Genomic DNA, 109,652 nt, shown 5'->3' on the forward strand with positions numbered 1-109,652 from the left:
TCAACACTTGCTTTTTGTTAGGTGTGAAAAATTGAATATGAGATTTTTTATGAGTATTTTTGTTTTTGTGAAGGTATGACATTACTTTGTATTTTCTTTTGTTTGGATCAATGGATAAGGGGATAACAGGGAGGAAAAAATTTAAATCCCTTGTTTATATAGTTAAAATAGGATGCCAAGGAAAGAAAATGGAAGGAAATGAAAGGAATTGAATTTTTTTTTTGTTTTTTTTTTTTTTATTTTAGTCTGCATTGTTTTTCTTCCAAAATTGGCACGAAACAAATGGAAAGGAAAAAATTTATTAAATTTTTTTAATATCCAAACATTACCCTTATTATTATATGAAAATATTTACCGCATTTCATGTATTTTCCTTTTCTTTCAATTTAATAATCATCTAAATGAGAATTATTATTAAATAATTTTTTGTCCATTTCTCATTAAACTTCTCATTTTTTTTCCTCTTTTCTCCTTCAATCCAAACATAGTGTTAACCTAATCGATTTATTGATTTGATGTTAAAACGTAGTTAAATAAAACCAATTATACATGTAAAACCTTAAAATTTGAACCAATTAATGGTCACTTTGTTTTTGGTTTGGCAATAGAATTTTAGTTAAAGTCCAAAAAATTTCTTTTTTACTTTTGAAATTGAGGTGTATATATATATATATATATATATATGTATATAGTCCTTTGAAAGATAGGCTTATTTGGGACCTTTCAAGGATTCTAGTGGCTTGAGTTTAATTTTGTTTTCTAATTTAATTAAGTTATTTTATTATTTAGTTTTTTTATTTAACCAGATTTCTTATTATTTTAGTTTTCTATATTGTTAGTTAATTTTGTTGTAAATAGGGATCTCTATAACTCTTTTAAAACAGTTAATTAATAGTTGTTCCAAAAATATTTTTTCAGATTATATGTGATACAAACCAAAACTAGATGTGATATTTATGAATTTTATAAGTATTCCTAAAATTGTTCTAACATAATATTAGAGTTCTATCTTTTATTTTTCTGTTTCTTTTCTTCTTTACTTGTCCTATGATTATCATATTTGATATCAGAGTAAGTTTTTTTAGTCCTTTTATGAATAGTGCCACCAAATGAATAGTGCTTCATGAGCAGTGCCAGTTGTCGTGAACAGTACCTAGTGAAACAAAAAAAAACAAAAAACAAAGAACAAAAAATAAAAAAATTTCTTAGGTTTGAGGAGTCATAACTAAATGATCTAGAAGGAAATATAGGGACAAATTATTTGACAACCAGTTTAAAGAATTAATGATATGTATGCAAGTTTAAGTGAAAGCCCTTAATGTTAGGTTAGTAATATTAAAACACACATATTTGGATCTAATGGCTCTTCAACTAAAGATAAACAAGATGAAGCTTCTTAAGTCAAAAAGGTCAAAATCAAGAAAAGCAGTCAACTGCTCCAACACCTCTCTTATAGCCTCGCAAATATTTAATTGGATGAAAGATATGTTTCAACCAGCACATGAACATCACAATACTTTTGAGGACATTACAAATAGGATAAAGATTGAACTATCGGATTTTGAAGATAAGGTAAATTCAACTAAATTCGCTGATTGGCTATCTTTCATTGAAGAATACTTTAATTAGTATGATATAGATTATCGAAAGTAAGTTTTACTAGAATAAAACTGATAGGTCTTGTTAAAATTTGATGAACTTGTGTTGAAGGAGATCTAAGGAGGATGAGATACCCATCCATTGGCACTTGGCTAGAGATGAAAGCTAAACTTCTAGAAAAATATGTCTACCAATTATTACGACAAGTTATGTTAGCTAGAAATTATTGTGAAGTAGAATAATATGTTATTTGCTGACTATATGCAATACTTGAAGATCCAAGACAAATACTAGCAAGATTTAAATCTGCTTTAAGGTCTAACATTAGAAGGGAATTGTTACAACAACCCACCTACAACTTGAAGCAAGCTTTTCAAGTTTCTTTAGATTTGGAGGAGTATCTTAATAGTTCCAAGAGACCTGATACAACACTTAATTGTAGCGCTAGAATAGTAGCAAATCAACGTATCAAGACCAAGGCACTTGCTTCTAGTACTGTTTATCTTAGATAAAAGGGAAACAAATATTTCAAATGTGGACAGCCTAGTCATAAGACATATACTTATCCCAAGAAAAATTTACATTTTAGTGTGCAATATAGGAAAAACTAGATCAATAAAAGGAAGGGGACGAAGACAATTTCAACTATGAATCTATAATCTTGATGATTTGGAAGAAGAAGATGAAGTAAATGTTTCGGTAAATGCTGCTGTTAGATGCATTCTTTCAATTCCAAAAGAACCACATTTACACCCATACAAAGTGGTATAGTTTCAAAGTACTTCCATTCTTAGAACTCAATATTGCCTTATTTCTTTTTAATGGGGAGTTTATAATTATTCTACTTGGTGTGATGTGATTCCAATAAAAATAATACATATTCTTCTCACTCGTCCTTAGCTTTATGATAGATATGTATTTCATTATGGAAAAGAAAACACTTATTCTTCATATTAAATGATGGAAAAGTTATGTTGAAACTTATGACTATAGAAGAGATGGGTAAATATAAGATGGAAAAGCAAATTAAGGTCTCTAAGGACTAATAAAAGTCATTGCATATCCTTACCAATAAGAAATTTAAGTAGGAAAGTGAGAAAAGGTTGATTGAGGTTCAAGTTCTTCTACTACCAGATTTTTCAAAGAATTTTGAAGTTGTATGTAATGCATTAAATGAGAAAATTAGGGGCATACTTAGCCAAAAAGGACATCCTATTGTATTGTTTAGTAAGATATTAATAAAGACAAACAAAAACATTCTGTTTGTGATAAAGAATTTCAAAATTCAATCTGGACCTCTATGAGCAATTTTATGCTATTATTTGTTCATCGAGGTCGAGCTTTTCTAAACCAGGGAAAATTGATGCAGGATAGAAATAAAGAATTGATGCAAGATGAAATATCTTATGAAAATTTGTCAAGGAAAGCAAAACCAGATTTTAAAGCCCAAATTTTGATTTGGAATGATCTAAAATGTAAATGGGCTTATTTGGTATCTTTCAAAGATCTAAATAGCTTTAGTTTAATTTAATTTTCTAAGTTAATTAGAGATATTTTATTATTTTATTTTTTTTTATATTTTTATAAACTTTTATTATTTAGTTTATTTATTTAAGTAGGTTTTTTGATGTTTTAGTTTTTTTTTTTTATATTCTTAAGGGTTATATTATAAATAATAACTTTTATAACCTTTTTAAATAGTTAATTAATAATGCAAATATATTTTTTAAGATTATTTTATCTAACGGCATGTTTGGATAGAGGTAAAGATAGTGAAAATATAATTTCCTTAAAAAAATGATAATTTTCTTTTGTTTGGATGTTTATTGTAAGGTGGAAAAGTATGGATCCAGAGAATTAGATTTCCACCAATGTAGTAAAATATGTGGGAAAGTTGTTTACATATATATATATATATATACAGTCTATCTATGATGCGGACGGTCGGACTACAGTATTGGTGACAGTTTTTCATAGTATTGATAACGATTTTCTAAAAAACCGTCGTTAATATTATGAAAAATCATCACTAATACTACGGTTCTCATACGGACTGTACTTACCATAGAATTTCCATATATATATATATATATGTGTCATTTTTAGAATCCCAAAAAAATTAATTTTAAATTTTTTTTAAAAATATATATTTATCTTTAATTTATTATATAATCTTAAATTTAATTACTTGTAAATTCCAACTTTACTATTATTTACCAAACAAACCAAAAAAAAAAAATTAATTCTCAGAAAATAGAATCCCAAAAAATTAAATTCCAAAAATTATTTTATCTCTCAACTTTAACACTTTACAAACATATTCTAAATTTATACAATGGAAACCAAAACCGAAAATGATGCTTAATAATTTTAGAAATAATCCCTAAAATAGTGTAATACTAAGAGCCCCATTTTATTTCTGTTTTCCTTTCTTCTCTACCTCTTCTGCATCAAGCTGTCGTGACCCTCGCAAACAGGGGACTGATGAAAACGCTTCTCTACTTGATAAAGACCAGGTTCGAGCAAGAAACCTGGTTTTTGAATCATCTGGTCATTCAGACATGTTGATGTGGTTAAAGGGACTTGCCTTGAACCCTTTCAATTTGAAAGCGCCGCATCAAGTGCAAAAGTTACGGAATCAGTGTCTTAAAGTCAGGAAAATTTTGTTTGCGGAATCTGTTGGGAGTACTCAGGTATGCTGCAAACTAAAAATGCTGTTTTGATTAGTGTGTTGCTCTTTATTACAGTAAACTATTATATAAAGCTATTAGCCTGAATTGATTTTGGTTGGTACACTTTAGTTTAAGCTTGTTTTGCTTTTAGCCCTCTATACTCAAGGACAATCAACTGGGGATAAAAAGGAATGATAAGAGATAAAGTCATGTTATAGTATCTCGTTAATTTAATCCAATTTGAAGAGTTTTATTAAAATCTATTACGATAAAAATAAAAAAATAAAAAAATAAAAATTATCAATTCCAAACTAGATGGCTCCAAAATGAACTTAACCCTGTAAGAAAGGAATTTAACAAATTCAGTTCTATTGGGCTCCTAATGAAATTAGAGCATGAAAGATGTTGTAAAATTTGATTAGTAATGGTTGGCATCTTAAGCCCACTTAACGAATCTGTGAATGGTCTAAGACCACCACTGTAAGTTGATACTATTGTTAATAAAAATTTTAATTCAAATAATTTTTATTTTTTTTCAATTATTTCTTTGTTAAAATTGTCAAGGCTGTATTCAATCATAATTCGTAGATTGACTGCATGTTTCAACACTAATTTCATTTCATTTCGTGGTTGACTGCATTATTGCCTTGATCCCTAAAACCAATTTAGTTTCTGAGGAAATTTTGCTCCTTTGATGTAGATGAAGCGAAAACTGGAACAGTTACAAGAAGATACTGGTTCTGCAGTGGCTTATGTATCTGCTGAGAATGAATCTGACACTCCAAATTTCAAGAAGATTTGTGAAGAGAAAACCTCTTCTGCTTCTTCTTCAGTGAATTCTGGTGATAGCGCTGATGACAACAGTTATCATCTTGTCTGTAAGTTGCAGAGCACAGGTAGTTCATTGACATTGGAGTATAGATATCATGAGAAACCAGTAGATACCAATGTCACTATTGTGGATGGTGCAAAACAATATAGATATCATGAGAAACCAGTAGATACCGATGTCACTTTTGTGGATGGTGCAAAACAATCTGATCTATACAGCACAGATGGTTCTCGCTTAATTGAGACAGATGAATCAGTTACTGGTTTAAACCAATTGAGTCCTGAAATCTTGAATGAACCAACCATGGCAAATTTTGATGATTCTGTCCACGGTCCAGAGTTTTCAAGTACAGATGAAAATGATTCATTACTTCTAAAAGCATTGAAGCTTTGGATTTCTAAGGGTGATAATCCTTTAAAATCCGTTTCAATGGAAGACATCAATGGTTCAACATACAAATCAGAGTTGATTAGTGGAGAGGATGAAGATTTGAAACTTAGAAAAGCATTGAAGTTATGGCTTTCCAATGGTAGGTGTCTTCCAAAACCTGTTATTCCCACTGGGTCAGGCTTTCAGGCTGAAATTCCAGAATGGACAGGCTCAACCAATAGGGGAAATGACGACTTAAGGTGGTTGGGCACCCAAATTTGGCCTATTAAAGGCAAGGGTAAAGGAAATGTTGTGAAAGAAGTTGGAAAAGGGAGACCTGACTCTTGCTCTTGTATTTCACCAAGATCTGCTGATTGTGTCAAACGCCATATTCGTGAAGCTAGTATCTGTTTGCAGTCTGAAATTGGTCCTGCCTTTCTGAGTTGGAAGTTTGATGAAATGGGAGAATCTGTTTCCAAGTCTTGGAAGGTGAAAGAACAACAAGCCTTTAAATCTCTTGTGAAAATGAATCCGCTATCAAATGGAACATGTTTTTGGGAGCTTGCCTTGAAGCGTTTTCCATCCAAGTGCCAAAAGCGCCTTGTGAGCTATTACTACAATGTGTTTATCCCTAGACGCATGAGCCTCCAAACCAGATCTTCCCGGGAGGAAATTGACAGTGATGAGGACCAGGTAGACGATGAGGCTAACTAACTCGGCTTGCCGATACAATACTACATTAGCCTTTATACCCCCAGGTAGCTTGAAATTGACAATGAGCACGCAACTTGTGCCACTAAGTTGGGGTACAAACCCCATTTTTTTGTAGACTGATTTTGTCCAATCAAATAGCTGAGATTCTTATACATATCCCATACAGAAGCTGTTTCAGCACCAAACGATTTTTGATGATGATGTCCAAATGCAATATGAGATTCTTCATATGTTTGTTACGTTTACTGTGTTAGAGTGAATGGACTCCAAGAAACCATTTAGAGTTCTGGTAATTTCCACTTTAAAGCATGAACAGCCTGTTTAAATGTTTCAAGTATGATTGAAAGGGATATAAAAGTATTAAAGTTTTCTTTACAGAGTTTGGCTATAAATGTTAAAGTGCTTTTCGTTAATGAGTGTTTCTTTAGTCAAACACTTATTTGGTGCATCTTAAGGGACCAAATTTATTGAAGAATCACTTGCCACCAAAGTATTCCCAAATGAACCTGGAATAAGCTCTGGCTTCCAAGAAGTGTCGTTTTCTATATCACATTGCTAATAGTGTTAGAGGTATGTCCCACAGAAAAGGTTTAAACTTTTGAATCAAACTCGTTCACGTTATTGTTCCACCTGCATTTGTGAAGGTCCTGATTCATTTTCCCCTCTTTAGACATCTTAATGTGAAATTGACAATATTGGTTTCCTTGTTGCTTCTACTGACTGCCTTATCTTAAAATACTCGTTTCCAATTTGACACTTACGTCAGAAACATATCTTAGCTAGAGGGGGAAAAAGAAAGAATTTTTCAAAAGAAAACAATAATAAGCACAAGTCAAAAGTAGTGTACAAGGAGAAATGACCATCTTGCATCTCCTAAAACTTTTTCTACAGTGTGCATATTTTGGGATCCAAATATCAGCTATTATTATAAAGGCTATCTGTTTCGTTTGGAATATGATACGATGTGATTGAATTAAAATATTTAAAAGAAAAAGGAAAAAAGGAATTTCAAAGGGAGTGCTGGAATCCATGCCCAAATCCAATACATGATCTAGAATCCTAGATAAATCTGAAAGTATTAGAATAGAAAAACCACCTTGAGAACCCAATAAAAATTTGGACTTAAGATTTGCATTTAATATGGTCAGTACCCTAAAGTCACATGCTAAGGACAAAATTTTATAAATTTCTATCACATTAATGGTGATCACATTCTGTGTACGAGAAGTAAAAAATGATTAAAGAAGAAAATCAAAGAGTTTTGAGTTTGGCTAATATACAATTTGTAATATTAAAATATACAAAGCAATACCCAATGTAGAGGCATAGACAATGAGCCTACAAGCGTTGACAAATAAGTTCTCTGGTACCTTAAACAAATCATTATTCTATCCTCCCACTTCCACATTGAAGCTAATGTGTAACTTGGACATGGCATTGGATTATGAGCCCTAAGCTCTCTTTTTCTTTCCTTCTTTCTTTCTTTATCTCCATGAAGGAACATGTTGGGGATGGTTTTCCTCACTTTTTTGACTTTCGGATGCAAATTTTGTAGATCATGGTGCTTTTGCATATGCAGAAAAAAAAAAAAAATAGAAAAGCATAATCTCAAACTTAGAGAGTGAATGTGAAAATTTTGATTGGTTTTGATTCTTTCAATATCATGGTGGGGAAATAAGAATCTCATTTTGGGAGATACAATCATTGCTCAACTTGGTTGCTGTTTTTACTGATGGGATTTGAGCCTGTTTTTTTGTTCAAACAGCTTCCTTTTGAATTCTCTCATCCAATCTCATTTCCTTTTTTGCTGGGTTCAAGTACCTCAGTAAATTTTTACAATCGTTTTTATTGTGTTTCTTTTCTTTTACATCCTTTTGCTTGATTTCAGGAAATCTTTTTTTTTTTTTTTTTTTTTCCCCTTCAATTGCATTTTGATCTGTATAGCTTGAGAGATTGTGGTTGGGAGCTGTATCCACATGATAAAAGTTATATAATTGAACAACTACAAAGTGAGTAATATCAAGGATTCCAAGCGGCAGGAAAAAGCTAGAAATCAGATGCCTTTAAATAATTTGACTTTCAAAGTTGAATCCTAACCAAAAACCCAAAAGGGAAAAGAGATAAAAGTCTCCAAGCATTATAGGCAGACAAACCCACGAGAACACTTCCTTTTTTTTTCTTTTCTTTTTTCTTTTTTTTGTTTTTTTTGATACATGAAGAAACGAATCCAACCATGTAATAAGTCTGCGAAGGAAAACAAACAAAAATTAAAAACAACAATTGCCAGTGATATACTGAACACACTGAAATATTCCTGTGGTTTTTGTCGAGTGTTATTGTTACTAAAGATAGAATGTCATGGTAAATTCACTATCTGAGAGGGAAACACAGTCAGTCACCGCCTATCATTTTCATATTCTTCATTACATATGATATACACTGTTTATTAAAAAAAATAATAATAAGAGAGAGAGACAGAGACAGAGACAGAGAGAGAACCCGCCTTTCAAATTTCAATCAAGTTTTCAGTTAAAAAAATAAAATAAAAACAAAAATAAAAAAATCAATCAAGCTTACATTGATATTGCTTTCCTTTTTTTGTTTACTCATTAACATAATTGGCACAAAATGAACAATCTGAACAAACTAACCCAATGTCAACTTGTTTCTTTCTCAAAGTTCTTTGAAGAATATAGCTTTTATCAATTTTCTTAATCAGTTATCAATCACCACATGCATAGAGACACACCCAAACTACAAAAGACTAGAATAAAATGTGGTTAAAAAAAAAGGAACTGAGTTCTTAAACTGTTTTGCATCTGTAGTTTTTGACACAGTTGTTGCAGCATAGTCTGTGGAGATATATGTTTATTGCATTTAGCAGCCTCACCCATTCTCTTCGTCCAAGTACACACCTTGGAAACTTGTGTTTTAAGGAAGAAACAATAGGAGACTATCATTTCTCATTTGTTCATGTTCCGGGTTGCTTTCTCAAACTTCTAACTGAGCTGGCTAATGGAATGAACTGTACTAGACTTTGCAAATTAGATCAAATTGCATAGAATATATGTGTGGAAAAAAAATGCCATTCAAACTGCTAGTTGAAAGTAGAAGCAAATGAATGAAAAACCATGTAAGGAAAATAATAATGAAGAGAAAACCAGACACCACTATCGGATGCCCCTAATGAATTGAAGTTGAATTCATTCCTCTAAACAAAATGCTGAGCTGCTAAAAATGTATACGATATTCCTTTTGGGACTATACAAATCATAAAATTAAGTTAGGCAAAACTAATCTCTAGTAACAGTATAGAAAGAAACGTAGAAAATAAAGCATCATAACTAACAGAAGCTCAAATAGACATCGACAGAAGTTCAACAGATGTATAGGAGATTCACAAAAATTTAGCATGACCAACATGATTTGACGATGATGGAGAACATGGGATTTCAAGTGTCATTCATCAATCCAATAATGAAGATGAAAACAAACAAAACAAAACAAAAAAACTCACTTTGACCACCAAACAAGCTATGCTGAGGTCAATAGCCCCACCATGAAGCCATACCTGATTTTAAGTGGGGTATGGATGAAGCTCTTTTTGCAGTGTCGCTCTTCACATTCCATCGGATAACAACTGGTTTTGACAATATTGCAAACAGTAAATAATGTTGAAGAGGGATGAAGGCCTGTCTGCATCACATGCCACAAAGTTGATCAGTTGATTCCACCAAACGACGAGGAATCAACCATGTATTTACTTCACTCTCTTGCATCAATTAATCAGGACAAATAGCAAACACAGGTGGAATGAGCCCACATCACCACTTTCTTATACAAAGCGCCAAACAAAGCAGGAAGACATACTCTGTTGTTATTCCAACAACCTCACCAATAAGCCAAATTCTTTGGCAAGATAAAAAATAAATTTCAAAAAAAAAGAAAAAGTTGAAAAGAAAGGAAATGGGGTCCTAATACATTTCAGATTTTACACATTCAAATTGTCCCTAGTATTATTTTTTTTCAGGAAAAAGACCAAAAGACATAGCCAGAAAGAACAACTTAACAAGAGACAAATCATTAACAAAAACAACAACAGTATATGATTAAAAGACAAAAGAAACACTGAAATTCTTGGTATTTAATAATTAAAAGAAGGATGCTACTCACAGGAAAGAAACAATTCAAGATGCTTTTTTTTTTTTTTTTTTAATCCAACCAACCATCAAGAATACATAGGCATGTGTGGTTTTACACAACAAATGCAGCAAAATTAACTGACATTAACCCAAAAGAAACACTTAAAATTTGGACCTTAATTTTCTCAAATTCTTTTCTCAGTACAATCGCAGTACACTTCTGGCAATGGAATGTGCTTGATTGTACCTACTTTTCCCACCACTACTCCTCCGGCTACTCCTCAACGGAGTCAAGTAAAGCCTCAGGAGTCCATTATCAATGTTGTTCGGAGAATACCTTGCACTCCTATTCCTTTCCAAAACAAAATCATCTTTTTTCTTTCTTCCATGTCCATTTGTCTCCACAACACTGTTGTTCTTCCTCATGCTGCCAAAAGACCCACCACCAACACCACCAAATCCATTGGAATTCCTCCAACTCACACTGCTATTGCTCCGAAACACCTTCGGATTGAAACCCCCTCTGCCTTCCCCATTTCTCTCCCCTCTCAGCTCAGGCCAAGACTCAGAGAAAGACCTCTCAACAACCCCATTCGTTGCTCTACTGAATCTATCTTCATCTTCATCTTTATTACCACCTCTCCTGTGTATCAATCCCCATATGCTCCATGCTTTGCTCCATCGCCGCGACTTCTTTGATGATCCTTTCCTCTCCCCATTGCCCACCACCGAGGCCGAATCTCTGAACCCCATTTCAAAAGTCTCCGAGCAATCGTCCCTCAAAGAATTCGAATTGGAATCTCTCAAATCTCTATCGGGAACCACCAGTTTCGGCCCCGGGAAGTAATCAGCAGTTGCAGGAGACACCTTTGCATTCGAAACCGACTTCATTTCGTCAATCTCTGCCACCACCGCCGCAGCGGTCTTCCTTATCGAGTTGGACCTATCAAGGCTTCGCCGCCGGCGAGACGATGAGTCCGAATAGTAATCTCGGGTCTGTGCCGACCCGCCCGGAACAGTCTCGTCCTCGTTGATTGAATTCATGGCCGGCTCTTCGACTGGGATTTGGGTGTCGGACCTCATGACTTGGACCACCGGAGCATCCTCAACCACCGAGACCATGGTGGGCATTCTGGGAAAAGTGCGGCCAATCAAATGGCCGTCCCAGGAAGCACGTGGCTCGTCGAAAGAGTATCTCGGGTCGTCGAACGACATCCGAGCCGCATCGAGCGAGAACCTCGGATCCGTATCGCAGGAGCGGCGTCCGTATCCGTAGTCGGCGATCTCCGACTGGGTTTCTCTGAACTGCCTCCCGATTGGCTTCTCTACTGGCAATGTGGCCGACCCACCGCCGTTCCTGCGCTTCTTCAGCTTCTGCTTCTGCCTCCATTTCTGCAATTTCTTGCTGAATACCGAAGCGGCAGACCAGAAACTGCCCGCAATTTCTTTCAAATCTCTCTTTTTGGTTTGGGAATCGAGATCTATGTGGTCCTTCATGGGCTTCAACTCCTCCTCCAGTATTTGTTCTTCTTCCTCTTCCTCCTCTTCTTCCTCTTCTTCTTCCTCTACAATTTCGTGAACTCTGTTGTTATCTTCAATCACATTTGCTACAATGGGCGGTTCCTCACAAACCCTAATCCCGTCCTCGTCCTCTGCTTCCTCCTCTTCCTCTTCCTCACTCTCTTCCTCTTCTTCCTTGCTCTCGAAAACCGGACCTTGAACGCCCGAAGAAGACCCAGCTAAGTTCCTACTCTCAACCTCAATCTCTCCACCACCAACGGCACCACCACCACTACCACCACCACCGGCAACACTCCGAGACGCTTCTTTCTTACCGTCGTCTTGATTGAACAGCGACCAGAGAGTATTCCGAACCCTAACGTCACAGGATTTCCTCTGCGGCTCGAAAACACCAGAAAACCCCTCGTTCTTAGAAGCAGAGAAGGATTTAGTACGCCGGAGCTCCGGGAAGAAGGAAGTGGGTCGGTTTGGTTTGGAAGTGGGTCCACCACCAGCAACGGCAGAAGTGGTGGCTGTGGAGGAAGAAGAGGAGGGAGGCTTGAAGATGGCCTTAAGGGCAGCGGCGGCGGTGGAGGTGGTGGGGGGTTTTCGAGCAGAGGAAGAAGAAGAGGTAGACGAGGAGTGATCGAGCACGGCGAGGCGCTCGCAGAGGCATGAGGGGCAGAAACCGGTGAAATGCTCTTCTGGGTGTCGGTGGCAGGAGGTGGAGGGATGGTGGGGTTGAGGCGGTTGAGGCAGAGGCGGAAGCGGTGGTGGAGGAGCTGCTGCTTCAATGGTGGGATTCATCACCGGAGGGGGTGTGAAATGCCCTCTCTCTTGCTGATCATGTTACGCGCAGATGAAAATGAAGAAAAGCTTTCGAGACTTTCACTGAGTGTGTGTGTGTGTGTGTGTGTGTGTGTATTGGATGAGAGAGAAGACAAAAAAAAAAAAAACAAAAGAGAGAGAAAGAGAGGGCGTGTGTGGGGAACTGTTTGGTTCCAACGGACAGTGCTGAGAAAGTGAAAGAGAAAGCGAGAGAGAAAGAGAAAGAGAAAGAAAGAGAAATAGGATATGAAAAGAAAAAGAACGAGCAAAATAAATGGTGAAATAAAAAATTATTAAAACCAAAACAAAAATTATAAAAAATTTATAAAAAAAAAAATGAAAAATGTTTCTCTTGGGGCTACAGAATTAGTATACCCCACAACACTGTCTCTCTCTCTCGCTTTTCAGCTCTAGGGGCACTCGCCTTGGAGATTACTATTTTAGCCCTACTTCTCTATCCTATCGTTAATTCTTAGGATCTGTTTGGCAAGTCAGTTTTTGTTTTCATTTTTTTCTCTTTTGTCGCTCAGTTTTTTTTTTTTTTTTTTTTTTTTAAGTTTAAATGAGATTTTATCCAAGACAACATTTAGGAATGGTAAATTATTGATTTTTAATACTTAGATAATAATATGCATTTAAATTTGTAATGGCTATTTATTTTTTAAACTTTTAAAATTTTAATGAAAATTTTTCAAATTTTAAATACAAATATGTTTTGCTTCCTTATTCTTTATTTCTTTTGACATCAAAAATGATAAAAAAAAAAAAAAGACTAATAAAGATGCTAAGCAAAGAAAATTTCAGTAACAATTGTCGACAAATTCAAGGTATTGTGTTTTTTATTTACAAAAATGTTCTGATAATATTTAATAATTTTTCAGAATAAGAGAGTCTGAAAATAATTTTATAAGTTTTGGTAAAAGCTGAAGAACAAGAAAACACATAGATTGCAGCAAAACAAGGACACAAAAGAAATAGCAAAGGTGGGGCAGTGGAGTTTGAATAGCAAAAAGAGGTGGGGACAATGAGGTGCCCAAATGAGTTGCCTTTTTTGCTTTATTTAGAGGCATTTTTAATTTTTAATTTTTTTTAATTTCATGGTTAATTTTTTTTAAATAAAAAAAAAAAGAATTGGGTGTTCTGATTTGTGCTTTGGATTTTCAAAGATTCCTGTCGAGAAAGAGAGAGAGAGAGAGAGAGAGAGAGAGAGAAAAGCAAAAGCAAACCACGCCATCACAAATGGGGGTTGTGGCCTGTGACTGAGTGAGAGAGAAAGAGGAAGAAGGAGAGGGATATATGGTGGTGAGGTGCCTCTGTTTTTCTCTCTCTCTCTCTCTCCCCCTTTTCTCTCATTTCGCTTTCTTTCTTTCTTTTTTTCTTTCTTTCTTTTTTTTTATATATTTTTTTTCTCTCTTTTTCTTTTTCCTGTTTTTGTGTTTCTTTTTGTTTCTGGGCTTTCTTTTCCTCTCCCTCCCAAGTACCAAACACCACCGTCTTCCATCTTGTTTCTCTGGATTTTTGTAAATAATTTTGTAAAGCGCCCACCAATCAAACCAAATCATGTATTCATGTTCCACCGCTGGGTTGCACACCTTACAGTACTGCACCTGTATGCATGCATACATATATATATATTTATACACCATAAAATATTATATATGTATACACAAAACTGATACGGTGCGGACTTCACAATTATTTTATATAATTTATAATTTTATAAATGTAGATATTATTTGTTCAACGAATTTATTTAATTAATATGATTCTGTTATTTAAAAGCAAATTAATTTAAAGGTTGATATAATGTGTTGTTAGTTTAAAAATTATCATATCAATGTGTGATAAAACATTGATTGTATAGATATAGTCAATTTTATCAATGGAAATGCAATTTTTTTTCAAAACCAATAACTAACTTTATTAATAAATTTGAAAATTACAAGGGGCAACTTGTGGAATTTTAAAAGTTTAAAAAAAATTAAAATGGCTATAATTCGATAATTACCAAATAAGCTATCATATTTACTTATCGAGTATTTATACAAATATTAATAAACAATATATATAGTATTTATACAAATACTAATAAACAATATATATATATATATATATCAAAAGAAAATATAAAAATAGCATTGAGTAGAATGCTGTTTGCTCCTTTATTTCCTCTTCTGGTTGGAAAAATGGGACTTGAGCTTGGCTTGGCTTTAAGTTGGCCTGCCTTTTTGTATTTGGAAAAGGAGAGTAGAAGTGTGGTACTCTATGATGTGTGCCTGCAAAACCCAACACTCAAAAACACACTCACTTGCCAACATTCACAAATTTGGAATCATGGTGAAATGGAACCCCAGAGCTTCCTCTATCCATTTCTTCAGAAGGGAAACCTTCTGTTTCCAAATCAGTTGCTTACTTTAATTTTTTTTACCCTCATTGTGTACCAACCAAAGCATATAACAATTATCTCCTAATATGGTTTTCTACTATGTTAACTTCTTTGTTTTATATATCATCTAAGGGTTTACTTTGTTTTAGTACTCTATAATTTTATTTATTTATTTATTTATTCTTTTTTTGGTTAAATGATGTAAGCCTTCTGAATGATGTAATTTTGGACCATTTGCTGGAGCCCAGCAGGAGTAGAAGAAAATGTGTTACACACTATCATATAATCATCTGTATATATATGGTGTTAGTTTGTCTTATTTATATGTTTTCTTCGTTTTCAATAAAATTTAATTAATAAAAGCATTATTTTCGTTAAAGATACCTACACTTTACACTTTTCAACTATACTACCTTTTACATTTTCTTTTCTTAATTACAAAAATCTTTCATTGTCACACTAACTATTTCTGTCAATTTAGTCCAATTATATACCTTTTTTTTTTTTAATAAATTTGATAAAATTAATTGTTCATATTGTACAAAAATAAAATAAAATATAATAAAAGAATTCTTATACAAAATTATATGAGTTGTGTATGTTTATAATATCATCAAGTTATATGTTTAAGCACATAATTGAACTTAAATTAAAGTTTATAAGCAAGCAGTACAACAAAATAGTAAAAAAAAAGTAAAATACAAATACTCAAATTATATATGTCTGGGGCTACCTTCATTAATATTTGGAGCATTGCCAAATTTGGTAGTAAAACCTATTATAGTATTAGTAACAGTAATACATTATAGTTTATTATTTTATTTGTTTTCGTTGGGTTCTAATCCTACTACACACGAGTCATTTATTTCTGAATAGGCAGAAATCATACATATCACCTGAAGCTATTTAGTAGAAAAAAAAAAACTTAATTAATATAGTATTAAAAATTAAAAAAAAAAAAAAGAAACATATAAACAGCAAAAAGAAAAAGCCAGCATAGCTCATCAGAAAAATATCTCAAGCTTTTAAACAAAGCCCTTTGGGAAATTTGGCATCCAATGGAAAGGAAAATAAAGAGTTATGTAACCCAAAAAAAAAAAAATTAAATAAATAAATAATATAAAGATGTATAACCACCCAACTATTTGTTTATTGATTTAGAAAAAAAAAAAAAAAAGTATTTATAGGGTGTGGGAGAGAAGAGTGTTAGAATTTTGGTTAAGAAAAAAAAATAATAATTAGGGAATGAATGGCGCACGTGTGGACGTACGGATTACGTTATGAACATGCAATGTAAAATGTATTTTGTACACGTCATCTATGTGATTGCTGATGCGACAGATGCCGTAAGCCTGTCACACGTGCGTATGAGTTGGCACGTATTGATTCCTAATATCGTACGTAGGCCCATACTCAGTGTAGACGTGAAGGGCTCGCTCTATTCTTCACCCTCTGATTGATAATTGAAAGCCGCATCGCATCTTTCTCAAAAACCCAAAAAATATATATATAAAATAAAAAAAAAAATCTGAAATTTTCTGAGTTCCCACGTGCGGAGAGAGAGATTTAATATGACAGTTTTTTTTTTTTTTAAATAAAACAAAAATTTAATGTCAAAGTTAATATGTCGAATATAAAAACCATTTATGATTCATCTCTCTCGGTTTTCAAGAGTTAAAGTCTTTTTCACTTGCACTAATTTGCAAAATTAAATTCCAACAAATGCTTGGATATATATATATATATATATTGCTCATAATTTCTTAGTACCTCTACATGTAATCAATATTTCTCATATATATATATATATATGTATGTATAAAACGAACATATCGATTTAGTATATTGAGAATTAGAGCATCTTCAAATATATCATAAATCATTTGGACGTGTCAATACTAAAATATAATATTGATCTCTTATTTGGTGTTTTCAAAGGAAATACTAAATTTTGGGTGAAGTATTTGGTAAATTACATATAATTTAGCATAATGTTTAATAATATAAAAAGATCTTTTTTGTTTATTGGAATTTATATACTCATGAATATAGATAAGATGCCTAACTATTGAAAATATTTTTTTGTCTAAAAAAAAAAAGAAAAAGATATAATATCATCCAATAAAAAGTAACTAATAAAATACATAAACAGATGACATAAAGCATAAAAAGAGTGAAATTGGGTTGTGGGGAAGTTGGAGAGAAATAAATAGAAAGAGAGGAATATTGGTGGTTGATGGGCATGGGCATGAGCTAGCTCAGAGACACACCCCGCCGCTGTGTCACGAGAAAAACCCAGCGGCTCAATAGACCTGACTTCTATTCTATCACTCTCTCACGGGGTCCCTGGTGTTGGATTGGTGGAGAATATTTGAGGCCAAAAAACAAAAGGGTTTCATTAGGCCAATGTACATAGTGATTAATGAGTCTCTGTGTGTGTGTGTGTGTTTCTGCATGGGATGAGGCGTAAAGTGTCAACCTGTCTTCTCAAACTTTACCTTTTTCTTTTTTCTCATATTATATAACATTATTCAAATTATTAATATATAAAAAAACAAAATTGAGGGTATTGGGTTTTGTCTTTCTAGCTTGATCTTTTGTTTGTTTGGTAGGATTTTATTTTTTTATTTTTTTAGATTAGAATGTTTTTCCCATATCCGAAACTGGATAAAACATATATATACCATTTTGTAGGAATTTAAATTTGGGACAAAAATTCTCTCCCACCCCCACTAACCCCAAACTCTCCTTTCCTTTTTGTCGAATTGCTTTTTTGGGATGGATATATGTGTAGTTGTGTCCCTATTGTTTTGATTCAGATTTTATGATACAGTGACAGTCAGAGAGACCCATCTACCGTATGTACACATACATTGTATAGTCCCCACCACTTTATATATATATATATATATATATGTTCATTTAAATATATACTTTCACAAAATAAGACTGGTCCTTCTCAAAACAATCATTGTAAGGACTATTTTGTATTTGACACTCGTATTATTGACGAGTTAAAGTCTTATATATGACCATCTGCCCACTTGATAAGATTTTTTTTCTTTTCTTTTCCTTTCTTTTGGTCCCTAAAATTTTGGTGATTTGCTACAAATCATGAACATCTCTTATGTGGTGTATGCCAAATAAAAAGAATATCAATTTTTTTTTTTTTTTGGGTCACAAATTAGTAAAGCTCTTTCTTTTTTGCATAAACGGTGGATTCTATCTTATATAGGACCCACATACATACTATAGAAAATCAATATTACTTTTGGAATATGAGGTTTTTATTTTTGACTTTATTTTTTTTTTATCTAAAGAAGAATTTTAAGATACACAACAATGAAATCCAAGATGTGATATTAGCATAGGATAAGGTTAAAGAAAATCAAGCTTTAAAAAAAATCCAATGACATGAAGGGTCTTAACATAAAACAATATAATAGTAAAATTTGTGGTTTTTTCACTCTTCTTCAAGACTCAATGGTTTTTTATATTCAAATATATTAAAACAAAAAGTACAGTGAGTTATCATTCACTATTTTACTTTTGAAATATGAAACAAATGTGTAATTCCCTCCCCATGATCAGTTAGTTATGTTTTTTCAATTTTTTTTTTTTTTTCAAGACAAATAAAGCCAAAGGATTCTATCATTCTTACTTCACATTCCCTTTGTTTAATGTGATATCATTGTGGTGATCCTACCAAGGCTCTCTAGAGAGTAGGCTGAATATGAATATATTTATAGTGTGGATGTAGTTTTGGATATACATCCACAGAAGAAGATTATTGGAGGGTTTGGGGGGTTCAGTGTCTGAGGGATAGCAGTCTCTTGTGTCAATTTTTTTTTTTGGGGCCATTAGATAGATGACATGGAAAGGAGCTGATTGGTACTGTTGAAAGCATGCAAAGCAAAGATAATAGGATTGGTAACACTTTTGGATTGGGAAACATGGAAGAGGCAAATTTTTTTAGGTTTTGTTTTTGTGTTCTTCTGTGAGGAACTGAAGATTCGATAGTCAGACTAATAGTTTTGTCTCGCCCAAGCTTTATGCAGTGAGAATGAGCTTTCTTCACTCTCTTTATATTTTTGTCATTTTCTAAATGAAAAGCACAAGAGAAAAAATAATTAAATAAATAAATAATAATTCAGTATTTCACTATTTTTAAATACCCCCTACCCCCAAAAAAAGGGGAAAAAAAAAAAAAAAGAGAAGAAAAACCATGGTTGCAGAACATTATTATTAATGTTATCTAGCTCACATTTTTTTCTTTTGTTATTAAAATAACCACTGGCACCATGCTGATTTCGGTGCTACCTTATTGGGTTATATTTATATTTATCATTATCATATATGTTGATATTGAAATTATATGCATCTTCCTATAACATCATTGATTCATTATATTTTAAAATAGAATGAAGAAATTCCTAGGGTTACAATCTAATTTTTTGAACAATAATTTTAAGTTTGAATTACCATTATCATCAATATAGAAAATATATTTCCATTATCTCTCTAGGGATTTTGCTATCCAACACAGTTTAATATGGGTCCACAATGGATATCAAAGCTTCATAATAAAATTGATATTGATTACTGTTGTTTTCATATGGGTGAGTTTTGGGCCACCTTATCAAGTTTTTCACTTTTGAAAGAAAGAAAAAAATTAAAAAGAGAGAAAAATTTTCATGTCTAAAGAATCTCCTTGCTTTTACAGGTCTTAAAGAAGGAGATTGTGGAATATAGAAGATTTAGATTGTTGAAAAAAAATAAGAAAAAAAGAAAAAAAAGAATAGCATTTGTTAAAATGAAGTAGAACAATTGGGTAGGAGGCAAAATAAAATTTCCGGAGATATAAAGCTCACCTTTCTCATAAAAATCATTAAGATATATTAAAATTATTATAAACCACATCACAGCTTCTTTGTGGTAATCAAATAATGCAGACATAAACATGCGCAACCCATAGATTCCACAAATTTTCCGGAAGCCATTATATCAAATTATTGTGTCATGGATCATAATTGCCCACATAATCATGCAAACCATATTCACACCTAAAGTGATATTCTCTTCTCTAGTGAAAACAGTTCTAATGAGAATTCAAGTTTTTTTATTTTTATTTTTATTTTTTATTTTTTTTTGGCACCTCCTTCTTCTGCTTTGCTCAAACTGAAAATGAAATAAAATTAGCATGCATAATTGCACATACATGTCAAACTGTAGAAGAAAAGGGGAAAAAAAGAAAGTAAACCCATCATTACAAAAGAAAAATTGAAGGCAAAAGGACAATTTAATTGAGTCTACTTTACCCCACACGCATACAGAACATATAAATCAAAGGCTTTTCATTTTTCCCAATTTAAAAAACCAAAATGTATAGAATGATAGTCCACTTTAAACAAAAGCCTCCATATTGGACCCCAACATGCCTGTTAACAAATTTATTCACATTTTGCCTCCCAAATCCACTATCATCAACCATATTATTCTTCATAGATTATACCTCTAAATAACAATTTCCATGTTAATCATGCTTTATTTAAAAAAAAAAAAAAGAATTTTTTTTTCAGTGCATGTGTGACAAAATTAACAGATGATGTATATAATTTGCTCGATTTGATGCCGCTAATCACTCCCACATGGGTGTTATTTTAAACCCAAAGATTTTGGCTAAGAATATGGTCCAACCCTTGTGTTTTTTTTTGTCTTTCATCTTCTTACTTGGATTGCAGAAAGGGGGTTTGGATTGGTTAAGGGGGGAATTTTTTTTTTTTTTTTTTTTTTTGAGGCTCTATGGTTCCTATGGACCTGTTAGGAGTGGCTAAAATGAGCATGATTAGGCTAAGTTACAGCAATTAGGGGAGGCACACATGAGGTAGGTCTCTCATGGGTCAGTGTTTGTCCTAAAACTTTCTCGTGGGAAATTTCTATGATAGGGCTTTAAAAAGAATTATATATGATTATTCAAGTAGAGTGAAGGAATCCCAAGAAAGAATGTAGAGTTTGGCATGTTACTAAAGCAAGACAAAGGGAAAAGAAGCATACAACAGGGTAATTTCCTAGGCATACCTTCTTAGGGATTTACAAATATTCCAAAAACATATCCATAGGTATATGTTTGGGAGCTAGTATTATTCACTGGCATGCCTTGAAATTTACAAATTAAAAATAAAAATAAAAAAGAGATTGCCTAAGTAGTATTATATTAGAAAAATTGCATGAAAATCAGCAGTGGAAAATTGGTTTTTCAAGGGTGAACAGATAGGGTAAAAAAAAAGAAAAAAAAAAAAAAAGAAAGAAAAGATGGGTCTTTGCTTTATTTTTTCCCTTTTACTTTTTAATGTTAAAGTGGAGAGAGAGGTGGATGATTTTATGCTTGGAAAGGATGTACATAAAAAAGATAAAGATATTGTTCACATAAGAAAGACCTCCAATTTTTTAAAGTTTTTTTTTTTTTTTTTTGTTGGAAATTTCTTTTTAGGATGGAATCAAATGGGTTGATCGAATTGCCAGCCACAATATTAAAATCAAAACTCATTTTTGTTCACATTAATTTCAGATCTTTGAATTGTATAATGGGCCAAGTCTGGGCTTCTATTGGTACAGTTTTGAGGAACTTCTTGCTGAAATGGGTCTGGTAGGCCCATCCTTACCCTGAAATGGGTTCCTATAAGTTCTTGCTGAAGATGATTATTACCCAAAAAAATTTAAAAATAATACTTGTTCCCCAAATCTTATTGCGATAATTTTTGCTATTTATAGTCTATGCTTCTTCATAAGAGTTTTCTGAAACGTTACACTTTTTCCACTTGGTTAGAATTCTTTTTTTTTTAAGCCTGAAGATCTTCTAGAAAACTGTCTAAATTCTTTTAAAAGCTCCTTTTAAATCTCAAAAAAGTTAGAAGCAGCGTTTCAAAAGCCATACCAAGCACGGCCTAAGCACCAAACCTGAGAAAATCAATATCCATATGAGAAATTATCCAATTGACAAACATTTTAAACTTTCGAAGAACGACACTCTTGTTATATCAAAATGTTAGTTCATTACAGGATCCTTGGCTTCTTTGAAAAAAAACAATAGAAGCAAGGTTATCTTAGCATGGTTATTCACAATGAAGGTTATCTCAGGCTGCAATGTGGACTACTTTGTCAGGTTAAAATCATGTCAAATGGTGCTAAGGTTCTCCTTCAGATGATGTAGCTTTAGGTAGACACTGTTCAAGATTTGAAATTTTGGCTGCTCTCCCACATGGTTTTCTGCTTCATTGCACAATTTTTGCAACTGCATTGACTTTGTCTGCAATTGATGGAAGCAGTCTAGCTGCATCAACAAATAACTCAGCTCCAGGTCCTTTTGTGAAGTCCTCTCTAGAACCCTGAGTTTGTAATCTCGAAAATAACTGGAGCGCACTCTTTGCTGCAGCATCTAGAGTGAGGAGTGCTTCCCTGCATGCAGTAATCTTTTCCAGCATTTCACTTCCTTCTAGAAAACATCCCTTATCATCTCTAGCTTCCATACTTTCTGGAACTGAGTGTTCAGGTAATTCATTTTTCAGGGAATTATGTATGCTTTGCATAGAGTTTTTCAGGTCCTGCAGTTGGCATTCATATTTATGTTAGAGTTCCATTTCACTAGTGCATAAGGAATTATAACATATAGATTCAAGTGTGATGGCAAGAAGAAAAAGAAAATCTTAGTACCTCACTAATATACACATAGAGAACAAAGAATAAGGTTTCCATCTTCAACAAACAAAGTGCATCAATTTTAACTGTATGGGATTCACAAAGTTTGAAATGCCAAAGGCAATCATCAAGTTCTAGTAAAACCTTTGTTAACTTCTACGACGTATCATTTCTCAGAATCTGTTTAAAAAGAATGTAAGAGTGTGCCAGGTTCAGTTGCATTTACAGACCTGTCCATGTGAATCTAGCATTCGCTGCTCATCCAGAATCTGGTATGATGGAACCTCTAATGCTTGTTCCTTGCAGTTCACCATTTTACTACCACTACCTAAACCTTGAAAGGGTGAATCGAAAAGTCTCTTGCAGCCTCCAAGATAGTCCCGGTAGACAACATATCGAGCAGAGTGCCTTCTCCTGACTGATGATTTGCCACTTTCTATCTGTTGTCAATAAGACGTGCTAAACATCAGTATAAACAAGAAGTCCTCATAATGGTTCCTACTCCATCGAAAACCAAGTGTTCTTCTTTACTAAATTTCATTCGTCATTCAATTTTTCTCTATACTAGTTCTCCATTTTTTCACTGCTATGGTCCACCCTATTGTATGATTCAATATTATTTTCACTTCCATTAAATAATGTTTCGCTTGAATAATAATGGAAACTAAGCTCAAGATATAACTCTAACTGTCACCTTTCAAAGAATTATTTAGTCCTAACTAGCAATTTGAAAATTATAGTTACTTAAAAGCCTTTGTGTTAACAAATGAGAAGCTGAATCTCCAAGACTGCCAATTAAAAATGAAACCCTTATAATGATTAAAACATCAATACTTAAGATTTATATAATCGAAGTTCACAGTTGATAAACATCACTCCAAGTAAGAGGAGAATAAACAAAGTCTAATCTAAATTCACAGTTGACAAACATCACTCCAAGGAAGAGGAGAATAAACAAAGTACTGACCTTAGTTATGGATGACAAACTGCTAAAGTGTTTCTTGAATAGATCATTGTTTTCTGACTTAATGTGGCAGATATCTGCGGTCTCTTGAATGCCGCATCCAGTTTTATATGAATGCAGCTTCTCAGCCATTTCCATGGTCTCTGGAACATCACATCCAGGTTTATCTGAATGCAAATGCCCAGCCACATAACCAGCAACAGCCTCATGAAATGTATTCATATTATCCATACAATGTTGCTCATTATTCTTGCATATAGATCCGGAATCATTGGCACTTGCATGCTTCTCCAATATACAGCCCTTCCTGTCATCCATTACCTGGCTATCATGCCCATACAAGTGCTGGTCATTACTTGGTACCTCAGGTCCGCAGTGTACTGCAAGATCCAAATAATTCATGAGACAATGTATAAATCGTTTAGAACAAAGTGACATTATTATAATATCCATTCACAAACTTATGAATAGATGTTTCACTTTACATCGAAAGTACTAAAAACCTCAAGATGCTAGAAAGTAGGTCCAACAATGTGTATCAAGCTAAGACAATAGAAAGTAGATAGTTTTTACACTAATCGCCTAAAAATTCAGTTTCAATTATGTTGGAATGACAAATAGCCATCTTGTTCTAAGACCATATCTTAGTTTTCATCGAGTCAGAATACATGTTTTCAGGAAGAACATATGCTAATATGGATGGTATATAGCAATTTCAAAATTGTTATTCTCTGTTGTACAGGTTGTCGCAAGCTTGAGAAAGATGATAAATAAACACCATTCTCTCATATATATATATATATATATATAGGTTCATACCCAGGATATTAAAGTGCTAATTATGTGATATTCCTGGTGATGAGATCTCCTTAACCAACTCATGAATAGTGTAAAAGTATTCCAAACTGTTTTATCAACTAGGTTTTGATTACTATGGAAAAGAAGAGGTTAACATATCAGTTAGCCATATGCAGACGGCTCAATCTTCAAACCAAGCTAACCCATGCATAAAATGATGCTACAATGTTTATATGACCAAAAGTTAAAAGATCACATTTCTGGCAATTTTATTTTTCTCATTCATAAGATAACTTGTTACTTTTCTAGCAGTAGACTTTCTTCCATCAATAAAGGTATAGAGTTATATCACATAAATACAAGAGTTTGGCCTTACGCAAACTTTGGCAAGACACTGACGGCTTTAATTCCTTTACATCCTGCATTGCCGGGGAATTCAGCAGATCCAAACATACAGTATAAATCGAGTGCCAACGTTTGTCCATGGCAAAGCTGCTAAATTGTGTACATGGCACCATGAGTGTGGGAGCAGAGCATTCTAATATTCATTAAACAGAACAATTGCTAAAATAATTGAATGCATACCTAAGGGTTTTTTGAGGTATTGAAGAATTGTGATTGTTTTCGGAATCAGGAGAACTTCTTGACAAGCTACTAAGGCTTGTCTCACTTCCCATTTCATGTCTTGGTGGCATTTGAGCTTCAGGGGAAGAAGGAGCACATCTCAGACCATTGCCAACAGAAGGAGAGAAATCTTTCAATTCCAGTTGCTGGGGGAAGCAATTAGAGCATGACAGAGCATAGAAATAAAATACAATCAATGAAAAGCAATGCCATTTTAAGATCTAGAAAACTTACTACAGGAATTAACTACTTGTGCGGACACAGTGATCAATTTTATTTCCCAAAAAATTAGGTCATTTAATGCTGGTTAAACAATATGTTTACAAGGAATCTATATCATTTTGAAATGACATACTTTGAGCATTTCAGACAGTTATGACATTATAATTACCATTAAGGCCATTATTAACTGGGGTGTGTATTGATCATTTCTGTAATATATTTAATTGAATGATTCAAGCATACAGTTTTGCTTTCTAAGAAACATGCTACATTCTAAAATGCTGGAAAACATGTATTTAATGAAGATTTTTAGGGAAAATTGCAGAGTCAACAGTGTGCAGTGGCCCAATCTACTTAATGTTATAAAGAATACAAGAAAGGGATTCACTTTCTCTGTGGGATCAAGATTATAACGTATTATACCTGGGGTGAAGTCAACCCAAGTTTTCTTGAGACAACTTCAGAGCTCATTACTTTGGCTTGTGCCCATCGAGGAAGTCTTGAAACACTAAATTTGAATGCCATGGTCTCTCGAGGGTCCTTTCCTCCATAAACAACTTTTCGCCCAATTTGGTTGGAGATTTCTGGTAATGACAGATCCTCAGAAATGTATCTGTCTTCTTCTACACAAAGAAAGGCTTGACGAAGTGGCCTGGCTAAGCTTTTTGGAGATAATGGACCACAATTTTCCTTCATCCTCTTCTGCATTATGGAGGACAAAAGTATAGGCACTTTCCATATGAAGATACAGCCATCACCTCCTACCTAAATGGATCAAGAAGTTAGAAGTCCATACACGATAATAAAAAATAAAAGCATTCACACACACATACAGACACATTAAATAATACTCACTCGGTAATTGCATTCATATTCTTTTCTATTTGTACCACCATGATCTCAACAATATGCACCATAAAAAGCCTGAACCTCTGAGGCTAACCAAGAATACAGGAATATTGCATTTTCAAGCTTACACCTATCTATCGAATTTGAGATTTAAGAGTCATAGAAGCTTACAGAAATAATGTGCTTGCAATCAGGTAAGAAGATGACACCAGTAACAACATCACCATGCCCCATAGCTTGTGTAACTAACTCCCCAGTAGTAAAGTCATAAATGCAGATTGACTTATTAGAGGAGGAGCAAACCAAGTAACTACAGCTAGGATCCATAGTGACCTGTGTAGATGATAAGGTTTCAGCATTAGAAGTGATGATGGTATGCTGCCTTATCGACCGCTAATATTACTAACCTTTATTGGGTCTCCAAACTCTTTATCTTGCTTGAATGATTTAATCAGCTTCCCAGCAGTAATATCGAATGTGTTTACCTTCTTATCCTGGAAGTAGGGAAAAACAAATTGTTAATTGCCAATATTGTCATTACTGGTCAAATGATACACAGATTATGAGATGCAGTTGACTACTCAGGTAGGTTGCACTTGAAGCTAAATCCTTTCTCAGCACTATCTGATACAAATTAATCAACAAATTAAGTTTGGATAAGAACCTGCCCAACAGTGACTGCAACCTCCATTTTTGGATCGACAGCCATGTCATATAAGGTTCCATGAGATGCTGTATGATGATGATGACGCACAATTGCAAAACCATTGGATGTGATATTAACATCTCGAAATACCAGAGACCTGTAGGTAAAAATTGATAATCTTGTCAAAAAATGAATTTGAATGAAATATTGAAATTCATTTGTTTCCCATAGCAACAAAAATATCAAACCACATATAAGAAAGGTATCTCAAATATCTAGGAAACTAGACTAGTCATGTTATAAGTGAACAGAACTACAGAAACATAAATAAGCAACCTTTCAGAAATTTTAGAGAGAAATCCACCTAAATATTGCAATTTCAAATACCATGCAAAACAAGATAAGCTTGTCCGAATTGCAGTTTAAATGTATAAGAATCAACACATATATTGTTTTACAGGCAGACTCTTCTAACAATTTGTTCAAATAATTTGAATGGATTAAAAAAAAAAAAATCCACAATCCAAGTTCAAGCAAACAAATGGAAAAAATTACCTATCAGCACTGCAACTTAAGATCTTAGAGCCGTTGTAACCAAGTTTTATGGAAGTCACTGCACCAACATGGTCTTCAATACTTTCAATGAGATCAAAATTCCTGTTATGAAGGAAGCATGCTTAACACTCCAATCACAAAAACTAGAATAGCCCAAAAAAGCTATGAGGACAACCTTTGGACATCAAAAAGATGGATTTGTCCATCTCGCCCCCCAGAAGCAAGAAGATAATGGCTATCAGTAAATTCTCCAAAATTATCACACTTTTTCTTTGACAAGCTAAAGCTCAAACAGAGGATCTCTGCATCATGAGCACCCTGCCAGATGACAACGAATATAAAAATAAGATGCATATTTTTTTGTGCTTACATCAGTTTGTTTCTACAAGCAAGGATTTCAAACTTCATGAAAGTACCTAGACTAACCTGGAAACATGTATAATCAAAAGTTTGTAGATTATAGATATGAAGATTGCCCTTGCAATCTCCAGCAGCAAGGTACACTCCATCTGAGCTAACTGCCATTGACCGGAATCCTTGAGAGCTAACACCTAACTCAACAGCATCTCTTTCAAATGTTCCCGCACTGACTACAACAAAATCATAAAGATAGGCTACATATGTAATTCTGAAACACTTAAGAAATTGCTTGGTAACTATTTTGTCTCATGTAAGAGCCTAAAAATTTTTACAAGTTTTTCATGTATTTATTTAAAATTTTGTTTTAGGATCTAATTCTTGTAGTAATTAAAGATTCAAGAATTACCTAAATGTGCAGTGCCCATTGATTCAGTATTCAGAGAAAGCTGGTCTGAGTTATCATCTAATGAGCCTGGTTTCAACAAAAGATCCCATAACCTAATGGTACCATCTGCTGAGCAAGTTGCAAAAGAAACTCCACCAGAACAGCCTCTAGCAACGCAGGCAAGAGACTGATCATGCATGTTTTCACAACAAAGATTCTTGATATCCCATATGCATGCAGAATGTGAAACTAACACACAGCACCTTGTAGCCTGGAAAGATATTATTGTTTTATTGCATTTGGATGATTTTAAAAAGTAATGCTGAGCTCAAAAAGCACCCATATAATGATTTGAGTAACAAGAAAGTCACAAAAAGTTATAATAGTAAAGTTTTTTTTTTTTTTTTTTTTTTTCCCTCTCTCAAAGAAATGACAGTAAAGACTGGAACATAAGTTCCAAGTCCTGGACAAAGCAATCACCTGGTTCACATCATGAATATCCCATATATAGAGACTATGATCTCCATAGACAACCACTGCAAACCATGAATGTACGCTATTTTGAGCTAACATACAGATAAAAGTTGAAAAGCAAGGCAAATCTAGTCTTAAATACTCACCAAGCTTTTCTGACATCATGAACTGACAAGCAATAGCATCGGGAAGAACAGGAAGAACTTCAAAATCCTTTTCTGTATCTTTAGCGTGGGAAACAATGTCACTCTCCACACAGTATTGTTTGGATTTTGAATATAGTAGACTTCCGGCATATTTGAGAGTCTCAACGTTAAAGAGGCACACAATTCCATTACTACAAGCGCAAGCAATTAGCTTGTTGGATATAGATAATGCAAAACCTTTTCTGACCTGAAAATTATGTTTTGAAAATGGCGAGGCGATATAAAAGGTAATTATCACATAATAATCCGTAAAACAAGCATTGAGAAACTCTACTATGTGCCTAGGGGTTGAGCAACTTTGACTTGATGCAATGCAGCAATGGAGATAACTATGATCACATGACACAAACTTTAAAAATTATATCCATATTCTATTTTACTGAGAAAAAACAAAAAGATATTCATATGCTATTCATGGTTTCCATTTTGCTTTAGATACAGTTTGTTCTGAAATTGATGGTGAACCATATAGAACAAGTACAGTACCTTTAAATCCACTGACTTCCTTACTGACAACCTGGAATTTACAAGGCACAAAATACCTGTTAAAAAGGAAAGAAACTGTCAGTCTGAGTTAAATCTTTCAATATTAGTAACTTAGATTGACAGTGAAGTGCTCTACCTGCATCAGTCAATGCATAGACAGGAAAAAGATCACCAGCCTGGTCAGAATTAGAAATACTACTGTCAGTCCTGATTGCAGATATGACAGACACGAAAGAGCTTCCTTTATGAAGACCAATATTAACATCTTTCCCATTCTTTGCTAGTGAAGCAGCCCCTTTATTTAAACGAGTCTTTGGAGATGATCCAACAGTCCAGAACTTTAAGTGATTCTTCCCAGCAGTTACAATGAATTTTGCATCTGATGAGAAGCTAACCGATGCAACAGCAGAAGAAGATGAACTTGCTCTAAGCTTTGCAACCAGCATACACCTCTGCCGGTCCCAAAGATAGATGTATTCCCCAACGGATACTAGATATTTTCCTAATAAAAACAACCCAATTCCAAAAGATATTGAAATGTATAAAAATAGTAAAGAGAAAACTATGATAAGGCAACAAATCAGGTGTAGATGATTGTTTTTGACTAACCATCAGGTGAGAAAGCAATGCATGAAACCCCATATACATGACCTTTTAATTCAGATGCAAAGGCCAGAGTGGCACTGTCCCACACCAACACTGCAGCTTGAGTTCCTGACTGCAAAATCATATTAGATGCATACAGATCAATATATATATATATATACACACCACTGAATGCCGATTTTAGAAAAACTTTATAGAAAGAGTCGTTTTTGACTAGGCAATATGGGGGCCCGATGTTGCCTAAGTGCCTAAGTCTTGATTACAATCCATGGGATATTTCATCAGATTAGATGTAATCAGCTGAAAATGGCGCGATATAAGTTGCCCAACATAGTCCAATAGAATATTTTCCTATATATATATATATATATATAGTCTTGCTATAGAACACGCGCACGCAGACTTTATTAAATGCATGCACACCAAATTACATGTAATCCGTGGCATATATTATCTAACTATATGTAAATCATGGAATATAATATCTAGAATTACATGTATTTTGGCGTGCACCTGTTTGATAAAGTGGGCATCGGCACGCTTTCTATAGCAAGATGATATATAGTATATAATCTACAATATAAAGATATATAACAAAGGAAAAATGTGAGCAACACAAATCAAATTTGCAATTCAAGCTGTTGTTTACCCTCTACAGTAATCTTCAAACGAAGGCAAAGGTTAGGAAATATAAATTTAATATGAATCGAACAAATTCATAGAACAGTGTGCAAACGCAGTTATGTAGATTGGATAATTCTTTCAAAAACATAAACAGAAAAAAAAAAAAATTCACAAAATGGAGACGATATGGAAGTGATTCGTACCTCTCCAGCTGCAATGAAACGGCCATTTGAGGACAGCGCCACACAGCTCAGAGGTTTCGGCATTCGATGAAGCACCATGAGGTGTGATTTGGAGCCAGATTCCACATCGTAAACCACTACGACGCATCCAGCTACATATGCACATTTGGTTGTCGAGATATTGGAAGCCAATCCATTGCAGTTCTTCGTGGTCAGGCCGATAATCTCTTCCAGAACTAGCTGCAAGAGAGAGTTCAACGAAAACCGACAGCGTAAAAGAACAGAAAATCAGAGGCAAAAAAAGACAATTTCACGAAATGAAATTACTATTTGACTTTTTTTGTCTCGGGAAACAAACACAGGAGTAGTGGGAGGGTTAAAAATGTTGGGGGAAGAGGATGATGTTACCTTGGAAGACTGATCTGGTTTCTTGACCTTGCGGTTCGTCTTCATTTTCTGATTTAAACAGAAAAGAAAAAACAAAAACCCTAATTTGAGGCTTTTTCTTTTCTTTCTTTCTATTTTTTTCACTGAGAAACTAGAACTTCGTGTTGAAGAAGAAGAAGGATTCAGAGTTGTTAGCCGTTACATTTACTGGCAAATCCTCAAATTTCAAACTCACAAAAAGAGGGAAACTTCCAACGGCTTTAGATTTAGATTTTTCTTTTTTCTTTTTTTCTTTTTTATTTCCTTTCTTTCTTTTGGTCCTCTATCTTCATGGTCACAGTGCAAACACGTCATTTCAACTATAATTTGAAACCATTTAAAAAAAAAAAAAAAGAACCAATAATTTGAAACCAAACTAAAATCACGGGTTGCCAAATAACAATCTTTAGTACTTCAGTCTAATTACGTAAACCCTTGTACTTTGAAAGCTTTTCACTATTATTTTTGTGTTTTGAATTTCCTTTTATTTAGATATTTCTCTTCTAGCTTTCATAATATAGAATAGATAATTTAATTCTAATTTGAAGACATCATTTTTTATATATGATTTAAACTAACACAATTATGATAATGGAAACTCAATACCAAACAAACACCCTTGCCTGAGCACAACTGATTTAAAGAAACATCTTATATTAGTTTTAATTATAGTTTAAAATATTAAAATATTTAACAAAATTTTTAAAAAAAATTTATTTTTTAAATACATCAAAAGTAAATTTAGTTTTCAAATAAAAATAAATATTTATTTTATAATATTCAATGAAATTTTTAATATTCTTTTATAATTTTCATAAAAATTTTTGAAATTGCTATAGATTTCTATGGAATTTTTATAAATTTTTATAAAAATTTTGAAAATATCTATATTTTTTTTGTTAAATTTTTTATCAAAAATTTTTATAAATATTATTGATTTTTGTAAACTTAATATTACTAATAATTTTTTTAAGCTTTTAATTGTCTTCCAACAATTAAGCAAATAAAAATAATAAAATTCACATTTAATAAATAATGTTCAAAAATATTTTAGATAAGTCTACCTATTATATTTTTAGAAAAAATTCTTATCACTAATTATAAGTTTACATACCTATTATTATTTTTTACAATAATAAATTTAATATTTGCATAAATATTATAAGGTAAATAAAAGTTAGAATGTAGATAAAAATTGAAATATATATAGGAAATATATTTTCTACAAACCAAGGTTTAAAATTTTGATATCAATGGATATTAACAATTATATACAAAATTATCAAAAAAATATATTTTTTAATAATTATTTCTTACATTTCACATTTTAAAATGAAAATGAGAAAGATACAAATAATACCATCCAGGAATTTTTTTATAATATTCAAATAATATTTATAAAATATAATGTAATTTTAATAATTATATTATATATCTTAATAAATAAATAACTTCATTAAATTTGTATTTTTTATTTTTTTTATTGATATTAATATATTTTTAGCTATTAACTTTTATTATAAATCGATTTATTAAGGAAACTATAATATTCATTCAATGTTTTTACAATTTTAATAGTTAATTTGATAATTAATTAATTAAATAAGTTAATCTTAAAATTTCAATAAAATTTTTAATTTTTTAAAATAAATTTTCATCAATTTTCATTATTCTTTATAAATTTTTATCAATATTTCATAATTTTTGATATTTTCTTAGATATTTTCATATTTTGAACTCTCAATAATTTTATTAATACCAAAATTTTAAATCTTGATTATAATAATACTTTAAAAGATAGAATGATTTATCAAATTTATGATTTTGTATACAGAAGTGAAATATTTACCATAAAATTATTATTTAGTCTTGGTGGAAGACAACCCGTCAATGCAGGCTTTTAAGCTTGATTTATACTCATTAAATCAACACACGGTAATTCTTTTTATTTACTAGATAGAAGATTACACACTTGTCAAAAACAATATTAAACTACATTGGTTCCTGGAGGGAATCAATAAGGGACCTTCAATTGATTAAGAGAAAGAAAGGTTGAAAACTTTTTAGGTTGGAGTCCCATCAGATTATATCCAATTCAAGTGTTTGTTGATTCCACAAGGGCTGCCTCCCATGCATTTTACTCACTTGGGGGGTTTGAATGTTTGGTAACAATTTTTCAGAAACCTAACAAAGCTTGTTTTAGCAAACTTTTAATTAAATGGATTTTTTTTTTTTGGGTTGAAAGTTAAATAGATGTTTTTGTCCTTTTATAAAAGAAATTATATAAATATCTATTTAAAAAATAATAATTTAAAAGGATAAGAAAACTATAAAAAATCAAAACACAAGGATAGTTATAAAAAAAACTTTCAAACTACAAGTAAATTGTAAATTTATATAATTATCTTTACTTGTCCTGCAAACAGGGTTTTCAGTATAAGGTAAAAATTATGTCCATAACGATATCAAAATATCAAAATTATATATAGAATGCCCAATATTATAATAGAGGACTAACATCCACTGTAGCACAACTAGCTCTGCATGTTAAATTGTTGATATCACTTATTTTTTAGATGTTTATTTTGTTGATAATATATTTCTTTTTTTCTTTTTTTTATGAAATAATTTTTAGTATTTAAATTATGTTAACATCTTTATTTCACTTTCTACTTAAAAGTTTTTGAAATTAGGTCGTGTTTTGTTCTTTAATGATTTTTTTCTTTTCTTTTTTGGCAATGATTCTATTATACCCATTTAATTAAAACTATTATTGAAATGATTCTATTATACCCATTTTAATTAAAACTATTATTGAATAATTTTAAAGGACTAATAATCAGATTAAAATAAAATTATACTTTTACCTGTTCTACCCTACAGTTTATAAATATTACAATTGAAAATACAAAATTTCTGAGAAAGTAAAACATTTATTCTTTTCCTAATAATACTTCCAAAATAGAAATCACTCCAATTAAAGCATTAATATATATATATATATATATATATGTATATAGATTCTACAATACAAGGCTCCTTAAATACTTAATTGTTTGTTATATTTACATATTGATTTTTTTGTTTGTCATCATTTATATAATGATATTGATCTTTAAAATCCTGCTTTATTTTTAACAGGATTTTTAATATATTTCAAAACTGGCATGGTTAAATAAATGACATTGTATTAAGAATTGTTATTGACACAGTAATCCAATATTCCAAGCAAAATCCAACTACAACAATAATATATATATATATATATATTTATTTATTTATTTACATATTTGATACCCTATATTTTGAAATTAAAAATTATATATATGAAAGGATGGTAGGAGTAAGGGATTTTGAAAAGATAAACAAACTTTCCAAGAGGTAGAGATAATTGTAAGATTTGGTAAAAAAGAAAGGTAAGAGAGACAGTTTAACGCAAAGACTGTTTGAAAATTTGTAGGAGTGATTCATGCAACAACGGGTAGCGCCTCAGCAAACTAAATTCATCGCCTAAAATGGAGGAATTGCTAAAAAAATATATTTTTATGATATATATATATATATATATATTTGGTTCAAATATATTATATAGAGTTTGATAAATTAAGAGATTTGTGAAAAAAAAAAACTATAACAGATATGAGATAGCTATTATAATTGTAGAATCATAAAAATTGTGTACAAATTTTGACAATTATATACTTTCATTGTATTTTCATAAATTTTTTATCATATTATTTATATATATTATTTTATAAATTGAAAATTTAATATACAATAAATATAAATAATTAAAACTTTTAAAAATTTAAGAAATATAATTAAATATTTATAAACCAATAATATAATATTACATTTTGCTAGATTAATTAATGTCTTTAGCATTTTTTATATGGGATTTTAAAATACATGTGCTGATGGAACCTAATGTCTACTATTAAACGTTAATCTCGTGAAATTGGTCACCATCATGCAGTACCACATAAAAATAATAAGATTATACACAATAATAAAACTATGGTTTTCATATGTTTTATAGTAAAATTTTATATTTTTATAATATTAAATAAAAATTTTCGTTTACCTTGACTGTTTGATAATACGGAAATCACCTGAGACATAATTTTAGGGTGGGAAGCCTTTTCAAAAAAAGTCTTCCAAATTTATTATTATTATTATTTTTTTTTGGGAAATAAAAGTCTTAATAAATTAAGAATAATAGAAATGCAATTGGGAAAAATGGTGGGTTTAGACTCTCGCCAAAAACTGTGAAGTGTGAACAACACAATATCTTGCTCGCTTTGAATTTGCATCGTCATCATCAGAACATGGGAGTAGTAGGTAGCGGGCTGCCTAAGAATTTGCCAAAATCCAACTATCAAAATTGGGGTAGGTGATTGGTTCAAAAAAAAAAAAATGGGGTTGGTGATTGCAAACCGTGACAACGCGAATCGCCACGTAGGAGACTTTAAGTCTTCGAAAATACCGAACAGTGTACCCACAATTACCAAATTACCCTCTTTACTTTTTAAAATTACATCCCAAATCCTCCCCATAACATCGCCGTCGCACCAACTCCAAAACAGCCATATTATGTTTTGTCCTACTACCTCCGTCTCTCTCTCCCACCAACACACTCAAATAAATATATATATATGTATTTGTATATGTATATATATTTTATTTATAAAAAGAAAAAAATTATTCATCAAAACGCAGAGACAACGACTTTCTCTGCCGCTTCTCTTCATTAAATTTCATGGATTTCTAACACTAAAATATTTCCCATTCTCGTTCAATTTTCTGTTATTTTATTATCAATTTTTTTTTTCCTTTTCTATGATTTCCATGGCCGCGGTAACTAAATCACTTCCGCATTCTTCGAGTTTCTTCGATTCGCGGCGTTCGAGTTCGATCGGTTTCAGAAGGACGCGGTTGGGATTCGAAGTCGGCGAGAAGCCACCTATCAAATGGGAGGGAAGGAGAATCGGAGGAAGAACGAGGACGGAAGAGAAAAACTACTTGGAGAGGAATAGAAGATGGAGAAGCGTGAGGTGTACGGCGGAGGGGATAGAGAGAGGAATGGTAATGGGAAGGGGAAGAGGAGGAGGAGGAATAGCGGAAGAGAATGTGTTGCTGAAGAAGATGATTCCGGAGAGAATGAAAGTGGTGGGTCTTATGGCGTGTGCCATGTGTCTATGCAATGCGGATAGGGTGGTTATGTCCGTTACTGTTGTACCTCTCGCTGATCAATTTGGTTGGTCCAGTTCTTTCTTAGGCGTTGTCCAGGTACTTTTTCTTTTAGATTCTTTTTTTTTTTTTTTTTTTTTGGCTCTTTGAATTTTTCTTCTATTTAAATAATACTAATAATTAATAAATAAAATTCTGTATTCTATATTAATTAACAAGCTTTCTGGTTAACTTGGATTTTGTCAAATATATCCATATCTTTTTTCATTTTATAGAATATATAAATTTGTATTAATTTAATTGTATTTGATATTATTTATTAATTTTTTATTTTTAAATATCAATGGTGAACATAAACAATAATACCTATTGATTGTGCCTATTTAAAATGATTTTTATCACATTGGGTTAACAAACAGCTTTTTAAAAAGAATTTTCTTTGGTATGTAAAAGTTCTATTAAAATGAAAATGAAATGGTAATTAAAAAAAATAAATAGAAAATATCTAATAAATCTTTCACACATAAAGAATATATTATCGGTGTGAATTATAAATTAATCTTTTTTTTTCTCTTCTCATTAATTCAATCTTTTCTCTCAATTTTTTTTTCTCTTAGCATGTTAACTCATTTCATGTGAAATTCTAGATATAATCTCATAAATTTAAATAGATATTATCTATTTGATAAATACTATGTCTTCATATTTTTAATACTTTTCAAATTTTTTACCATATAAATTTTAATAAAAAAACTATTGGAGATATTCTCACCTATAAATAGCTTTATAAAAAGGTTTTATTTTTGTAAATTAAAATTTTAAAATAAAGTAATTTTCAAAAACAAAATGTTATTTATTATTATTGATGAATGATCACTAACTATTAAAAAAATTAACATTTTGATATAAAAACTAGTACTATAATTAAATATCACAATCAAAATTCGTCATATAAGATTTTGATATTTATCAATTTTGAAAAATAGTATAACTCTTTCAAAAATGTTTATATATATATATACTATTTTTTTTTACATTTTTAGCTTCAGCATAATTTTTTTTTCTTGAACGAAATTCTCAAAAAATTAGGAGCAGTAGTAATAGTCCTATCTTCATCTCCAATATTGACAAAAAGATACTTTATTTATAAGGATTTTGATCTTTTAATGTGATAAGTATTAATAGTTGTAATTACCAAACTCCATTTTTAATTTTAATTTATTAATTCATGAGGCATCTTTAGTATTTGATTAAAAAACTAAAACTTGTATTTACTATATTCGACTTATTATTAAAATTATTCTAATGTGGGCCAAGGTGATTCCCACTTTGTAAACGCTTAATATTTATTTTTCATTGGATATACGGATTATTTTTTTTAATTTAGGAATCTAATAAAAGATATGCAGTAGATGCAAAATATGCATTAGACGCTTATCAAACATGGAGCATCTTCCCTCACCAAATCAGTTTTACTTATTTATATATATATATATATTGCACCTAAAATATTTTTCCTTTTTTAAAAAATACAACTATTTTCTTTGTTTTCAATATAATAAAAATTCCATTATTGTAAAAAAGACTATCATATTTGTTATACATGCATATAAGCATAGTTTTTGGTTTATTTTATTAATCTATCTTTAGCTAAACATAAAGGAAAAAAAAAAAAAACTTAATACCTAAATTTGGTGGATAAAATTGAAACTTTCAATATTATCCCTATATTATTTATTGAAAGATAAATAATTTCTAAAAAAATGTACAAAGGGACGGTCTGTGAAGCTCGTAAAATATATAAACTTTTTGGTCTTTCTATTTATTTTTATTTTTTGAGAAAACTTTTTGGTCTTCTAAATTAGGATAAATTAAGAGCTGAAAATCATCCACGCGGGCAATGAAGGCTGTTCGATGGTAACATTTTAGTCTTTTTAAGTGTCCTATAATATAGTCGTACACGCTTACATTGAAAGGAAAAGAAAAACAAAATATAAACTTAAAAAAATACAAATAAAAATAGAAAAACAAAATATTAAAGAACAGAAAAAACGCGGGGTATTAATATAATATAAAGAAGGGTAGCTGGGGAGGGCGAGGAGGAATTTTGTCATAACGAAGTATCCTCAGTTAAAATTACGATTATACCCTTTAGTTGTCAGCTACTGGACCCCACCCAAATAGCGAATTCAAATTTTGGTAACCTTGGCCAGCTATATTTTTCATATGGTTTATTTTATAAATTTTTTGATATATAATAAAAAAAATGATTAATATAATTTTAAAATAATTGATACAATTTAATATTTTAATATTATTTATATATATTAAAAATTTGTATGCAAAAGATGATGATTTTATCCTTACTTGCTAATCAAAATCGGCAACTTTGTATTGGATTTGGGCAATGGGACCCATTGGGTTGTGCTAATATTCAGGTATTGGTCTTCTTTCCTTTTGGGCAATAATTGCCACAGCTCGTACTAACTGGGATTTGAGCTATAAATACCATAAATTGACGGCGAAACATTTAATGTTTCCAATATTTTATTCCTAACTTTGCCATTTGCAGTTGTTTAGAATTCAAGATCATTTTCTTATGGAATTAGATTTTTTATTTTTATTTTTTGGTCTCATGCTTTCTACCGTTCCACATCTTAATAAATAAAAAATTTATTGATAGAGTAAATCGAATCTTGAATAAAATAAAATTTATGTTCTTTCAAATACAAACTTGGTAGTAATTAAATTAAATTAGATTTATTATTTTTAACAGAAATTAAATAATATTTTAAGTTCAGTTAAAAAAAAAATGTCCTTGGAACTCTATTAAATGAATCAATCTCGATAAACTCAAGTTATAAGACTTACTTTATGGTAGATTAAGTTTTAAGAATGTATTAATGTATATGTTTTATTTTTATGTATTAATGTATATGTTTTATTTTTTCTTGTTCTGGTTAATATGCTTATTCTTAGAGATCTAAAAATACGCTTATATAATAGTTAATGTGTGCCAAGTGGGGCTTAGTTGGTAAATCAACTAAAAAGTATTTCAGGTTGAAAGGAAAAACTATTATAAATGATAAAAAAAAAAAAAAAAAACAAGAAGTAAGGTGTGATATTGACGTATGATATGCCTAATTCTTCATAAATATCTTACCTACCAAAACAAACTTTATAATAAGGATTTAAAATTTATTTTTTTTAAAGTAAACTTTAGAATTTAACGTAACAGAAAATTTAAAATGTTTAATTTGGTAAGATATAAAAAAAAAAAAAAATCAATTATGTATTCTCGCCATTAACATATTAAATTGTTAGACATTTCTTGGGTCGAATCCAGGATAAGCTCGAGCTTAATAGATTGGTTGATATAGTTTTGATGAAATTTGAACAAGATGCGTCAAACTTAATTTGCATTTAAACCAAATACAGTAACTCAAATACAAATATTACATCAAATCATTGGAATTCAAACTGAACAAAATTTGAGAGTATTTTTCTGTAGTAATATGACTTGCTTAGTTGCTTTCATTCTTATTCTGTTTTCATTTTTTTGCTTTTGCTTCTGTTTGTTGATTACATTGTTAGATTAATAAAATGACAAATAAAATAAAATGTGGTTTGGTTCAAATTTTGTGAAGTCATCGTTTCTGTGGGGATACATACTCTCATCGGTTATTGGAGGGGCACTAGTGGACAAATATGGAGGGAAAAGAGTGATGGCTTGGGGTGTGGTTTTATGGTCTTTGGCAACTCTACTTACTCCATGGGCTGCTAATCACTCAACAACAAGTCTCTTGGCTGTCCGTACCTTCTTCGGACTCGCTGAAGGTGTTGCTCTTCCTTCCATGACCACCCTCCTCTCGAGGTAATTAATCCTTGCTCAAAATTATGGACTCTAATTACATTCCGCTTCTTTAATAATATTTTATGCTTTTCCAGTTTGTATTCACTTCTTTCGTTGTATTTATTTAAAGAAAATGCAAAATGCATGATTAGAATAATATGAGGAATAGATATTGAATAGACAAGGTGTAATGTGAGAGTTTTTGTACCAAAATGTTGTGGTGGTATTGAACCGAAGTGAAAATTTTATGTTGATTCAGCTAAGGGTCACTTGGGACTAAAGAGTGACAATTAAAAATTTGTTTCCCATATGATTTTTTATTTTTTATTTTATTTTATTTTTTTGACAGATGGTTTCCAAGTCAGGAAAGAGCAAGTGCTGTTGGATTGTCAATGGCAGGATTTCATCTTGGCAATGTTACAGGATTATTATTGACTCCTATAATGTTATCATCGATGGGAATTTCCGGTCCCTTTATTCTTTTCTCGTCTCTTGGATTGCTCTGGTTCATAACATGGGCATATAAAGTCACAAATCATCCTCGAGAAAGTAATTTCATCTCCAAATTAGAGCTTCAATTGATTCAAGCTGGAAAAACTGATATACCTGTGAAAAGTGGCAAACTTCCACCTCTTGGACTCTTATTATCAAAATTGCCAACTTGGGCTATAATTTTAGCCAATATAACTAACAATTGGGTGAGTTTTCTCTAGCTTTTTGGATGGCTGAGATTATTAATTTTCTAATAAAAAACTCATAAAGCTTCAATTTTGAATCGGATACTTTTTTTAGTGGGCTGAATATTATGATACTTAAAGCTGGTCTATATCACAGGGTTACTTTGTTCTTCTCTCATGGATGCCTGTTTACTTCAAGACTGTGAGTAAATTATTATCATTATTTTTAATTTCTATACTGAGTGATATATTATCTTATTATGTTTCTATGGAAAAAAGAATGTAAATGGTAAATCCTTGAAGCAAGTTTTTTGTTTTCTATTGTTATGGATGTGCATATAGGCATTTAATGTGAACCTCAGGACAGCAGCGTGGTTTAGTGCGGTTCCATGGGGAACAATGGCGATTTCCGGCTTCATTGCAGGTTCAGTATCAGACTATTTAATTAAGGCTGGCTATTCTTTGACATTTGTCCGAAAGATCATGCAGGTAACTCTCTGAGTACAATTTGTTTACAGAAGCACATAGTTAAATTCAGAGTCTAATGCAGAAATGTTGCTAAAGTTTTATTTTAGCTCTATTGGATTTTCCTATACCCTAAAAATACTTAAAGATCCTAAACGTATAAGGTAGCTAGCTGATTTACAAAATATATTTCTACTACTCTGCTGATGTATTATACATATGAACAGTCCATTGGCTTCATTGGGCCTGGAGTGTCATTGCTCTGCTTGAACTACGCGACTACACCAACTGTTGCTTCGATACTCATCACAGCAGCCTTAAGCTTTAGCTCTTTCAGCCAAGCTGGGTTTCTCCTCAATATACAGGTAAGTTAGTCCATTCATTCGGTCATGACAAAAACAACATGTTGAAAAGCTGGATTATAACCCCAAATAGTCTGAGCATTGCTTTTGGATTAGATTTTAGCATCGAATTTTGATTTAGCTTGTGTGGTTTTTGTGATCAGGATATAGCTCCACAGTATGCAGGATTTCTTCATGGTATGTTTCATTTATCAATTATGCTTGATAAGGGAATTTGTTGTTTCAATTGCATTTTTTTTTTTTTTTCAAGTTGTTTAGTTTGATGACATTCTTTATCAACAGGGATCTCTAATTCAGCTGGGACACTTGCAGCAATAATCAGCACCATAGGAACTGGTTATTTTGTACAATGGTTGGGATCATTTCAGGCATTCTTGACTCTTACAGCAGCTCTGTATTTTGTAGCAGCCATCTTTTGGAACCTTTTTGCTAGCGGAGAGCGAGTCTTCTATGACTGAAATGTCGAGGCCAATTAGAGTTTTACATTAAGGAATTGATAATATGATTGCAGATCTCATAGGAAGAAGAAAGGAAATGAGATAAATTCTTTTATAGGAATTTTAAAATTTTGGCCTTTTATTTATTTATTAATTTTAGGAATGCTAGACTATGGAAGGAAAAAAAAAAAAAAAGAAAAAGAAAAAAAATCCTTTTTCTAGTCTAAGGACCGAGGCAAGAATCCTTCTAGTTCCACCGGCCTTGTCATTTGCTGTTTTCCAGTTCCTTTATTTGTATTGTATATATTAAGGTATAGTTGTAAGAAAGGAAAAGACAAGTGATGTGGTAAGTAGGGAAAAAATTAATTAGTAGTGTAAAGATTGAAGGGTCAAATCTTGTATCCAAATTATCAAGATCTATATTTATTCATTTATAATCTGAATAAAATAAAATAAAATAAAATCTTCGTCATGCTTTTATTTGTGATTGATCAAGGTATTTTGCAAGAGTAAAAAGTGCAAGGAACCATTTTATTTTATTTATTTATTTATTATTATTATTATTTTTTTTTTTGGGGGTTTTGGAATGAGTACCTTTCTGAATATGCATTACACAAACCTTTCTTGGATATAATCATTATATATGAACACATGTGAGAAGTTTTATACATAAATACAATTCAAGTAAATAAATTTTTTTTTATATAATAATTCAAGTAATTTGGATCATGGTGTATAAACTAAAATTGAAAAATGTCTAGCTACCAAAATAAACGAAAAATTTAAAAAAATTAAAAATAAAACCCAAAATTAAGGCTGATACCATGATGACGCGATGTCCACCTTGATGGCTCATGGCCGGCTTATTGACAAACAACTAAAGATTCCAAGAACCAAAACAACAAAATAATAATAATAATAATGGAAATAAATGTAATTTCATAATTTTTCATAACATATAGTCAAATTATCCGGGAATTCCCAAGTTGCTTTGTCACCATTCATCTTATCCAATCCCCCAAGCTAATGATAAAAATTTAAAATAAAATTAAAAAACAATCAAAATAATAAAAACCAAACTACACGTCAAAATTTTCATGGAGACCAATTCTTCTTCTTTGTTTTCCTTTTTTTTTTTTTTTTTTTTTTTTTGGCCCTTTTTTGGTGGTCCCTGAGATAATGAGATAAAATATATTTTTTTGTTAAATAATTTAGATAAATTATTTAATCCAATGGACATATGCTGCTTTGCTGCCAGCTTTGGCAGAAAGTATATAAGAATTTAAATAATGAAAGGCAAATTTTATAGAACAAATTAATTTTGATTATGTAATGGGAATATATTTTAAAAATTCTTCAATAATTTTTTTCTGTACCAATAGGAAAATTCTTTTTTTTTTTTTTTTCCCCTTAAAAATGAAAACAATAGTTATTGGATTTTATGGTTTTCGTTTCTTCATGCCACCAAAGGAAAATGGTGGCAGAAACAAAATGATAAGTTCAAAGTGAGTGTTGTGGAAGAGACGGTAGACCTACTTTGGTTTCAACACGCAAGCATCCATACAGAGAGAGAGAGAGAATCCACCCTTCTGAAGCTATTGAAGCCCAAATTCCAAATTCCAAATTGCACTCCTTTTCTATGTGACCCAGTGCTGTTTGATTGATTGTCAAACGAAAAATTGTGTGGTGAAAAAGAAAAACATTTGGCTGATTACCCAAATTTCTCATCCACTCTTTTAAAGATTTCTTTTGCTGAATCTTCAACTCAAAAACAGAAAAAAAAAAAATATATATATATATATATATATATATATATATATATATATATATATACATACCTGGTCTCTGTCCCCTAACGATGATTTCAGGCGTACCCAGAGACCAATTAGCCTCGAAAGCCCCAATTACTTGAGAATTAACAAAAATCCAGAGAGTAATTTTGGGTTTTTTTTTTTTTTTTTGGCCTCGTCAGGGATCCATAAAAGCTACCTGATCAAGATTTTTTTCATTTGGGTTTTTTAATTGTTTCGTGTTGTGATTAGGGTTTTCAAGGAAAATTCTGAAGTGGGGTTAATTTTCCTTTCTCTGGAAGATATGAATTTCAGGAGCTTGGATGAGTTCTGGGCCTTCTATGTGAACCAACACTCGAAACCATCCACTAGGCGTTGGCATTTCGTGGGGACGCTTATTAGTATTTTCTTCTTAATGTGTTCTTTGTTGTTCAGTTGGTGGTTTTTGATCTTCGTGCCTCTTTCTGGGTATGGATGTGCTTGGTACAGCCATTTCTTCATTGAAGGGAATTTTCCTGCTACATTTGGGCATCCAATATGGTCATTTTTATGCGATTTCAAGATGTTTGGATTAATGCTTACGGGGAAAATGGACAAAGAGATCAAGAGGCTTGGAAAGAGACCTGTATTGCAGGTCTTTTAGTTCTCTTATATTGATATAAGGTTTTTTCTCCTCTGTTCAAGAAATATTTGCTAATACTGGCTTTTGATATGCTACAGGTTCTGCTTTTATAGTTTTTTGATACTCTAAGGCCTCTCTTTATGTCAAGTCTTGAAACTTGGTTACTTTAAATTTGTCATTTTTAAGTACTAGAAACGAACAGTATGATTAGGAATCTGCTGTAAATGTTTCAAGTCTTTTTTTTTTGGGGATGTAAATACTGAAACCATTGCTTAATCAGATTACTTAGGTTCTTTCTGAAACAGAAATTTGCAACTGTGGTGGTTAATTACAATTCAGAATGCATGGATGTTCCAAATCAATTGCTCTTTGATGGTGCTTTAAATTTTGCAATCAGTTTCCACCAGGCCATGCTAATATTTGATACTTAAATGTAAGATCGTTGATCTGGCTCTGGAAGTGGCCAATGAATTAGAAAAAGGCAGCGAAAAGATGAAAAGTTTCTTTGGTTTGCATCGATCAGAGAGGCATAAAATAATCGTCATCAGCGACTGCATATCATTCAAAGCACCTTGGAAGCTTGGGTAGAATTCCCATTCACCAACCAAAGAATTCAGCTGTAGTCTCTCGATGGAGCGCCACATTAGCACTCTTATCGGTAATTAGCAGCCAATTTTTAGGAAACACAATTTAGATCAATTTTAGTGGCTCATTTGTGCCACAATCAGAGGAAGCAGCGGTTGGAATAATTGCTCGAAGTTCTATGGGGAAGTTGGTGTCTGACTCTTACTTGGGACTGTTTTTTTATGCTTGTGCTTGGGTGTTGTAGAAGAGGAATGCAGAAATTTAATCTTTGAAGACGACTGAAAGGAATTCATATATGGGATAAACACTGCAGCATACAGTGCCAGGAAATCTTTACACCATTGTTGATGGTATAAGCGTAAAAAGCAAATAGACAGAGGGAGCTTCTACTTGACTGGGATTTCAATTTCCATCATGATTTCCTGTATATTTTGTGTCATCTTGTATTCCGTCTCTTTGTTTAGGTATAAATACTTCATCGATTAAAAAGAAAAAAACAATGTGAGTCACGTAGCATAAACCAGCCGTTAAGTCTTGAGCGAGTCTCGTAAACATTTTGTAGTAGGTTGAAGTGTGTTCAAAAGTCTGCAGGAAGCGAATCTTTACCAAGCTTGGGACTTACCAAAGTTTGAGAACCTGAGGGGAAAAGGAGTTTATGTACTTTAACTTAAACGCAGAGACCAAATTTAAAATTTCTTGAAGCAAAGCCATTTAATTACATTTCTAATTTCTTTTGATGCTTATGGATTTAAAATTGCTAATCTCTGGGGGATGGGGTTGGATTTGATCCAGCTAATTTCATGCTTTTTCAAAAACTAAAATAAAATGAAACAGAATAAAAGGTGCAAGCTTTCCTAGGGCAAAACCAGTTTTAAAATCTGGGTGATTTTGACAAATTCGTAACATTAAAAATGAAAATTTAATAAAAAATTGATTTTATTATACATCGAAAACATTTGCCAAACATTCTAAGCAAGATAGTTATATTTTTAATAATTTGAGGGAAATGAAACTCAATTCCATTTATTCTTTTGTAAACGCTGGCAAGAAGAAAATATGAGAGATCGCAGAAGGTTATGTTACTATTTAGTTTATCTAAAAATGCTAGTTCGGTTCAGATGCATGAAGCAAATACACCCTCAACACGAGCAAATATCAAAATGGTAAATGCATAGCAAATACAGTATATGAAATTCCAGTTTATTTCCATTTTATTTTCATCAGCAATAATCTTTAGATAATCCATGGCACTTTTTAACTACAGAAAGAATTAAAAAAAAAAGAAAAAAAAGTTTTCCTTTCAATAAACTATTAGTTCCTTTGCTTAATACTCGAAATCAATTTTTGAGTGAAAAAAAAAAAAAAAATGTGGTATGAACCAAGAAACCATTTGGGACTTGAATTCATGGTTTATAACTCAAATTCGTCTATGTTACAACTTCCGACTATCTATCACCTAAATCTCAAATTCAGCTTGTCCCTACTATACTTTTGGGCCAATAAAGATTCATCCACGATGATAAAAATGGCAATATTTTCTCACCATGCTTTTGTCCTTGGTTGGATTGCAGATTTCTCAGATTCCATGATTGTCGGGTTTAACATCAGTTGAGCAAACATTAGTCAGTGTTTCTTGAGAACGATGGCAAAGGCATGGCCTCCTGTGGGCGAAGAATGACAAGCACGCCAAACATCCCAAGCATTGGGAGCACAAGGAGCCACTTCAACAATCTATAGTAATACATATGGAATGTGAGGGAGAAATCATCTGTGAAATAGAGTCCATTCTTGTCAACCATCTCCACCATAACAGTCCCTGTAGTCCTTACCCCAACAGTTGGGAGCTTTATTCGATGTGTTCCAGGACGATTTATAATCTGGTTTTGCGTTATCCTTCTCTCCCCTTGGTAATTACCAGGAACAAACAAGGTGGTCTACATAGAATTGAGAAAACATGAAAATTGACTTCCATTATTCAAGCGAATTTAATGAAAAACAGAGAGAGAGAGAGAGAGAGAGAGAGAGAGGATAAAAAAAGTCATCAAATTTCATGAAATTTAACTGGTAGTGAAGAAACTACTTACTGTGACATTATATGGTGCTTGGGTCCCAGATGGGAATCTATATTCATCTACTATCTCGATGTCCACCCAGAAGCTCTTGCCTTCCTCATCACGGAAACCTCTTGATGAATGTGAAACAAAGATACCTTCACGCTTGTACCGATTTGCCACATTATTTCTTCCTTGATTAGGTGATCTCCATGCCTGAAGTAGGATAATGATTAAAGAATAATTTAAAATAAATAAATATATATATAAACAGTAAAAAACTGAAAAATAAGAATACAAAAATATAGAAGTATCCATGGATCAGCTTCAGATTGATCAATCCTACATTCAACGGATGGTGAGGAGCAGGAGTTGAGAAACAAAAGACATTGCCATTCATGGTTGTCACAATTAGATCAAGATCATCTCCACCATCAACATTGTCTGCCAAAACCATGCTATATCTGTCATAAAAAGATTAATGAATTAGCTATAGCTTATAGGAAGAGGAAGGATCAACAGTAAATGCGGCAGCACTGAAGGATCTAAGAATCGCTTACGAAGTTTCACCAATATCAACAACATCCACACATGATGTTGCTCCATCTATCAGGTATAGATAACCATCAAATGACGTTGTGACAAGAGTGAGTCCCTTCTTGTTCTCGCCACGTTTGTTCAAATTAACAAGAAGAACCCGACTCATTACTCTCCCTTGAGTTCTATATGGATAAGGACGAACATATGATCCATCCTTACCACTGAGAACATAAATGTTCCCTGATATTGTTGGAACCACAACATCAGTATGGCCATCTCCATCAACATCGCCTATAGTTGGAGCCTGAGGAATATGAAGATCAGTTATGCATTATCCCACTTAAGAATAGAGAACAAGGTCTAGTTCAATAACATCCCAATGCAAATAGTATCAATATTAACGTTCAGACACATTAATCAAATGGAAACTTTAAAAGCATTAAAATATAGAATCCATGAAGTAAAACACAGAACCTCAGCGTTCTTAATAACTAGATACAAATCTGGGCACACGATAACTGATAGAGTCATTGACCAAATGGTAATTAACACATGCAGCCAAAAAAAAAAAAAAACACAACCAATATTTCCACTTAATTTTTCACCTTCTCTTGAGATGTAGGATAAAATTTGATTAAATTTTTTGTTTCATGCTATTTGCTAACAGAAAACTTATTTAGAATCTTCAATACAGATCCAGAACATATAAGCAATACTAATAATGCAACATTAAAAGGAATAGGACCATAAGGAAAATATCCAAGATAATTTTATTATTGATTTTGTTGAATTTCTTTGCTTGTAAATCTAACAAGGTTTTTCCGTGGCTAAAGTTTTATCAAGTTATGGGTTCAAGGATGGGAAAGTTTTTCTGATAACTTCATATATTATTATCATGGATAAAGGAGAATCATCTTTATTCTTTAGACATACTTCCCTTTGAATTTTCATGTTAACAAGCCTGCTCACAGGTACGCAACTAACAAGCCACTGGATCCTATTCTACTACCAAAAAAAAAAAAAAAAAAAAAAAAAAACACTGGATCATATTTCCAGAACTTTTCTATTCTTCCTTCGCTATTGTCCCTTTAGACGCATCCAAATCAGAGATTTAGACAGACTGTTCAATTGCATTACTATTCCTTCTCCTGGCTGTGCAAAACAGGGCCTTAATATATGTGGTAAGATTGATAAATACAACAATCTGCTACTGTATACGAGGAGTTGTCACCTTATATGGCTTGTATTATAACATATCCCATACAACTTAACAACGACATTGAAGGTGTAAATTACCTGTGGAACCATACTCTTAAGATGCTTTTCCCAAATCTCATCTCCTTGTGCCGTCCACGCAGCAACATTTCCATGCGTATCAGTAGTCACTAATTCAATTTTTCCATCATCATTAATATCGGCTGCTACAACCGCTCCTTGAATTTCAGCCATTTCAAGAGGAAATTTAGGCCTTACATTTCCTGCATGCGGGACACAATTAGTGTACAAATTGCAAGAGGAGATATTTCAAATTCTACCACGTAAGGAAATTTAAGAAATTTAGAATGGTGGAACTAGTGGAGGGGGGGAAGTGCATCCTTCCAATATGGACAAATACAATTAGCCAAAAACATCTTTTGGGAGAACACCATGAATGCACAGCTCTTGCAGGAGAATGTATTTTCAATAATAAAAGTAATCTATCACCCATATTTTCCGGGACAATATGGAAACCACAGAAAAGGCATATCAAGGGTGTGTTATCCATCAAATAAAAATCAATTATATGAATGTTGAATGTATAATTCAACAATGCTCTTCTATCATCACATGCAAAGAGGCCTTTTTATCTAATGCATATAACCATGAACAACACATGGTTCACTAATTTTAGAAGTTTAAAAAATGGACAAAACTTTATGAAAAAATGAACAATTTTACAAGGCATAACCTCCGCAGCAAAATTTACAGCAACTAAGCCCTGGTGATTTGATTAAATTTACAATGGACAAAACTTTGCCCCATAACGGCAAAAATAGAATACAAATAAAATGACATAATCTGAAGACACAGGGAAAAAGAAATTAGTATGCAATTACAGGGAATTACCCTTGTGATCCAAGACATAAAATAAGCCAAACGAAGTTCCAACAAGAATGTCCATATACCCATCGCCATCCAAATCAACAACAGTTGGAGAAGAATATATAAAGGCACGGAAGTCTCCAGTATCAGTACTCAGATCTAGTTCAGATGTCCACTTTACTTGTTTTGTATCAAGATTGAAAACAACAATTGACCCAGCCACATATTTTCCGATGTCAATGTCACCCAAGTCCTTCAAGTGCTCTGAGTTTCCATAGTACCTGTCATCTTAAAGGACACTAATTACTTTTCAGTTCAACTCATTAATACACAGTATAAAGAGTAACTATCTAATATATGTTACATATGGAGAGGAAAAAAAAAAAAAAATCATTCAATCAATTTTTTCACATGGATATGCAGGACAAACCTAGTCATGTAGAACTGGTCAAATTCAGGATGCATGCAGCTAAAGATGCTCAATCTAAGCCCAGGCTGCAGAAAAGTTCATATCGTAAAACTACATTCCCCACCCACCCCCACCCCCATTTCTAATAACTACATCATAGTAGTATTATGGCTAAAACAAATACTACTGTACTTTAGGATAATAATTATATTTATAAAAAAAATAAAATAAAATAAAAGCCCAACAACAATAATTCCTTAAGCTGAAATAACTTGCTGTTTATAAATTGTAAGCAAATATACTAATAAAATCCCGTCTCCAACAGGAGTCCACATGCTAACAACCACAATCTTGATGGCCATACCGATGGTTTAAACCAAACATTAAATGATATTGATAAGGTTATTGAAGAGCTAACTTTCCATCATTAGAATATTTTCAAATATGAAAAAGCAATCAGAATCTACAGAAAAGAACTTACTCATGATCAAAAAAGTAAGAAACGGCAACAACCATTTCTGATACCCCATCTTTGTCAATATCTGCTATGACCTGGTGAAATTTCAAAAGGAAAAAAAAAAAAAAAAAAAAAAAAAAAAAAAAAAAAAAACAGAAGAAATTGTCAAGCGCATCTAACATGCATCTATTGACCAATAAAATCTGTCTTAACACATAAATACAAGAAACCAATGCACACAAACAGAAAATCTATATATGCATGCAGATACAAGGGAATACATATATTTTGTAACTCACAGAGACCAACAGATCATTTAACTCACAGGAGTGCACAAGATGTGAGAGTCAACATTCACAAAATCTTCCAATTTCTCGTGTTGCACTTCAGTCCAATCCTCATCTCCCCACATAGAATCATCTACGTAATCATCATAGTCATAACTGTATTCATCAGCCAGTTCATCACTATCGCGTAAAAGCTCAAAAGATGCATCTGCATCTGCTTCCAAAGCTTCCTCATTCTGCAGATTTGCAGAAGGTACATCCTCATTGCTACTGCCCTGGGATTCAGAACCACCTTCCTTCGATTCTGAGTTTTTATCTTCAAGAAGCCGTCTTCCAGTGCTTACTCCATGATCTGCATGAACAGTTCCTGCAGAAGAATTACCTGCACTCTCAGGTAGCTTGATGCCTGCTCCTATTTGACTTCCATTTGCTTCTCCCTGATTCTCTACAATTGATGCATTCACCACGCCAGAGTGATTTCCCGCTGAAGTGTTAGAGTCATGAGTGTTTCCACTTGTTTCTACATATATAACCAGACACTACCAATATGGTTAGTTATTATTAGCAGGAATATTTCTCCCAAGCATATAAAGCCAAGATATCTCTCAGCAGGCTCATATTTCTCCTATAAAAATCCCCTAGAAATAAATGATAAAAAGAAATAGAAGCTGACAAGCTAGAATAAGATATAAAGTTTACTTGAACATGGGTGTGACTTACGAAGTTTTGATTTCGCATTAGCAGCGTCCTGGATGAGTTGGTCATCCTGAACATCTGGCTGCGAACGATCCGCTGGATCTTGATGCAAACCCACATACCAGTTCTTCTTTATCTTCCTACGAGGTACTATTAGTTTGTCTACCATCATGTAGCCTGACACCCTAAAATGAATTAAATTGAGATTATGAGTTTGATTCTCTGAGTACAAGTAAACAACCATTGGAAGAGAGAAATATCACAAGGCAATTTTCATGCATATAATGACAAGTACCTGAAAAAGACTACTTCACCGTTGTAAGTTGCCAAAGCAATTTCTCTTACACCATCCTTGTCAATGTCATATAGTATAGGACTGGCATGCACAGTTGACTGGTGGAAAGCAGGCCAACCTGACAAACCATTTAGTAATTATAGGTCTACAGCACCAAACTCAATGCAGCCACTAGTAGAGTTTTTTACTTTTTAGGGTTTTTTTTTTTTTTTTTTTTCCAGTAATCTACTTCCATACATTAGATCCTCTTCTTATGCTTCTAATATGAATAACATATACAACTGATTGATAGATTATTGGCATTTCTCAGTGAATAACATATACAAAAGTTGGTTGGATATATAGAGTTTAACATAAAAGATAACCAATAAAATTATAAATCAAAAATCAGCTTCCCACCGGATGAGATAATAATTTTGTACCTGGCAGTTTGTCTCCATCAGAACCCTCCAGAACTTCCAGGTAATGAACAAAAGAGGGTACAACTATATCGAGCTTCCCATCACTAAAAAGCAAAAGGAGAATAAAAAATGAAAGCCCAGGAAATTATAGAGAACTGCAATAGTACAAATCACAACAGCTATATTGGACTGGATTGCTTATTACAATTGATTCCCCAGGTGGTGTAAAATTATAATTCTCAAAATGCATAACCAAATTTTAAAAAAAAAAAAAAAAAAAATTATATATATATATATATATCAACAAAATCTCAAACACCAATTCCATGCTATTAGGAATGTGATGAGGTCTTTACCTGTTAATATCGGAGATCAGGGGCGTAGCATAAATACTAGAACTAACTTCAGTTTGCCATCTTAGCTCCAAATTCTTAGGGCAATTCGAATTCAACAAGGAATCCTCATCTCTGAAATTATTAAAAATAAAAAATAAAAAATTCGAAGAGAAACAAAATATTAAAAAAAAAAAGCAAATCAAAATCTCCTACTACTGAAATCCCAACAATTACATTTTTAAGCCGAAATGTAAGTTAAAAGAAGACTATATAGAATCATACACGTTTGGATAGCCAAGGGCATCGTCACTGGCTTCTCGTTCCCGGAACTTATTTTTCTTCGCCTCCTCGCCATGAGAGAAATGCAAGGCAGTGCATAGAATCAAAGATATCACAAAAACCTTAAACCCCGAAGATTTCATATGATCTTCCTTTAAATACTTGAAACCAGTTAGAGGTATTAATTGAAAAACACTATTTGATAACACGGAGAAGCAAATTCTTTCACAATCGGGTCCCAATTATGTAAACCCCTAGCTAGGGTTTCATAAAGACCTCAGCGGCTAGTTTGGGAGTGACAGAGACACGGTGAGAGAAAAAGGTAGAAAATTGAAGCTGAAGAGAGAGAGCTTAAGACATTGATGGCTCCAGTCAACGGATCGAGGACTCGGAGTGGCCCTTAGAGGGGATGTTAAAGGCACCGCCTCCGGTGACCGGTGAACTGGATTGCGGAGAGTGGGAATCACGCGCGCAGTGAGAAATGGACCATTTTGCTAATGTTTGCTTCTGCCAAATTATGATGACCAAGCTTGGAATGACAGTAAACGGGGTTTCGAAAATTACTCTGCCTTTGTTTGGATTCTGGAAAAAACCAGACTTCTTTGCAAATTGCGCGTAAGTCCCCACCGAATTGAATTATTCGGTTTTCTCGTCATCACAATGGGCTAAAGAAATAGTATTAAGTTTTTTTTTTTCTGTTTTTCTCACTAAAAACTTTTGGATTAAAAATGTTAATTTTTAAATTATATTTATAACTTTATTCCCAAATAATTTTATTTTTCAGTAACAATTTTTTTTTTTTTTTTGGCTCATAGTAATGACGTTATCTTACATACTAAAAAACATACTCAAAAGATAAACAAATATTTATAATCTCCACACGAAAAAAAAATATTTAATAAATATTCACTGGAATTTTATTTAGAATTTTTCTAGTAATTAAAAGATATAACAAATAAACTAGTAATTTTTCTTTTCGAGTAATTAATAGATATAACAGATAAACTAGTAATTTTTTTTCCTTTTCTTTTTGAAAACTAGTATTGTTGAGCGAATTTATTTTCGTTAATTTTTAGCCAAAATCCAATAGACTTCGTAAAACATAAGTTCCATTGGGGTCGCATTATGTACATTAAGAGAGACTAGCGTCGTTACCCCATATATTCAGACCAAATAAGTTGTTTACATGAGATTAAAAGTATACAATAGACAAACCCATTTGATATTTTATAATATAAAAGATATTTTGTATTCGGATCGTATTGTAAAAAAAAGATAGAATAGCGTGGTTATTCAATACATTCTCTATGAAGAATGATATTCTAATTTTATTAGGTCGCTAAAGAAACTTGACAAACAATAACGACAAAAAATTAATAATAATAAGAATAAAATACAAAAAACCCACAAAAAAATAAATTTAAATAAATAAAAAGATACATCACAGTACTATGAAGGCAAATGAAGCAAAACCCGGCCGGCCTCCATTTATATCAGGCAGTAATATTTGCACCATGCTCAGTAAAGCACATATATTGACAGAAAAGCCGCGCTTGCATACTTAGATCCAACCTTTACCATAGCTACAACCCCAAACAACAGCAACATCACAGTAAAATCCAAATTACAGAAATTATACGAGTAGAGCAGAGAAGAAAAAAATTCAGGCGATAGAGAAGAGGCATTCGAGGTTTTTTGGAAGTTATATTCACATTGAAAGGGAAAAAATAAAAAATAAAAATAAAAAAACAAAGGCGAAAATAGGCATTTTAGGCAACTTAGCAATGACAAGTCATAATATTGACATACATGGCTACCCTAATTCCTACTTGTGATTCTGATCTGATCTGGATAACTATCATAACGAAATAATTTGGCCCTGATTCTGACGACAAGGACTATTCAAGGGTACCAACTGGATCTATATAACTCACCAGCACCGCACTCACTACAAATTTTTTTTTTTAGCTAGGCGTAGTTAATTACACAAAATATCTCTGTGAACCCGTCCCATGATATATGCTGGAGACAAACCTAATCTCAAAAGTAAAAATAACTTTTATTGACCTGCACTGGCAGTTGGGAGGGTGCACTTCCATACCGAGCTTTTCTAATAAAAACCTTGAGAGTAAATTTTGGATGTTGCTCGGCCCTCTTTATCACCTTCTCCGCGCTAAATTCGCTTTAGCAGCTGCAATCATTTTATTGTCATTCTGAATCCTATCAGCATACATAGGCAGGCAAATGATCTCTTCAATCTCCTGCAACAAGAAATCCTCTGTGATGTTATCCTTTATGCTTCGCATGACCTGTTTTCACAATCAGCAAGAGCCAAGATAAGTCCAGTATGGTTAAGAAGACTAGTGACGAACCATACAAAATTAAAGATGAAAAGAACCTTCTTGTAAGTGTTGATATCATTTGGAGTCGATTTATCCGTCCTGATCCGCATGCAGCACCATTTCTGTTTTTCAGAATCCCAAGAACACTCAATAATTTTCCCCACATAGAAAGATGGATCTGAACCACCTGCAATTGGAATAAGCCATTTATAACATTTAAAAGTAGTCTAAAAGCTGGACCAAATCAAGATTTTCAAAAATTACTGTTTTAGCCATATGGCAGAAATAATAATAAGTTTCTGATTACTTTGAATATCAGAACATCAAGTTTCTCTTGGTTAGAATCATATGAAAAACAACAGTTAGAGGTAGCAGATAATCAGCCATAAAAAACAGTTTCAACCACATACATGCATGCATTATGCTTTTAAATAGGTGATGGTGAATGATTCCAAATCATTATAGGATATTATCCTATGAATGCAAAGAGCCTTCCAAGCCACAGCTCCAGCTAACATTTTTGTTGAATTACAATCAGTCAAAAAGCTTAAGTTATTAAGAAGTGGGCCTAAATATAATTTCATCACTCCCTCACATGTAAGCCATCCCGTAAAATTTAGGCTGAAGATCAGCCCTAATATTGTGGAACAATAAATTGACAGGCAGTTGCTGAAGAATTTAATACCATGTTGAAATACCACCAAAACCTAAAAGCTTAGCTAAAAGTGGGTTCAACCATGGTTTTAACAAATTAAATGCAATAAACAGCACTCTTTTAAGATATGTGCTGGTGTTCATGAACCGTATCCCAGTTTGAAATGACCGATATTTGTTGCCCTCAACCCAGGCAGGCCGATAGAAGGCAGCTAGAAAGATACAAGGCAACAAGCCTGATAACAAAAGATCTTAATACGTTAGCAAGAAGGGATAAGTACAAAATCCTTATGAATAATTCAATTCAAGTTCACAAATTAATATCTGTAGCCATACCATTAAGTTTAGAATATTCTTTTATCAGAAAATTTGCCACCTAATAAAGGAAGAACTGAGATAAACTCGTCACCCTGCTAATTTACATCAATTCTCACACGTGAGACTTGTCTACTGTCTAAAACCACTTACAGAAAAAAGCCACATATTTGTGAGTTTATACAGATATGTCATTTCCAAATAAGTTAAGAATGTAATTTATATAGGAGGAAGTGCTTGATCAAATTTATGATTTCCAACGAATCTCACAATAGATGCAGATAACAAAAAGGCATAACCTGGGAAAATAAAGAAAATTTACATACCTTTAAATTCAACCCTATTTCCTTCCAGCAGTTTTTTCTTTCCTCGTTCATAAAGAAACAGTAACTGACGATCGTCATCACCTATCTGTGCACATAAGAAGGTTCATGATAAAAGCGAGCATCAGAATTAACTTGGTCTCAATATGAAGATAAAAAGAAAGAAAGAAAGATACCAAAGGCAATAGCTAAAATTAACACAACATAATAGGTAGCACTACCTCGAATAGAAAGTCAACCGAGTTCAACTCGGCATATTTCCACTTTAAAAGGCCTTCATGAGTACGGGGAACATATGGATCATCCCAGCCCTGACAGAAGAAGATTATATGTAACAGTTCTGTAAAACCATACGACAGAGCAAAATCTTAGCTTTTACATATATAAACCATGGTGGTCGCCCTCATATGCCATATGCAGGATTTAACATGTTCCATCCGTCAACAATTTAGAGAGATAGATGCAAGAGTTAAAGATTAAAGATAAAGGAATCACAATGGTCGTGTAATATGTAGTAATTGAAAGGTCACCTATACTAGCGCTGACTTGAAAACTTTATTTTTGTTTTTAATCCTCCCTTTTTTTTTCTTTTTTTTTTTTCTTTTTTTTTTTTCTTTTTTTTTTAAATAAGAAACAACCTTCCACTGATAGAAAATCAATATAACAGGTAAATCAGAGGATAAAAAATCCTCAAAAAGCAAAACAGCAACATTAAGATAATAGCAAAGACTTATAAACACATCAACCACCTGTGAGATCTTTCCAATTCAGAACAATCAAAGAAAAAGGGAAATCTTTGAAGCATTATGTGTAGAGACTTGAAAACTTTAAATGAATGAAAAGACTTCATAGAATAAAAAATTTCTGCACAAAGGACAGCATTGAAAAGGAAGCAACTTTCCAAATCTAAAAGTTATCTGCATCCTAAACCACCTGAAAAATAAGACCATCTGCGTCATGTGATAGCTTTGGAATGAAATCCTTCAAAATTTTGCTAACGGTTGGTAGATACCAAAAATTCTTCCTTCTCACCTGAAAAACATTTTCAACCAACCTCAGGGGAAAAGTAAATAATAACATGAGTTATATTGTCGACAATCATGGATTATCAATGCATACCCTGAATGGCTCCAAATCATATCTATAAAAATCCCTAAATAGGCTGCGATCATATTTACGAGGTTCAATGACTTCTTTCTCAAGCATCATCCACCGTTCGTAGAAAGGCCGCTGCACCACTTTCAAGATATCAGACCAAATAAAAGAATATGTAAACCATGCAGGGAGCAATCGAATTTTACAAATAAAAAGTTCAACAATATTGTTAGAACAAAGAGATCATGTGGATCAGCTACATTAGGAACACATTGATAAATCAAACATGTTAAAGCCATCAACCTACCAACAAATAGGTTTAGAACTTAATATTGTGTATGTATTCCAGAAATTTTCAAGAAAAAAAAAAAATTATGAGAAAAGAAATAATTTAAGGACAAAGATTTATCTGCATGTATAATTATACTGGATTCAGAAAGCCATCTTTCAATAAAAATAGTACTTTGTTCACCAGGGTGAAAACAGCACTGCTGCACTGGTGTGTTGGTCAGCCCCAAAACATTATAGTGCATTCAATTTAACCTTTTTCCATGACAGACTCACCACCAATAACTAGACTGCCACTCATGGTGTTACTATCACAATCAGTGTCAAATAGATAGCATTTTCAAAAGTAACGTATCATGGATTTTGAGTTCCAAAGACATATTCCTAGAACGAAAAATACAAAGTTCCAAGACCATAATGTAATTAAGACATTTTACAATGAAAAAAAAAAGAAAAAAAAAGGAAGTATATTTAAGTTCTTTTCTATTATATTACTCTAATGAGTAGTTAAAAAAATATGAAATATCTCATAAAAAAATTAATGTATAAAAAAAAAAAAAAATTAGAAAAGCTGAAAATGCTTACCGGCAAATATTCTAAAATAAATCGATCTTGAAATTCTTTTCATATACAGATTTTTCACAAACTAGGGAAATAAGACTAATTTATGATCCTACAAAGGCAGGCAGGTGGAGGATAGAGTAAATAAAAAGAAAGGCCCGAGATATGAACAGGGAAATCAAGTGCATTTTTCAAATATGCCATAATTTTGTAGCTGACAAACAGCAAACCAGCACAGTTCACACAACTTATTCCACAATTATAGCAAAAATAATAGCAGCAGCAGCAACAAAACATACAATCATACGAAAATAAATATACTGAAAGCAACACCCCCCCCCCCCCCCCCAAAACAAAAAAAAACAAAAAAAAAAAATTGTAATATGGATGTGTGGCAGAACAATGTTACAGGAGCTCATCTTGACACCAATTGAGGGCAGGATGTGTGTGTGTGTGAGAGAGAGAGAGAGAGAATCAAATTATTAGATAGAAAAAGAAGATATCTAGAAGAGTTGGAGCTAGTCTAACCCCTGTTATCTGTAGACCAGCAACTGATCGGAAAAAATATAAAATAAAGGTATTCAATTAAAACTTAAGAACTCAAAAGTGGAGTAGCTTGAAAGGAAGAGCATTTATGATTTTGTTAAGATTTCAACAGAAAATGTGGCTTGGCATCTGATGACAAGGGAAAATGCGGCTTAGTATCTGATGAAAAAGGAAAATGCATAGAATGATTCAAGTGCTTTAGAAAGGGCAGCCACATTTTGGATGGTCAAACAGTTGTGAATTGAGCTCAAGGATGCTTCTGCAGGTATTATATCTTGGCACAAGAATTATGCTGACTGAGTAAAACCAGGTTCTTAACATACAAAACACCAGCTATACACGATTAAAAAAGCCAAGCCAGATCTTAAAATTCTGCAGCACCTGCAAAAATAATAGTAACGCATCCGAGAAATGGACATACGTACCTCTATTACAGATTCTTTGTTAAGAGCCATCAGATCATAGATAAGGTATCTTCTCTCTTGCTTCTGTGATTCTGGTAATGTATCAATTATCATCTCCCCATCAAGTAATGTAAAATGATGAATCCTCTCACCTAAACCCTTACAAGCCAAAGAAAAAAGGTCACTCCCCGAATGTAAAAGAAACTCCATATTTAAAAACTCTCAAAATATGCTACTTGCATAAAATTTACAAACATACTTCATTTGTGTATTTGCAAGGAAATCTCATCTGAACCCTCCTAAAGTTAAAATTCCTATCAATCAAATAGCACCCATCCATAGTAATTAGCATCATATATCTTGTCCCATCAGCTTTCCATGTGGCATAATAATAGCGTTGCCTCAGCAGTTGTAAGTTTTCCCTACATGTATCAAAAATATAGTCATCAAAATAGGAGGGTGGAAAAAACCTTTAAAACATACATATAATCCCATTTTCAATAGCAGACCACTTGCATTGCTAATCTAAGATAATCAAAACATGAGTAAATATGCAACAGTTAGAATAAAACTCCATAAATATCAGACCTCATTCCATTGGACAACAATAATACATTTATATTTTCTTGCACCGAACAAGATCATCTTGTAAGTTATAAATAACACTCTAAATACCACACCACACACAAAGTTAGTAAGACACAACTATACAATGGCCATAAGTTTCGAAGAAACTACACACCCATATTTTGCAAATCAGTTCGAAAGAAGAATATGACATTAATTGAAATCATCCTATACCATCTAACAAAACCATCCATAAATTAGTATTCTCAATCCATGTATGGTTTCAACTCAAAATTTCTGTTTCTAATGTTCAACATGCAATATTTTAGGGTCTTTTTTAAACTTTCAAGCATTTTATCTTAAAAGAGTTAACAATTATTTGCACTGACTGATATTGCAGCAAGTCCTCTGACTCCACTAAGCACTCAAAAGAAAGTAGAGAGAGAACAGGAAAATATTCAAGGTGGCTACCTCTAAATGACTAGCATGTGAATATAACATCGGTTACTATAATTAATCTACTCAAATGCAGAATAACAAGATAACCTTCGGCATACTGTGAAATAAGTTATACAATTAGCTGTAAACTAAATGTATTGAAAATTACAACATTACAAAATAAGAATCAGGATACAAACAGTAGAGTATGTCAAATATGCATTTTAATGACCACCACACAGCATTATCAGGACCCCATTGAGATACAAAGTCAATATACAAGATGCTATTTTGCATAAAGGTAAATAACACTGACTTCTAATAGTACGACTTAACTTCAACAGAATCATAAATGTAACTCCAATCTATTGCTATAGCAATTCTTATAAATATCATACTAATTATTGGACAAGACAGCAATATGGATAACACGCTTTGCCCATCAAAAATCATAATACATACATCCTGAAATGCACAGCTATAAGGCCAATGAAAAAACAATTATATCTCATCAAGAAACAGTTCTTACTACTTCTTTAATATGAAGTATAATAGCAAAATGCATCAAACATAACAAAAGTTTGGCAAGTGCAAAACATATATATATATATATATAATAAATGACTGCAAACACAGCTTTGTAAAGTTGAACCTGTTGAGAGAAACTGGGTGTGACCCTGGAAATTGAGTGATTCCTCTTGCCTGAAATTGAATATAATAAGATCAAAGGGCTGTAGAATGTTTTTGCATATTAAGAAAATGATATATATAAAAAGACAATAGTGCTTCACTCAAAATAGATTATTTTTCTACCAGTAAGCAGAATATTATTCACTGTTTCTCAAATTACCACGACTAAGAAAAAAAGTTGTTAGCAAGTGGGTTCAACTATCTACATTATGCCAAGCTAAAATTAGTAGCATGTATAGTAACTTTTACCACTCCTCACACTTAGGCCCCCATTAACAAAGGAGAATTAGGACCATCCAAATGCACAACAATTACATCATTGGAATGCGGGTTAGCAAGTTAGAATAATCCAAATCCCATCTCTCTAAAGAAAGAAGTGAGGATATCTACATCAAGTACCTACCCCAACAGGTAACTTAAGTGTTTGATAGCAAAACCGCCGGAATGCATCTTGCTGGTCCCATGGTATCTCATCTCCCAAAACATCATCATTTGTCATTACTACATCTGACTCCTGTGGCCCCTGAAATAATTGAGGCATGTTAAAGCTGAACTGCAAATATGTAAGTCATCTATGGAATGAGTAAATGACAACTAAAACATAGCAAACACTAGGAAGCAAAGCCAGCCATTGGTTTCTAACAAATAACCAAACCGAAAATATATGATACCTTCACTATGATAAACAAGCAAAGAAAACCAATTCTAATGAATGACTAGCCCGCCCATACAGACAAGTGTGTGAGATAGATTTCTTATTACCTGTTACATGGAATAAAATGTTGGTAGTTACCCTAAGATAGTCACTCAAAAGTAGTAAAATATTTGATATTGGCTGACAGACATATCAAGTTAAAGCAATAGTCTTTGTAGTTTGAATAATAGGATAAAAAAGTGGAAACAATTTTATAAACCTATAAGAATGGTTTTTTTTATTTTTTATTTTTTCACTTTTTATACTTAAGCTATAATTATAAAAGAAAAACTTTCAGAAAAGCAAATAATAGGCACCAAGATGGGTAAATAGACCATCTTAATCATGCAGTCAAACTCTCAATTGGCCGCCCTACCTTTCATGACAAACAATTGATTCCTAAAAATTTATCAATCCTCTAGTAAAAATGTTGTTATTTTTGTATTTTGAATTCCTAGTTCTCAAAAAAGCAGCAAAACAAAAATTGAAGATGTTAAAGCTACCATCTACTACTGTGGAAGCTTCATATACGTAGTTGGGCTCACTTCCTAACATGAGCTTAAGCTATTGGAAGTAGTGGTTGCTAAATATGGTATCAAAACCTAGTTATCTACAAGGACTTGTATATGAACTCCACCAATACTTCAATTGTATTAATTTGGATTCTAGAGATGTAAACCCAAATTTTGTCCTCTATTAATGGATGGGCCTACACATCAGGATAAGTTGTAAAGCTAGAATCTACTTTTCTCTAAGCTTGATATATATAGACCCCAAATCTTGTTAGCTTAGCTTTAGGGAACACAATGTATTCCACAGAGATATGTAAGCAACAAAAAATGACATAGCTCATAAAACTAACAATATATGAGAAAAGTATAAATGGCTTGTGAATATGATATTATTAATGATCAGAAAACTAGAAATGAAACTAGTAGTACTTCAACATGTAGATGGAAAGTGAGTGATACAGAAATATTATCAATGCCCAGAAGAAAATATTAGCTTGAACATGTTTCTTACCGATGACTCAAACATAACTTGCATAACCATGATAAGAAGTAAATGAGATATGGAGGTTGACACCAGATAGAGAAAATAAGTACTATTAAAGAAAGAAATGTCTCTAAACGGCACAGTAAAAATGCATCTGGAATACAACTCACTTCCACATGTCCAACCAATTGCAAAGGGGAGACAAGACTGGTCGGCAAATTATAACAGAATATGAATGCCTTTTTTATTACTACTATTACTAGAACATATTTTTTCTCCACCAGAGAAAAAAAAAAAAAAAAATCATGCATGAATCAGTAGCTTCCATAATTATCACAGCATTGATTAGTGGGAACTAACATCGGTTACTATGACTAAGCAACATTTTGAAAGATTATGCATACATGCGAAGGAGAAGCTGGAACTCCATCATCATCATCATCTGCCACTGCTTCACCATTAAGATCAAGATCAGAAGATCTCTTCCATTCTGGAGTCGGCGGGCAAACAACCATTTCAGGCCTTCTTTCATGATAAAATGTATATAATGCATCAATATAGTCTGGTTTGTAGATTCCGGGAGGGCGTGCTTCCGCAAAAGTTTTTATTGCCTGTGGAAAGGAAAAGCAATAAAAAATAAAAAGAAATAAAAAATAAAAAACTGAGAGAGAGAGAGATAGAGAGAGAATGTAAATCGATTGATTGAGGCTTGAAAAAAATTACAACACTAGTAAATAACAGCATAACTGACCTCAGTTACTGACATTAACCGCGTTCGCATAAGGTAGTGCACAATCATATATCCTGTACGATTGTGCCCATGTGTACAATGGACAAGAATGTATTTCTTTGAGTGTTGCTGACGAGATATAAATTGTAAGACCTGGAAAAGTCAAAAATAAAAATAAAAAAATAATAACAAGAAGAAAAAGAAGAGTAATTTATAACTAGAAACTTCAGAGGCAAATATATATATATATATACATATATATCCAAATCCTGAACTAGTATATATGCACAAACACATACATATATGTGTCAAATATATTTCAAAAACATAATTTTGACGACAATGACAAAGTGAAAAAAGAAAAGGAATAAGAATTAGAACTACTTGAAAAGCACAAACAACTTTGACTCTCACAATCTCACCGACGACTGGAAAAGCAATCAAAGAAACTATGAAGATGAGAAGTTTTTCCATTCCTGAATGTTTCTATCATTTAAGGTGGAGAACTGAACCAAGAATTCTTTTTCTTTATCATTAATATAATCCTTGTTCGGCATCCAGGATCCTCTTATCCCATCAATCCAATCCCCATTCTCGTTTTTTCATGTTAACTCATAATTAATTTGAGATATCAACGAGGTGAACACTTTGCTTGTTCAATACTAAGCATATTGAGCATAAATTTCAAAATGCATTCAACCAGGTAAACAGTCTGCAACAATTGCTTATTCATAAAGATATAGAATAACTAAGGGTAACTGAGATATCAACGAGGTGAACAATTTGCTTATTCATTAATATAATCCTTGTTTGGCATCGAGGATCCTATTATGCCATCAATCCAATCCCATTCTCGTTTTTTCATGTTAACTCATAATTAATGTGAGATATCAACAAGGTGAACACTTTGCTTACTCAATACTAGCCATATTGAGCATAAATTTCAAAATGTATTCAAAAAAGTAAACAGTGTGACAACTGCTTATTCATAAATATATAGAATAACAAAGGGTAATGGAGATATCAACGAGATGAACAATTTGCTTATTCAGTACTAGGCATATTGCACGTAAATTTCAAAATGTATTCAACCGGGTAAACCGTCTGGCAACCATTGCCTATTCATAAAAATATAGAATAATTAAGTGTGTACATTTCTGGGCAATCAAATGATTAAAAGATAAAATCCATGCATTAAAAGAAAAATATGCTGATAATTCAGTCCATAAATTTGCATTTGTATCCTGTCTTTTGTAAATCAAAGAAAAAACAGTTTGGAAAGATTAGGTATAACATAAAAGAAGAAAGTAAAGCTACAATGAAAAGATGGTGCATATGTGCATATAAACATACGAAAAACAAAAGCACATCTAGCTAATCAGAATGTACATCCAATACGTAGCAAATAGGTAAATCATTGCAACTCCATCATATTAACAAACAAACAAACAAACAAAAAAAAGGTTAATTAATTAAATAAAGTAATGAACCAAGTTATAATAAGCTGAAAAGTCTAGATGTGCATCATTTACAGGTAACAGTTATAGAGAAAAACAAACCTCATACACAAACTGGTTAACAGATGAATTTTCAGGGACAGAGTCCCGGCCTTTGCACTGAATCTGGATCACAAATGGAATTTGGAAGAAGAAATGCTATAAGTTGCAACGGTAAGGAAAGGATACCAAAGAGAACTAGATCCTCCTATAACTAAACTACTGACCTTCACATGTTTAATAGCATCTTTCTTCAGATCTTGCGTTGAGTAGTAACGTGTAGTATTTGTCAAATCAATCACTAGACCTAGCTGAAAAATGAATGAAAGATGATTTTAAAAAATTATCCCAACAAGGGAAGAAAAAAACTCCTTTAATAATACTATTCTATCTACAAAAAGCAAAACCAAATCCAACTGCATTGCAATATTACAAAAGCTAGCTTCTTTGTTCAACTTTTGTGATTGAAAGAAATAAAATAATTTCTAATATCAATAGATATTTAATTGACAGGTCACAGTTTATTGGGAGAAAATCATACAATCCAATGCAGAGAAATAACGAAAAATATGCAATAATAAGTGCAGCGTGCTTACTTTTCTTCCTAAAACCCTTTGTTGGTGAACCACCTGTTTAAATGAGTATCTTCGACCAGGAGGAATACTATCATTATAGGCCTCACTCAGTGGAACCTTTGAAGGAATTATGTAAGCTATTTCTTGACCAAATGCAGGACAATCCAGCCAACCTACATTGTAAAAAATGAATGATATAGAACATTAACAAAATAGAAAGCCACTTCAAGGTTGATATAAAATGAACTAATTGTCCTTTGAATGTAAAAACAAAAAATAAATTCAAGACTTTTAAAGCGGTTAACTTATAAAATAAAAACCAACTTTTCCATGTCAAAACATTTCCAGTTTCTTCATTTTGGTCGAGTAGAAGTTCTAAAAGTCTTTATTAACATAAATACTCCACATTAATCAACACAATGACTTTAGCAATGCAACAAATCCTAAATGCTGTTCAAACTTTGATAAGCATGATCTGGGTGATATAGAGCTCACTTGGGAATCTTATATGATAGTGTAGGAATTAGAAGATCAAAATTAAGAAAAGTTGTCTTCAGTTTAGGTTTGATGAAAACTAGCCAAGTTCACTAATAAGTTCCCTATAAGGTATTCCTCAAATCTTCCTAACAGGATTATGGATAAATATCCATAGCCATCTTAATTTCTTTCAACATTACATGCCTTGTGTTTCTTCTTTGAAGCATAATGATCGATTTTGGTTTCAAAAGATACACCTCTCCTAATGAATGAATGGAAATATTTTCTTGATAACCACCACTTGAGACCCACCACCACAATGTGAAAAGGGAAGAGAGAAAGGGGGGGGGGAGTAAAATCTAAAACACCACAAATCTCTCAGTGGCACAAAAATATGAAATTCTACTATTATACAACTTTCTGTCAACTAATAGTAGAAATTGAGCATATTAATGGTTTTAACTACCACTTCTAAGCGCCAAAAAAGGCAAATTGACTTACCAGGGGGCAGCCTACTTTTATCATACGATTTAAGGGTTTTTGTTTGATATGACTGATAGTCATATACATGTGGTTGAGAAGCATGCATTGGCCTGTCATCTGAGCGGTCTCTTTTCAGTCTCCTACGCCTTTCTTCACGCTCCTAATAAATGAAGTATGCCAAAAGTAACATTCATAAACCAAATAAAAGAAGATGACCAGTTTTCAAAAAAAATTGATGGGAAAAAAGTTATGAGGACAACCTACTAGAACAAAAAATACATATTATTTATGTGATAATATTCATACAAATATATATTTATACATTTAAGATTTATATAGATATAGAAATTCACACATATAATATATATATATATAGAGAGAGAGAGAGAGAAAGAGAGAGAGAGAGAGAAAGAAAAAGGTTGCTATGAATAAAAAGACCATAAATTTCCCACAACCCTCATAAATTATATAAAGATAGCTCTGGAATTACGGTCCTTATATAACTTTACAGGAAAAGGAATTCATCCTATAGCTATGAATAGTCATTGAATCAATAGCTGAAGCAATAGCATCCAACACAACAAAGAGTCTTTTAGGAGTAAGTAACTTCATTCCCATTGAAAGTCCAAGTTCAGTTGAAGATTGCCAAAATTCAGGTTAGTAACAACAGTTAAAAAAAGAGAGAAATCCATCCAAATACCATGAACAGGACCTATGTAAAAGACTAACAGGAGAAATACCCGACGTGCTATATCAACTGCAGTCTCTACACGTTCTTCAGGTGCACTGTATTCTTCTATATGCCCTTCAAAAGTCTCGTCATCTTCTTCAGGGACTGGTGAGGCATTCAGGTCCATAGCAACAATCATTCATAATCAACCACAAAACATTCACCAACAAAAATTCTAAACTGGCAACAAGACTTTCTTTTCTTGACAACCTGTTACAACCTAAACAAAATAACAGTTTTTAGTAAGATCGCAGGCAAAGCAAATGTGAACAATGTCTAAAAATAGTCAAAAACATAAACATATGGTCATGCAGAAAACCTTAATACACACAAATAGTCGCATGCAAAGCATAAGTGAAAGTTGTCTAAAATTAAATGACAAAAAACATATATAGCAGGACATGCAAGAATTCTGATACACATACAAATATGTATCGTTATCGAAGAGACAGGCAATTTTAAAACGCAACGTGAACACTTATTCTGCTTAATCTGACAACAACTCAGAGAATAAAATTTTTTTTTTTTCATCATATCAAAATAAATACATTCCAATTCATTTCTCTCTTACACAACTCTCACAGCAGACCAAAATAGTACAAAAAGTAGCAACCCGAAAACCCTAAACCAAAGAAAAAAAAAATTCATAAAGAAACTAATTTCTGTATCCCCTCCACCATCTAATTACAAAAGCGAGGACAGAATCATAAAAAGCTCGAACCTTTAAGCAAATGCAATCGACGGACAGTCCCGAGCTTAAAGACGATCCACCATGGCCGAAGACTAACAGAGAGGTTCTAATCCTTCGCCGAAAATGAAATTACGACTTCCACGATCACAAAAACCCGAAACAAGCTTCTTTTTATTTGCAGCGTGAAAAAAAGTCCGAAGAAAACCCTACAATTTCTGTATTCGTCTAAAATACTATCTCCTTTTTCCTAACAACTGGGAAGCCCCTGTTTACGAAACCCTAGAGAGAGAGAGAGAGAGAGGGAAAAAAAAAAAAAAAAAGAGTGTTTGTTGGTCGAGAAAGAGACAGAAAATGGAAGAAAGAGAGTGAAAATTGTGTATGAATCAATCCATTTCGAAAGAGAGAGACAAAGCAAAGAAAAGCGAGCTTCAGAGGAAGAGAAGGAAATTGCACGATTCGCTACGGTGTTTGTAGAAAAATCAGTTTAATAAAATGCCCTAATTATATATTTATAAAAATATTTTTGTAAAATAGATAATATTTAATAAAATTGTGGAATATTAAAAATGCCCCTATGGGGAGGTGGAGTAAAATAGTTATTAGGGGGAGTTCTCATTTGGGTGTTTTTATATGGGAGTCTTTATTTGGGATTTGTGTCTCAAAACGAGGGTAGTATTGTCACTCCATTAAAATTTAATGGAGACAGTTAAAGAAACTTCCTTACTTCCATTACAGTAAACAAACTGAAAATATATATAACTTTCCGACTCGGAGACGACAGAGACGGTCTCGTGAATTTTATAAAAGATCTTTTTTTCTCTCTCTGAAAAATCAAAAATTCAAAAAAAGAAAATGGATTTTTTTTTTTTTTGATTGTCAAGAAAATGGATTATTAGGGCAAACAATTTTACAAAATAAAAAGTAATTAATATATTTTCTCGAAAGAAATTACACATGGAACATTTAACTTTTCGCATAATTTTTATATACATGCATATATAGATATATAAAAATAAAAAAAAATAAAAAAAAAAAACTATGCTTCAAACATTCTTAGTAGTATTTAATTTCTAAGAAAATGGAAAATAGCTGTAATACCATTTTCTTAAAATCTAAATAATTTATAATTTCTTCAATAAAGCAAGGAATTTTAAATTTCTAAAATATGGGTTTGATAACAAAAAAAAATAATAGTTGAAGCATGATGATCTAATATAAATAGACAGAATTTTCAATAAATTGTTTCGTTTTGTTTTTTTTATCAATCATGTTCCAAAAATAATTATTAAAGCATGAATTATTTATACGAACAAACTGCCTTTTGTACATATCTTATACAGACTAGAGTCAAATATTTCAAACTCTTACAAAGAAAAAAAATATATATATATATATATATATATATATATATCTTGTCATAGTTAAAAGAAAAAATAAAAGTTAATATTAAGACATACCTAAATAAATTTTGTAATAATATCTCTAACTTATGAACGGCATGTGGGTCGCCTGTTTCATATACAAAGTAAAACACTATTATAAAGATTGGTTTGGAAACTTTTAACATACTGGACTAAATTATTTAAAATCTACCCAAATAAAATTTTGAAATTTTCATAATTTAATTCAATAAAATCCAATGCAATTTAAAATCCCAAAAATGTTATAGACTACGAAGCTATGACAAAAAAAAATATTATCTTCGAAGGCAATTCGAATGAGCTTAAAATATATTATTTTAAATGATACCAATTTATTTTGTATATTTACTGTTATAATTGATGAAATAGGAAAATATTTACATCAATTTAATTATGTAGATTGTATTTTTATACCGAAGGAAATGAATAAAGTTGTGAGAACAGTTTGTTATTTCCATGTCAGGATGTTATTTTGCTTTTAGCTTTTGTTCGGATACTGAAATATGATTCTGGTTCATGCAGTATTTCTTCTATAAAATATTATTCTCATTTCTTGGTTGAAAAAATAAACAATAATTCTGAGTTTTTTTAAGTGAATTATCCATCTCGTATTAAAAAATTATAATAATAATTAAGTATTGCATTTTGATTTTTGATTAATACTTGAGATTTTTTAAAAAAAAAATAAAAATAATAATAAAAAAGTGGATAGTGTTTTGAAAAGATGATGTATTCACAAAGTTGATGATAAAAGCAAAAAGGTAAAATTGGAAGATGGGAAAAAGGCAAAAAGCGAGGCCACGAGGAAATGACAAGGCCTCAATCCTCAAGGACTCCAGAAAATTAAAGTAACAGCGTGTAGAAGTTGATGACCGTAATACCATCCCCTTCGTGGGTTGTTAATGCATCATACTCCCAATAGAATTATGTCAAGTGGAATAATTCTCATAAACGAACAGATCCAATTTTGGATATTTCGTCGCCTTCATCCACACTGTCTCTTTCGGTGCACACGATTAGCATCCTCCCTCTGTCCACGCTCACCTTCTATTTAACCTATTTTAACCTATTTTTGAAAAATATATTTCAAATAAATTATTTACAATTCCACAAAATAATATATATAAATAGAGGAGACTATGACACGATCTGTTTGCATGTGCCGATATATTTTTAAAAAAATATAAATTTTATTATATATGTATATATATTTATATACAATAAAATTGATTTTTTAAAAAAAATATCGATTTTAGTATGGATTTATATGCGAATGGACTGCACTGTAATATTTTTTTATATATATTTATATATTAGCATTGAAATTATTGTTCTGTCAAAAAACTAAAAAAGAAAAAGAAATATAGTATTATTTTTGTTTTATGCCATCTGAATTATATATTTTAATTCTTTTAAATTTGCATATGGGTATAAAATAACAAAAACAAAAAACAAATATTAAGAACGTGAACCCTTTTTTTTTTTTTGTCTACATACGAATAGAAGGATTCGAACATAATTATTGTTTGAAGTGTTTACTAATAACCAATAAAAAACTTATACGTGTAAACCAGTTATAATGATGTAATTCATTTACTAGTTCCCTGTGTGATGGTAATGGGTTCTTGTTTACCTCACTTTTACAGTGAGGACTTGTGAATTCACTATTTCCTGTGACGCTTTTGTTAATCCATTGGAATAATTGATCTATTATCTATTGCAAAACCCTATTATGAATCCAAAAAGATTAGTAAAATAATTGTCTATTTAGTAAATAATAATATAGTAAATATTATATTTCATAAACGTATGAGAATGAGATTATGCATTTAGCACATGACTTTTGTCCCAAAAAAAAAAAAAAAGAAAAGAAAAAAATACAAAGGTGTGTCCATATGATAATAAATGTTTTGAGAGTTAGAGCTTTTTATAAAGTTTGTGTTGATTGAGAAACTTGAAGAGAGGGAGTGAAGAGAGATGGCTGAATCAATTGGAACTATGCTGTCAGGCAATAGCATTGAAAATGAGCATTATGGCATTAGGATCTTCAGTTGAACTTGCTAGTATCTTCATTAACACCTAAGTTTTTATGTATGTATATATATCCATGAAGATCTAAGTTTGGATCTTAGATAGTTTTTGGGTAATTCATTAACAAGTAAGTTTCTATGTATGTATATATATCCATGAAGATCTAAGTTTGGATCTTAGATAGTTTTTGGGTAATCTAAAATTTTCTAAGTTTTAGATAAAGTTTATACATACACTCTAAAGATGTAAGCTCCAAATAATTTTTTACCATCATTTTTACATAAAATATCAAATTATTCTGACATATTGTGATCAAATCTAAATTCACGAATAATAATTTTTGTTTGGTTGAATTAGTAATCATTCTCTATCAATAGTATATACAACTAACGGTCTATCATATATCCTATATTTGGTTATAGAAATTCGTAGAGAAGTAGTTTTAAGAGCATCACATAATTTATAAAATTCTTAGATAAACAATGTGCCTATATATTAGTGTATGGAAAATTTATAAAATTTAAATATGAATAATTAAGTTTTTTTAAAAATGAATAAATGAAATTCAATAATAATAAACCAATTAAAAATTATCATATCATATGATATTTGGTAAACAAGTTAAATATTTTCAATATTATTATTATTAAATAATAATAATTGATTAGAAAATTATATATTTTTTAAAAATCATCGTTATACTCCCGTTTATTGGTTCCCAACCCTAAATTTTATTAAATAAAAGTTAAAATTATATTTTGACAATATTATTTAATTATAAAATATTAATTTTTAATAATCATTTCAACATTTAATTGTTGAAATTAATTATTAAAAGCTACCAAAGAGTTATACTTTAATAAATACAGAAAACTAAAAAAAAAATAATAAATTTTTTTTAAGCTCAAATTTAAATAAAATTATAATAAAAATGGGGTAATAAATGAAATTTATTCTCAACAATAAAATTGAAAAAAAATAAGATTTTATCATTTAAATCAACCCAATTTAAAAGAAAAAAGAAAAAAAAAAAGAAACAATTTAGACCGATGTATAAAAGAAATCTAACTAAAATTAATAAGGAAAAAAAAAAGGGTATTAAATTATTGAAATATATTACCAAATTTCAGTTCAAACAATTCCTAAATTGTAAGAAAGGAAAAAACATTGTTGGGAACAAAATCACAGGACCAAAAAAAGAAAAAAAAAAAAAAGGGGTGTATAAAACAAACAAAAAGTAAAGATACGATAAAAATAAGGTGGCAATAAGAACAGTTTTAAGAGTATGGAGCGGCTGGCCATCGTCCCACTTCCAGTGTGGCGCTGGGGATTTGACTTTCATTCACAAGAGACTGGTGACGTTTCTCTCTCTCTCTCTCTCTCTCTCTCTCTTCTTTCCTCTTTTGTGTTTTTTTTTTTTTTGGCGAAATAAATTTTGTATTTTTAGTTGGATTCTCAGTGTTGATGTTGCTGTTATCATCGACATCCTTGAGTGTTTCAGTGAGTTGGATTGTGAACGATTTTTTTTTTTTTTTTTTTTTTTTTTTTTTTTTTCAAATATGGGTCAGAATTTTTATGATTATTGGATTTTCACGTTTACCTGGATATTCTTGTTTGAGTTCGGTCTGTTATGTGGGTGTTTAAATCATGGGTTGTAATTCGATTTGGGGTTTGTTAACTTGTTGCCTGAGAATGCTATATGAACTGGGGCATAGTGTATTAGGAGAATCTAACTCTTCATATTCTGAAACGTGCTCTTTTAGATTGGTATACGTTTTGCAGTGTTTCAGTTCCTTTTTGTTAAGAAAAAAAAATATATATATATATTTACAACAATTTTATTTATTTATTTATTTTTCAGTTGTAGCTATCAGTATGATAGGCCTCTTGGCGAGAAATGTATTAATAGCTGGATGGAATTTGTATTTCATTCTCACTCCATATTGTTTGGTTGTCGAGAAAGTATATGAAACTGAATTATAGATTGTATCTGGATTGTCTTCTTGCTTCATTCAGTTGAATCTGTTAGCTTTATTCTGTGGTTTCTTCATGCCACAATTTTAATTTCTATAGACCAAATTATTTATTACGTTTGTACATTTATACTTTATTGGCTTAGTGCAAAAACCGACGCATGTAGGTCGGATCTGGAATTCTGGAACTCGATGCAAGACGAAGCATAAATAAGATATTCATGGTTCCATGCTCAAGAATGGATTTTATTGGTGATAGTAGACTAGAAGACATGCCTAAATGATGATTGAGAAAGGAATTTTCACACAAGTCTAGCCACCAAATGAAATCAATCAAATTTATGAATCTCACCTGAGCTTAAGATAGATTTTTCTTAGCTCAGGTATAGCAAAGACAGAACAAACTACACTACTGCGGTCATCATCGGATGCTTGCTTAGCTGTTTTGATTTGCTTTGGGAAATTCACATTGCTAGTTTAGCTCGTCAATCATTGCTATTTCTGGTGATCTAATGCACCTGAGAATTTTAGCTGTTTTTTGGGTATGTTCAGTTGTTTGGAGGGAGCAAGATAACCTCAATTGTGCATTTCAAAATACTTGGCACGACTTGGTTTGTTGAATAAGTGTGGTTTTGTGGTTTGCTAGGTTACTAAGAACTCTAGGAACCAGAAAGAAGTTAATAATAACTTAAGATTTCTTTTTCTTCGGAGTTAATGACAAAGGGTGGACCCTTATTTGTTTAAAAGGAACTCACTTGTATCGATTTTTATCTTGTACAGAAATTGTGATTCTGTGTCTTTATTGGGATGAATTGTGGGTTCTTTATGTAGAAAAGATACAAAACGTTGGACATACTCCTTCAATCCTGCATATGTAATGGTCCTGTAAAGCTTGATTTGAAGTCACTATTGGTTTCTATATGTCCCTATATCATTCCTTGCTCCTTATGGTTGGTCTGTCAAGCGGGTAATCTGTTGGTCATACTTTATCTTTTGTCGTGGCGATGTGGCCTAGTCTGAATTTTTTTTGCAAAAGTTAAATCTAAAATTCAGTATCTTAGTTAAAAGGTTCAACTATTTTTAAACATTAACAGTATCCTAAGTCTTGTTTTTGTTTCTCTATTTTGGCATACCCAGGGGCAGTTGCAAATTTCCATTTTCCACTTGATGGTTCACTTCTGTTGTCTCAGCTTGGGAACTTTTCTTGTTTCTTGGGTTTGGAAATTAGATGGAATAAAATCTAATCTATATAGAAAGAGCCATGAGAGTGAATCTCAGACAACTGACTATGCGTTCTTGAATTTTGCCTTTGGTTTTGGAATGAATTTAAGCTATTTTGAGTGCAAAGCTGGCTTGATAAGTGAAAATTGGTCTCCTCAACTCCTTCTACATTTTTAATCTTCATCTTCTTGAATGTTTACAGGATATACTCTGTGGATTGGATATGAGAAGACAGGTGTAATTTGGAATTTTATTAGTTATATGGGATCTCACTAGTAGGACAGACTGAGGAATAAAACACTGGCAAATTTGTTTTTATCCAAAATTTGATAAATTATTTGGTGCTTGTAGCATGACTATTTTATATTTGCTATTGAGTTGCTTAAAAATAAGATGAAACTTAACTGCCTAATTTGAAATGTTTGCTTTATGTGAATGGATACTGACTGTTGGATTAAAGCCTAACTGATAGTTGATCTTCCCTGCCAAATTTGAAAGGATTAGCAGCCTTTGACTATATCGTCTGATCTCTCTTCTCTCTCCTGTTGACCATGCCACCAGCAAGGTTTCTCACCTTTCTGATAGGGGTGTATGGCAGAAGGGACACCTTTGGCTAACTTGCATCATTGTTTGATCTCTCTTGCTTTGAGTGCTTCTTTTATCCTCATATAATTTGTTTTATGCATTTAGTTGTTGGATTCCAAATAAAATGTTTGATACTCTCTCTGTTACATGGTGCTTCACTAACACTCTCCTTTTTTAATCTGTCATGCTGATTGTCTCATAATAGCCCATCGTATTTTCTGAGGTAACACTAGCATTTATATTTCAGGAATTGGATCAATCTAACCTGCAAGGTTGGCACAGCTAGGAAGTTTTCTTGCACAGTTAGTGCAAACGCAGACTGCAGCAAAAAATAAGAGTTTCATTAGATCCACAATCAATTTATCACTGTTTCAGCAAAATCATTGGGATTGACTCAAAGATTGGCACCAGGATGGGCTTTTCCATTGCTATTCACAAGGTGCATCAAATTAATACATCAATATCCTCACAGTAGCATAAAATCCAAACCATGCATATTCGCCTTTTCATACAGCAGTTCACCTACTCAGCATTATAAACTTCTTCACAGCTCAAATTGTATCACCAAAATGGGCTCAGATCATACCTTCTTTCACTACAGCCTCCTCACTCTCTACTTTATTGGACCACCAACCTTCATCTCCCTAAGGTTTCTCCAAGCCCCATATGGCAAGCACCAACGTCCAGGTTGGGGCCCTACTATGTCCCCACCCTTGGCATGGTTCCTTATGGAGAGCCCTACCATCTGGCTTACGCTCTTCCTCTTTCCCTTTGGCCTCCATTCCTCTAATCCCAAGGCTCTCATTCTTATCTCCCCCTTCCTCCTCCACTACTTCCACAGGACCTGCCTCTACCCACTCCGCCTCCATTTGAATACCAAACATCGAAAAACAGCCAGCGGTTTCCCGGTGAGTGTGGCATTAATCGCATTTGTGTTCAATCTTCTAAATGCATATTTGCAGGCTAGATGGGTATCTCACTACAGAAATTATGAGGGAGATTACTGGTTTTGGTGGCGGTTCTTAGGTGGATTGGTGATATTCTTGGGTGGCATGGCAGTGAATATCTGGTCGGATAGGGTTTTGGTTGGGCTGAAAAGGGAGGGAGGGGGTTACAAGGTGCCAAGGGGAGGCTGGTTTGAGTTGGTGAGTTGTCCAAACTATTTTGGGGAGATCATGGAGTGGTTTGGGTGGGCAGTAATGACATGGTCTTGGGTTGGCCTAGGGTTTTTCCTCTATACATGTGCAAACTTGGTACCTAGGGCATGCGCAAACCATAACTGGTATCTAGAGAAATTTAGGGAGGATTATCCCAAGGCCAGGAAAGCTGTTATCCCCTTTCTGTACTAGAGCTAAATTTTCTCTCGTTTTTCTTGTTTGGTTTTCTCATTGGTGTTTTGCTTTGGTGATCTTAATGTGTGATTTGGAACTAGCTTCTATAGTAATTCAAATGAGGTTTGATATGCATTGCATGTAAAATTGGTTCCATTGATTGTCTTGAAGGTGTTCTGTTTCTTGTATATTGCTAGTAACAGATGTTTCAATTATAGTGGTTGGCACTTTTACGGGCTCACCAGTGCTTTGGTGCTTTTTAGTTTACTGAAGTAATTTTCCTGTTTCTTTGTTGAAGTAAATAGATCATATTGACTCACCCCACCACCAAAAAAAGAAAAAGAAAAAGAAGAAGAGAAAAAAAAGAAAAAAAGAAAAAAAGAAAAAAAGAAAAAAAGAAAAAAGAGTAGGTAAAATGAAATTAAGAAAAAGAAATTAGACAATTTTAGTGAAAATAATTAGAACATTTTTAACTCTATTTTTATTTATTTATTTATTTTTGGCTGGTGAGACTTGAACCGTGCCTCTTACCACAGGGCTACCACGCGGCCTCAGAACATTTTTAACTCTATTTGTGTTGATAACTTGGAGTAGGCATTTTAACAATTGCCATTTTAAAATAGAGAAATGATGACTTGAAAATAGGAGTCATATATAAGTTCATGAAACAGTACCTCAGCTCGATATTGGGGGAAAAAAAAAAGACCAAAAAAAAGTGCATAGTAGCTAAAAATAACTGACTCATTATCATTATAGAAAATTATAAAATTTCATACACCATGCTCAATCAACTCCCATGTATAAACTTATTGAACTAAAGATAAATTACTACGAACTTTTGGAAGCAAGTTATTCAACTCTCATGACACAACTATACAAAACGTTTCTGAGTCTATAAATAGAAAGATAAATAGGAAGTGTCAAGCGTCTAACAATAGGAAAAAAGCACTAGATCCCGAAAAAACAAAAACAAAAAAGGCACATGAACTCTAACAGATTAAGAAAATCTAAATTAAGTTGAAAAGCTCAGGCGGGAAAGTTTGCAGTTATGCTTATATTTCCCATTTGTTCCTGCAACTGCAAAAACTTGTGCACCATAACTGGACATGTCAACGGATGCTAAAAGGACAGTATCAACGACTCTACGTTGAGAAGTATTTCCTGGATATCTTTGCACTCTGAATTTGTCTTATCAATCATCTCCATCTGTCTCAGACGTTCTTCACCGATGGCACTGCCAACAACAGCTGATAAACATAGTCCTCAATCTCAGCATACAAGGAAAAAAGGAAATAGAAAGATATAATGAAATAGGAGTACTCACATCAAGACAATGTGTGATTTGCCCCTATCTCTTCTCTTGCTTCATCGGTTGCAGCATTCTCTGAGTTTTCAGTTTCTAAATCTCCAGATGATTCGGTTCTTTCAGAAATCTCTTCTGTCAGCTTCTCATACTTATCTTTTAGGTTTGAAGAAGCCAGGGAAGCTTCAAGACTCTGTTTAATTTCCTTCTCCAAGGCCAAAACTCGATCTACAGACTCCGGATCAGTTGAATCTACTGCCTTTGCAAATTCTGACTTCAGTAGCTCTATTTTGTCCTTCAGATCTGATGAGTGTACAACATTTTCAATCCCGTGGTTAATTTCTTTCTCAAATTCTTCTAGCTTAGCCTTCAATTCGGGGGCTGGTTCTTCAGTTAGGTATCTTGGATTTGGTAGGATTTCCTCAATCTCCAAACCTAAGCAATCTAGAACAAAAGCAAACTCAAATTCTACCTCTTCCCTTAGTTTTAAAATTTTTTCTTTCAGCTGGGGTTCCAAATTCTCAAATTTAGTCACTCCAGAATTCTGAACTTCCGCTGCCAGTGACTCATATTTCTCCTTTATATCCGGCCGTTCCAACACCTCCTTAAATTTTGTATTAATTTCCTCCTTCAATAAGGCAGCCATTCGATTTTTTTCTGCGAGGTTCTGGGCTTTATATAATTCCTTCAACATGTCCATATTATCCTTCAGGGTTTCATAATTGGCAAATGTTGGCAGCTTCTCACTAAACTCATCCTCGAGCTTTTGAATCTTTTCTTCTAAAGCTGGATCTAAAGGTTGGTCATCTGAACCTGTATTTAAAATTTCCTCCCACAATGCCAAAAACCTGTCCTGCAGGCCCAGAGCTATAACTGCCATGGAAATCTCATCATCAACGTCCTTTTTCAGTTTTTCTATTGTCTCATTAAGATTCAATGTTGGAGGCTCACTGGAGGATCCACTAGCATTCAAAATTTGCTGTTTCACATTTTCAACATCAACCTCCAAGTCCAAACGCCTCTCAGGAACATCTTTCTTTTTCACAGCCCACTTCCTTTCTGGATCTATTGGGATTCCTTCTTGAACTCCTCCAATTTTCCGGTACTTAAGCATGCGATGCTGTAATAGCTCTTCTGTCTCCATCTGGGTAAGTTCCTGTAGAAACCAAAGGCCTTTTTCAAGAATATAACTCTTTGCATTCAATTTATTTATATGAACAAACTCTGAGTGCCACTTACATCCATTGCTTCATTAATTGCAATTTTTATCTGTTGTGAGGTCCATGAGGGATCTGCATGTGCACCACCAAGTGGCTCCTATTGAAGATGAAAAAATTCATTTGAGATGCCATAAAAAGAGAACATACAGTCCTGAAATGCTAAAAGCAAATTGGAGAGGCAGTAGCTATTAAGGTAACACTCTAGGATTATAAATTTATGGTGTTCAATTTCAAATGTTAGACACCAATCAATTGCATAAATCAAACATTATCTGATCAATGACTTTTCTAATGATGGAAAGGTCATTAGAAATTTCAAGAATATTAGCGTGTTCAATGACTTTTCTAATAGTGTTCGGTTTCAAGAATATTTGCAGAATGTTCAATTTCAAGCATATTATGGTGTTCAATAACTTTTCTAATAATGTTCAATATCAAGAATATTCGCCTCAAACAAAAGAAAAAATAGTAAGGACGATTTCATGAAGATGCCCTTGCCCCCATAGGGTGTTATGGTATTTAGATATATGATTTGCATATTTCCATACCCGTTTATTGTTTGAAATGTGCATATTATCTTATAAAGAGAGAGCGGATGCTTACAGGTATGATACCATCTGCAACCTGCAGATTGACCAATTCTGGAGCAGTAATCCTCAGCTTCTCAGCCGCCTGCAGACAAAAAGAAAAACCAAATTACAACAATCTAGAATCAATTCATAAAGAAAGACAAGCATAGTAGTGGTTTATGTACAAACCTTTGGAGCAGCTTTGGCAGTCTTCCACAAGATTGCTGCACATGCTTCTGGACTAAACCGTGACAACAACAGAGAAAAATCAGAAGAGAAAACAGATTACATCATGTAGCTAGTGCTGCATGCAAAAAAAAAATTCAGACAGGTTTGGTAACAGCTAATAGAAAACAAATTGAAGGATCTAGCTATAAGGATTCTATTCCAGTGTAATACTTGTCACAGGGATAAGAGGGGCTAACAGTACTCCACTTTTGTCACAGGAATAAGAGGGGCTAACAGTACTCCACTTACTAATGTTGAGAAAATGGAGTAAACAAATATATATGTATATCTTAGATATATAGCCTAAAGCCACTTCCTCCTTCCAGGTCACTAACAATGTGTTACCATGCAAAATATTTGACTCTTATTTTAAAAGTACAATTTAAGATAAAATCATAAACATTTTAAAAGTACAATTTAAGATAAAATCATAAACATTTTCCAAAGCATAATTGCAGTCCTAATATTAGCCTTGTTCACAACAACCTCGCCCACTGATAACCAAGTGTGTTGAGCAGGAGAGATTTAACAATCCAAATTTAATCCTATGTGCTTGGGACAATACCCATGATGCTGGCTCATGGTCAACCTCAAAGAGGTCAGTTGTACTGTTCCCCTACAGTGCACAAGCCTTTGATCAGGTTATTTCTGATACCATACAAAATGAATATTCGCCTTAGCTAAATGTGCTAACCAACAATTTTGTATCATAAAGCCCAATCCCTAACATAGGACTCACAGGTTATGGAATTGCACCGTCACAGAGTTGTAAAGAGAGCAAAGCCAAACTCAAAATTACCTGGCAACATAGAAAACTGCATTTTCAAGCATTAACATTTTGTTAGCACAGCCGATGGCAAGAGCCCCACCAGAGCCACCTTCTCCAATGACAATAGAAAGAATTGGTACTTTCAGACCAAACATAGTTCTCAAATTCTGAGCAATGGCTTCACCCTGAATGTATTGAAAGCAAACAACTCAAATGTATTGAAAGCAAACAACTCAAAGGACCAGGTATTGAAAGACAGCTAAGAAAGATTTAAAGTACAGTTGCTCACATACTTGGCCTAGTTCCTCAGATTTAAGGTCTGCATACGCGCCAGGGGTGTCGATGAAAGTTATTATAGGAAACTTGTGGTGATCTGCATAACGCATCATGCGCAGCGCTTTGCGGTAACTGTAACGATATAAAACTTATCATTATTGATCGTCGATAAAATCTAGAAAGTTTAATAAGTTGGAATAACAAATTGAATTTTTTTCGTCATTCCAGCTCAAGGCTAATGGATTATCTTGTTATTAGAGAATGTGGAATCTTATATCATTTGACATACCCATGAGGAGTAGGCATCCCAAAGTTACGCTGAATGTTTTCCTTTGTGTTTCTACCCTTTTGGTGACCGATGAACATGTACCTATTACCATCTATGGTTCCTATACCAGTAACAATAGCAGGATCATCATAACCTGCCCGATCACCATGAAGCTCCACAAACTGGATGTATTAAGATAAAAGATTTATTAACAAAATTGTTCTGAGCACCCATAAACTTGACTGAATACCACATTGACAATACAAATAAACTCCACGGTAAGACAGATAATGAGTACCAGACCTTGTCAGTAATGCTAAACACGTGATCAAGAAAAGTTGGCCTGTTAGGGTGCCGCGCAATATTCACACGTTGTATGGGAGTAAGATTCAGGTATAACTCCTTCAAAGCCTGAAATCAAAACTAGAAAGTCTAAGAGGACTTGAAAAACAAAAATATGATAAAATGCTAAATTAGGTAATTGAAAGCCACATATTGGCATAGTAGTCGGACAAAAATGCTATAGAGATGTGCAACACTATCCATCAAATGTGCAAACAAAACATTTTGGAAGATGATGATATAAATAGAATATTGTGGTTAAATAAATTTCTGGCCGGGGCTGGGAAAGTTTATCCCAATCCCATCCCCTCCATCACCATCAGAGGAGTACCTGACCCAAATCTCCGTGTCAATTCCAAATTTTTCATCTTATACCGTCAATAAAAAAAGAATAGAAAACAACCCATCATAAACCATGCATATACTCGTCAATTGTCAAACCTGTTGATATTTATTCTCTAATGAAACAATCTGATCGGTGAAGTCCAGCCCAGTTTCATCTGCCATCTTCCGAACCTATCATCAACAATTGTTCAATTAAATCAAAAGATTGCAAATTCTGAAATAAATCAACCATCCAAATAATAATAATGATGGTTTTACATCAACGATCTTCTTCTCGAGCTCGAGAAGTGGCTTCTCAAAATCCAAAGTGACGGGCTTCTGCTTCTCTTCCAGCGGCTTGAAACTGGATAGGTGAAAAAGGATTCCGCCTTTAACATTTGGATCCGGATTCTCTGGCCATGGATAGTCGTGCTTCTTCACCTTCTTAATCTTAGCTGTAACTGAGATATTCCCCCTTCTAGTGCTGAAACAGGCTCTCCCAAGGGTTCTTAATGGCACGCCATTCACACTATTACTCGAGCTCCGAAGAAGATCCGAAGCCGAAGTTCCACTAAATGCGACTGAAGAATGAGCTATGGAAGCCATTCCTTTTGAATCCGAAACTAATCGCTCCGAATTCTCAACCAAATTCCTCCAATCAGATCTTCAATCCTTTTTCCCAAATTTAGCTCCAGATACTGTGACCGCCAAAAATTGCCACATTAGTCTGAGCAAAGTAACAGTTCGTATTGCACATTTCCCACAAAAAGAATACTCAGTTTAATCGCAAAGGAAAAGAAAGCACGAGAAAAGAAAGTAAAGGAACAATTTTTTTTAAAAAAAAATTAAAGCAACTTTTCAATTTTGATAAAAGCATCAGCCTTGAATCAATTCCTTCCATTAGTAACTATCCACTTAGCTTAAGCATAGTACTAGTTTCCAAAACTTTCTCCATTTTTCTCGGCAGTCAAACGACCGAACAACGAACAAACAAACAAACCAAAACGAAAAATCGAACAAATCAAGCTGAAAAACCTAACTAAAACGGAAGCAGATTTCCACATAAAAAAAAAAGGAAAAAAAATAATAAAATAGCCCAAAAATTTTCCTGAGAAAAAAAATTACCGGAAAATGAAAGGGGATTTAGCGAGGGCTAGGAAAAGGAGGAAAGATCTGAGGAAAGAAGTAGAGGCGAATGGGGAGATGATTATTAAGCAGCAAATGAAATAAGAGAAAACGACGGAGCTTCGTAGAGATCGTCCAAAAAGAAAAAGAGAGTTTATATATGTGTTTGGCTTGGCGATACTTCTTATGAGAGTGAGATGGAGGATGTGTGTGTGTCATAAATTAGCCAGCTTTTTTCGGTTTGGCCGTTAAAAGACGAACTCTCTCTCTCTCTCTCTCTCTCTCTCTCTCTCTCTCCCTCTCTCAAATTGCTTTGTGATCCTCTTCGTCGTGGCACGTGTTAACCTCCCTCTAACACACGTGACGGAACTTCGATGTCTTCGATGTTCTTTCTTCTAGGGCTGTTCTCCGCCAAAACCTTGACCAAAAATGATCAAAACGACATTCATTTAAAAAATAAATAAAAATGACATTTTTATTTTTTAAAATGCATGTATTATAATTTTAATCCGTCCATGAGATATCAATGAATTATTAAATGTTTTTCTTTTAAGAACCATGAGTAACTCTAGGGTTTACCAAAATGGAATAAATTTATTTTAATTGGATTGATTGACTGACCCTTTCAAATGAGTGGGAAAATGATATGATTTGTATGACTTTTTTCTCAAGTGAATCGGCGAAAAGTGCCGTGTGTTTGTTGGGTTTGGTGGTTTGCTCATTTTTGCCATTTCTTTTAAAAAAAAATTTAATATTGTATAATTAAATGAAAAGCATGTAGATTTATTATCATTATTTTTTTAGGTAATATGAAAAGAATGTAGATTTCTAAAATGTTATCAACAATATTCCTTTATTTGTAATATGGACCATGATGAATGTGAAAATACAAAATCATTATTTCCTTGAGGGGGAAAAAGAAAAAAAATTGCACACTTCATGAAAACATTTTTGCATTCAATTATGTCAATGGATAAGTGTTAATTTGTTCGGGTAAAAGTCGGAAAAGGGGTGAGGTAGAGTTGGAATATAACTTTGACATAAAAATGTTTGTTTCCATTTAGTTGCACCTACTTTTTTCTTTTTCTTTTTTTGTTTTTTTGGCCGAATAGTTGCACCTACTTATATAATTTTAGTTGCATCATTTTCATGTCATTTATCATTTGGTAATCTTTTTTGAAATATTCTAAAGAAATAATAATTTTATCAAAAAATTGTCATCGCAAGCATATCATTAATAATGTTGAATGGTTTGTAGCTTCCACAAAATCTTATTATATTTACCTTTATTGACATAAATAATATTAATGGACTGAAAAGTAGAATTTATTTTTTCATTTTTTGGTCTTCAACTATGATATAATATTGTTATAAATTATGAGATATATGTCAATAATTTACTAATAATTTTATCACTAAATTGTCTTCACAAACACATCATTTAATAAATTTTATCATTGCATCTCTTTAATACACAGGTGAATTTGGCATACAATTTTACAAAGAAGGTACTTAAAGGTATACTTGGCAATTCGGGTTGGTGGGTCGTGTTCGTGTCAACCCGTTTAATAATTGTGTCAAAAATGCCTAACCCGAACACGACCCATTTATTAATCGTGTCAGGTACCTAAAACACTAACCCGACCTGTTTATAAACAGGTCAACACGACACGACCCGTTTAACACGATTATTTTAATGGGTCGTGTTGATCTATTAACCCGTTAACCTGAAATTGACCTATTAACCCGTTAACCCGAAAATTAACCTATTAACCCGAATTTTTTTTTTATTTTTTTTTATTTTTATGTTTTTGTTTTATTAAAGATGTATTTTTTGTTTTTAAAAAATTAGTAATAGAAAATTATTTTTATAAAATTTTTAATTTATAATATTTTTTAGTTATTAAATATTATATTAGTGATAAAATATTAATTTAAAATTAAATTTAAATGGGTTGTAATAGGTATATAATCGTGTCGGGTTGAAACTGACACGTTTAATAAATGGGTCGTAACGGGTCAATTTCGAGTTAAACACGTCAACCCGAAAATGACACGATTAATAATCGTGTTAAACGGGTTGACCCGATTATGACCCGAACCCATTTATAATAAACCCAAACCCATTTATTCCGTGTCGTTTTCGAGTCGTGTCGCCGTGTCATGATCCAAATTGCCAGGTCTACTTAAAGGTTAGATTTAGTATAAGGTTCACAAGACCATATACCTTTAACAGCGAAATAGAATTTCAGCAAAAAAAAAAGAAAGTAAAATAGAAAATCAATTTGGTACAATTTTGCATATTTCCAATGGGAAAACTCACATTTTTCGGATATGATATGACTTTATATGTGCACAGAAGAATACTTATCTTGCATCTTATTTACCTATGTGTTAAATAACCAAATTCTAAACCAACAAAAAAAAAAAAAAAAAAAAATCCAAGAATGATCTATTTAATATTATTATTTAAATAAATTAGAAATATTATTTTTTTGAGAAGACAAGCTTATGATAAAAGTTATTGATTTTTCAAATCCTTTGTCTATACTATAAACGCGAAGAGATGCGATTTTTTGTCATTTTTTCCTATTCATTTTGGTTAAAAAACGGCACTCCTTCTTTGCCAACCTTTTTTCCATGTGTCAGGAGAAGATTGCACATCCCCACATAATCTAAACAACTAGTTTTCCTGCAACTTGACAGCCTTTCTTGTACTTACAATTAATGCACAAATGTGTTTCCGTAATTGCAGTTTTATGTATCTCATTTAGAAGACTGTTGCTTCCTTCATCACCATGATTTGCTACAGGTACATTTTTTGAATCACTAACTTGATTCTTTTCTACATCATTCCCATAAAAACTACTTCGATTAACCCAATCTGCAACAATTTGTCAACCATATTACTTATATTACTTACCACATCATTATAAACAGAATGCAGCAATAAGTATCTCATTTTCTCTGGCTATCCACCATCTAATTAACACATAAAAATACATCTACTAAAATAAGCTTTGCAGAGATAATTGAATAAGATTTACACGTGGTTGTGATATTCACATAACTAGGACATTTTTCACTTTTCCCAAGGCCCAACCACCCCCCCCAAAAACAAAAAAAAAAAAAACCATGAATTTGAACCATTACTGTAGGGCTTGGACAGAAACTACTGTAATCAGGCCGAAAAGGTCTACGAAGTGAATACCCATTCGGTTATTCATAAAATAAGAAGCTCCACAGGAAAAATATATATATATATATATATATGGGTATTTAAAGCGAAAGACAATGAATGGGTGATTTTTACCTGCTGATTTGCATCTGTTAAAAGAACTCCTGGAAAATCAATCGGCGATTTTTTAAGAAGAAGAAAGTGGGAAAAATAAAAAAGAAAGATAGAAAGGAAAAATAAAAAACAGAGATTAGAGATAGTAAATTAAGGACCTTTGATTAGAAGAAGCGTAGCGTCTGACAAAGTTCGCTAAATCTGGCTGAGCTTATGGTTGTGATCGAGATGATAGAGGTGTAGGATTTTCAAGCATCTCTCTCTCTCTCTCTCCTTCTCTCTCACTCTCTGGATTTCCTCAATGGGTCTCTGTGTGAAACAGAGTATTCCACTCTACCCACCAAAGAACTTGGATTCACCTGAAATGAAAAACCTTTAATTTTTTATTTTTGCCCATTTTTATTTCTTCAAGTTCGGATTTTGAATTTTATTTTTGACTTAAATATATATATATATATATATATATATATTATTCTTTCACTTTAAACCGGAGTTCAATTCTCTATTTATTTTATGAATTTTTTTAAAATTTTTTTTGTTAAAGGGTAGCCATGACTTTTCCACAAATAAAAAATGTAGCCGAGGGTTGACTACATATGCTATGCTAGGACCTTTCCATTTCATTTTCTGTCATGTTTTTCACCCAAAACAAAAGAACTCATTATTTAAGCTCCACTCAAGCATGCACTTTCTTTCTTTGAAGAAGAAAACAATTGTATCATTTTTGCGAACTATTCACTGATAACTTCTTGTTTAACTTTGATCCTCTTATTAGAATTTTTTTGCAAACTAAAAAATCAGAAAAGGATAATATTAGAAATAATAATAATAATAATGATAATACATTTTATTGGTTCAAAGGAAATGATAAAGACCTATCAAGTGATGACACTCAATTGATAGATAAAAATTTTTGCACCAAAAAAAAAAAAAAAACAAAGATTTAATAACAACAACAAATAAAAATAATTTTTTATGTGATCTAGATTTTGTTGTATTATTTTTGCTTAAATTTTTGTTAGATATTAGAACTTTATTATTATTTTTTCCACAAAAAAAGTGGCAACTGTAGTTTTTTTTTTTTTACCTCCTTTTTTTTATTTTTTATAATTACATTATTTATTAATGTTTCTCTATAAACAATTTTTTTTTAGGTGTTTGCTGCTTTTGCAACATAAATTTGATGTGGCTTTTGTTTGTAGTGAAGTTTGGTAAGCTTATATGTATGTTTGTTTCTTTGCTAGATATGTCTTTTCAAATTTTTTTAAAGAATTTATATGATTTAAATTTTATTGAGTTGTTTTGTTTGCAAATTATTATTAGTTGATAGAGATAATCAGAATGTAAATAGTTTCATATTAATATTAGTGACAACTTTTTACTATTTTTTTAATTTAAAATAATTAATATTAGTTGGTTTCTTTATTTTCAATTAAAAAAGAAAATAGATTATAATTGTTAATAATAAAATATTCATTAATATTTTTATATGTTTGAGTTCTTTTACCTCATTTAATTTTTTGCTTATTAAAAGACGTCCTATTTTCCATAAAAAATAAATCACTTTTGATAAAATATTTTATATAATTATTCTATTCAAACAAATTTTTTCTTTTCTATTAATATAATATTGAAAAGATAATTAGTAAATAAATACTTTTTCAAATATCCTAACAATTATAAAATTATTTTAATTAAAAATATTCAAAACAAAAAGTAAACTATTAGATATTTAAATTTAACATTAAACCACGTGCCGTGGCCACACCTAGTGATAATAAAACAGATGTGAAGGATCATTGATTCACCAAAAAAAAAAAAAGAAAAAAAAAGGAGAATGTTTGAATTTCAGATTCTAAAAGGGCCGGGCATGGGCTTAGAGAGTTTCTTTTTTGGATTTGATGGGCTTCTTATAGTGAGAGTGCTATCCTTATCCGTACGACCCCTTTATCCACGTAGTTTGTTTCAGTTCACGTCCGCGGTTCTTTTCATCGCCCTATCCATTTCCATGGCGAGCAAACCTTCAAACGGTAATCTTAAACCTCTCTGACTCTCACTCCCATATATATATATATGTTTTCCATGTATATATTTATTTTAATTTATTTCAATTATTATTCCATTTATATATTATTTTTCTTTATCTTACTTATCAAACTGCATTTATGAATATTTTATTTATTTTTAATCTTCGCTAGAGGTTATTCTGGAGCAGCTGAAAAATGGAATTGCTGTATTCGAGCTTTCCTCGACGCCCGTTCGTTCAATTTCAACAACTTCAAATTCAAATTCTCTGGCATTCCTGACCCCGTTCATCGAAGACTGTGGCCACCGATTTTTTGCTAGAATTGGACAATCACTGTAAATTTTTGAGCATATATATATATATATATATAATCTAAATTGAGCAATTAAAGCTTGGACTTGAATTTCTGACTTTTTTGTTTTCTGGGTTGTATGGTTTGATTCAGCGGAGAAAGAGGGTCACCGGCCATCAGGAAAATTGAGCGCTACTCGGTTCAGAAAGTTACTGGGGATGGTCGCTGCCTTTTTCGTGCTCTGGTAGTATCCAATTCTCATATTCTCTCTCAAATTAGATGTAAGAAATAATAATAATAATAATAATATTAAAAAATAGAGCTTAAATAAGAGTTAATATGGTCAGGTCAAAGGAATGGCATTCAACAGGGGAATTTCTCTTAACCCACGAGAAGAGAGAGAAGATGCTGGTATGCTGGATATATACAAGAATTAATAATGCTTCATTTGGGTTTAAAGAATATCTGAGTTATCCATGAAAATCCTTTGTGTAAAAACAATACAGATCTTTTTTTACTTTATACAATCTTAAAGTGTAATCAAACTGCTCTGAGGCGTCAAAATCATTGACAATTCTTTTAAGTTGTCTATGTAATTGACCTGTTGTGAGCTTATTTTGTATGACAAGCATTATAAATGAGCTCAAAAGAGGTTTTCCTTTTTATTTTTTAGAGCTTCAAAGTTCAAATTGGTTTTATTTTTTTTAATCTGATATTATACTTGAGGTGTGCTTTGTTAGTACTTAGTAGAATATATAATTTATTCAAATTGGTTGATCTTGACCTTTGATAAGAGTATATGAGCTGTTCTCATTTCAAATGCACTGCATTCTGCTATTATCATTGCATCATATATTCTTGTATTCTTGTCACATAGTAGCTAAAAATGCGTATGTGTTGTTAGACTGTTAGTGCAAAGAGCTGAGAGATCTTTATTTATCTCGTCAGTAATCCTTGTTTTCACAACTCACTATATGAGTTGGTTTGGTTGAGTTATAGATGAATTACGAATGGCTGTAAAAGAGGTTATATGTGAAAATGATGGAGAGCGCCATCAATACGAAGCAGCACTGGTTGCCATTACTGTTGAAGAGTCTTTAAAACGGTAAGACCTTTTTATCTTTTTGCAAGAATAAAAATTTGGTCAGAATTTTGTGTTATGATGTATGCTTTAGCACATATGTGGTGGAAATTGTTAATGTATCTTAACCCTCTTTATAGTTACTGCCAACGCATTGAAAGACCTGATTTCTGGGGAGGAGAGTCCGAGCTCCTGGTTAGTATTCTTTTGTGCACATTTGTTTCATACCCACCTTTCAATCTTTCTTTAATCTTTCCCTTTTTTTTGGTTGTATTTCATATTATTGGTGGTTACATTTTAGACTGTTGATCTTAATGATCAAGGAGGCATGGATCTATAGGAGGTGCGTTAGGCAAAATTTAGTCTTGAAAAAAATTGGCATTTGGTACCCTATATTTTAGGTTTTTCATATGCCCATTCATTTATGTTACCACCCATCTTGGAAGAACCTTGCATTTAATTAGTTTTGTTCTTCTTCATCTTCTCGTTCTTCTATCATTTTTCCCTCTCTTTGGGGAGGGGTAGTTAATGAGAAGCAGCCATCAGAACTCAACATAATTCTTAATCTCTTTCCATAAAAAGAACTGATTCATATATGGTTTCTTAGTTGTCAACTCACCAATTTCTCTCTGTTGTTCTGCTTTTAACTTTAATAATCCACCAGGTCCTATCAAAGTTGTGTAGGCAACCAATCACTGTATACATTCCCGAGCACGAGGTATAATTTTTTTTTCCCCTGAATTGTTATTTTTAATTGATAGTTGTCCTGTCTATCTATCTGATTGTGTAGGTAACCATTGATTGTAATACAAACCAGAGTATGAGTTTTACTGTTATTCTTGCTCATTGACCATTGCTGGTGCATCCCACCGATGATATAATCAGGGATTTCTGTGGCACATTGGCTAGTTAGTTCTTTTGATTATAGGATGTGATTTAGGAAAGAAGATAAGGGCATGAAATTCCATTCATTAAAAAAGCATTTATTCTCTAAAGTGTTTACTCATGAAATGCATTTAATACACCGATTGGATCTCACTCTCGGACTCTATGCTGCTGAAGCTGTTTATTGTTATTGCCATGTCTATATGTCCTTTACTTGGGTTGAGCTTGTAACCTGGTTTTCTCACATGTTACTTCCAATGTTTGTTGCCTCTTTGTTTTTCAATTGCAGCATGCAAGAGGTGGATGGGGCTCCGGTTTTATACCCATTGCAGAATATGGAGCCGAGTTTAATAAAGGTTTCCGGAAAAGGAAGTCCAAGAATGTTGTGAGGCTCTTATACAGCGGTAGGAATCATTACGATCTGCTTGTCTGAGAACTGAGAAAGAAGCAACATAGAGATTCCATTTTGTAGCTGGATTCGAGAAAAAATGTAGAACCTTTATGGATAAAATTGATTTACACACATTTCATTAGATATATGCACAACATTTTGTTTATGGCCCATATCTTCTTGCTCATGAAGGTACTAAAATGCATGTACTATGTAGATGTCAATAAAGAGAAAAAAATTTGTTAAAAGAATAGATATTTGGGTTTACATTTTTTTACTATATGTTCGGAAATATTTCATCTAAACCTTTTGAAACTTGTTCTAATTATAATTTAATATTTAATATTTTGAATATTACAATTAGCACCTCTATAAAAGTTTGATGATATTATTTTAAAATGTGTAAATGAAATAATATGAGAGTAATATGATGGTTTTTTTAAAACCTTAACGTAGCAATATTTTTAAAACAAAAATGATCAAATTGTATTAAGTCAATTTTAAAAAGAAGATGATGAAATTACCCTTAAATTTCCAAATTTTTGGAAGTACAAAATTTCTCAATTACATGGCACTGTTTGTTTGAAAATAATTACTTTGGGAAGAAAATTACTTTTGTCCAGGAGCAACAGATGCATGTTGCGTGAAATGTTTCCTTGTGGATTCATTAATGTTATCGTGGGACTTTCTTGACATGTGGTTTGAATTTTGAGCAGATATTTTTTGGATGATAACTCTTAGAATAAATTTGATGAAGACTTTCCAAACAGTGTAGAGACTGCCACAAGTGTTATTCACATATCATTGTTAAGATTTAGTGTAAAAAGATTACAAAACTATTTTTTAAAAGTAAAATTGCTGATGTCCAAGACAACCTAATGCTAAAAACTAATAGTTTATTTCAATAAGAATTAAATATGTATATGTAGTTTTTCTTTTTTTTTTTTTGGGGAAATATATGTATGTGTAATTTATTAAAGATAGTTTATTTCAATAAAGATTTTATTAGAATTGAAATTTGAAAAAATATAGAATTTATATAAACGTAAGAAGCAATCACAATGCACAAAACAATCTCTCAACATCATTCAACTTTATAATCCTTTATTATTATATATTTTTTTGGTAATAACCTTATAATCCTCTATTGGTAAGGTAATTAAGAGCCTTTCATAATTACTTTTTATGCACTATTTTGTTTTATTTTATTCTAAATAATTCCAATATAGAGTGGCAACTTTAAAAAAGCACATTCATGGTGTTTTTACAATATATATATATATATATATATTAATTTATTTGGTACTTTTTTTTGGTAAATAATTTATTTGGTACTTTATAATTCCTCGTATAAGTTTCTAACATCGCTTTCCTAAAGTCGTAAAAACCAGAGCAGAGCAGACCGATGAGAGAAACGTTTAAACGTTGAAAGGGAAAGCTTTTTGTCTTGTCTTGGACGCTCTCTTTGAAAACTTGAAACGTGTCGGTCAGTTACCGGCACGTGCTGACTTGTAACGTCCCTGGGAAGACACACAAACAAAACGTAATAATAATCCTTTTAAAAAAAATAAAAATTAAGAAAATAAAAAAGAAATAATGAAAAAAAAATCAGTGATATTTTTCATTAATTTTTTCCTTCTCTTTCATCACCAAAACAATATCAAAGCAATACAGAGACAGCGAAAGAGAGAAAGAGAGAAAGATTCTAGGGTTTGTTGGGGGCTTTCGAAAGAGAGAGAGAGAGAGAGAGAGAGAGAGATTGAAGAAGAAGAAGAAGAAGAATGATGATGATGGAGGGAGCGAGCAATGGAGGGATGTTGTACCACGAGGTACAAGAGTCGAAGCTCTGCGCCGTGCATTGCGTGAACACGGTGTTACAAGGACCTTTCTTCTCCGAATTCGATTTGGCCGCACTTGCTTCAGATCTCGATCGGAAAGAGCGCCAGATGATGCTCGAAGGCGGTGCCAGCTCCGGCGATTTCCTCTCCGAGGAGTCTCACAATGTTTCCTTGGATGGCGATTTCAGTATCCAGGTTCAATTTCTATGCCCTCCCCTTCCCTTACTTTTAGCTTTATTAAAAATTGTGTTTATTTATTTATTTATTTTTTATTTTTTTTCATTTCACTGGATAAGTCTGTGGATTATCTTATAATTAATTGCACATGAAATAAAATTAATATCTTTTTTTTTTTTTTTAATCCAGACTATCATGTAGCGTAGTGTAATGGCAGATTTGAACGTGTGTTTTTACGTTATTCTCGATGTGAAATTGGAGTTTCTGTTCGGGTTTTGGTATGTTAATGATATAGGAGTAGTATTCCCAATATATAGGATAAAACAAAGCAGTGTTCAGTTGAGTTGAGATAATTGAGGTTCAATGAAGCTGCCCTCTCAGTTTCTTTGTTAGGATAGAGGTTGGCTTGTACCCTCGTAACCCCAAATGGTGGACCCACACTAGTCGACCAGGCAATCTATTCATAGTTCTGACAGGTATGACTACGCCTTCGACCCAGGCAATAGTGGGACTTGGACCTTTTAGTGAGAGTGTAAGATCCTTACCAATCTGTTTGTTAGCATCTGGATTGGGACTGTTTTCCATTGGTAATATGGGTTGTGATGCCTATAATTTTTAACCATTTTTCTGATAGATAATTTAGATTAAGCTTTAGTGGAGTGTTTTTCTAATGCAATGGCTGGGGATGAGTTGATGATTAAGGAGCCGCTTAGTATATTAAACTTGCTTTATTTGAATGGTTTGCAACTGAGGATACATGTAAGGAAAATCAAGACAAGACAAATTTAAGCACCAAATAGAAAATCAAAAACAAGTTCATAGGGTAACTTTTTGATGTTTCCTAAAATATACTTTCCATGTATGGTAGCTTTCTAAAACTGGAAACTTTTCTAAAACTTTATTATCCTTATCTGGAACCTAGAAAATTCTGCATCATACGTATAGAAGCCACTTGTGGGCATCTGATTGTGATCAAAAATTGATTATGGCTCAGCTTGATCAAGTTTTGTCGAGAAGTTTAGCACTTTCAATTGCCAAGAAATTGAAAATCCCCCTTTTGCAGGAAAACATTTATAAAGTGCAAGGTTAAGATCTTGAAATTATGTTGTTTCTCCCTTAATTATTGACATTGATATCATAAATTATATTTTTTCTTTAGTAGGGACCTAGGGTTCAAATATGATGAGGAGCTTGCATGCATGGTATTGTGGATAAAATCCGATTGAGACTGAAGTTTTTTCTCTTTTCATAAAAAAGAAAAAAAAAAAAAAAAAGATGACTGTCTTTTTATAACTCCAACTTAACTAATCCTGTACGTAGAATTAATTAATTTCTTAACCAGTAGAACTATCATCTGTCATGAAACCTTTATTTATTTTATATTTTGCCTTGTCATAGTCCACTTACATTGTATCTTGTTGTCTCTTAAGAGGAAAGGTGAAGAATATCATGCAGTACCTATGGCTTTCTTCCCTCAATACTTATTATGTTTGTTACCCTTATAGAACTAAACTTTTATTCTTCATTGGTTGTGTTAGAAGCCGTAAAGTCATGAGTATCCCACATGCTTCTCTCTTTCTATATATATATATATATAAAATATATTTTTTATTTTATTTTTTATTTTTTTATTTTATTTTTTTGGTGTAGACTAATAGTTTTACTTGTGCTTGTTGCATGTGTGTGTGCTTCAATAAATTTGTGTGATGTCTCATATGTTAATCGTTATGAGTTCAATAGTTTTTAATGTAATTTGATGATTAGATGTTGGATTGCCTTCCTTTTTCTTCCCCACTGGTTATATCACCCTCGATGAATTTGTGTTTGCCTCTTATTTTGAGAATTTATGCATTTTTCATAATTTTTTTTTAGGATTAAGCTACATAATGGATTCAAAGTTAAATCCTAGTTTTTTAGGAATATTAGTGGGGGGAACTCAAATAGTGGGAACTGGGAATGATAGAATGTGGAAAGGTGTTGTTCATCGTATAATGTATATGCAAAGTTGTCTATAATATTCAAGCTATCGATTGTTTGAAAAATTTCTTCGACAGTTAGCCTAAATGACTTGGAATGAGGTGATATATTCTAGTGATTATAAGCTATGGAAGTTTAGAATATGCATTGAGTGCTTTTCAACTTTCTTGAAGAAAAGCCTTGGAAAGTGAATGTATAAATTGAGACTTTGTCAGATGTGTCTTGTAAGCCTTGGAAAGTCCCATTTGAAAATGCACCTAGTGAATGATGGATGATGGATGATGTCTGGCTTCCCTAATTCTTATTCTGGGAATTCCATAGGATGACCATTGCACAAACCAATATACCATCTTGAGTTGATTGAAATAGTTCTTGGTGTTGGATCCTTCATTCCTTGGCCTATGTGCTTGTTAGCTGCATATGGCTTTTTGAAGATGTATATTCTTTTGCATCTGTTGGTTTACCATGATATATCTTCCTATTGTGAATTGATCCTTGGGGAAGAGTTTTTTCTTTTTTGGTAAATAATTTTGTAGCAAGTGAGTTGGTTATATGATCTCAGTTTCTTTTTGTTTCACTTTTGATGTTAGAATTATATCTACACTACCACTCTTTTTTTGAAATTACTTGGTATTGCACTCCAACATTTTCCCAATTTGGATTATCATTTACAGGTTCTACAAAAGGCTTTGGAAGTATGGGATCTTCAAGTCATCCCTCTTGACTCTCCAGTTGCAGAGCCTGCCCAGATTGACCCCGAGCTGGAAAATGCATTTATATGCCATCTGCACGATCATTGGTTCTGTATTAGGAAAGTGAATGGAGAGTGGTATAATTTCGACAGTTTATATGCGGCTCCACTTCACCTCTCCAAGTTTTATCTTTCAGCATACTTGGACAGTTTAAAAGGCTCTGGATGGAGTATTTTCCTAGTCAGAGGAAACTTCCCAAAAGAATGTCCCATGTCATCGTCTGAAGCTTCTAATGGTTACGGACAATGGCTTTTACCTGAAGATGCTGACAGAATAACTAAATCCTGCAACTCTACGGAGGCACCACTGCCTCCGCCTCACCAAACGAATTGGAGTCAACAGTCTTCTGATCCTTTTAGTTCATATTCAGAGGCAGATATTTCAGAAATGGAAGATGAGGACTTGAGGGCTGCAATAGCTGCCAGCCTGATGGATCCATCCCCAGCCATGACAAATGCTGCAACAACGGCCAGCCTGGCAGATTTATCGTCTCCGGCCATGACAAATCCTGCAATAATGACCAGCCTGGCTGATTCATCTCCAGAGGTGACCAGTGCTGCAATACCGGCCAGCCCAAAGGATTCGCCTCCAGCTGTGACCAATGCCGCAGCTGGCACCCCTGAAATTGAAAATAAAACAGGTGAAGGTGAAACAGCATAAAAGAGGAAAGTACATTATTTATTTTTTTGTTTTTTGAATTCATAGTTACTGGTTGAGGGCAATGATCCATGTCAAGTTGGAAGGTTGAACTCGCCCTTGGCTCAAAGGTCATTGTACTTTGACGAGAATACATCTGCCTCATTTTATGAGGTCGAAATTCAAATTAATGTAAAAGCTTGAAAAGATAAACTCCCACCTTCACAATTAGTTTATCCTTGTTATTTACCCAGAAAAAAAAAAAAAAAACTTATCCTAGTTTGTTCCTTTTTGACAATGGTTTTTACGTGTTCCAGATGTTAAACTCAGTAATAGCATTTTCTTTCAAAAAATTTCTCGAAGGGCAATGTCTCGTTTTCTTGGTTAGTTAGAATATTGATACGAGGAATTTAAAGAAACAAGAAATGTGCCAAATACAATTTGCTTATTCAGTCAAAAACAAAAACCCCCCCCAAAAAAAAAAAAAAAAAAAAAAAGGGGATAGAGAGAGAGAGAGAGAGAGAGAGATGGAATATTTCATGTAGTTTTGTGGACAAAGAACATGTGGACTTTGCCTTCCCCTTTGCCTACCTTATTCTGACTTTGCTCGATGTTTCCAAAACTGCTTTGGCCGTCCAACGTATAATTCTTTACAGCATTTTGCCAAATAATCGCTGCCTAAAATTATTATTATTATTTTTTCAAAAAGTCTCATTTAAACTAAAGGACGAAAATACCTTCGTTGAAACGCCAAAAAAGAAAAAAGCATCAGAAAACCCCCATTGGTTAAGCTTTCCCTTGAACGACTGTGATGCCCTTGACAGTTGAAAGTTCCAAACTCAAAACTCATTGAAAGTAAGAAAAAGCACAGCATCACTGGTGATGTAAATGTATTGTCCTTCATTCATGCACTTCTCTTTTTTTTCTATCTTTCGATGTATGTATATGAAATATACATAAAATTATCTTTTATATATATTTATATATATATATATTTAGTGTGTATATATGGGAAATCAAAAAGCAAGAAGAGCCATGAGTGGGATACCGCTTTTAGGCTGTAAGTTGTGACCACCACCAACCATACTTTTTTAACAGTTTTCCTATATATAATTCTTGTAACTAAGAAGGAACAATAATAATTATAATAATAATAATAATAATAATAATAATAAAAGTTAGGATAAAAAAGGGCCATGATAACCCATTGGTTCTCTTTCTTATTCTGAAAGATCATCTCAAAACTCTTTTCTTTTTTTGGTTTAGAGATCTGAGTTGGATTCAAGGTTCTATATTTTGGATTTCTTACCAAATGGGTTCATCGGACCGATTGTTTAACAGGCAAAGACGTGTTCATGATATCCTCGGAGCAGGTCTTGGTAAGTTGAATTTGATCATCTTGTATGAACTTCTGCAACTTCTTTTTAATCATGTTTTCTTCTTTTTAAATCCCTATATTGGAGTTTATCTATTTCAGTAAACTGTTTTAGGCAAAATGAGTTTGCCAAGTATTCATAGTTCATCAAGTTAATTTGTGTTTTTTGCAATAATGGTAATATTTAATCTGATTGTTGCTATGGATTTTGGTTTTTTATGGTGTTTTGAACGTTGTAACTTTTTTTTTTTTGGTGGTTGTGAACAGTTGCAGATGTGATTTTGTGGAGAAGAAAGAATGTGACAGTGGGGATACTTCTAGTAACTCTGGCTGCTTGGGTGGTTTTTGAGAGATCTGGTTATACTCTCTTATCCCTTGTTTCTAGTGTTTTCCTCCTCCTCATTATCATTCTCTTCCTCTGGGCCAAATCTGCAGCAATTCTTAACCGGTAATTCCTACTTCACTTTTCAAGGACAAAAAACAAAAAATAATAATAATTTGACCCTTATTATATGTCATTTGGCAATGCATCGACTTCTATGTACATGATAAAAATCACTGGTAGACGATCATTTGAGGAATTAATCATCAAAGCAATCTGCATATGAACTCAGTTTTTCTTTATTTATTTACTCTTACTTTTTACCTGGTTTTACACATGGTGGTCTTTTCAAGTATTAGTTCTTCATTCTGGTGTAAGCGTTTTCGAATTTGATTGCATTATTCACAGACAGCATTCATTCATTTTTCTCACTCCATTTTGTGCAAAATTCAGGTGATTAGATGTTCATCAAGTCGTTTTTGCAATGTATTAAACATACTGCATAATGGTGGGGATTTTCCATGGTAGATGTTGTTTTTGAAAAAGAACTCGGACATCCAACTGATGAACTGAACTCTGTCTTGGGAAATTTAATTTCTTTTGAGATTATTAAAGGTTCATTACTAAGCTTTGTCTCAAAATTTAAAAATGGTGGACATTGAATGTCTAAGATAAGTATATAAGGTATACTTCTGAGCAAAACACAATCTAGCAGGTCACTTTCAAAACAATGGTTTCAGTTAATTTTCAAGTCTGCTGGTTGAAGATGATAGTTTTGAGTTCTGGTTGATCCTTTTAGTGTTTCTTTCTAAATTAGCTTTTCAGTATTCAGTAAGACTGCAAGTACACAAACATTTTAACCCTTCTCTTTCCCCCCAAAAAAAAAAAAAAAGAACGAAAAAAAGGCTTCAACTATTAGTTCTAGTGCATAGATTAGTAACATTTGCTGCAGCTTTTGCTTTCTGATTTCCATAGACAAAGATAATTCATCATTACCTACTTGTTTTGGGAAGTACTATTAGTTTCCATAACTACAAGCTGCTCAACTTATTTGCGAAGCTTATTTTCAGGTCCATATAATATGGTTTCGTTTCTTCTCAAAGTGTTACCTAAAAACTTTGCCATTTAATTTTATCTTCCATTTCTCTGAACAGACCAGCTCCACCCCTGCCAGAATTGCATTTGTCAGAAGAAATGGTAAATGAAGTGGCCGCTATGATCCGCACTCATGTAAATAATTTTCTCTCAGTTTCTCAGGATATTGCCCTGGGTAAGGACTCAAGGTTGTTCTTCAAAGTTGCTGCATGCCTGTGGCTGATTTCATTTGTTGGTGGCTTGACTGATTTTCTTACTTTGGGTTATGTTGGTGAGTTCAATTTTCTCATTTTTGATTATGAGAATATTGAATTATTAAATGTTGAAAAATGAGTCATTTTCGTGGTTTTTCTCTGTGACAGGCCTGGTCATTATTCTTACAATTCCAGCACTATATGAAAGATATGAAGATTATATTGACAAGTATGTCATTATGGGATACAGAAAATTGAGGCAATTCTGTGTTTTAATAGATCAAAAGAGTCTCATTAGATTCCAAAATTTGGATTTGGAGAAGAAAAAACTAAGTTGATCATCTCTTTCTCTCTCAATTTCAACTATTTTTGAAACCATTTTTTTTTTGGGGGTTATTTTTGTGGATTTTGTTTTAAATATCTTGTTTTTTTTACAAGATCATGGGAGTGCTAAGGGTGCCATTGGTAGAGGGAGTGGGGAAGAGTGGCTCTTTCATCTTCTTATTTTTTTCCTTTCCGGAAAAAAAGGGAAATTTCTATTTTCTTTTAAACTTTGTCATGCTCGAGGGTTTTAGGGTTTACAAGAGAGAGGTAACAGTTTGCCGTCTGTAAATTTCTCCTCGTAGTCAAATCATACAAGGAGAATGGTTTTGACATTTGAGTACATGCTGTATATCATGTTTTTACTGCCTGGTTAGTGCTATCCAAAAATGCCTTCTTTCTTTCTTTTAAATTTTCTTTGGGTAACTCCAAAATGTCTATTTTATCTCTGCAAAAACGTGACTTATCAACAATGAAAAGAATAATCACAACTAAAAAAGAGAAAGGAAAACATAACAGACAGCATTGCCATCTTTCGTTGCAAATTTGGTTAGGTTGGTACCTTGGTTACATCAAAAGGATGTCCAAAAAAGCACCAATACTCGGTAAAAGTGATGAAATTAACTGTACATATAAATATTATGAATATGATTTCCTCAAAGGATGCTTCAGTCCATTTGCGTATTTATCGGTGCTACCAGAAGACAATGAAAAAGGCTCTTACATGAGGGCCGAGAAAGCTAAATCCATACTTGGAAAAACAAAACAAAATCAAACCAACAACAGAGAGAAAAAGAAGATACTTTAAAGGGAAGACCATAAGCTAATTTTGATCACCGTATCTGTGAAAAAAAAAAAAAATTAAGGATAATATGAACACAAGGAAAAAAAATTACATCAAAGACCAAATCTTTTCTAGTCTTGGCCAGTTCCAAAATTTTCGCGGTTCTCATGCTGCCATCCAAAGCCCTGTCCATCTCGACCCATATCGCCGGAATAATACTTGCGTTTGTTCTGAGATAGGTGAGGTGGCAACGGTGGAGGCGGAGGGAGTGGCATGGGCTGTGGAGCTAATATACCTTTCCCATCCCTGGGATCCATAGCATTACCCCCAGGCGATGGTTCCATTGGCTTGTTGGCTGAAGGTGGGGGGATATTTATAGCCAAACCTCCAGGATTCCGTCCAAATTCTCCTTGATAAAATGGCACTTTGCCTTGAGAATCTGGCGTGTTTGTGAAACCATCTTGAACTCCTTGACCCCCTTGTGGAGGTTCAAAAGGCATACCAGCTTGTCCTGCATTCCATGGCTGAGGATAATTAGCTGGGAAATTCATATTGCCTGCAGGACCTGGTGGAAAACCCAACAAAGACCCCTGTTCTGATCCTACTTCTTGTGCTGAATCCTGACGGGCCATTTCAAAGGGAGCCCCATAATATGGTTGAGGTCCATCAACTGGGAAAGGAGGATAACCAAATGGAAGGGAGGGATTCATCATTTGGTTAGAATTAACTGGAACCATGTAATTAGGTGGCTGAATGGAATGCATGGGTGGATACTCAGCAAAGGGACTGTCAGATAAAATTCCCTGTTGCTTGTCTGAATACTGGCCAGGTTCCTGCTTTGGAGTGCCAAGGGAGTCAAAGCTTTGTTGTTGGAAAAGGTTGTGGGGACCAGGTCTTTCAAATCCTTGGGATCGGCTGTCTAGTTGGGACTCTGATGGGTTATTCTGCGCCTGCCCAAATCCTTGAGGTGGTTTGGTCTGTATTAATGGCCTTGGAAGTGATTGTTCTCTTGTCTGCTGACGACGAGCTTTATCTTCCCTATCATGAAGCTGAGAGTTTGAACTGGGGGAAAAGACTGGCCTAAGTGGCGCTCGGACAGTGGAATCAGGTGTAGATTGTTTGGCACTCTGAGCTTCTGATTCATTATTATCTTCTTTCTCGGCATTTGGCTGAAGAAGGTCAGCATGGCTCTCATGGATGTGAGATTCAAACTCAGTCTTCTTTAGGAAAGACTTGAGGCAGTGAGGGGCTGCACAGATGAAGATCCCCTCCATCAGTTTGATAGTCTGAATCTTCTGAATCCGATCATCACAACTGTTTTACATGATAAACAGATATTAGGTCATTTACCAGTTATATCATTTGCCTATAAATAAATGAATAACTTATATTATTCTTTTGTTTAACAGAACTATCAATAACATGTACTGCTTCAAACATAGAATGGGTAGAGGGACTACCACCTCTGTATGTAAAGTTATCTACTAAACAGGATCTACAATCCCCACAATGCAAAATGAATAATTTCTCAGGTACTAAATTATGTCAGAATTTTAATTTAGGCTTTCTAAAATTAAAAGACGCACTAGATTAAATCAATAAAAGCTCAGACAACTTACAGAAAGCAGATTGAATCACTCCTAGCACAATCCAGACAAAAGGCATGCTCACAGGGACTCTGCAATAAGTTAAACCTGTCAGAAATTCCATACCATCCACTCAAAAACTAACTTCTACAACGTACACATTGTCCCCAGCTGAAAGACCAAAGAAGAGGACAGCCCCAATTTCGTTTCTTCTTGATGAGCAAGATAGAAGAACTCTCAACTTTTCACAAAACAATCTCTTATATATGCAATATGCACATCTTAGAACACACACAATGTTCCATCAAAGAAAGTAAATAACTTTTTAGGAACTGTTGAGAGAGAGAGAAAGTAGAAGACAACATGATATTGAAGGAAAACAGATACTTGCCCTAGCAATGAAATCTAATTGTAGTGTACCAATACCTTTAGAAATAAGAATAAATAAACATTGCTACAAAATATCTGGATAAATATTCAAATTCTAACACAATAATATAAGAAAGTGCTTTTTATTTATTTCTTTATTTAATTACGCAAATGTAACAAAGATGAAATCATGTGGAGACCAAGTAATTCAAATTTTTGACCAAAACAAGAATTCTCTAATTAAAAGAGTCCAGAATTTTTACTTTTCTAATTACAGACAAAGGAAATGACTCATCTAGAACATCAAAACTACAACTCACATTGCATTTTTCAACTATAATCCTTCACAAATGAAAGGTCTAGTCAAATTCAATAACTTCAAAGTGTTCTGACCATGATTTAAGAGTATAGGCATTTAAAAGATAAAACAACATGTATATTGCTTGCTCCACAAATTTACATGGGCTTTATTTTTCACCTAATGTTTTAATTGCTAAAAGTTAAAAATGAAGACACTTAAACTATCATCACGAGCTCCCATTCTTAATGTAAGTTTACGTACACACTATCAACACTGCCTTATTACTTCTCTACTCAATTTTTATGCTCAACTATATATGACAATCTGATATAAGACCAGAAATATAATCAATGAGACAAAGGGGAAAAAAATCAAAAGTGTATGAGCGGACAAGAAGAAATTTCAAGTCCATATACCAATCGTCCATATATAGCAATCGGAAAATCACAGCGAACACAAAAGTGGACGCGTTCGCCAAGCTGACGCCGGGACCTTCGACCTACAGTCTTGACAAGGGAAGCAGCAGTTGCTGCACCAATGCCCTTTGCTACAGGCAGATCAGCAAGGACAAGGTGGTCAGGACATGCAACCGTCACAGTCTCTACTGGCACGGGTTTTGCCACTCCAGCACCAGCACCAGCACCAGCACCTTCTGAGGATGGAACCCTCCTAAGACGGATCTGAAGCATCTTTCACCCTACTATTCACTCTAACCGTCCACACCTTCTTCCAATTCAACTTTTTCAGCTCAAGTGTACAGTTATGAAATCGGTTCTATCCCAACTGAAGTGAAAAACGAAAAATTAATGATAGATTGCACATACAATAAAAATGTACAAAAAGATTAATTAATGTACAGTATAAATCAAACTACAACCAATATCATTAAATTCCACAAATGAGGCCGTTTTTGACTTGAAAATTTAATTCATATCAGATTAACTTGCATCATAATTTTTTTTTATTCTCATCTTCAAGAGTAAATTATCAGTTGAGTATGCAAATGTCAACAATTTTCACCGAAAAAAGCGAGAAAAAAAAAGTATTAATTCAATATCCCATTCGTCGAATTAGAGAAATTATTTGCTAACCCAATAGCAAATTGACACAGATAAGCAGGCATGCTTTGCGTTTAATCGACGTAGACCCAGAAACAATGAGGAGCCCAACAATAAATTCTAACTATGAACAACAAATGAAAGTACCAGAACCTAACATAGAAAAAAATTCCCAAATTCATATATCAAATTACTTCGAATCGACGTTATTAAAGCTGTACCTTTCACGACTCGTATCGTTTGCACAAAGAGAAATCAAATTTGTCCGTAGGTAGCACCCAAAAAAAACCGAGACCGAGAATCGAAATCGCTGAAGCCTTCCGAAGATCGAAATTTCTTAGTCGTCGCTTTGAAGAACCTCGCAACGGGACCGTGGAAAGACGGAGACTCGAACAGAGAGAGAGAGAGAGAGAGAGAGAGAGAGAGAGAGAGAGAGAGAGAGATCAATCTGTTCGGTGCCGAAGATTGCAGAGAGAAAGAGAGGCAATTAGAGAGAGGACGATGAGGGATGCTCAGAGGCTTTACAGACGGAGAAGATTTAAGAAAAAAATAATAATAATAAAAACACAGAAACTCTAATGAGGACGATGAATATGTAATCTAATAAAAAAATTCACAAAGTACTTTTTGTTTTCTTTTGGGAAAGACCCAAAAAAAAAAAAAAAAATCATAAAATTGCTTTTCCTTTTTTTCTTTTTTTAATAAATCATGAAATTGTTAGCTAATTAGTAATTACACAGTGTAAATCCATCTCTATTTATGTATACACAATTTATTAATTTCCTGTTAATAATAAAATAAAATGATAAACAAATATGTTACAATTAAATTAACATATGATGAAATGTAATGTGATTCCGCCCGAGTCCGTTCTACCGATAATCCGCTGGGGTGCTGACTCGACATGGATGAAAACTAGGCCAATCACAAGAGCTCAAATTAAGAGATTTAAGGACAACTTGGGAGTATTTATACAGGGGGTAATCAATCTCAACAGAGCTTGTCCATACTTGAAGATACAAAGCCTATTCTAAGCATCCAAATGGTGGAAGCCGATACGGACCCTGGTGACGGTTTTGGTACATTTTTAGAGTCCGGGAAGCATGAAATGGTTCCAATGCTTTATGGGTTCAATACATATGCCTAAGAGGTCATGGAATCAAGTTAAAGCAGCCTCAAATGCAATAAAAAAGGGCTTGTACAGACAGCATCAACAATTTGGCCGAATTTCCTGTATTGCTTGCTGGCTTTACTGTATTTTACTGTATTAGCCTTTTCTTATTTTTCCAAGCATGGGCAACGTTTGGGACTTCATATTCAGCTTATTTGGCATCCTAAAAAGAATCTAGAAGCTGATTTGAAGCTCAAAGAGGTCAAAGATTGATCAAAGTCAACTTGATCAAAAAGGCTAGCATTTTTAGTTTCCTAATTTGTTTTTACTTTTTGTTTTAGGAAACTACCATTACTTTTTGGCTTTTATTTATTTATTTTCTGGAAAAATAACTTTAGGAAGGTTTTTATTTTATTCTTTCCATTGTAAATTAATTAATTCCTAATTTAATATAAAGGAATTAATTAATCAAACTTAGATTAGGAAAGGAAGTATAGTTTCAGCCAACTAGGTTTCTTTATGTGTGGTGGCTGGTTTTTCTTTATTTTTAGGTTTTTATTTCGTGGCTTTGTAGCCTATTTAAAGGCTTATTTTTCAATAAGAATACAACTTGGATTTGATAAAGAAAATACTTGTGAGATTAATTATCTCTTTGTTCTTTGAGAACACCTAAAACACCATTAGAGAATTGGTTGTTTTAGCTTGACTTATCAATAGGTTTTTCATCCCCTATTGTGGCGTCTACATTATACCAAGGTTTCTAACCACAGGTTGGTTAGGGGTTGAGGTCCATTCCATTAGAACTTGAACTTAATTAAGATCCGGGCTAATATAACACGGGTTTAGGAATAATAATGCAAGCATGGGCAACGTGTGGGACTTCATATTCAGCTTATTTGGCATCCTCCAAGCCCTCCTCCTCTTGCTTGGCTTCATCCTCACTTTCTTCACTTTCCGATTCTAGCTCGTCATTGCCCTTTAACACCATGATTCTTCTATTTGGGCATTGGCTAGCAATGTGTCCTCCTCCCTGGCACTTAAAACACACAACATCATAAGTTCTAGAAAGTTTAGGATCTAATTTTACCTCATTCTTTGGTGCTTGGACAGATTTGATTCTAGTCTCCTTCCTTGGCGAGTTTGAACTTTCTTCTTTGACTTTCGGCTTTGGCTTGCTTTCATAGATGGGATTGTTCCTCCAGCCACTTGAATTGGACCTTCCACTGTTGAAAACACCTCCAAACCATGATCTTACACCCCTCCTCTTGAATTGATGCTCTAATTTAATAGCCACATGCAACATCTCCTCCAATTCCACATATTGTTGCAATTCTAGTTGATTGGCTATTTCATGATTCAAACCACCAAGAAACCTTGCCATGGTTGCTTCCCTATCTTCATTCAAGTTCAATCTCATCATAAGCATCTCCATCTCCTTGAAATAATCCTCCACGGATCCATGTCCTTGAGATAAAGATTGAAGTCTTTGATGCAGCAACCTATGATAATGTGATGGTATGAATCGCTTCCGCATGGCTCCTTTCATTTGTCGCCATGTAGTAATCAAGTCATCACCAACCCTCCTTCGGGTGTTTTGCTCATTGGTCCACCATTGGAGTGCATAATGGCCAAACTCCATTGCTGCCAATTTCACCTTCTTAGCCTCTGAATAATTATGGCGGTTAAATATCATCTCCATTTTTTCTTCCCACTCCAAATATACTTCGGGGTCATTTTTTCCCATGAATGGTGGGATGTTGATCTTGATATTGCTAAGATTGTCATCTGTTTCTTCCCTCCTATATCTTCCACGGCCAGCTCTATCTTGGACAGCAAAATTTTCGTCCATACCTTCCTCAAAGTCTCCATCGAATGGCTCCTCATCAAATTCCTCTCTCAGTCTCTCGCGACCTCCTCGTCCTTGGCCTCGTCCTCCATGGAATTCTTGCCTATTTTTTGTGTTCGGAATTCCTTGGGAAACTTCTAGCCTTCCCATCCTTTGATTCACATGCTCAACTTGAGCACTAACCTGCTGTATTGACTCCAAAACAGCTCTCATATCCACTTGGTCTCCACTCCCGGTAGCTCGAGCATCGCCATGGAATGCTACGGACTCCTCCTCATTGATTCTTAAAGGTGGATCTCCTCTCCTCATTCTTGATTCTGTCATGTTAGTATAATAATGCAATAGAAATAAAATAGGTCCTTGCAATTTCACTCCCTTACGTGTTTCACTCAAATAAGGACTCGACACTCGTGTTTGCACACTTGTTTCGGCTTTTACCCTCTTTTAAGCTCATACACTCTTGCCTTTTTCCACTCAATGAATTATCTCAAAGTTCTAATTAAAACACCCACAAAACAGCAATTAGATAACTAGTATGTTTTAATTAAACTTATCAACAAACAGTAAGCAAAAAGTAGGCATTACCGAAAGAATCCAACAAGTCCTAATTTTTCGGCTTTCTAGACAAGAAAACACAAAATAATGGGAAAACGTTGGAATTTTTGAAAACTGCACCAGATGGTAGTAGATTATGAGTTCAAGAATAAAATTCCAGAAAAAGAAATTCAAATACGAACAAGAATCAAATTGAACAAAAATATAGAATAGTTGTTGGTTGTTGTTCTTGTAATTCAAGTTTTGTATCAAATCCTTTAACTAATTTTAATCCAAATAATTTAAGCACCCAAAATCGAAATATCCAGCAGCAAAAATAATTTCCCAGCAATTCAAATATTGAATAAATAAACAAAAACCCAGCAGCTCCAACAAATTCCCAGCAAACAAATCAAACTCCAACAAGCCGAAATATTTTTTTTTCCTTTTTTTTTTTTTTTTTTTTTTATATCCGGCTTTGCCTCTTCTTTTTTTTTTTTTTTTTTTGTTTTCACTCACAGGACATAAAAAACTGCAGTATCAAGAGTAAGTACCAAAATTGCAATTCCAAATCCAAAACAAACACCAAACTCGTGACCTCCAAATAAACAAAATGTGCAGTTTTTTTTTTTTTTTTTAAATGTTGCCGCAAACTTCTTTTTTTTTTTTTTTTTTTTTTGAATATATGAATGCAAATATTTAAGACTAAAACAGCAAAGAAAAATCAACAAAAACCAAATTAACAAGAACAATGATAAAAGACAACCAACAAACTAGGAAACAAAAATACGATAAAACTAGGAAATTCTAAATCAACTAGGAATGAATTTTTTTTTTTTTTTTTTAAGATGCTGAACGTGTATAGGATGGATGCAACCTTAACCTAATGCTAAAATTGCAGAATAACACAAAAACAAATAAAGCAAATAAAGATAGATCAAACCTGAACAAAATTTAGCTCTGATACCAAATGATACGAACCTAGGACGACCTGCTCCTAAACCCGTATTATATTAGCCCGGATCTTAATTAAGTTCAAGTTCTAATGGAATGGACCTCAACCCCTAACCAACCTGTGGTTAGAAACCTTGGTATAATGTAGACGCCACAAACCTTTGTATAATGTAGACGCCACAATAGGGGATGAAAAACCTATTGATAAGTCAAGCTAAAACAACCAATTCTCTAATGGTGTTTTAGGTGTTCTCAAAGAACAAAGAGATAATTAATCTCACAAGTATTTTCTTTATCAAATCCAAGTTGTATTCTTATTGAAAAATAAGCCTTTAAATAGGCTACAAAGCCACGAAATAAAAACATAAAAATAAAGAAAAAACCAGCCACCACACATAAAGAAACCTAGTTGGCTGAAACTATACTTCCTTTCCTAATCTAAGTTTGATTAATTAATTCCTTTATATTAAATTAAGAATTAATTAATTTACAATGGAAAGAATAAAATAAAAACCTTCCTAAAGTTATTTTTCCAGAAAATAAATAAATAAAAGCCAAAAAGTAATGGTAGTTTCCTAAAACAAAAAGTAAAAACAAATTAGAAAACTAAAAATGCTAGCCTTTTTGATCAAGTTGACTTTGATCAATCTTTGACCTCTTTGAGCTTCAAATCAGCTTCTAGATTCTTTTTAGGATGCCAAATAAGCTGAATATGAAGTCCCACACGTTGCCCATGCTTGGAAAAATAAGAAAAGGCTAATACAGTAAAATACAGTAAAGCCAGCAAGCAATACAGCAAATTCGGCCAAATTGTTGATGCTGTCTGTACAAGCCCTCTTTTATTGCATTTGAGGCTGCTTTAACTTGATTCCATGACCTCTTAGGCATATGTATTGAACCCATAAAGCATTGGAACCATTTCATGCTTCCCGGACTCCAAAAATGTACCAAAACCGTCACCCGGGTCCGTATCGGCTTCCACCACTTGGATGCTTAGAATAGGCTTTGTATCTTCAAGTATGGACAAGCTCTGTTGAGATTGATTACCCCCTGTATAAATACTCCCAGGTTGTCTTTAAATCTCTTAATTTGAGCTCTTGTGATTGGTCTAGTTTTCATCCATGTCGAGTCAGCACCCCAGCGGGTTATCGGTGGAGCAAGCTCGGGCGGAATCACATCAAAATGGATACTTCAAAATCTTTATCTACATCGATAAAATTATAAATTCGAATTATAAACTATAAAAATGTATCGATTATTTGTAATAGTAAAAAAAAAAAACAAAAATAAAATTTAACATCATATGCATGTCGATACAATTTTTTTTTTTTATTTAACCATATGCAATTACTTATAATCATCCTAAAAGAAAAGTTAGCTAATCAATCAAAAAAACTAATAAGAGTTAATGCTCTAT

The 109,652-nt window shown here is 32.9% G+C and overlaps 13 protein-coding genes across 27 annotated transcripts; 7 read left to right on the forward strand and 6 right to left on the reverse strand.

Moving 5' to 3' along the window:
* Window positions 1–3,986: 3,986 nt before the first annotated feature.
* LOC107430704 (uncharacterized) lies at window positions 3,987–6,561 on the forward strand (the record flags this gene model as incomplete). Its single annotated transcript, XM_025078778.3, has 2 exons — window positions 3,987–4,292; window positions 4,972–6,561. Coding segments are annotated over 2 exons (1,521 nt in total), but the record flags the coding sequence as incomplete, so codon positions are not given.
* Window positions 6,562–10,310: 3,749 nt separating this feature from the next.
* On the reverse strand, window positions 10,311–12,866 carry LOC107430705 (protein OCTOPUS). The gene has a single exon (XM_025078779.3). It carries the CDS (start codon window positions 12,633–12,635, stop codon window positions 10,527–10,529), a length of 2,109 nt encoding a protein of 702 aa, XP_024934547.3. The 5' UTR covers window positions 12,636–12,866; the 3' UTR covers window positions 10,311–10,526.
* Window positions 12,867–22,053: 9,187 nt separating this feature from the next.
* On the reverse strand, window positions 22,054–31,428 carry LOC107430725 (uncharacterized). 5 transcript variants are annotated; one of them, XM_016041599.4, is made up of 20 exons: window positions 31,127–31,426; window positions 30,740–30,958; window positions 29,916–30,024; window positions 29,443–29,808; window positions 29,307–29,362; window positions 28,761–29,007; window positions 28,621–28,676; window positions 28,162–28,411; window positions 27,822–27,985; window positions 27,571–27,713; window positions 27,396–27,497; window positions 26,859–26,997; window positions 26,602–26,688; window positions 26,366–26,527; window positions 25,769–26,110; window positions 25,085–25,269; window positions 24,876–24,994; window positions 23,705–24,081; window positions 22,968–23,177; window positions 22,054–22,643 (listed from the first exon to the last, which is right to left on the reverse strand). In XM_016041599.4, the coding sequence occupies exons 1-20, from the start codon at window positions 31,169–31,171 to the stop codon at window positions 22,314–22,316; spliced, it is 3,708 nt and encodes a 1,235-aa protein (XP_015897085.1). In that variant the 5' UTR covers window positions 31,172–31,426; the 3' UTR covers window positions 22,054–22,313. The 5 variants fall into 5 exon arrangements, with proteins under 5 accessions (XP_015897085.1, XP_048319317.1, XP_060673982.1 ...); XM_048463360.2 differs by having other exon boundaries at window positions 24,876–24,991; window positions 31,127–31,425; XM_060817999.1 differs by lacking the exon at window positions 22,968–23,177 and having other exon boundaries at window positions 31,127–31,428.
* A 4,355-nt stretch (window positions 31,429–35,783) lies between these two features.
* Window positions 35,784–42,600, forward strand: LOC107430731 (probable anion transporter 3, chloroplastic). The gene is made up of 8 exons (XM_048463901.2): window positions 35,784–36,433; window positions 39,982–40,208; window positions 40,537–40,885; window positions 41,022–41,066; window positions 41,207–41,353; window positions 41,557–41,694; window positions 41,835–41,868; window positions 41,974–42,600. Exons 1-8 carry the CDS (start codon window positions 35,984–35,986, stop codon window positions 42,147–42,149), a joined length of 1,566 nt encoding a protein of 521 aa, XP_048319858.2. The 5' UTR covers window positions 35,784–35,983; the 3' UTR covers window positions 42,150–42,600.
* Window positions 42,601–43,460: 860 nt separating this feature from the next.
* On the forward strand, window positions 43,461–44,874 carry LOC107430744 (uncharacterized). Its single transcript, XM_016041621.4, has one exon. It carries the CDS (start codon window positions 44,223–44,225, stop codon window positions 44,559–44,561), a length of 339 nt encoding a protein of 112 aa, XP_015897107.1. The 5' UTR covers window positions 43,461–44,222; the 3' UTR covers window positions 44,562–44,874.
* A 1,625-nt stretch (window positions 44,875–46,499) lies between these two features.
* Window positions 46,500–53,594, reverse strand: LOC107430743 (protein DEFECTIVE IN EXINE FORMATION 1). Its single transcript, XM_016041619.4, has 13 exons — window positions 52,961–53,594; window positions 52,700–52,810; window positions 52,365–52,447; window positions 51,943–52,060; window positions 51,672–51,832; window positions 50,990–51,471; window positions 50,689–50,759; window positions 49,823–50,079; window positions 49,013–49,194; window positions 47,737–48,020; window positions 47,523–47,640; window positions 47,210–47,392; window positions 46,500–47,059 (listed from the first exon to the last, which is right to left on the reverse strand). Exons 1-13 carry the CDS (start codon window positions 53,098–53,100, stop codon window positions 46,745–46,747), a joined length of 2,505 nt encoding a protein of 834 aa, XP_015897105.1. The 5' UTR covers window positions 53,101–53,594; the 3' UTR covers window positions 46,500–46,744.
* A 1,034-nt stretch (window positions 53,595–54,628) lies between these two features.
* On the reverse strand, window positions 54,629–68,530 carry LOC107430745 (uncharacterized). 2 transcript variants are annotated; one of them, XM_016041622.4, is made up of 18 exons: window positions 68,083–68,529; window positions 67,372–67,581; window positions 66,650–66,791; window positions 65,693–65,844; window positions 65,324–65,407; window positions 65,160–65,222; window positions 63,622–63,753; window positions 63,275–63,481; window positions 61,584–61,703; window positions 61,143–61,192; window positions 59,745–59,907; window positions 59,507–59,644; window positions 57,711–57,821; window positions 57,525–57,623; window positions 56,813–56,902; window positions 56,595–56,679; window positions 55,356–55,486; window positions 54,629–55,266 (listed from the first exon to the last, which is right to left on the reverse strand). In XM_016041622.4, the coding sequence occupies exons 2-18, from the start codon at window positions 67,498–67,500 to the stop codon at window positions 55,117–55,119; spliced, it is 2,046 nt and encodes a 681-aa protein (XP_015897108.1). In that variant the 5' UTR covers window positions 67,501–67,581; window positions 68,083–68,529; the 3' UTR covers window positions 54,629–55,116. The 2 variants fall into 2 exon arrangements, 1 of the variants encoding a protein (XP_015897108.1); XR_003057757.3 differs by lacking the exons at window positions 54,629–55,266; window positions 55,356–55,486; window positions 56,595–56,679; window positions 56,813–56,902 and having other exon boundaries at window positions 57,711–57,829; window positions 68,083–68,530.
* A 4,149-nt stretch (window positions 68,531–72,679) lies between these two features.
* On the forward strand, window positions 72,680–76,855 carry LOC107430719 (steroid 5-alpha-reductase DET2). 3 transcript variants are annotated; one of them, XM_048463447.2, is made up of 3 exons: window positions 72,680–72,859; window positions 73,624–74,019; window positions 75,531–76,855. In XM_048463447.2, exon 3 carries the CDS (start codon window positions 75,853–75,855, stop codon window positions 76,630–76,632), a length of 780 nt encoding a protein of 259 aa, XP_048319404.2. In that variant the 5' UTR covers window positions 72,680–72,859; window positions 73,624–74,019; window positions 75,531–75,852; the 3' UTR covers window positions 76,633–76,855. The 3 variants fall into 3 exon arrangements, with proteins under 3 accessions (XP_048319404.2, XP_015897077.3, XP_048319405.2); XM_016041591.4 differs by lacking the exon at window positions 73,624–74,019; XM_048463448.2 differs by lacking the exons at window positions 72,680–72,859; window positions 73,624–74,019 and adding an exon at window positions 72,980–73,004.
* Window positions 76,856–77,337: 482 nt separating this feature from the next.
* Window positions 77,338–83,294, reverse strand: LOC107430748 (acetyl-coenzyme A carboxylase carboxyl transferase subunit alpha, chloroplastic). 3 transcript variants are annotated; one of them, XM_016041626.4, is made up of 12 exons: window positions 83,039–83,294; window positions 82,193–82,611; window positions 82,031–82,105; window positions 81,551–81,658; window positions 81,269–81,429; window positions 80,997–81,111; window positions 80,734–80,888; window positions 79,896–79,947; window positions 79,741–79,809; window positions 79,157–79,234; window positions 77,939–79,073; window positions 77,338–77,848 (listed from the first exon to the last, which is right to left on the reverse strand). In XM_016041626.4, the coding sequence occupies exons 2-11, from the start codon at window positions 82,517–82,519 to the stop codon at window positions 77,940–77,942; spliced, it is 2,274 nt and encodes a 757-aa protein (XP_015897112.1). In that variant the 5' UTR covers window positions 82,520–82,611; window positions 83,039–83,294; the 3' UTR covers window positions 77,338–77,848; window position 77,939. The 3 variants fall into 3 exon arrangements, with proteins under 3 accessions (XP_015897112.1, XP_015897111.1, XP_024935152.1); XM_016041625.4 differs by having other exon boundaries at window positions 77,338–77,861; XM_025079384.3 differs by having other exon boundaries at window positions 77,338–77,861; window positions 82,193–82,640.
* A 4,891-nt stretch (window positions 83,295–88,185) lies between these two features.
* On the forward strand, window positions 88,186–91,260 carry LOC107430706 (OVARIAN TUMOR DOMAIN-containing deubiquitinating enzyme 3). Of its 2 annotated transcripts, XM_048464647.2 has the most exons (8): window positions 88,186–88,360; window positions 88,529–88,691; window positions 88,802–88,892; window positions 88,996–89,059; window positions 89,648–89,753; window positions 89,870–89,924; window positions 90,394–90,447; window positions 90,904–91,260. In XM_048464647.2, exons 1-8 carry the CDS (start codon window positions 88,201–88,203, stop codon window positions 91,045–91,047), a joined length of 837 nt encoding a protein of 278 aa, XP_048320604.2. In that variant the 5' UTR covers window positions 88,186–88,200; the 3' UTR covers window positions 91,048–91,260. The 2 variants fall into 2 exon arrangements, with proteins under 2 accessions (XP_048320604.2, XP_048320605.2); XM_048464648.2 differs by lacking the exon at window positions 90,394–90,447.
* Window positions 91,261–92,626: 1,366 nt separating this feature from the next.
* Window positions 92,627–96,683, forward strand: LOC107430757 (ataxin-3 homolog). Its single transcript, XM_016041636.4, has 2 exons — window positions 92,627–93,038; window positions 95,672–96,683. The coding sequence occupies exons 1-2, from the start codon at window positions 92,787–92,789 to the stop codon at window positions 96,407–96,409; spliced, it is 990 nt and encodes a 329-aa protein (XP_015897122.1). The 5' UTR covers window positions 92,627–92,786; the 3' UTR covers window positions 96,410–96,683.
* A 573-nt stretch (window positions 96,684–97,256) lies between these two features.
* LOC107430751 (reticulon-like protein B12) lies at window positions 97,257–100,097 on the forward strand. 4 transcript variants are annotated; one of them, XM_048464675.2, is made up of 5 exons: window positions 97,257–97,275; window positions 97,652–97,764; window positions 98,028–98,208; window positions 99,237–99,448; window positions 99,540–100,097. In XM_048464675.2, the coding sequence occupies exons 2-5, from the start codon at window positions 97,698–97,700 to the stop codon at window positions 99,707–99,709; spliced, it is 630 nt and encodes a 209-aa protein (XP_048320632.2). In that variant the 5' UTR covers window positions 97,257–97,275; window positions 97,652–97,697; the 3' UTR covers window positions 99,710–100,097. The 4 variants fall into 4 exon arrangements, with proteins under 4 accessions (XP_048320632.2, XP_060673984.1, XP_048320631.2 ...); XM_060818001.1 differs by having other exon boundaries at window positions 97,258–97,275; window positions 97,727–97,764; XM_048464674.2 differs by lacking the exon at window positions 97,257–97,275 and adding an exon at window positions 97,289–97,445 and having other exon boundaries at window positions 97,727–97,764.
* A 380-nt stretch (window positions 100,098–100,477) lies between these two features.
* On the reverse strand, window positions 100,478–104,415 carry LOC107430749 (E3 ubiquitin-protein ligase HAKAI homolog). 2 transcript variants are annotated; one of them, XM_016041628.4, is made up of 4 exons: window positions 104,012–104,415; window positions 103,149–103,515; window positions 102,096–102,154; window positions 100,478–101,790 (listed from the first exon to the last, which is right to left on the reverse strand). In XM_016041628.4, exons 2-4 carry the CDS (start codon window positions 103,419–103,421, stop codon window positions 100,608–100,610), a joined length of 1,515 nt encoding a protein of 504 aa, XP_015897114.1. In that variant the 5' UTR covers window positions 103,422–103,515; window positions 104,012–104,415; the 3' UTR covers window positions 100,478–100,607. The 2 variants fall into 2 exon arrangements, with proteins under 2 accessions (XP_015897114.1, XP_015897113.1); XM_016041627.4 differs by having other exon boundaries at window positions 103,985–104,414.
* Between the last annotated feature and the right edge of the window lie 5,237 nt (window positions 104,416–109,652).

Source organism: Ziziphus jujuba, chromosome 6 (assembly GCF_031755915.1).
Source record: "Ziziphus jujuba cultivar Dongzao chromosome 6, ASM3175591v1".
In the NCBI taxonomy this organism is placed as follows: Eukaryota; Viridiplantae; Streptophyta; class Magnoliopsida; order Rosales; family Rhamnaceae; genus Ziziphus; species Ziziphus jujuba.

What these genes read in the sequence shown, in the direction of transcription:
- LOC107430748 (XM_016041626.4), bottom strand. Translation starts at nt 82,519, where the DNA reads ATGGCTTCCATAGCTCATTCTTCAGTCGCATTTAGTGGAACTTCGGCT. An exon ending in AATCTGAGGAACTAGGCCAA is followed by an intron (nt 80,889 to 80,996) that starts GTATGTGAGCAA and finishes CAATACATTCAG; the next exon opens with GGTGAAGCCATTGCTCAGAA. An exon ending in GCAGTTTTCTATGTTGCCAG is followed by an intron (nt 79,948 to 80,733) that starts GTAATTTTGAGT and finishes GTCACGGTTTAG; the next exon opens with TCCAGAAGCATGTGCAGCAA.
- LOC107430757 (XM_016041636.4), top strand. Translation starts at nt 92,787, where the DNA reads ATGATGATGATGGAGGGAGCGAGCAATGGAGGGATGTTGTACCACGAG. An exon ending in ATGGCGATTTCAGTATCCAG is followed by an intron (nt 93,039 to 95,671) that starts GTTCAATTTCTA and finishes TATCATTTACAG; the next exon opens with GTTCTACAAAAGGCTTTGGA.
- LOC107430719 (XM_048463447.2), top strand. Translation starts at nt 75,853, where the DNA reads ATGGGCTCAGATCATACCTTCTTTCACTACAGCCTCCTCACTCTCTAC.
- LOC107430744 (XM_016041621.4), top strand. Translation starts at nt 44,223, where the DNA reads ATGAATTTCAGGAGCTTGGATGAGTTCTGGGCCTTCTATGTGAACCAA.
- LOC107430731 (XM_048463901.2), top strand. Translation starts at nt 35,984, where the DNA reads ATGATTTCCATGGCCGCGGTAACTAAATCACTTCCGCATTCTTCGAGT. An exon ending in CTTTCTTAGGCGTTGTCCAG is followed by an intron (nt 36,434 to 39,981) that starts GTACTTTTTCTT and finishes AATTTTGTGAAG; the next exon opens with TCATCGTTTCTGTGGGGATA. An exon ending in GGTTTCTCCTCAATATACAG is followed by an intron (nt 41,695 to 41,834) that starts GTAAGTTAGTCC and finishes TTTTGTGATCAG; the next exon opens with GATATAGCTCCACAGTATGC.
- LOC107430751 (XM_048464673.2), top strand. Translation starts at nt 97,321, where the DNA reads ATGTATGTATATGAAATATACATAAAATTATCTTTTATATATATTTAT. An exon ending in TCTGCAGCAATTCTTAACCG is followed by an intron (nt 98,209 to 99,236) that starts GTAATTCCTACT and finishes TTCTCTGAACAG; the next exon opens with ACCAGCTCCACCCCTGCCAG. An exon ending in TCTTACTTTGGGTTATGTTG is followed by an intron (nt 99,449 to 99,539) that starts GTGAGTTCAATT and finishes TCTCTGTGACAG; the next exon opens with GCCTGGTCATTATTCTTACA.
- LOC107430725 (XM_016041599.4), bottom strand. Translation starts at nt 31,171, where the DNA reads ATGAAGACGAACCGCAAGGTCAAGAAACCAGATCAGTCTTCCAAG. An exon ending in AACCAGATCAGTCTTCCAAG is followed by an intron (nt 30,959 to 31,126) that starts GTAACATCATCC and finishes TCTCTCTTGCAG; the next exon opens with CTAGTTCTGGAAGAGATTAT. An exon ending in CATCTTTTTGATGTCCAAAG is followed by an intron (nt 27,498 to 27,570) that starts GTTGTCCTCATA and finishes CCTTCATAACAG; the next exon opens with GAATTTTGATCTCATTGAAA.
- LOC107430745 (XM_016041622.4), bottom strand. Translation starts at nt 67,500, where the DNA reads ATGATTGTTGCTATGGACCTGAATGCCTCACCAGTCCCTGAAGAAGAT. An exon ending in CAGATGGTCTTATTTTTCAG is followed by an intron (nt 56,903 to 57,524) that starts GTGGTTTAGGAT and finishes TTCTTCTGTCAG; the next exon opens with GGCTGGGATGATCCATATGT. An exon ending in CGGTTGACTTTCTATTCGAG is followed by an intron (nt 56,680 to 56,812) that starts GTAGTGCTACCT and finishes TTATGTGCACAG; the next exon opens with ATAGGTGATGACGATCGTCA.
- LOC107430743 (XM_016041619.4), bottom strand. Translation starts at nt 53,100, where the DNA reads ATGAAATCTTCGGGGTTTAAGGTTTTTGTGATATCTTTGATTCTATGC. An exon ending in TTATGTCTTGGATCACAAGG is followed by an intron (nt 49,195 to 49,822) that starts GTAATTCCCTGT and finishes TCCCGCATGCAG; the next exon opens with GAAATGTAAGGCCTAAATTT. An exon ending in TTAAGAGTATGGTTCCACAG is followed by an intron (nt 48,021 to 49,012) that starts GTAATTTACACC and finishes CATATTCCTCAG; the next exon opens with GCTCCAACTATAGGCGATGT.
- LOC107430705 (XM_025078779.3), bottom strand. Translation starts at nt 12,635, where the DNA reads ATGAATCCCACCATTGAAGCAGCAGCTCCTCCACCACCGCTTCCGCCT.
- LOC107430749 (XM_016041628.4), bottom strand. Translation starts at nt 103,421, where the DNA reads ATGCTTCAGATCCGTCTTAGGAGGGTTCCATCCTCAGAAGGTGCTGGT. An exon ending in TTGCTATATATGGACGATTG is followed by an intron (nt 102,155 to 103,148) that starts GTATATGGACTT and finishes AACTTATTGCAG; the next exon opens with AGTCCCTGTGAGCATGCCTT. An exon ending in AGTGATTCAATCTGCTTTCT is followed by an intron (nt 101,791 to 102,095) that starts GTAAGTTGTCTG and finishes CATGTAAAACAG; the next exon opens with TTGTGATGATCGGATTCAGA.
- LOC107430706 (XM_048464647.2), top strand. Translation starts at nt 88,201, where the DNA reads ATGGGCTTAGAGAGTTTCTTTTTTGGATTTGATGGGCTTCTTATAGTG. An exon ending in GCTGCCTTTTTCGTGCTCTG is followed by an intron (nt 88,893 to 88,995) that starts GTAGTATCCAAT and finishes TAATATGGTCAG; the next exon opens with GTCAAAGGAATGGCATTCAA. An exon ending in GAGGAGAGTCCGAGCTCCTG is followed by an intron (nt 89,925 to 90,393) that starts GTTAGTATTCTT and finishes ATAATCCACCAG; the next exon opens with GTCCTATCAAAGTTGTGTAG.